We start from the raw sequence: 144,179 nt of genomic DNA, 5'->3' as shown, positions 1-144,179 counted from the left end.
TGCACCCCTGTGTTCATTGCAGCGTTATTCACAATAGCCAAGACTTGGAAGCAACCTAAGTGCCCATCAAGGGACGGATGGATAAAGAAGCTGTGGTATATATACACAATGGAATACTACTCAGCCATAAGAAACGATGAAATCCAGCCATTTGTGACAACATGGATGGACATTGCGGGTATTATGCAAAGTGAAATAAGTCAGAGGGAGAAGGTCAAATACCGTATGATTTCTTTCATTAAGTAGTAGATAATAACAACAATAAATAAACACATAGAGACAGAGATTGGATTGGTGGTTACCAGAGGGGAAGGGGGGAGGGAGGAGGGCGAAAGGGATAATTCAGCACATGTGTGTGGTGATGGGTTGTAATTAGTATTTGGGTGGTGAACACGATGTAATCTATGCAGAACTAGAAGTATAATGATGTACACCTGAAATTTATACAATGTTATAAACCAATGTTACTGCAATAAACAAAAAATTAAAAATAAATAAAGAAAAGAAAGGAAAAGAAAACAATCATATGTGACTCCACCCTCTTAACGCATCTGTCGCCTGCTAGCATTTGGAGGATTTCTTTCCCATCTTTTCTCCTATACACGTTTTTTTTCCTTCTAAACAGTAAAGGTTTCTTTCGTTTTAAATTTTAAAAAAGAAAAGTAATTCAATACACGTGATAAAAAGTGTAAAATAAAAAGTAACAGTCTCTCCCTCCACCCTCATCCCCAGTGACCACTGTTAAGTCTTATATATCTTTCTAGAAAAATAGCTTTTCATATAAGGTTAGCGGCTTGGGAGGAGGCTTTGAGGGGCTAGGGGCAAGCAGCAGATTTGCTCCTATTAGGAGTGTGGACACATAGACCAAGTTAGCAACCCCTTCCTGGTGTCAAAATTGTAAGATGTAAAACCTGGGAGCTGCCAGGGATGGTGTTTCTGGCCATGTAACTAAATAAGTGACAGGCGAGCTGGAGAGAGAGCCCTGGTGTTATTAGAGATTCTGGATCCAGCTCTTTCAACCTTGGCCTTCCTATGGTTTAGTTGTTCAAACTTTGTCAGAGTTCATGACCAATAACTTCCCTTTCTGCTAAAATTAATTTGAATTGGGTAGATGTCATATGTCAACAAATTAGCACATTCATCATAAGCATTTTTCTTTCTCTGTACAATCTTCATGTCCATAATTTTTAATGATAAACAATAGCAACAAGCAACAGAAAGAACAAATGGATAAATTGGACATTATCAAAATTAAAAACTTTTGTGCTTCAAAGGACATCATCAAGAAAGTGAAAAGATAACTCACAGAATGGAAGAGAAATTTTTTGCAAATCATATATGTGATAAAGGACTTGTGTCTAGAACATATAAAGTATTCTTACAATTAAGTAATAAAAAGACAAATAACTCAATTTAAAAATGGGCAGAAGATTTGAATAGACATTTCTCCAAAGAAGACATACAAATAGCCAATAAGCACATGAAGAGATCCTCAACATCACCAGCCATCAGGGAAATACGAATCAAAACCACAATGAGATGCCCCTTCACACTCACTAGGATGGCTGTATCAAAAAGACAAATAATAACAAGTGTTGGTGAGGATATACAGAAATTGGAACCTTCATATACTGCTGGTGAGAATGTAAAATGGTGCACTTGTTTTTGAAAACAGCCTGGCAGTTCCTCAAAAGTTTGAACATAGAATTACCATATGACCCAGAAATTCCACTCCTAGCTATATCCCCAAGAGAAATGAAAACATGTCCGCAAAAACACTTGTACATAGATGTTCAGAGCAGCATTATTCATAATAGCCAAAAAGTAGAAACAACTCAAATGTCCATCAACTGATGAATGGATAAGCAAAGTGTGGTATATCCACACAGTGAAATATTATTCAGAAATAAAAAGAAATGACGTACTGAAACATGCTACAATTTGATGAATCTTAAACACATTATGTTATGTGAAAAAAGCCAATCACAAAGGATCACATATGGTACGACTCCATTTGTACGAAATGTCTAGAATAGGCAAATCCTTGGAAATAGAAAGTGGATTTTCCTAGGGATGGGAGCTTGGGGGGAAATGGGGAATGACTGCTAATCGGGATGATGAAAATGTTCTAAGATTATGATGATGGTTGTGAAACTCTGTAATTATACTAAAAACCATTGACTTGGACACTTTAAATGGGTGAATTGTATGGTATGCGAATTACGATAAAACTGTTATTTTAAAAAAATAAGCTAGGGGCCAGCCCGGTGGCGCAAGTGGTTAAGTGCGCGCGTTCCGCTGCGGCGGCCCGGGGTTCGCCGGTTCGGATCCCGGGTGCGCACCGACGCACTGCTTGACAGGCTATGCTGTGGCGGCGTCCCATATAAAGTGGAGGAAGATGGGCATGGATGTTAGTCCAGGGCCAGTCTTCCTCAGCAAAAGAAAGAGGAGGATTGGCAGATGTTAGCACAGGGCTGATCTCCTCACAAAGAAGTAAACAAATAAATAACCTATTGAGTGGATGTGTCAATGGGATTATTTACACTGTTGTCAGGAACAAACTATTCCTCTATTAGTAATACTGCTTTGTGTTTCACATCACTTAACAAATACTTACTGAGTATCAGATGTGTTGGGAATATAAAAAAGCAGAAGAGCATCTCATGGCCCAGCCAAAGAGGCAGCACCCATGCACAGAAGGTAAGTAAGTGGGCAAAGCAGCACATAATACATGGTACTGGCTTCAGAGACAGGCTAGCTGTCATGGGCTGTCACCTAAAGAAGGCTTCACTGAGGAGGCGGACACCACTGAATCTGGAAGGATAAATGGGGAGAAACAAAAATATAACATAGTTATCACTTGTTGAGCACTTACCATGATGGGCACTGTTCTATACACAGTACTTAGAGCGTGGGACTTCCAGAATGGCAGAGTAAGGAGTGAGGTGGACCCTCTCCCCAGCAAAATAACAACTTAACTGGTAAAAAGTATAAAACAAAACACAACACAATCATTTAAAATCCCTGGAAATTGTTCTCAGGCCAAAGAGCAAATGGAGAAATATACAAGAAAACCTAAATCTTAGGAAGAAAGCAGAAAGTCTATGGCATTTGAGCCATGACTCATTATTCCCTTAGCCCTTCTCCCCCAGCTCCTTGTTATGGAAGCTTTAGCCGAGAGCTCTATTCTCAACAAGAAGATTCCTCCCAGCTCCCAGTCTCTGACTATAGTTTCACCCTAGGAGAGGCAGACTGTTGGCACTTCTCATCCCCCTAATCCTCTTTTGCAGAAATTCTATTATAAGCATGGCAGGCTGAGAATACTGGGGCCCCATCACTCTACCCCTCCCCCAAGCCCGTTTGTAGAGTGGAGGTTCTACACCAGAAGGAACAAGCAGAGAAGATCAGTGGCTTCCATTCCCCGCCATGCACCCCCCGGCCCCCTCCTTGTCCACTCACCCCAGCACCCCCCCCCATACTCCCCCATCCACTCACAGAGCAGGGTGTCACTCCCACTCCATGAAAAGCAGGGCCCACCCCCAGCTCTGATGCAGTGCAGGAGGTAAGGCAACCCATAAGGACAAAGAGCTCTAGAGCTCTGCTTGAGACACTGACTTGATTGCAACAGAGCCTGGAGAACTCCACCTAAAGATGTTGTGGAAAACAAAAGAGATCTTGACATAGAGCAACTAAGAAGAGGCTGGTAGCTCCATGATACAAGCAAAAGGGCAGAGCAGCTAGAAATTTAATAGAGGGCTGGCTTAGCGGTTAAGTGCTCGCATTCCGCTGCTGGTGGCCCAGGTTCAGATCCCGCTTCTCCGGCCACGCTGAGGCCGCGTCCCACGTACAGCAACTAGAAGGATGTGCAGCTATGACATACAACTATCTACTGGGGCTTTGGGTGAAAAATAAATAAATAAATAAACAAATAAATAAACAAATAAATAAGAAATTTAATAGAGAACCAGGGAAAGAGAAAGCCAAGAGCCCTCTGGAAGCACATTGAACTCTAGGGATCAGGAAGGCTGTGCACACTGCCGGGCTGCACTCACTCAGGGGCAATCAGAGCAGGGCATGGGGCAGACTTGAAAACACTCCCCAAGCCACAGACAGGCCTGTTAACACAAGGGGCTTAAACCCCACCCCACCTCTGACCAAATACTGACTGAACAATAAACTACTCTGACCAGGGGCAACTCTTAGTAAATCAGGCTTAAAAGTAAAATCATACTCATCCCTGGCAGTCAGGACAACTGTGGGCATGCCTGAGGCTGCACCCTATCGGGAGTGATCAGAAAGGAATTTCCAAGCTACTAAGCCCTGGACAAACATGGGGCAAAAAAGTAAACTCCCTGAACTGTGACAGCAGCCTCCAAGCCAAACACACATCCAATGATAAAGCATAAAAATGTAACTGGCTAAGGGGCCTTAAATACAACCCTTGACTGATATGCAGCTCATGCCAACCCAGGGCAACCCCTAGGTAGCCAGGCTAAAGGATAAAAACAAGGGGAAAATATCTGAGCAGGGACATTAGAGGTTGCACACCACAGGGGAAACAGACTTTGCAAAATAAATTCAGTCAAGTCATTAAACAAATAAACAAATGATGAAGAAAACAACAATAGCCACAACCCCTTAGGTGGGAAATCAGCATCCATAGTTGCTACAATCTATTATCTAAAATGTCTACTTTTTAATAAAAAATTATGAGACATGCAAAGAAACAGAAAAGTGTGACCCACACATAGGAAAAAAGACAGGCAATAGAAACTAACTTGAGGGGCGCAGATGGTGCACTTAGCAAAGATTCCAAAGCGTTTATTATAAATATGTTCAAAGGACTAAAGGAAACCACGCCTAAAGGCTTAAAGGATTTATGAAGACAATGTCTCATCAAATAGAGAATATCAGTAAAGAGATAAAAACTGTAAGAATCAAATGGAAATTCTGGAGTCAAAAAGTATAATAACCAAAAGGAAAAATTTATTAGAGGGGCTCACCAGTAGATTTCATCTGTGAGTAAGAATCAGTGAACTTGAAGATAGACCAATAAAGATTATGCAATCATAAGAACAAAGAGAAAAAGGAATGAATAAAAATGAACAGAGCCTCAGAGAAATGTGGGGCACCATTAAGTGCACCAACATATGCGTGATGGTAAGGAGAGAGAAAGAGATAGAAAAAAATATCCAAAGAAATAAAGATTGAAAAATTCCCAAATTTGATGAAAAGCACTAATCTAGACATCCAAGGCATGGCCTGATTTCTCCTTGTTGCTCATAGCAAAATGCAAGAGGAAAGAGATAAATCGAAAAAGAAAGTGTTAAGCAGAAAGGAACCAGAGCTTAATGATTTGGAAAACTTGTAGCCTGTCCATATTGTAAAAGATGAGAAATCGTGCTCTGGAGAGAACACCAATGTGCCTGGACAACCATTTGCTAAAGAGATTAGGCATGTGACTTATGGATCCCATCAACCATCTCAGCAGAAGCCAGGAATAGAGATGGATTTTCCAGGAAGACTCTGGAGAACGAGTGTCTCTAATGGCGAGGATCTCCTTGACATCGCAGGAGACTGACCAGGTTGTTGAGAATTTTGCACCAGCAGAAACACTGCCAGCTTTGACTAAAAGGGCCAGAGATGGGATGAAATGGAGGAAGAATGACTCTGAGGGCAGAGTTATGGAGGCAGAGGCCAGAGAGGGTGAGGTCACCCTAGGGGACCCAGAGGGCAGAGCGTCAAGTCACAGAGGATTAGGTTTTGAAATCTAATGGAATCTGCCCTGCTGAGTTATAAACTTGCTTTAGATCCGTAACCCTTTCATTCCTTCCATTTTTCTCCCTTTCAGAATGAAACTGTCTATCCCATGCCTGTCCCACCATTGTATTTTGAAAGCAGATAACTTATTTTCTATGTTTACAGGTTTGTGGACTAAGAGGAATCTTGCCCCAAGATGGACCATACCCAGAGTCTTACCCATACTTGTTTAGATAATTTAGATGATAAGTTTGGGGACTTTTGAGTTGATAGTTAGATGAGATGTGGGACTTAAGAGTTGATGCTGGAATGAGTTAAGACTTTTGGGGATCTTAGGATGGGGTGAATATTTTGCACATGGGATGGATGTGAATTTTGGGGATCAGAGGGTGGACTGTACTGGATTTAATGATGTCCCCCCCAAATTCATGTCCACCCAGAACCTCAGAATATGGCCTTATTTGGGAAAAAATACATCTTTGAAGATGTAATTAGTTAAGTTAAAATGAGGTCATACTGGATTAGGATGGGTCCTAAATCCAATGACTACTGTCCTTATAAGAAGAGGAAAAGACACACAGAGACAGAGATACGCAGGGAGACTGCAATGTGATAATGGAGGCAGAGATTGGTGTGATGCATTTACAAGCCAAGGATTGCCAGCAGCCACCAGAAGCTAGGAGAGAGGCATGGGACAGTTTCTCCCTCAGAGCCTCTAGAAAGAATCAATCCTACTGAACCTTGATATTGGACTTCTGGCCTCCTGAACTGTGAGAGAAAAAATTTCTGTTGTTTTAAGTCATTTGGTTGGTGGTGGTAATTTGTTACAGCAGCCCTAGGAAATAAATACAAGTGCCAAGACCATTCAATGGGGAGAGAATAGTCTTTTCAACAAATGGTGCTGAGACAACTGTATATATATACATGGAAAAGAATGAGCTGGACTTCAACCTCACATCACCTACAAAAATTAACACAAAATGGATCAAAGACTCAAATTTAAGAGCTAAAACTATAAAACTCTTATAAGAAAACATAGAGGTAAATTTTCATGACCTTGGATTAGGCAATGATTTCTTACAAAAGACACCTTTAAAAGCACAAGCAATAAGAGAAAAAAAATAGATAAATTGGAATCATCAAAACTAAAAAAATTTTTTTTAATTAAAAACTTTTGTGCTTTAAAGGACACCATCAAAAAAGAATCAATTGAAAAGACAATTCACAGAATGGGGGAAAATATTTGCAAATCATATATCTGATAGAGAACTTGTACCAAGAATATTTTTAAAGAACTACAACGCATGGGCCGGCCCCGTGGCTTAGCAGTTAGGTGCGCGCGCTCCGCTACTGGCGGCCGGGGTTCGATCTGGGTGCGCACGGACACACCGCTTCTCCGGCCATGCTGAGGCCGCGTCCCACATGCAGCAACTGGAAGGATGTGCAGCTATGACATACAACTATCTACTGGGGCTTTGGGGGAAAAAATAAATAAATAAATAAAATTATTAAAAAAAAATTGTAAAGAACTACAACACAACAAAAAAAGATGATAATCCAATTTAAAAATGGGCAAAGGCTCTGAATAGACATTTGTCCACAGAAGATGCACAAACAGCCAACATGCGCTAGTCATCAACAGTCATCAAAGGGTGAACTAGGGCCGGCCCATGGCTTAGCAGTTAAGTGCGCGCACTCCGCTGCTGGAGGCCCGGTTCGGATCCCGGGTGCTCACCGACTCACCGCTTCTCCAGCCATGCTGAGGCCGCGTCCCACATGCAGCAACTAGAAGGATGTGCAGCTATGACATACAACTATCTACTGGGGCTTTGGGGGAAAAATAAATAAATAAAAAAAATATTAAAAAAAAAAAAAGGGTGAACTGGAGTGAGGAAATGGCCCCAGATGGTAACTCAAATCCATAGGAAATTGGGCCGGCCCCGTGGCTTGGCGGTTAAGTGTGCGCGCTCTGCTGCGGGCGGCCCGGGTTCGGATCCCGGGTGTGCACAGACGCGCCACTTCTCTGGCCATGCTGAGGCCACGTCCCACATACAGCAACTGGAAGGATGTGCAACTATGACGTACAACTATCTACTGGGGCTTTGGGGGAAAAAATAAATAAATAAAATTATACAAAATCCATAGGAAGAAAAAAAGAGAAACGGGAATGTAAATCAGAAGGTTAATATAGAACTCTGAAAATATATACTTGCTCTTCTTCTCTAAGCTTCTTTAAAAGTAATAACAACGTGTTGTTGCATTTATATCATACATAGAAGTAATATCTCTAACAATAATAGCACGAAAAAGAGAGAGAAGGGAATGCAGCCATTTAGGAGTAAAGTTTTAATACTTCACTGAAACTATTTAAAATATAAATCCCTAGGTCTGCTGAATCAGAATTTCAGAGGGATGGCAGGGCTTTCTTGGTCTGTACAATGCCTTTGTGTGAGTTCAAAAGGCGCCCCTTCCTCCCATCAAACGTAGCTCCGTGCCGGGGCCAATGGCTCGGCAAGCAGAACATGAACTGGATCCACCACCCACTCACCCTCGTGTACCGAATAACCTGCACAGCTGTCTGAGGGGATGGCCCCAGACATGACCCACATTTGTATTTTAAGATTGTTCCCCTAATAATTCTAATGTACAACCAGGGCTGAGAACTGCTGGGTTAGGGAAGCATTCAAAAAGAATCTAAAGTACCAGGTAACTGATAAAATATGAGAGATGATTGTTAGGGAGGATTTGAAGGGAGGACTGTCAGGTTTTTAATCCAAAATACTGAGAGAATGGTAACAGAAATAGAGAGGTTGGAAGGAAAAACCTGATTTGGAGGGACTATGTTTGGTTTTAATCATGTTGAATCTGAAGTCATGGCAAGGCATTACGGTAGGAATGTTCAACTGACAATTAGAAGAAAGATGATCCTGGAATTAAAAAACTGTATGTATAGGGATTATCACATAGCATAACGATAATGAAAATAGATACCGTTTATAAAGAGCCTGCTCAGAGCTCTCACTTGTCATGGACATTTTATGTAAATATGAGCAGCAGTAGGCATAAGGGTGATGACACAGTCACTGTCCCAAGAGGAGTTATTTACTGTTCCTGTGTTTGGCTAGTGGCAGGATGAGTCAGATGAAAGCAGGGATCACGAAGTGGGGTGGGACTGGGAGGGTGGAGGTGGTCGTGCACCTGACCACGAGGCCTGTGAGTAGTGTTGACAAGCAGCAAGTAGCTGAGGAGCGGCTGCCACCTGAGGTTTCAGGGCACTACCTTGGCATCTTGAAATATGTAAGTGCCAGGATCATCATGACAAGTGGTGATAAAAATGTCAGTGGCTTCACGAATTCCATGGCCAACCGTCATGGGGTCTCATGTGGGACTAACCCCTTTTTATACCTCTCATCCCCAATAGAGCATGTCTGGTATTGACATTCACCAAGAGCAGAAGTCTGGGTGTGCTGGCATTTGGGCCCACTGGACTGGCCTTGGTTGATAAGGTGGCTCAATACTTTTGTGGCTCCAACCACAGAAAATTCCTGCAGATAAGTGATGAGGCATGAAGGAAAAGGGGAAGGTATAAATAGGATTGGAACTGGCAGGTTATTTGGGGAGGAGCATGCAGTAAGTCCCACCCACAGCATAAATGGTCATGCATATATAGCTATAGTCGTCCCCATGGGCCTCCGTGCTGTGGACAGGCCTCAGCCAGGTTCTGGGCTTGGCCAGACTTGTGAGCAGGTGTAGGCAGTTAGCCAGCCTACCTTTCTGTCACACCCTCAGGGGTATCATTTCTGTAGGACCACCTCCTTCAGCAGCCAAGCTGGTTAATATCATCATTATGTTCAATGCTTCCTGGCAATTTGCAACAGATCAAATCCAGAGCCAGGAAGCAGAGTTCCAGGAAAGAGAGGCTCATTAACCCCTTCTTTAGCTGAAGTGGCTGTTGGCCAATGCCTGCCAGGGTCTTTTTTATCATGTGGTCCCATGAGGAATCCAACAGAGTGGATTCTGTGCACGGTCTTTCTGGCTACATGAGGGGCACAAACCATTTTAGAATTTCCCAATAGGGCAGGAAAACAGAAATCACTCTATCATTTTCCTTGCCCAAAAAACATGAGGCCTGGAGAGCCAAAAAATTATGCAGCCACGGCAGGGTGCCACGAAACTGCAGGGTCTTTGGTGTAGTTGGGAAGGTGTGGGGAAGACACTATGGACTTGGCTAGCACTGGGGGAGGGTGGCAATGGCGCTTACAGGCTCAGAACTGTTGGCTCCGCTGGCTTTAAAAGCTGGAATTCACCTCTGGAAGGAGAAATTTTCTTTACAATGCCAAGTTAGCCAAGCAGAGCAAAAGTAGAGTACTTGTAAACTCTTCCTTCTCACCTGACTGGGAATCTCAGAGTTTGCGAGTTAGTTACTGAGTAACTTGTAGAGGCAGTTGACGTGACCCTAAGGCTTTTCATAGAATCAGCAAGTTAAAGAGCTGCAGCCAGACAGTGAAGCCAAGGTCAAAAGCTGGGAGAAACCAAATCCTGGCATAAATCGCAGAGCTGCAGGGCAGAGAGAAACCAGTCCAAGGCATGTCATGCAGGAGGCAAGTGAATGGAGCAGAAGAGAAGTGAATTTGTGCAGGATTTAAATCTGGCCTCCAATCGTCTTGATGCGATGGGAACAGAGCCATCAAGGACCCAATCAGACTGGACATGATGAGATTTGTGCCTTTAGAGTGTCTGTAAGCATAGACCCTTGGAGTAGACTATGAGTTGTTATTCCATAATTCCTCTTATCTTCTACTTGTTACCCAGGAAGTATGTTACTAATTATACAGTTCCTTTGTAAAACCATCTGAGAGGCCTTCCTTTCTCACCCCATTCCTGTGGGCAAAGTTCATGGGTCTCTTGCTCAGCACGTAAGCACACCTCATTTTGCACTTATCTCACTCTACTGAACGTATTTATTTGCATAGCTCTTTCCCCTCCCTAGATTGTGGCTTATTGAAGGTAGAGCCATTTCTTTATTCATTTTTATTTGTGTTAGCAGTGCTGGACTCGGTATTGGGGGCACAGAAAGTGCTAAATATATACCTAGTGAATGAAAGCCTCAACCCAAGACTGAAGGCACACACATATTGATCTGGTCCTCCTCCCTTTCTTCAGTGTCACCCCCCATGGCATTGTTCCATTCATCCTGAGCTTGAGCTAACAGACTGAACTTCTATCTAAAGTTCCCAGCCAAGAACGTATCCTCTGTGTTCACATCTTTGTGCTTTCTCTACTGCTGTCCCATCACTCTGAATTCTCTTCTTCCCTCTCTTTGCTTTTGGACATGCAACTTCACCCTTACCTCTCCACCCCCTGGACTAGAAGCTCCTTGAAGGCAGGACTTATTTGTATTTCCAGCAGAGCCTGCCCAGGTGCCTTGCCCTCAGCAAAGGCTCAGTCAGTGTTTGCTCAGAGACAGAATGAGTTACTTTGGCTTTGACTGACGTGACCTTCTGGTCCCTGTTAGGCAGCTCCTCAGTATGTCTTGGTTAATTGCCATTTATTTAAGAGGATTTGCTTAGGAGAGATGAGATGAGTAACTAAGAAATGTGAAAATTCAGTGTTAAACAAGGCCTTGAGCAGCAGTAGTTTGAAAATTGTTGGATTGATCAAGGGTGGCCAGCTATTTCCCGTTTCACTGTGGCCATTTAGTTAATAGCATGAAACTGTCTTGGACTGGTGACAGGGGAACTCTTGGCTCCCCTTTACTCCATGAGAGCCAAATGGTGGGCGGATGAGGGCAGTGTGGAGAGACATCTCCACCCTTGTCTCTATTGCCCCCGCTTCCTGCCCAGCCCTGGGACAATGCCAGGTTGACACTAAATCATAAAATAGTTAAGGTTTGCCTTTGTCTGTGCCCTACCTGTATTGCCTCTTTTCCCTCTTTGTCTCCTAGCTTTTTCCCAGTTTATAGACTAAATGTTTCTGCTCTGTGCCCATCCCTCCAGGGTGGGGGAAAGAGAATTTGATCAATCAGTAACCAGGATTGGAAAACTCAAATGCTAGCAGAGGCCAAGGAAAACAAGCCAAGTCGGTTGGGCAGGGACAGTGACCATGGCCTGATTAAAGGGGCAGCCACTTCCCTGCTCAGGGACCACGGTTGCCTGATCTTGTGTTTTGCAGTTACCCTTGTTATGAGCATTGACATCATCAGGAAAAATTGTCTGAGACGGGGAAAAGGGCAAAAGAGATTATTGGGTGTCCTTTCAGTGGATTGCAGGGTGTAGTCTCTCGGACACTCTGGGCGTTATCTGATTCTATAGGAGTTTGCACCGTTGATGGATCTTGAGATGGGGAGATTATCCTGGATTACCCAGGTGGGATAAGGACTCACAAGAGTCCTTATAAGTGAAAGAGGGAGACAGGAGAGTCAGAGTCAGAGAAGGAGATGTGACAATGAAGTCACAGAACCCAGGGTGATGTAGAGTGAAAAAGACTTCACCAACCATTACTGGCTTTGAAGATGGAGGAAGGGGACCATGAGCCAAGGAACGGGAGTGACCACGATAAGGTGGAAAAAGCAAAGAAACGAATCCTCCCTGGAGCCTCCAGAAGAAACAGCCCAGCCGATGACATTGATTTTAGCCAAAGTGAAACCCATTTTGGACTTCTGACCTCCAACTGTAAGATACTCCAAATGAACTGTAAGATAACAAACGTGTGTTGTTTTAAGCTACCAACTTTGCCGCTAATTTGTTACGGCAGCAATAGGAAACTAACATCAGCTTGTTTTACAACCTGTAGGGGTAGAAGTTAAATGGTAGAAAATTGATAGCAATACAAATGCTGCTTGCCCATAGTAATGCAAATTGTTTCTGTTCATAGAACTGTAAAAATACATTGTTCAGTGTGTCAAATTCTCATTTGAACTGCTTTTAACATCTTATTGGTTCCTTCATTAATTAATGAGTTGAATAAAATCTTTGATGTGTTAATTTTATATTTGCATAAGGTCATGTTATTAACTTAAAAAAATCTTTAGTATAGTTCATGCATGTTCATGCTATGTTCATATTCTGCACCCCTACACCTTTGAATTTAAGCTCTATTAATACTTTTGAATCCACTGTGATATCACTCACTAATTTGATTTCTATTTTTCAAGCAATTATCACCAATTTCAAAAAGGCACGTGTTAGCAAGGCCTGCAGTTGGGATCCCACTGAGAAGGTGCTATATTTTCCAAGGTTTGGGCCATGATGTGGTAACTCATTCAGACTTGGGAACGTGTCGAATGGTGTATTTTTTCAATAGCTAAGGCCTTAAGGAGTATTTTCTACTGAGGCAATAGATATGTATTTTGATACTTCTCTTCTGCCAGTTGACTGCTAAACATATTCTCAACAGGGACCGGGAAGATCAAAAGCACTATGTGCAGGAGCAACTGGTCAACCTTGCAAAGTGCTGCCAATATGGGAGGGCGGGTGGGGGGCTGACTGGAGGGCTGAGCCACAGAGTGTGAGGGATGGAGGCTCTCTCCATATAGCCTGCCACAGGTGCAGGAGACATAGGGATTGCTGCTGCTGCTGCTGCTGTGGGATGCAGAGGCCAGCCTCATAGCTGGAGACACTGAGGCTCAGAGACGTTAAGTGACTTGCTCAGGGTCTCACAGAGCAAGCTCGGCTGAGTGCTGAACTCAGGTCTTTCCCAGTCCAAAGCCCAGCTTTTTGGTCACATCCCATATTTCAGGCAGGACTTTGCTGTACAGAGCATGTACTGTAGTGTTCTCAGCAGGAGCAGTACTGCCCCAAGGAGTTTTGGGTTGTCACAATGATTGGGAGACACTATTGCTATTTAGAGGCCATGGGCCAGGCCTGCTACTTTGTGCTACAATAAATGTGACAATTCTGCAATGAAGAATTGTCCTGCATCCTGTCCAATTTTTGAATGTATGAATGAATCCTCAGCTAGTCGTATAGGTGACAAACTGTCCATAATTATCTGAGCCTAAAACCTAACTCCTTTCTGTATATAAGCGCAAAGTATTCTTTACATGGTTTAAAAATATAGTGACTTTTTCAGGAATACAACTACTGTGTAAGTTAAGGGATGATTGCACTTTGTTTTGTTCACAATTTTACCTAAAGTTGTTCACCAACTTGGAAAGTCATGTCAGGGGCAGCAGCATGTGGGGTTAGAGTCGGCAGTACAACCACTGGTATTTGTCTTTCTTTGTGGCTGTTTAAATTTATTTACAGTGAGTCTGCTTTTAGGGGCAAGCATCTATTATTTCATTACATGTGCTAGTATAATTGTGCTCAACTGTTTATTATTTTATTTGTAATTACACTATTATTAGATTATTATTTTATTTGTAAATATGGTAATTGTTTATTATAAATCACTATTCTTTTATTTCTTCTTTATACCATGGGGGCAACATATCGATTATCTTTTGAAATTATCTATAGAATTAATTTCATTGTAGTAAAGGAGGGAGTGATACAAAATATTTGTTATAAAAGATGGGGAGATTAAATGGGTTTGAGAACCACTGTAGTGGAAATGAGCATTTGGCCAAGAAACAGCAAAACCTTGATGGAGGATCTTGGTTCTGCCACTTATTTGGAACATGTCATAATCTTCCCAAGACTGCTGTCTTCTCCACAGAACAAGCATAGCCTCCACCTTCTACTTTTTAAACTACTCATTAGATTAACCAAATGACATCATGTAAATACAGCACAAGTATAAGGAATATCCTTCAATGTAGCCCACAAATAGAACATGTTTATTTGGGATTAAATTGAATACTAAACAATGCTCTTACCATTCATGGTGGGTAAACGTAGGCTTTAAATTGTTTGCCTTAAAGCCTTGAATAGGCACGTGACAAAAGAAGATATCCACACCAAATGGCTGATAAGCTCGTGAAAAGGTGCTCAACTTCATGAGTCATCAGGGAAATGTAAATTAAAACTACAAGGTAGGGCCGGCCCCGTGGCTTAGCGGCTAAGTGCTCGAGCTCTGCTACTGGCGGCCCAGGTTTGGATCCCGGGCGTGCACTGACACACTGCTTCTCCGGCCATGCTGAGGCCGCATCCCACATACAGCAACTAGAAGGATGTGCAGCTATGACATACAACTGGGGCTTTGGGGAAAAATTAATTAATTAATTTAAAAAAACTACAAGGTAATACTATTACCCAACTACCAAGATGACTAAAATGTAAAACAATATACAACATTGTCAAGAATGTGAATCAACAAGGAAAACTCTCATACATTGCTGATGGGAATGCAAATTAGCTCAACACTGGAAATCTGTTTGGCAGTATCAAATAAAGCAATCCTATGACCCAGCAATTCCACTCCCAGGTATAAAGCCAACCGAAATGTGTACACATATTTCTCAAAAGCTATGCACAACAATGTTCATAGAAGCATTCTTATAACTGCCCCAAACTTGAACCCCAAATGTCTACCATCAATAAAATGGATAAATTGTAGTGTATTTCTACAATGGTATACTACAGCACTGAGAGTGAACCATATGCAACAACACAGACTAATTTCACAATGTTCAGCAAAAGCCATGAGTACATATTGTTTGATTCCTTTTATACGAAATTCAAAAGCAGACAAAATTAAGCTATGGTGGTAAAAGAACAGCGGTTACCTTGGGGATGAGTTGTGACTGGAAGAGGGTATGGGGGGGCATTAGCAAGCGCTGGTAATGTTCTGTTTATTGATCCAGATGCTGGTTGCATATGTGCTCACTTTGTGAAAAGTAATTGAACTGTACATTTATGATTTGTGCATTTTTCTATTTTGCTTTTAATTTGATTAATTTTTTGAGTTGATGAATCAAAGAATAATTGTTTACCTAGGTTTGTGCTGCTTTGGTCATACACTTTGCTTTTTCTTCTTGTGAGCAAGCCCGGGCATGTTCAAGGCTCTATTTGTGACCACAGAGCAGAACAAACTTAATAGGCTACTACAGCGGTCAAGGTCATTACCTCAGCTTCAAGGTCCTGTAACCCAAGAATAAGGGTGTGGTCGGATCCACCCTTATGCAAAATACAAGAAAGGCATTTACATAGGTTGTTATTTTTCAGTTTTTCCGTCATTCTGGAAGAGAAGAGAGGTGATGTGAAAAGAGAGTGAGAATGGATCACGTGAGATGATGTTTGTGAAAATACCTTGTAAATTGCAAGGCATTACAAAAAAGTTATTAATAAAGGGCAAGGATATGTGGGAGGATTGGCTTTGGGAGGCAGAAAGAAACGGTAAAGTAGAAACAGACCATGAAAAGAGTCCCTCTAGTGCTATCTATTTTCCTCCTTCTCTTACCCACCCTTGGATCCGGGAGAACTCCGGGTCTTTGCCGGCTGTTTCCGCCCCTGGCGTTTGTTCTCCTCGCCAGGAGCAGTCCCGCTCTCCGCCGCAAGAGGGCGGTATGGCCATACTGAGCTGGGGTCTCAACTGCGGAATTGAGAGGATTCTGCCCTGCGTGCTGGAGGAATGGCCTGTGTTTAATCTGGTTTTGAGGACCAGACCCCAGACTGGCCAAATCCTCCTTTGTCCCCTCCTACCCCAAGCAGGCCATGGAGAAACTGGAGTAGGAGGGCAGGGAGGCATTTTGCATGTTGCATTTCTTCTCTGATGTATTCAAATCCGGGGGTTGGGAGGTTCCGGAGTGCTCGGGCTAGTGGAGAATAAAATGTGATAGCAACGCCAGGGTCCAAATCTCTCTGGACCAGAGTTGTAGGGGCTTTCGAAAGGGGAATATTGATACAATAGGCTTTTAAAAACACTCCCCATCAATATTTTCCTAATTGTTGAGCGATTTTCCCCTCCACTTTTCCTCTCCCCATGCTCCTGCCCTGTGACTTCTCTTCACCGACTCCACCTGAATCACATGCCAGAGCCACAAGGAACCTAAAGATCATTTACTCCTGTGTTTCTCAAATTATGCACAAGGATCATTTTTAACAAGGACACTTGTTAAAAATGCTGATAGGGCCCTACCCCAGCCTTACTGAGTTAGAACCACTGGGTGGGCCAGAAACCTGCATTTTTAAACAGGCACACACACCGCTGCCCCCTCTACTACACACAGGTTGTGGCTCACACTACATTTTGAGAAATTCTTGTTTAGCTCAGCCTCTTCAAATTGCAGAAGGAACAAAACTCAGACAAGATCAAGTGACTTGCCCAGGGTTACCCAGCTGGTTGGCAAAATCCTATGACTTAAATCAAGACTCCCAACTGTGACCTCACACCAGTAGTTTTTACTCCATGTTTCGGAGAGCCCCAGAGTTTTGAAGAGGCACTTCCAGGGCTTCTACAAATATTTTATTGTAAGATGACCTGCTTAAAAGAAAAAAAAATGTTAGCATTTGCAGCTTCTTATGGTGTGAATCAGGATTTTTTTATTACTGTGTCTGCAATTGTTATTCCTTATCACCATTTAGTATTATTGAGATCACCACAAAAGTCCCACTGTTAGTACTAACTATTGAAAGCCACTTTGGTCTGTTTTATATACTGGGATTCTGTGTAAAATTTCATTTGACAAAACAATTCTGCTGCTCTCTATAAAATTTATTGGGCACCCATTAAACTAAGAACACAGTGTTAAGCATTGTGGAAACAAATGAAGATCACCCAAATGAGAAGAAGCAAAGTTGTTTATTCAGAGCTTTGCTACAGGCAGGGAGTCAGCCACCATCACTTGTATTGGTCAGAGATTCAAAGGCAGGCAGGAGAGTGGTAGCCTTATAGTAAAAAAGGGAAGGCTAGGGGGCCAGCCTGGTGGTGTAGTGGTTAAGTTTGGGTGCTCTGCTTTGTCAGCCTGGGGTTCACAGGTTCAGATCTCGGGCACAGACCTACTCACCACTCATCAAGCCATGCTGTGGAGGCATCCCATATACAAAATAGAGGAAGATGGGCACAGGTGTTAGCTCAGGGCCAGTGTTCCTCAGCAAAAAAAGAGGAAGATTGGCAACAGATGTTAGCTCATGGCCAAGCTTCCTCACAAAAAAAAAAAAAGAAGAAGAGAAGGCTTCAGGGAAACCCTGACGGGAGGTTGCTGGCATAGGGAAAGCTGCAGGTGGGCTGACTAGAAATGGGGCATCCTATGTGATTGGTTTGGGGAGCATATTTGGCTTATCTGCGTGGTCCTGAGTTGGCAGTCAGGGCAAAAATTAGGGAAGTTGGCACTCACTGACTGGGTCAAGTCCTGACTGTTCTGGGCCAATTGCTGCAGAGGTGGTGGTTTGGCTTCATGGACTGGTTGCTGGAGAGGCTGTGGGTCACAGTTCTATCGTCATATATGGTCTGGCCATTGCCTGTCTGTATTTTCAGTCTCTCAGCATTTATATACATTGTTTCACTTAAGCCCCATCACAACCCTATGAGATTGCTAATGTTATTATCTCAGCTTTACGAATGAGAAATGGAGTTGCAGAGAAGTTAGGTAACTTGCCCAAAGTCAAACAGCTATGAAGAGGTAAAGCTGGGTCTTGAACCTGGGCAGACTGACCTCAGAGCCCTAGGATTTTCATTAATATGCTATATTTCTGTCTCTGCTCCACAGGAAAAAAAGCTGTAGAAATTGACAAGCTGTCCAAAATTCATATGAAAATGCAAAAGACCTAGAAGAGCGAACACAACTTTGAAAGAGAATAACCAAGTTGGAGGGCTAACATTACTGGATTTCAAGACTTCTTATAAAACAATAGTAATCAAGACAGTGTGCTATTGACCTCAAGATAGGCAATGAAACTGAACAGTGAGTCCAGACATATATATATATAGATAGATACATGTATATAAAAAAATTGATTTTTTTTTTTTTGTGAGGAAGATCAGCCCTGTGCTAACATCTGCCAATCCTCCTCTTTTTTGGCTGAGGAAGACTAGCCCTGGGCTAGCATCCGTGCGCATCTTCCTCCACTTTATATGGGACGCTGCCACAGCATGGCTTGACAAGTGGTGCCTTGGTGCGCACCTGGGATCCGAACTGGCGAACCCCGGGCTGCTATAGTGGAGTGCGCGCACTTAACCGCTTGTGCCACTGGGCCGGGCCCCAAAAATTGATTTTTGAGAAAGATCAATAGGCAATTCAATGGAGAAAGGATAGTTGTTTCAATGAATGAGGCTGAACAATTGGATATCTGTATGCAAAAAATGAACGTCAATCCATATCTTATACTATATATACAAAAATTAAGTCAAAATAGATCACAGACCTAAATGTAAAATCTAAAACTATAAAACTACTAGAAGAAAACATAGGAGAAAAATCTTTGTGACTTTTGATTAGACAAAGATTTCATAGATATGACACCAAAAGCACAATCAATAAAAGAAAAATTTGATCAATTGGACTTCATCAAAATTAAGAATTTCTGTTCTTGAAAAGACATTGTGAGAAGAATGAAAAGACAAGTCACAGACTTGGAGAAAATATTTGCAAAACACATATCTGATAAAGGACTTGTGTCCAGAATTTATAAAGAACTTTGAAAACTCAATAATAACAGACAACTCAATTTTTCAGAAAGTGGACAAAAAATTTGAACAGATATTTCAAAGAAGATATACAGATGGCAAATAAGCACATGAAATGAAGCTGAACATCATTAGTCATTAAGGAAATGCAAATTAAAGTCACAATGAGACATTGCTACACACCTATTAGAATGTCTGCTTAAAAAGACTGATCATCTGGGGCCGGCCCATGGCACAGTGGTTAAGTGCGCGTGCTCTGCTTCAGTGGCGGCCCAAGGGTTCGAAGGTTTGGATCCTGGGCGCGCACTGACACACCGCTTGTCAAGCCATGCTGTGGTGGCATCCCATGTAAAATAGAGGAAGATGGGCACAGATGTTAGCCCAGGGCCAATCTTCCTCAGCAAAAAGGGGAGGATTGGCATCGGATGTTAGCTCAGGGCTGATCTTCCTCAGAAAAAAAAAAAAAGAAAAAAAGACTCATCATACCAAGAATTGACAGGGATGTGGAGGAACTGGAACTCTCATAAATTGTTGGTGAGAATGTAAAATGGTATCAACACTTTAGAAAACAGTTTGGTGGTTTCTTAAAAAGTTAAACACACCTACCATATGATCCAGCCATTCTACTCCTGGGTATTTACGTAGGAGCAAGGAAAACATATGTCCATACAAAGAATAGTATATGTTCATAGAGCTTTATTTTTAAAAGTCAAAAACTGTTAACAAACCAAATGTCCATCAAAAGGTGAATGGATAAAAAAACTGCAGTATATTCATATAATGGAATACTACTCATCAATAAAAAGGAATAAACTATTTCCTGTGACAGCTTTAGTGAGATATAATTCACATACCATAAAATTTACCCATTTAAAGTATACAAGTCAATGGTTTTGGTATATTCACAGATTTGTGCCCCTATCGCCACAATCAATTTGAGAACATTTTCACCATCCTACAAAGAAACCCTATACTCTTTAGCAGTCACCTTCAATTTCCCCCCAATTCTCACCCCCAGCCCTAGGCAACCACTAATCTACTTTTTGTCACGATACATGTGCCAATTCAGAACATTTCATATAAAAATGGAATCATGTAATATGTGTGTGTGTGTATGTGTATGTGTGTATCTGGCTTCTTTCACTTAATGTTGTCAAGTTTCATCCAAGTTGCAGCATATAACAGTACTTTATTCCTTTTTATTGCTGAATAATATTCCATTGTATGGATATACCACATTTTATTTATCCATTCATCAGATGGTGGGTATTCGGGTTGTTTCCACATATTGGCTATTATGAATATGCTGCTAGAAACATTTGTGTACAAGTTGTAGGCACACATGTTTTTACTTCTCTTGGGTATAGACCTAGGAGTGGAATTTTTGGGTCAAATGGTAAATAACTCTATGTTTAGCTTTTTGAGGATCTGCCAGACTGTTTTTCAAAGTGGTTGCACCATTTTAAATTCCTACCAGCAGTGTATGGGGGTTATGATTTCTCTACATACTCTTCAACACTTGTTATTATCTGACTTGTTTTTTTTGCTGAGGAAGATTCACCCTGAGCTAACATCTGTGCCAGTCTTCCTCTATTTTGTATGTGAGCTGTGGTCACAGCATGGCCACTGATAGACAAGTGGTGTAGGTCTGCACCCGGGAACTGAATCCAGGCTGCTGAAACAGAATGCACTGAACTTAACCACTAGGCCACCGGGGCTGGCCCTGACTTTTTATTACAGTTATCCTAGTGGGTGTGAAGTGATATCTCATTGTGGTTTTGATTTGCATTTCCCTGATGACTTGTGATGTTAAGCATTTTTCCGTGTACATTTGTGTATCTTCTTTGGAGAAACGTCTATTCAGATCTTTTGCTCATTTTTAAATTGGATTGTCTTTTATCATTGAGTTGTAAGAGTTCTGTACATACATAAAAAGTAGAGGAAGATGGGCACGGATGTTAGCCCAGGGCCAATCTTCCTGAGCAAAAAGAGGAGGACTGGCAGCTGATGTTAGCTCAGGGCTGATCTTCCTCACACACACACACACACAAAAACACCAAATTGTACACTTAAAACATGCATAGTTTATTGTATGTCAATTATACTCAGTAAGGCTATTTAAAAAGAATCCAAAGTACTTTACAATACTCTTGTTGCTTCACCTTTGTCATGTCACTATTTTCTTACCCTGAAAGCTCCCTCCCAACTGTCCTCCCTAAATTTATTTTGCTCTTCTGCCCTCACCATGTTCTCCAACTTCTCCCATCTCTCATTGCTCTGTTCCAGGACATGCCCCATTTCCTACCACATTCATTGGTGCTCCTCTCCTTAAGGCTGCCCTGGGCCCAGGACAATGCATATTTAAGGCTCTTGCAGAATTGAGCCCAATTGGGCCGGCCCCGCGGCTTAGCGGTTAAGTGTGCGCGCTCCGCTACTGGGGCCTGGGTTCGGATCCTGGGCGCGCACCGCCACACCGCTTCTCCGGCCATGCTGAGGCTGCAACCCACGTACAGCAACTAGAAGGATGTGAAACTATGACATACAACTATCTACTGGGGCTTTGGGGAAAAAAAGGAGGAGGATTGGCAGTGGATGTTAGCTCAGAGCCAGTCTTCCTCAGCAAAAAGAGGAGGATTAGCCTGGATGTTAGCTCAGGGCTGATCTTCCTCACACACAAAAAAATTAAAAGGTGGCTATATAAACATCTCCATAAATTAAACCAAGGAAGGGTATTTAGCTCTAGCTGAATCTAAATACTACAGTTGGCCCTCCATATCCAAGGATGTGGTACCCGTGGATACAGAGGACCCTTTAAGGGACATGGGTGTACAAATAACTTTTCAGGTTCTTGCTTTCGGTTCTTTTGGATGTATACCCAGAAATGGAATTGCTGGATCATATGGTAAAGGCTTCCTTTCTTATCTTGAAAAAAAATCATTATCTTAATATTAAAATGAACATAACTCTATCTTGGAGTAGAAGATAAAATTTGCATGAATTTTTTTTTTTTTTTTAAGATTTTATTTTTATTTATTTTTTCCCCCCAAAGCCCCAGTAGATAGTTGTGTGTCATAGCTGCACATCCTTCTAGTTGCTGTATGTGGGACGCGGCCTCAGCATGGCCGGAGAAGCAGCGCGTCGGTGCGAGCCCGGGATCCGAACCCGGGTTGCCAACAGTGGAGCGCGCTCACTTAACCACTAAGCCACGGGGCCGGCCCAGCATGAATTTTTAAGATAAAACAACAGTTCAAAATTATTTCATGTTATTATACGCTGTATAGGACTACTCCTCAAATTTTTCCTCTTCTCTGCCCTTAGGTCCTCTTTGGTGGAAAATCTGAAAAGCACTATTTCAAGACAAGTGGAGTAAAAGGAGGCTTTCATCAGGATCAGGAATGTAAATTCAGTACTTGCATTAATACTAAGTTTCCCTAGAAGAATTTCGAATTAAATTGTAACACAAAATTTGAAGGGACCATATAAAATGTTTATGTACCCATCCCTAAACTCTTTTGTTTTTTTCTAAATAAGACATATATCCAGTGCTAGGTCTTTTCCTTCTTTCATCCAGGTGGGAAATGGGCTCTCCTAGATCCTTACCATTCATTCATTTACACTGGCATAGAGGCCAGAAAAAGAAATAGAAAAGCATCCCGATTGGAAAGGGAGAAGTAAAACTATCTCTATTTGCAGATGACATGATCTTGTATACAGAAAATCCTAAAGAATACAACAAAAAGCTATTAGAACTAATAAATGAATTTAGCAAGGTTGCAGGATACAAGATCAATATACAAAATCAATGGTATTTCTATATACTTACAATGAACAATCCAAAAATGAAATTAAGAAAACAATTCCATTTACAATTGTATCAAAGAGAGTAAAATACTTAGAAATAAACTTAACAAAAGAAGTGCGAGACATATTCTGAAGACTTTCAAAACATTGTTGAAAGAAATTAGAGGTCTAAATAACTGGAAGAACAGCCCATGTTCATGGATTGGAAGATTTAACATTGTTAAGATGGCAATACTCCCCAAACTGATCTACTGATTCAGTGTAATCTCTATCAGAGTCCCAGATGACTTCTTAGTCCATTCCAGCTGCTATAACAAAATACCACAGCCAGGGCAGCTTATAAACAACAGAAATTTGTTTCTTACAGCTCTGGAGGCTGGAAGTCTGAGATCAGAGTGCCAGCATGGTCGGGTGAGGGCCCTCTTCTGGGTCGTAGACTTCTTGGTGTATCCTCACATGGTAGAAGGAACTAGGGAGCTCTGTGGGGTCTCTTCCATAAAAGCATAATCCCATTCACAAGGGCTCCACTCTCATGATCCAAGCACCTCCCAATGGCCCCACATTCTACTATCATCATACTGGGCATTAGGATTTCAACATATGAATTTTGAGGGGACACAAACATTCAGCAGACACCATCAAGAAAGTGAAAAGACAACCTACAGAATGGGAGATGTTTACAAATCACACATTTGATCAAGGACTTGTATCTAGAATATATAAAGAACTGTTACAACTCAATAATAAAAAGATAATAATCCAATAAAAATGGGCAAAGGATCTGAATAGGAATGAAGTACTGATCCATGCTATAATGTGGATGAATCTGGAAAACATTATGCTAAGTGAAAGAAGCAAGTCACAAAAGGCTACATATTTTATAATTTCATTCATATGAAACGTGCACAACAAGGAAATCTATATGTAGAGAAAGATCTGTGGTTGCTTAGAGTTGGGGTAGGGGATGAGGGTATGGAGAGAGGAGTGACAGCTAAAGGGTATGAGGTTTCTTTTGAGGTGAGGAGAATGTTCTAAAATTAACTGTGGTAAAGGTTGTACATATCTGTAAATCTACTAAAAGTCATTGAATTGTACACTTTAAATGGGAGAATTGTATGTTATGTGAATTATATCTCCATAAGGCTGTTTAGGAAAAAAAGGGAATTTATTAGAAAAATACAGACTCATATAACCCTAGGGCAGGGCTGGGTCTGCTGGCCCCTCAGAGGCCCTAGAACTCTGGCCCAGGGCAGGACTGTGAGGACAGTAGTCCTTAACTTGCAGCATCAACACCACCTGGAAACTCCTTAAAAAAGCAGTCTGTGGGCCACACCCAGACCTACTGAATCAGAACTCAGGGGGTGGGGTCCAGCAGTCTTTGTTCTAAGGAACCCTCTAGGTGAGGGATGCTGATGCAGGCTCAAGTTGAGAATCACTTGAGCACCGTGGGGAAGCCAGGAAGATTCTATGCACCTCTGCTGTTTCTGGGCCTGTGTTTGTTCCGTGGCTACAAACACACATTCTGCACTGCCCATCCTCCTCCATACCCCACAGTAGTTTTCCTGGTAGAAAATGGCCACCAATAATTCCCAAATTTAAATCTCTTTTGGAGCACTAACCAAATTGAGACTAGCATCCAGTTCCAATTGCAAATTCTGGGGGAGGAACTCAAGTGGCCCAGTTTGTGTCAGCTACCTCCTCAAGGTTGTTCCCAGTATAACCCTTGAATGGAGGAATGTTGGGGTTTGGAAGGGCCAGTTCCCAGAAAAGATGTGGGAGAGACAGAAAAAATGGGCATCCCTTATGTGAGGCAATAGAAGAAGATCGAGGATGACTAAGCTTTGTGGTTTGCCTGAGACTTTCCTAGTTTTAGCACTGAAAATCTCTAGGGGCTGGCCCGTTGGCGCAAGCAGTTAAGTGTGCGCTTTCCACTGCGGCGGCCCAGGGTTCGCCGGTTCGGATCCCAGGCGTGCACCGATGCACTGCCTGTCAAGCCATGCTGTGGCAGCGTCCCATATAAAGTGGAGGAAGATGGGCATGGATGTTAGCCCAGGGCCACTCTTCCTCAGCAAAAAGAGGAGGATTGGCAGATGTTAGCTCAGGGCCGATCTTCCTCACACACACACACACAAAAAAACTCTAATCCTGGGAAAATCCTTGGTTCTGAGCAAGCTAGAACAATTGGTTACCTGAGAAGTGAAAAGTGGGGCAGGAAAAGAGGGGCTTTCACTTTTTAGGGGGTGCGCAAAAGGAAAAGAGAGGGTGGGTGAGATTCCCAAGTGGGGGCATTTGGAGATTTTTTTTTTCCCAATTCTTTTATTGAGGCCATAATGGTTTATAATGGTAGATGTTTGGTGCACTTTTGGTCATCACCATGGGGTGTCCTAGTGACATTCTACAATGCTGGGGTTAGACCTGCATAAGGAAGAATTGTCCTGTCCCAAACGCCAGTAGCTCTCCTACTGAGCAATTCTTCTGTAACAAAATGAAGGCATAGCTAGAAACCTACTTGTACATTAGAATCACCTGGAACTTTAAAGTACCTAGATTGGCACTCGAGAACTAGCCCCAGAGTTCCTGATTTAACTGGTCTAGAGAGGTACCCAGGCACTGGTTTTTTTTTTTTTTATGAGGAAGATTGGCCCTGAGCTAACATCTGTTGCCAATCCTCCTCTTTTTGCTGAGGAAGATTGGTCCTGGGCTGACATCCGTGCCCATCTTCCTCTACTTTATATGGGACGCCGCCACAGCATGGCTTGATGAGCGGTTTGTAGGTTCGCTCCTGGGATCTGAACTTGTGAATCCTGGGCTGCCGAATTGGAGTGCAAAAACTTAACCACCAAACCACCGGGCTGGCCCCAAGGCACTGGTATTTTTTAAAGTTCCCCTCAGGTGATTTTAATGTGCAACTGGGTTGATGGGCACCATTGAGAACAAAGTGACAATCAGAGAGGGATGAGCCACAGAAGTTGGTCCTGGAAGGTGAAATACATGTGCATTGGGGGAAAGGAAAGTTATGAACGTCTGAGGCCACAGAAAGATCTAGAAGGCTGGAGGACAATGATGAGGTCTTTGGGTTTGTTTATGGAAAGAGGCCTTGAAGTCTAGATCCAGCAGCATGGAACTAGAGCAGGTGTGTGCTCAATGCCTGCTAAGCAGAGTGGCAGGGAAGGTGAGAGTCATAAGTGGATCTAAAAACTAAGAGCTGGCTGGTGGGCACTTTGACCCTGGGAAGTAGGGAGAGGCAAGCAGTGTGACAGGTGTGACTACGGTTAGAGGCTAGAGGCATATGGCTGCTGGGGTAGGCACGCCTTTCCCTTGTTTACTGCCTGAGTAGCTCATGAAATACACTGTTCCTCCAGTATTTGAAAATCTTGTTGGTTTGGGGTAAAAACCTGTGTTTCCTAAGTATCTCAATAAGACCAGAAGTAATCGCTTGACTCCATATAGTTGTAAAACTGTATTTAACTACTTTACAGTAGTTTACACTGAACCGATCCCAGATACTTTCACATGATCTTACTTGGTCCTCCTTGTGTGTTGGATGGGTAGTATCATGACCCCTTTTGGCATAGGAATCCAGCTTAGGAATGTAGTTACTTGGCTAGAGTCACATAGCTAGAAAGAAGTGGTGCTGGGATGGGCAGCAGGGGGTCTGATTTTTAAGACAGTCCTCTTTCCACCATGTCATACAAGAAAGAGTTATTTTTTCTCCCTACAGCTGCGTGGAGCCTCTTGCATTTGTGAGGGAAGTGTATCCTCCCATCAGCCTGGTTGGGCAACAGTTTGGCCCATATCACACCAGCTCCAATGCATTGCTTAATACCCTGAAGAAATAAAACTGGGCTAAGTGTCAATAAACTGGATACAATATGACTTACAAAAATTAACCTTGTTGGCCGACGCACCACTTGTCAGGCCATGCCGTGGCGGCATCCCATATAAAGTGGAGGAAGATGGGCACAGATGTTAGCCCAGGGCCAGTCTTCCTCAGCAAAAAGAGGAGGATTGGCATGGATGTTAGCTCAGGGCTGATCTTCTTCACACACACACACAAAATAATAATAATAATAATCTTGTTGGGAGAAAGCTACTTTTCCCCTTCATCTATGTTGGGCTTCCAAAGAGAAGAGCTCGACAGGGGAGGGAAGACTTTGTGAGGGATAAAGGAGAAGGATTCAAGGGTAGCTTGGTGGACCTTTACTGAACTGTGTGTTTTTTCTCTTCCATTGCTCCTGGGTTCTCTGCACCCTATTCCTTTTCTGAAACAAATCTCACTTCGTTAATGTTCGGAAAAATTCAAACCTACGCAGTGCTTTCCCACTCCAGTATATCAGCACTGTCCCTCAGAACACCTTTAAACAAGGCTCCTTTGGATTGAGGACAGTTAATTTGTGCTCTCATTATCCCATAGAAATTCATGATCTCTATTCACCATCCTCCTCTTCCAGCCCCGCCCACCAGTTTGAATTTGCTTTGCAAGCGAAATCAGGTGAAAAGCTGGCCACGACTGGAGGCAGTTCTGAGCTGGAGAGCCAGACAAAGGCAGATGCTGTCCTCAGCATACAAGCCCTGAATGTGGGTTTAATTGAGGGAAAAGAGACTTGTTTGGTCCTGGGTTTATGGCTGTCTCAGGTTGTGCGGCTGGAGGAATTTGGTCTAGAATATGTGCCCTAAGGGTTGAGTAGCCAGGAGAAGTTGGGCCAGGAGAGGTCTAGTGCTATGCAGCCTTTTCTTGGCAAACAGCCACCAAGATTCAGTCAACACTGACCCCTGACAGTTATGACTTCAAGTATACAGTGTTCACTGTTTGGAAAAAAGCAACTGTGTTGTTTTTGATAAAATATATTTGTTAAAAATGTAAATAATCATTATAAAGAAAAAACTCAAATCATGTAAACATTATTAATGCATTTAACAAATATTTTCGTGCATCTGCAATATGCCAGGCACTATTCAATGCACTGGGGATATGATAGTGACCAAAGTCCCTGTTTGCATAGAGGCTGCATGTTAATGGGGGCCAAAAAATAAAAAAATATGCAATATATCAAGTGATAAGTGCTATTGTAACCGTGGGCCCTCTAGGACCAGTTCAACTGACCCCATCTTATCAACAGTAATTGAGAGTGGTATTTAAGGAACTGAGACTCCTTGTCCAGTTCAGGCCGGTTGAGACCTCCAAGCCGTCAACCAGGCCTGTGCAAATACTTGATAAGTCACTTTTTTGACGTGAAGGAGCTAAAAACGCCACCTTCGGATCATGGTAACCACCATTTTGTGAACAGGCATCCTATGAAGAGGCATGAAGCTTGACTATGCTTGTGCAGATCATCAATTACCTCACTTCTCCTTACCTCTACTCATCTATCTCCACACTTCAGACTACTCTGACCTTCATCCCATAAGTTGTGCCCCAAGCCCTGGATCGGGGAGACAGATCTGAGAGCACATGCCCCTGTCTCCTTGCAGATCAATCTCACAAAATATAGCTGATTGCTTATCCCAAAAGCTGATGCCATAATAATTGGCTTTTTTTATGCTCATCGGGCAAGAGAACCCCAATTTTGTGCCATAACATATGAAGAAACACACAAAAAAGAAAGTATAAACCACTCAAAATCCCATCACCAGAGACAACCATTGTTAACATTTTGTTGAACATCCTTCCAGACATCTCTCTTTGCCTGTATACAAACACAAATACAATTTCACATCAATGGGTATTTTCACATGCTGAGTCATAACCTGTTTCTTTTTCCAATAATATTTTCTGACATCTTTTCATGTCAATAAATAAAAATTGACATGATTTTTTTCCCCCAGTTTTGACTTTTTTTTAATTTGGAAAATTTCAAACATAAAAAGTAGAGAGAATGGTATAGTGAACACATTTACTTATCCCCTATATTTAACAACTGTTAACATTCTGCCATCTTTGCTTCATCTACTTTTTCGGAGGAGAGGCTTATGTCTGTTAAACTAAATTGTAGACTTCACGAACATCTTACCTGTTCTGTTTCTACCCCAACTGGATGAAGTGCAATTCAATTCTGACACTAATTACCTGGAGTTAGTATCTGACTCCACAGGCTTAAGGGTTTAGTTTCCTACCAGACTGCCCTCATTTCAGATGTCAGCCTTACCTCAGGGGTCTCCAGGCCACCTGCACTCTGGACCAACAGGCTACAAATTCAGGGATTCCCACAACCCCCAAAGATTTGATGATTTGTTAGATCAACTCAGAGAACTCAGCTAAGTGCTACATTTACGATTCAAGTTTTATTATAAAGGCTATACATAGGGTGAGGTCTGGGAGCAAGGCAGAGCTCCCACGACCTCTCTCAGTGGAGTCAGTGTGTGTCACCCTCCTGGCACATCAATGTGTTCATCAACCAGGAAGCTCCACTGAGCTTCCACGTCCAGAGTTTTGATTCGGGTTTCGTTACTAGGCACACCTGAGTAAATCAGTGGTTACGTGATTGAGCTCAATCTCCAGCTCCTCTCCCCTCCTGGGAGGTCAGTCTGGGCCAAAGTTTCAACCCTCTAATCATGTCATTGGTCTTTCTGGTGATCAACTCCCATCCTGAAGCCATCTAGGGGCCCATTCAGAGTCACTTCATTACAATAACAAAGACATTCCTATCACTTAGGAAATTCTCCAAGTTTTTGAAGCACTGTGCCAGGAACTGGGGACAGAGAGCTGATATATTCTCTATTATACTACCTCACTCCTAAATACTTCATATGTATCTCTAAATAAATAAGGACTTTTTCTATATAACCAAAATACCACTATAATATGTAAAAAATTAACAATAGTTCTGACAATTTTTAACGGCTGCCTAATATCTGACATATGCATACACCCTAATGTTCACTTCCTTACTGATGGAAATTCAGGATATTTTCACTTTTTCACTAGGGCAAACCACCCCGGGATGTACATTTCTATGCATATACCTTTTTACCCTACAAGTGTCCTTTTACTACCAGAGAAAATTGTGGCTGCTTGTTGCTGGCAGAGAGCTGTGAAATCCAACCCAAGGGTATTGTCTTCTGGCTAAGCACAGCACTTCTCTGCCTCTGGAGCGGTCTGCACAGCTGTGCCCGAGCTTTTACTATCATCTGTGTGCCAAAGAAGTTTGATGTTATCTGATTCTTTTAGGCAAAGATGAGGGCCTTCTCCTAGCTCTCTAAGGCCAGTGGAGGTAATGGCAGATCTATGAACTGCACTGCATGCCCTCCAAATTCATATGTTGAAGCTCTACCCCCCCATGATGTGACTGTATCTGGAGACAGGGTCTTTAGGAGGCAATTAAGGTTAAATGAGGTCATAAGGGTGATGCCCTATTCCAATAGGTCTGTGGCTTTATAAGAAGAGGAAGAGAGAGGTTTCTTTGATTTCTCTTTCTCTCTGCCATGTAAGCACACAGTGAGAATGTGGTCATCTGCGAGCCAGGAAGAGGGGCATCTGCAGGCCAGGAAGAGAATTCTCACCAGAACCTGACCATGGTGGCATCCTCATCCTGAACTTCTACCCTCCAGGACTGTGAGAAAATACATTTCTGTCATGGTGTTTTGTTATGGCAGCCTGAACTAAGATAGCAGAGTATTCATCAAAACTCTTTTAATGGCAGGTGACAGAAACTCAATTTGAATTAGTTATGGAAAAGAGAGTATTCCTTTAAGGAACTCTAGGAAGGGCTGACCAACCTATACAAGAAAAGAAGAGGCATTGGGAGAAAACCACTGGCCTCTGCCACGATGCCTTTGCAACTTCTCCCCAAAGTACAGTGGCTTGCCTCACTCTGGGGTTGGGAGATGGAGGAGAAGGGGTGAGGGGATGAGAGAAGAGAATTAAGGAGGACTCTGTGGGGCCACAATCTATGCTTAGTGTAACCTGAAGTTCACCACAAGTCACAAGCACCATCCCATGGCAGATTTAAGCTCTTATAGAAGTCCCCTGTATGGAACTGGAGAGGACCTTGTTTATTGAAGTATGATATTCAACCTTTGGGTTTACTCACCAATAGTGAGTAAAAGAAACACCCTCTCTTTCCTTCTTTCCCTCTGAAAATCACCTTCTTGCTTAAAAAAGATGTATTTCACTTGCTTGTAGGAGGAAGGAGTGGGGGCCCTTTTTGTTGGGAGTGGTGGTGGGCACATCAAACTTGGCAGCAGAGTGCAGTGTTCCTAGTGTGGCCATCATGCCTAAAGAAAAAAGTTATAGAAGTTTTGGTATTTTAAATATTTCATATATTTCTAATATTTTATTTCAAATTTATTGTTCTAACAATATTTGATCTCGCTGAATCGTCTGATGCTGCTTCAAGATGATCCCTCCGAAGTACATTCTCCTGGTTCTCCGCCTTCCCCTCTGGCTACTCCTTCCTAGCCTCTACTTGCTCCGCAAATCCTTTTTTATGTTTCTCTGCAGAGGCCTGCCTTGGTCCCTCTTCTCCTTGGCTCATTTCAACCATGTCCTTATCTTGACCCCCTACCTATATATACACTGATGACTCTCAAATCTGTATCTTCAACCCAGTCCCTGGCTGCAGTCTCACACATACGACAGTCTGTTGGCCTTGGCTGTCCCTAAGTGCTTCAGTAGTCAACATGCCTGAGCTTAAACTCATCTTCATCCTTGCACCCCTCCCCACTAATAAGAAAGCTTCCATATTCAGAAGCCTGGGTTCTCTTCCCTCTCCTCACACCCTACAGCTCAAAGAAGCACCCTATCAAAATTTTTCTTCCTAAATTCGTCTTAAACATCTCTATCTCCATCCTCACGGCCAACATCTCACTCTAGGCCACCACCACTCCTCACTAGGTTTATGACAACAGTTTCTTATTTCTGTTCTTGCTACCCACCCTGCCCAAGCCATTTCTTGTTGCAGCTGGAATGATTGTTCTAAGACTAAAGAGCTAAGAGACAAGTCACTTAAAACATTTACTATACACCCACTATATATTACACAATGGCTTAAGGACACAAAGATGAGTAAGATATGACGTGGGGTGTTGTTTTTGGCAGCTGTTAGCCAAAAAGAGGTTTTATCAAAATATAATTCACATACCATAAAATTCATCCTTCTAAAACATACATTAAATAGTTTTTAGTATAGTCACTAAGTTGTGCAACCATCACCACTATCTACTTGCAGAACGTTTCATCTCTCCCCACTTCCTCTCCCCCTGACAACCACTAATCTACTTTCTGTCTCTAGAGACTTGCCTATTCTGGACATTTCATATAAACGGAATCATGCAATATGTGGCCTTTTTTGTCTGGCTGCTTTCACTTAGCATAATGTTTTCAAGCCTTATCCACATTGTAGCATGTATCAGTACTTAATTCCTTTAATATTTAATATTCCATTGTATGAATATACCACATTTTGTTTATCCAGTCAGCAGTTGACGGACTTAGGGTTATTTCCACTTTTTTGGTTATTATGAATAAAGCTGCTATGAACATTCACATATAGGTGTTTGTACGGACTTGTTTTCTTTTTTTTTTTTTTTTTTTGTGAGGGAGATCAGCCCTGAGCTAACATCCGTGCTAATCCTCCTCTTTTTGCTGAGGAAGACCGGCTCTGAGCTAACATCTATTGCCAATCCTCCTCCTTTTTTATTTCCCCAAAGCCCCAGTAGATAGTTGTATGTCATAGTTGCACATCCTTCCAGTTGCTGTATGTGGGACGCCGCCTCAGCATGGCCTGTGTGAGAAGCGGTGCGTCGGTGCGCACCCGGGATCCGAACCCAGACCGCCAGTAGCGGAGCACGTGCATTTAACCGCTAAGCCGCCGGTCTGGCCCCTGTTTTCATTTCTTATGGGTATATACCTGGGAGTGGAACTGTTGGGTCATATAGTAACTCTAGGTTTAACCTTTTGAGGAATTGCCAGACTGTTTTCGAAAGTGGCTGCACCAAGTTACAGTCTTACCGGGTTGTGCAGGTTGTGAGGGTTCCAATTTTTCCACATCCTCACCAATACTTGTAGACTATCTTTTTTATTTCAGCCATTCTAGTGAGTGTGAAGTGGTACCTCACTATGGTTTTGATTTGCATTTCCCTGATGTCTAATGATGTTGACAAACATCATTAGACAAACCAAATATCAAGTTTCTTTTCCTTTGTCTGAAATTGTATCAACTATGTACAGTAACACATTTTCATTGTGATGTTGGCAGTTAAAAATCCCTTGACAACAATTCAGAAACTAATATACTACAAGACGATAGGGATTGTACAATTTAACAGGCTTTGGAACAAAAATGATATGGATTCAAATCCTGACTTTCATTTAAGAATTGTGTAACCTTAGTCAAATTACATTACCTACGTCTTATTCTATAAAATGGGGATTCAGTTGGTAGAGTTGTTAAAAGGATTAAATGAGATCTTGTAACAACAGTGCTTTGGACATTACAAGTATTCACTAAACAGTAGCAGTTATTATTGCAAAGGTGTAGCAGCAATGTTGGGAAATCCTTTAACGTGCTGCTCCCTTTTGTCTCAAATTTCTCCTTAGTACAGATTCCAAGATTTCTATTTTCTTTTGTGAATTGAGAACTGTTAGACCATTGATTTTTGATTCGGAAAGAAAAGCATACACAAAAATACAATTCAAAGTGAGAATGACCCTAAAGATGTATGCAAATACTCTGGAGTTCAGAGTGGCCCGAGCAACAGAATAAAATACCGTTTGGGTGTAAGAATTTAGTGGAAAAGGCGGAGGCTGAACAGGGATTCCAGGCATTTTGGATTTATTTCAATGCGGCACATATCTCAGGTTTGTACACTATTTGATTACGTGTCTGTCTCCTCCGCTGGAGTCAGCATAGAAACCCTGTCTTAAGTCACCTTTGGATTTTCAGTACAGTGGACACTCCACGGATGGTTGAATTGACGGGCCTCGTCCAGGGGGGTCACAAAGGATTCTCTGGAGAGGGACGGAGAAATCGGAAACGGAGGAAAGACCCAGGATCCATTGCCAAGGAGGGGAGTGCTGCTCAGTTATGGGATCCAAGTCGGTCCTAAAGCTCCAGTCGGACGCAAGACACTGAGAAAACTACATCGAACTCCTCCTTACCGGTTCCTGGCCTGGCAGGGACACTTCCGGGAGGGGGCGGGGAGACAAGAAGAGGCGTGCCGCGAAGGAGGCCGTTTGCATTGCACCAGGCGGAAGTGTGCCAAAGGTATCCGTGTTGCCGCTTCCGGTCCGGGTCAACGCGGCTGAGGTACGCTGCGTGGTTTGTGTCGTCCCGGGGCAGATTTCTGAGGGCAGGTCAGCGGGTGAAGAGGGGAGCACCGCCGTCTGGACTGAGAAGTCTCGAGTTTAGTGGGAGGATCGGAAAAAAGGCCAGGAACCTGAATACGATCTCACCTCTGTTTCCGAGGGGGCAACTTCCACGGGGAACCCCTCTGCCGTGGTAACGGCCAAAGAGGAGATGGCGCCAGTCAGGGAGCGGCCGTGGCCAACACAGTGAGGAAGCGCGAAGGCGGGGCAACTGGAGAAACCTCGGGAGAAGAGCAAGCGCCGTCGCTGCCGCCACCACCGCCACCACCATGGAAGGGGCAAAGCCGACACTGCAGCTCGTGTACCAGGCAGTGCAGGCGCTTTACCACGACCCAGATCCCAGCGGAAAGGAGCGCGCCTCGTTTTGGCTTGGGGAGCTGCAGCGTTCGGTGAGGGGCCCAGAGAGGCCGCTCTGCGCCGCGGGGCAAGGGCGGGTGGGACCTAGCCTCGAGCTCGAGCCTGAGCCGGGCGGTTGGCCTCGTGAGGTACTCCTTGGGGAGGAGCTGCTGCCGCGGGGTGGGGCTGCCAAGCTACATCTACGCCGCTTTTCGGAAACTAGTCGCAGCTGGTCGGTCGCGAACTGGCCCTTTCCCCACCCCGTAAAATCTGATTTGTAGGTTCTCTTCTCGTTTGTGGCATGGGTCTGGTCCCCTGTTAAGTTTTACTCTTGCTACTTGCTTCTTAGGCCCTGCTTTTCTGTTTTGTCTTCCTTCAATCGAATCCAATCCCAGTCTCTCTCCATCTTCCACTTAAGGATGCTTTATGTGTCTCCCCTCGGTGTCCAGGTGTTGCGTCTGGCAATTCCTTGCCGGATGTAGCCCAACACTTCACTGTTCCTTGCTGATTTTCACTCTAGTTTGAGTACATCATTCTCGAAACGTCTCAGAGTTCTAGATTCTTAAACATGTGAATTTCCCCCGTGTTTTGGAGTGCAACATAATATAAAGAAAAAATATCAATACTGGTTTCAGAAAATCTTTGCAGTTCTCATTTTGCTGCTTATTGGTTCTCTAACTTTGTCTTTACCCTGACTTTTAGGTTCTTTGTAAGATATAGGTATCATAGCTGCCTTGGTTATTCCATACAGCCGTGTGAGCATCTAGTGAGGGGTTTAAATGAGACCTATTATACCTATTGTATTTCTGCATTCGTTGATTCACTTGTCTTATGCTTCCTCCTCTGATTTTTATACTCACGTTTCCTGTGCTTTAATTCTTTGTAAGTATGTATACTTGGTGATCTTGCTGACTTCACCTTCTTTCATTTTTGCATTTTATACTCACAAGCATATTTTTTTATTTGCCCCCTCTCCTTTCATGTTTTCATTTAAACTTATAACTGGTACTTAAAGGTGCTCTGCCCTTTTAAATCAGCCCCTAGGCTGCAAGTGCATAATAAATATTTAAAAATGTGCAACTTTGATAATTACACTTAGCAAAAATCAGCTCTTCCCTATTATACCTGCTTATTGTTATGTGTATTTTATTTTATGTTGTGAAGAAGATCAGCCCTGAGCTAACATCCATGCTAATCCTCCTCTTTTTGCTGAGGAAGACCAGCTCTGAGCTAACATCTATTGCCAATCCTCCTCCTTCCCCCCACCCCGCCCCAGTAGATAGTTGTATGTCATAGTTGCACATCCTTCTAGTTGCTGTACGTGGGACTCGGCCTCAGCATGGCCGGATAAAGCGGTGTGTTGGTGCGCGCCCGGGATCCGAACCCCGGGCCGCCAGTAGCGGAGTGCACGCACTTAACGGCTAAGCCACAGGGCCTGCCCTGTTATGTGTATTTTAAATTAGTATTTGAGTGCTTACCAGGTACCAGCAACTCCTAGGAGTTGGCATGTGAAAATGAACCAGACAAAAATCTCTGCTTGCCACATAGGATATATGTGATGATTAATTGAATTAATACCTATAAAAAGCTTAACAAAGTTCTTGGAACCTAGAACTCAAAATATGTTAGTAATTATTACGTAAATTGTAGTCACCTTTCTCTTCTTACTTTTCACTACTCTCTGTTACAACCTTATATCATCATCATCATCTCACTGTTTACAGTCAGGGTCCCATCAGGAACAGATGGCTCACTGGAAATAGGATAATTTGAGGAGGGTTTACTTTATAAAGGTACTATTTATAAAGATGCGGGTATAATCTGGTACCACAAAAGATAGTGTAGGAACCTGTAACCTAAGTGTTAATGTCCCTAAGCTGGAAGGGATAGGGGAGGGAGTGGTTACTCAAACTCTCAAGAGAAGTATGGACTTGGCTGCCTTGAGATGAGTGGTAGTTTTTGGTTGAAGGGATACAGCCAGCATGAGGTGACTTTGCAGGGAGGGAGCTGGAGGAATAAATATCCTGACCTTATTCTCCTAACCTCCTGCTGGGATTCCCCACTGAGCAAACCCAACCAGCAGCTAGGGGACATAAGAACCTGTTGATATAGTCCATACAGTTAGGCGCACTGGGGCAGAAAACATGGTAGAGAAGGGTGGAAAAGTGGACCTGGAAAATATCCAGCACAGTCACACATCATCATTTTTAGGCAACTGCAGCATCTGGATTGATAATTCAGCCGGCACTTTGACCTCTTAATTCCTTTACTTCTTTTTCTCAGCCGCCTAGTCACACAGTCAAACCCTGGATCTTGTCATTATTAAAAAGTCGCTAGCCCCTAAAATCACTAACTCAGACATTCTGCTCTGATCACAACACACTTTTCTTCCAGTTTGCTGGCTCAGTCTCAAGTAACCTCATATAATTGTTTTTATTTTTTTGAAATCTTATATAATTTTAATTTTTTTTTTTTTTGCTGGGAAAGATACGTCCTGAGCCAACATCTGTTGCCAATCTTCCTCTTTTTTTTTTCCCCTCCCCAAAGCCCCAGTATATAGTTGTATATTCTAGTTGTAAGTCCTTCTGGTTCTTCTATGTGAACCACTGCCATAGCATGGCTACTGACAGATGGGTGGTGTGGTTCCACCCCCAGGAACTGAAGCCGCCAAAGTGGAGTGTGCCGAACTTTAACTGCTAGGCCATCATGGCTGATGATAAAGTTAAAAAATTTTATTTTTAAAATTAAAAAATTTTAAACCAAACTTTAAAAAAAAGTTACAGAATGGAAATAGTTTTACAAGGCCTAGGATGGAAAAGAGCAGTTATATATAGACTTCCTCCTATGAAAGATGAGGTTTTAGGCTCCCTCTACTTCTCTCACCCCATCTCTCTAACATAGTTATATCATAATACACATTGTGAACCATGTAGCATATATACCATGGTAATATTTCCTTTTTTGTGCAACTTTTTTTTCTGGTGGTAGTCATTACCTTTTTCTTTTTTTCACATTTGCATAATTATCTACATATCAACAGTAAATCATCCCAAACTCTATGTCAGTAAGTGTAAATATCCTTTTAGTATGTTCAGACTGGTAATCTGTTCCCTTTTGTGGTGGAAGGAAACTTCTCCCGAGAGCCCTCCATCTCCCTGCTCCAATCTGGCCTGGTTGTTCTGCAGATCTGTTGCAGTTATTGTCCTGGGATCTCTGTTTAACTAGGGAATTCCCTTCACGTCTTGTTTTGGATGTGCTGAATCCTGGATCCTATGATCTTTTCTTGGATTACTCCCTCATTTGGTAGATATCATTGAGAACGGAATCTTATACACCTTCTGTCTCATTGTGGTTCTGTTGGTTTTTCTTTTTGGAGCACTTTAACCGTGAGAGAAGTCCTCCCGTCTTCTGCCTGGCGGTTTAAACTAGGCTGTGGATGGCGGGTAGGAGAATGAGCTGGGGGATGGATCTCATCACTAAGTATGTAGGCTTTAATTTAATGTCCTATTTTCCATATGATATTCCTGTCCTTAGGTGAGTCTGTTGTCCAAGAGTCCTGAGTCCCTCTACTTCAATCTTTCCAGAGTAAACCATGAGTCTTCTGTGATGGTGAGAGGACAGTAGCCTGGCCCCTCAGCGTCTGGGAGAAAATCTAGGAGTCTAAGTGCTTATACAGATTTTAAACCCACCCCTTTGTTTTCTGTTCCGTATCTGCCTTCAGATATACCTGGTACTTCTAATTCCTGAGCTTTAGTTGGGGTTTTGCAACATGAATCAGTTTGCCCGTGGGTTCCACATTCTCATCCCATCCTCCCTCCCTGCCCCCAAGCAAATTTCAGCTTTCTCAGACCTGCTGACAGTTAACACTCATCCATTAGCTTTCTAGTTTCCACGGTTTTGTTAATATCACTCATGTTGCCATCCCTTTGTCCTTGTGGTTCCCCCACCCCCCTTTTTAAATCTCTTTACTCTGATTTTAGTGGATTGTTGGAAGGGACCTGAGGGCAAACAGATGTTTTCAGTTAGTTCAATCACATTAAACAGAAGTCCCGGCATTTGTTCTTGAATTTCGACAAAACCTCATTCCGTTGACTGGCCCCTACTTTTTCTTTCGTAGGTCTTGTCTTTACTTCTCTCTTTATCCAGTTTGGATTCCAAGATCTATCATTCTAGTCACTGTCTTAAATATACCATCAACCCTTCATGTCTCATTTGGTAAAACTTCAGTATGGATGTATCCACCTGCTTCTCCTCTTGTCAGATCTAGGTGCTCTGCATCTCATTTTCTGACTTCTCAGGAACCTCGAATCTTTTGGTTATCCTCTGTCTCACTTGCATCTTCAGACTCTGTTTACTAGTTCCTTCCAATCAGCATTCAAACAGCTGTAGTATTTCCCATAGTAAGCAAATGGTTTTTTGGGTGAAGGGGTTGCTACCTTTGTCCAATTTTGTGATTTCTTTGATTCTTTTTTTTTTTGTGAGGAATATCAGCCCTGAGCTAGCATCCATGCTAATCCTCCTCTTTTTGCTGAGGAAGACTGGCCCTGGGCTAACATCTGTGCCCATCTTCCTGCACTTTATATGGGACGCCGCCACAGCATGGCTTGCCAAGCGTTGCGTCGGTGCTCGCCCGGGATCCAAACCGGCAAACCCCGGGCGGCCGCAGCGGAGCGCGCATACTTAACCGCGCATACTTAACCGCTTGCACCACCAGGCCGGCCCCTCTTTGATTCTTTCTTTCTTCTGTGCTTTTACTGTTACTGTTTCCCAATCCTGTCTTCAAATGAAGAAACATCTTTTCAAAGTCCAGCCTAAATTCCTTCCCCTTGGATGATTCCCTTCAACTGAAAGCCATTTCTGCCCCTGCTACAAACCTAGAGCACTTTATTTAATTGCATTTATCATTTTTTTTTTACCTTTTTGAAAATTTGTTTTGACTCCCCCACTAGGCTATAGGATCCGTTTATTTGTTTATGTAATCTGAATCCCATAGTTGAAGGATAAACCGTGGTTGTTAAGAAAGAATCAAGATGCCTGGCACACAGGTTCTTAAAAATGTTTGTTGAATGAATAGCTGCTTTTAGGCACCTTCAAAGGGATAGTTAGATAACTCAAATTTGTCTTTCTATGAATTTCATTTATTTTTGCCGCTTCTCTCTACCATATCCATGGGTAATTGAAAATAGGCAGTATTCTTCAGCCTCCTATGATGCTCTGTTTTCAGTCTTTCCATCCTTTTTTTTTTTTTAAAAAAAACCATCTTTATGAGATGAGTTTATATTGCCCTCTTTTTATACTTTGAAAGACTTGGGTACAGAAGGGGAGATGAATTTCTTGGCTCAGTAAGTCTTTCTCGAAGTAGTCCCTAAGTGACACTTTTAACCAGAAGTGTTTTGGTGTAGTAACAAGTATCGTGTTTTAATTTTCAATTTGAAATTGGTAAGGAACAGAATTTGCTTGATTTGTTTCAAAACCACTTTGAAGAATACACGTTTTGAAAAACTATTCTTACTTCTCTCTCCCCATGCTTTACTCATCTTAGAGTCATTTAGTATAGTTATAATGACCCTAATGACTACAGATTTAGTATAAAGGTGTAATTTGGATATGGTTTAGCTGATACTAGGAGTTAGCATTTTTTCTCTTTCTCTAATATTTGTATAAAACAGCCATTTTCTGAAAAATCTATATTCGTTACTCTAAACTTTTTTTCCACCAAAATTCTTGGAAACAGTCTACAGCCATGATTTTGTTTTATGTAATAGGCAGATATGACTGATCTCTTTGAAGTATTTTATTTTATTTATTTATTTTTTTAAAGATTTTATTTATTTATTTTTCCCCCCAAAGCCCCACTAGATAGTTGTATGTCATAGCTGCACATCCCTCTAGTTGCTGTATGTGGGATGCGGCCTCAGCATGGCCGGAGAAGCAGTGCGTCGGTGTGCGCCCGGGATCCGAACCCAGGCCGCCAGCGGCGGAGCGCGTGGACTTAACCGCTAAGCCAGAGGGCCGGCCCTCTTTGAAGTATTTTAAAAGAAAGAAAATTATTTTGAGACAGATCTTAAAGGAAGCCTATCTAATAGTGGACTGTTCTGAACACTTTTTTTTTTTTGTCTTTTTTTTTTGTGAGGAAGATCAGCCCTGAGCTAACATCCATGCTAATCCTCCTCTTTTTGCTGAGGAAGACCGGCTCTGAGCTAACATCTATTGCTAATCCTCCTCCTTTTTTTTCCCCCAAAGCCCCAGTAGATAGTTGTATGTCATAGTTGCACATCCTTCTAGTTGCTGTATGTGGGATGCGGCCTCAGCATGGCCGGAGAAGCGGTGGTCGGTGCGCGCCCAGGATCCGAACCCGGCCGCCAGTAGTGGAAGGCTCGCACTTAACCGCCAAGCCGCAGGGCCGGCCCTGAACACTTGGTAGTTTCCTTTGTCCACCTCCAGTAGCCAAAATTAGTAGACAATCTAGAAAGCAATGGAAGGAAAGACCATCTCTTTCTAGGGCTAATGAGTTATGCTACTAATATGTTCTAATTTTGTAATTTAGGTGATAAGGAGGAGACTACTTTTACAGAGAGAGTCTGTGGGTTAGAGGTTACCTCAAAAGTTTTATAGTTCAATCTGGACACTGAAAAGGAGTGATGAAAAGCGTAAGAAGCATAAATCAAGTGAAATCAAATCATGCTTTGATTGACAAAGTTGGCATTGTCACGTTTGGTTTATCACATATCCTTGGGAATTTTTCTTTCTTTCTTTTTTTTTTTTTTGAGGAAGATTGGCCCTGAACTAACATCTGTTGCCAATCTTCCTCTTTTTCTTTTTTATCCCCAAAGCCCCAGTATATAGTTGTAGGTCCTTCTACTTCTTCCATGTGGGATGCTGCCTCACTATGGCTTGATGAGCGTTGAGTAGGTCTGTGCCCATGATCGGAATTGGCGAACCGGGGGCTGCTGAAGTGGAACACGTGCACTTAACTGCTATGCCACCAGGCTGGCCCCAGAATTTTTCTTCTAAATATTATACCAGGAAGATCATGAGTCATGGAGTATTGGCTTCAAACTTCTTTCCTAGTAATTTTGCTCTTTGGAATTTCTTGATTCTTTAGCTTAGTTCTAAAAGCTAGAGTTTTTTTTTTTGGTGAGGAGGACTAGCCCTGAGCTAACATCTGATGCCAATCCTCCCCTTTTTTCTTGAGCAAGACTGGCCCTGGGCCAACATCTGTGCCCATCCTCCTCCACTTTAAATGGGACGCCGCCACAGCATGGCTTAGCAAGTCGTGTGTCGGTGCGCGCCTGGGATCCAAACCTGCAAACCCCGGGCGAGCGCGGCAGAGCGCGTGCACTTAACTGCTGCGCCACCGGGCTGGCCCCTAGAGTCTTTGTTTTTTCTCTAGCAGTTGCAGTAATTGATTTCATTTATCTGAAAATCTAGGCATTTTTTAATGCTTATGCCCTCGTCCTCCGGTCAAGTGACCCTTAAAACATAACATACTTTTGAAAAGAAAACCTTCTAGAAAATAGAAAATGTTCCTGTACAACTACTGTGGATCAGTTTAGTTCAATGAACATAGGGGCTGGCCCCGTGGCTTAGTGGTTAAGTGCGCGCCCTCTGTTACTGGCGGCCCGGGTTCGGATCCTGGGCGCGCACTGAGGTACCTCTTGTCCGGCCATGCTGAGGCTGCGTGCCACATACAGCAACTAGAGGGATGTGCAACTATGACATACAACTATCTATTGGGGCTTTGGGGAGAAAAGGAGCAAAAAAACAAAAAAAAGAACATAGGAATACTGTATGCCTTGCATTGCTGGAGACTGGGAGTATGTAAGTAAATGATAAAAACCAAAGACCTTTTCTTGCAAGAGTTTACCAGTCTGGCTTTGTCTCTAATATGATAGTCAATAGCCAGATGGCTGTTGTGGCTATTTAAATTTAAATTAATTAAATTATTTAGTTGCACTGTCACCTTCCAAGTCTTGGACAGTGCAAATACAGACATTTTATGACTTTGGTGTATTGAAGCCTACGAATGAGAGTTTGTGATGGTATTTCTGTTGGCATGGTAGTCTATTACCTGGTGGCATTCATCTGGATTTGGATTAGTTTATTTCTTGTCTTCCCAGGCCTTGGACCAGAGTTGATGGTTTGATTCAGGATATAAAATGATCAGGTCACTGCTACATTTTCTAATTGTAACACAGTTTTCTTTCAAAGCCTTCCAGATATTTCTTCAACATTCTTTCAAGTTGATTGCACTGATGTTTATGATGGAAATGCAAAATAGATTTTATAGATTTTTTTTTATTGTGGTAAAATATTCATAACATAAAATTGAACTGTTTTAACTATTTTTAGGTGTACAGTTTAGTGGCATTAACTACATTCATGTTGTTGTGCATCCATCACCACTACCCATCTCTAGAACTTTTTCATCTTCCCATACTAAAATTCTGTACTTATTAAACAATAACTCTCTATTCTCTCCTTTCTCCAGCCCCTGGCAACCACTCTTCTACTTTTTGTCTCTGAATTTGACTATTCCAGGTCCCTTATATAAGTAGAATCATACTTATGATTCTACTTATATAAGGACAAGTAGTTGTCCTTTTGTGTCCAGCTTATTTCACTTAGCATAATTTCTTCAAGGTTCATCCGTGTTGTAGCATGTGTCAGAATTTCACCTTTTTTTAAAAGGAAAATATACATAACATAAAATTTACCATTTTAACTGTTTGTAAGTGGACAGTTCAGTGGCTTTAAGTACGTTCACATTGTTGTGCAACCATCACTACCATCCACCTCCAGAACTTTTTTAATCTTGTAAAACTGAAACTCTATACTCATTAAACACAGTTAATTCCACATTTATCCATCCCCCGAGCCCCTAGCAACCACCATTCTGCTTTCTGTCTCTATGAATTTGACTACTCTAGGTACCTCATATGAGTGGAATCAAATGGTATTTGTCCTTTTGTAACTGGCTTATTTCACTTAGCACAGGGTTCATCCATGGTGTATTATGTGTCAGAATTTCATCCCTTTTTAAGGCTGAATAGTAACGTATGTACCACATTTTGTTTGTGCATTCATCTCTCGATGAACATTTGGGTTGCTTCTACCTTTTGGCTGTTGTGAATGATGTTATGAGCACGGGTGTAAGAATATCTGTTGGAGTCGCTGCTTTCAATTTTTTTGAGTATATATCCAGAAGGGGAATTGCTGGATCGTATGGTAATTCTGTGTTTGTTTTTTTGGGGAACTGCCATACTGTTTTCCAGATTTTATAGAATTTTAAGCTCCGTTGAACATAAAAACAAATTTAATTCATAGGAAGTTGAGATTGCTCAGATTACTTCTACTGTATTTCTCTAATTTATACCCTGGTACTGAAATATTACCAGAGTGTTTTACTGCTGTACAGGTGAAGCCCCAGAGAGAAGCTTTGTTTCTCTTTATTAGAAGTTCACAGTACTGCTAAAGGGCATAATTTTGTAGTGTTTGGCAGGCAGATCTCCTTAAAAGTACTGACTTAATTTTCTTCTTTCTGGTAGAGCTCCCCAAATGAAAATATTATGAAACGTGTTTTTTGGGGGGAGGGATGGGGGTATGAAATTTTCTGTTAACAGAGTTTACATTATGGTTTTTACTTACTTTTTCTCAAACCCAAGCACAATTCTTTTAAGTTTTTCTCTGTATTCATTATTTCCTTGTTGTATTTTCTGTCTCAGCCATAGTGTAACACCTTTTAAATAGAGAGCTCCAAAGCAGAAGAATATACTTAGAACGAGACTTGAAAATATGCTTGTTTTTACGTAAGCATTCAGAGTTTTCTAACACAGTAATGCATTTTTTACAGTACTTTAAGCTAGACATCTCACATTTCTATAAGATTGAAAACTTGAATCTTCAGCATGGTATTAACATCTGCTTAATAAGTCTGATAATTTCATCATTCTGGTTTATATGAATAGTTATAAAACTTGCTCAGATAGGCGGGAATAGAGACCAGTGATTAAAGGAAATACGTTTTCTATATTTTTGGCTTTCAGGAAGCCCTTACATAGGCTACCCCTTTGCTTCAAATGAAATGGTTTCAAGCTTGGCATTTTCTTCTTTAAAAGCAGGGCTGCCTAGTATAATTAGTAAGGCCCACAGTGAAGTGATTACCAAGGAATGCATGCTTTAGTCACTCCCAACCCAAGTTGATTTTATGGATCCAAATTTATTTATCTTTTTTCAGGGCCATTCTTGGGGTTAATCACATGCATAGGTGACTGAGAGTTTTTAATTTGGATAGGGATTCTTTGCGCTTGTCGTGAAAAAGTTTTGACAAGATTTCTCAGTACCGTATTATGCGTGACTGACAGCTACAGATTTGAGCCAAAATTAATTTGACAGAGGTCATAGGATTGCTTGAAAACGCTTGTCCCAGAAACACTGAGATTTCATCAGAAACTGAGGAGACCACAGTGTGCAGTGCTATTGCTTGGTCTTATTGATCCCTTTTGTTGAGATCAAGATAGAACAATGCATATGGGCACTACAGTCCAAAGTTGACTTGAAGAGTGTTTTGAGTATTTCTCCTGGAATTTGAATAGCTTACAGTGTCTTAAAGAATTATTTTTAGCCAGAAATCTCTTCCCTGCTGTAAGGGTAATAATATCTCTCTTGTAATTATCTATTCGCTTATTATGGAGATGGCTGTGAAAATATAAGTTGGCTGAACTTGTCTCTGTAAATGAGCTTTTTTGCTTTTAGAAAAAAGTTATTTATGCATACAGGGGTATTCTATGGGTCTTGGAGCTTGCAAAGGGCTTTATAATTATTTTTTGTGTACACTCTGCTTTTGGAGGTGGGAGTTGTTGACTCATCACTGCTTTGGTGAGGTATTAGCTAGGTTTCATTTCATCATAGTTTCTGTATTTCAGGCCATCTTGCAAAACAAGTTATTTTGAAACATATCATTTTTAGGTAGTGATGGTCATCTTTTGAGCCCCATAGCTTATATTTTTCTCAGTATCCCTTCAAACCATTTTCTCTCCTTGCTGTCTAAGAAAACCATCGGAAAGTAACTTGTGAGAAATCTAGCAATTTGTCCTAAATTTGTAAAGTTCTATAAAGGATTAGATACAGAAACTGAAGATAGTTGACTGACTTAATTACTTTCTCTGTTTCAGGTAAATTAGACTTTTTCTTTCTTTACCTGTCTCATGAAAATGATTTTTTCTTGATTTGGGAGATTCTGATTTTCTAGCTCTATACCCCTTTGTTACAGGTCATGTGTCTAAAACGTTACATTTGATCTTTTTTTTTTGGAAGTTCTTTTTACTCTGTGCTCTGACCTAGTTTCCCCCTCCCTCTAATACACTATAAATCTTTGAAAGTCTTTATTTAATAAATATATTATTCACTAGTTGAAATGCTTTAAAAAGTACAGCAACCTGACACTTTTATGTTACTTTTCAAATCTCATTGAAATATTTGTGTTTCCAGAACCTCATTTTCTATTTGCCAGAGTTCGTCCGTCCTCAGTGAAGTGTTTTAAGTAATTCTGCTTAATTTGGGGAGTTTTTGTGTAGGATTAACTAGCAGCCCTAATCCGCTTCTAATTCTTGGCAGCTAATGAATCCTTAGGCTCCTTTCTGGGTGTGTGCTTGCATTGTTGAGGGCCTGCTCAGTGATTTTGGTTGATTCGGCAGGTTTAGAACTGTTGGTATAGAAGTGAGTCTTGGAGCAATAATGCGCCATTAAAGAAAAAAGGGGGCAAGTACTTTAGGATCTGCTGTGAAGTATAATGAAAGACTTAGAGCATGTTAGTGAAAAGATTGCTGGGCCATAGCCTGCTTCATATTCATCACATAGTCATGGAAATATCTTTTGAAAAGTCTGATATAAAGGCCTGTTCTGCTACTGCTTTGTGAATGGAAGATTGGAATTAGATGCTTAAATGGAAAATGTTCTCTTGTTGCAGCCTCTTTGAAATGTGCTGCTAGTGGGAGCTGCAGCTTCCTCCTGCTGACTCTGAGCCCCAGGCTTCGGTTGAGATGGTCCTTTCAGAAATGTGGAGCTTAGTCCAAGCCTGGATTTCAGTGGGTAGCACCTGGCATCTGTGGCTAGAGAGTCCTATGAAGTGTAAGTGCTTTATTCTCTCCTTGTAAAGAATCCCTTTTCCTTCCTTCTCTTCCTTCCTTCCTTACTACCTTTCTTCTCTTCCATCCTTCTTTCTGCTGCTTAGCAGAGGGGAAGAACAGTGAGCAATGTACTGTAGTGTCTAGGGTGTCAGGATTTAGTTGCATTTCCTTTATGATTCTGTGACCAAAGCAAGATTGTTTTTGGATGCCAACAATTCTTAAACCCTCCTGGAATTCAAAATAAAGCGATAAATTATGACCCCTTAATATATAGTCTTGGCAGTATCATCCCGGGTGATTTTTCATTGACGGTTTACTTAGTAGCTTGTGGTAGTCAAGTTTGCCAGGTTTCTTTAGAGGTCACTCTTGTATTTTGTTCTTATTCCAAAAGACAAATATTTGAAAAGAGAGATGCATTTGACCAGTGGGTGAGGCAGCATCAACATAAATAAGGATGCTTGAAATGAGAAGACAGCTCTTTCACTTTGGTTCTACTTGATAAATTTGTACGAGGAGCAATTTGGGAATTTTTCTAAGACCAATTTCTCACAGAATTGTCTTAGGAAATTCATATAGTTGCCATCTATATTTTAGTTTAGTTAAAAAATAAAAAACTAAATAATAATGAGCATTAGAACATGCAAGTTTTAGGGCCGGCCCTGTGGCTTGATGGTTAAGTGTGCGCGCTGCGATGCTGGCGGCCCGGGTTCGGATCCCGGGTGCGCATCGGGGCACCACTTCTCCGTTCATCCTGAGGCCGAGTCCCACATGCAGCAACTAGAAGGATGTGCAGCTACGACACACAACTATCCACTGGGGCTTTGGGGGGAAAAAAAATAAAATAAATAAAATCTTTAAAAAAAAAAAAAGAACATGCAAGTTTTATATTTGGTTTAGTTGCCTGTGCCTAAGTGCTGTTCTCCTTTTTTCCTGTTTCAGAAATACTGATGATATTTTATTTTATTTATTTATTTATTTTTTGTGAGGAAGATCAGCCCTGTGCTAACGTCTGCCAATCCTCCTCTTTTTTTGCTGAGGAAGACTGGCCCTGGGCTAACATCCGTGCCCATCTTCCTCCACTTTATTTGGGACGCTGCCACAGCATGGCTTGCCAAGCGGGGCATCTGTGCACGCCCAGGATCCGAACCAGTGAACCCCGGGCCGCTGCAACGGAGCGTGCGCACTTAACCACTTGCGCCACCGGGCGGCCCCAGATGATATTTTAAAGCAAGTTCATTCCAGAAAAGACTTCCATTTTGGGGAGATTTTAAGATTCCTTTCATTGAAATTTTTAAATCTTCAGATTTTAGCTAGGAGAATATTGAGCTTCTTCTCATTGCTAAAACAAAGTGTATAATTAAAGCAAAACAAAACCAATACTCTGGGCAAGGCAAGTGAAGTTCTGCAGATGAGGACTCTGAATGAAAAATGTGTCATCCCCTCAGGGCCTTTGTTTTATTTATTTATTTTTTCCCCCAAAGCCCCAGTAGATAGTTGTATGTCATAGATGCACATCCTTCTAGTTGCTGTACGTGGGACGCGGCCTCAGCATGGCCGGAGAGCGCGTGGGTGTGCGCCCAGGATCCGAACCCCGGCCGCCAGCAGTGGAGCGCGCGCACTTAACCGCGAAGCCACGGGGCCGGCCCTCTCAGGGCCTTTGTTTTCTTTTTCTTTTCTTTCTTTTTTTTGTGAAGAAGATTAGCCCTGAGCTAACGTCTGTTGCCAATCCTCCTCTTTTTGCTGAGGAAGATTTGCCCTGGGCTAACATCTGTGCTCATCTTCCTCTACTTTATATGGGACGCCGCCACATCATGGTTTGACAAGCGGTGCGTCGGTGCATGCCTGGGATCCGAACCTGTGAACCCCGGGCCGCCAAAGTGGAGCTTGCGCACTTAACTGCTATGCCACCGGGCCGGCCCTGATATGCTTGTTTTCTGTTGCCCTTTCTCTTTCTAAACATTTTGGATTCTGGTCTTATAGGTGACTCCCAATCAAGTAAGTATCTCAGCTACCTAGTAAAAGGATGGGCTTCATGTTTGGGAAAACAAAGAGGTATTATAGACTTATGAGATTATGGTATCTTGTCATTTTGCTTGATATTTAATAATTTAATATATACTTTATTTAAGTGCCTCTTATGGCCAAACGATTTTGAGAGTTTCAGAGATAATTACTAAGGTTGTTCTTTACTTTTGAAGAGCTTACAATCTATTAGAAAAGATGAACAAAGTAATTACCATATAAAGTTCTATAACTGAGCTGTTACAGAGTCAAGGATACCTTGGTAGTAAGGTCCAATGATTCCTGCCTCCAATATTTTTTCTTTATCTCTGGCTTTCAGGAGTTTGAGTATGATGTATTTAGTATTTGTTTGTTTGTTTAGGGGTGTAGAGGACAGGAAAATTCTCTGTTGCCCTTGAACTCTAATCTTGAGCAGTTCCAGTGTCCCCTATTCTCATTGGTGGGTATTTCTCTGATCCTGTCCTCCCCGTGACATTCGTACTCTGCCTTGCATCTGGTGGGTCTTGTGCAGGATAAATTTTTTTGCCCTTCCTTCAGTGGTAGGAGACATATGGTGGTATTAGTCTAGTATGATGGGCTCAGGACTGATTTATGCCCTATCCTCTAGGAGTAGAGGTTTTTTTCTTTTACCCTCACTGCAACAGCAATGGGTGTTAAGCTGTGTCTTGGTGGTGGTATGATTTGCTGCCCCTTCCATGTGACTTAAGGCTTTTGTTTAGTAGGGGAGAAGGGTCCAGTCAGAGCTCTTTGTGCCTTTTCTGCAGATGAGGGTGCTCCTCCCAGGACTGTACCACCAAAGGAGGTTCTCTGGTCTCCTGCCCTACCCCTAATCTTTCTCCTGAGTATCTGGTGGAGGTCTGTGGAGAAGAGCCTGTAGGTGGTTGTGAACTCCTCTTGTGTCTATGAGTCCCAGGGGTTTTACTAGCCCACACTCAGCATTTATCAATTTGTTAATAATTTTAGCTGAATTTTTTTGTGTGTGTGTGAGGAAGATTAGCGCTGAGCTATCATCTGATGCCAATCCTCCTCTTTTTGTTGAGGAAGATTGGCCCTGGGCTAACATCTTTGCCCATCCTTTATTTTATGTGGGACGCTGTCACAGCGTGGCTTGACAGGAGTGCATCAGTGCGAGCTCGGGATCTGAACCTGTGAATGCCGGGGCGCTGAAGCGGAGTATGCGCTCAACTGCTGCGCCACCGGCCCGGCCCCTTAGCTGAATTTTTATTACTTGATTGTCTGGTGCCCTGCATCCCTTCCACCTTTCTTCTGCCACAGATGAGCCAATGCTTACCTCTATCTTGTCTTTAGGTTTCAGTGTACTTGGTTGCCCTGGGACCTCAGCGTTCTGATGCATTTGAGAAAAGTTAATTTGTAGTTTATTTGCTTTTGTTTATTGTTAACTCAAAAGCAGTGTTCTTTCCAACTTTACATCTTAAGTAGATGTGGAACTTCTCTCAGGTATTTTTGTTCGTATATTATACACCCCACAAGATATTATTGCTTTATATAAGTTAGTATTCATAGAGATTTACTCAAGTACTTACCTTTTCCATTATTCTTCATTCCTTCCTGATTTCCATGTTTCCATTCAGAGTTATTTTCCTTCTGCCTGAAGAACACCCTTTATTTTTATTTATTTATTTATTTATTTATTTTTTTATTGCAGTAACATTGGTTTATAACATTGTATAAATTTCAGGTGTACATCATTATACTTCTTTTTTTTTTTTTTTTTAAAGATTTTATTTATTTATTTTTCCCCCAAAGCCCCAGTAGATAGTTGTCTGTCATAGCTGCACATCCTTCTAGTTGCTATATGTGGGACGTGGCCTCAGCATGGTCGGAGGAGCGGTGAGTCAGTGCGCACCCGGGATCCGAACCTGGGCCACTGGCAGTGGAGTGCACACACCCAACCGCTAAGCCACGGGGCCGGCCCCATCATTATACTTCTAGTTCTGCATAGATTACATCATGTTCACCACCCAAATACTAATTACAACCCATCACCACACACATGTGCTGAATTATCCCTTTCGCCCTCCTCCCTCCCCCCTTCCCGTCTGGTAACCACCAATCCAGTCTCTGTCTCTATGTGTTTGTTTATTGTTGTTATTATCTGCTACTTAATGAAGGAAATCATACGGTATTTGACCTTCTCCCTCTGACTTATTTCACTTTGCATAATACCCTCAATGTCCATCCATGTTGTCACAAATGCCTGGATTTCATCGTTTCTTATGGCTGAGTAGTATTGCATTGTGTATATATACCACATCTTCTTTATCCATTCGTCCCTTGATGGGCACTTAGGTTGCTTCCAAGTCTTGGCTATTGTGAATAACGCTGCAGTGAACACAGGGGTGCATGTATCTTTACGCATTGGTGTTTTCAAGTTCTTTGGATAAATACCCAACAGTGGAATAGCTGGATCATATGGTAGTTCTATCCTTAATTCTTTGAGGAATCTCCATACTGTTTTCCATAGTGGCTGCACCAGTTTGCACTCCCACCAGCAGTGTATGAGAGTTCCCTTCTCTCCACATCCTCTCCAACACACGTTGTTTCCTGTCTTGTTAATTATAGCTATTCTGACGGGTGTGAGGTGATATTTCCTTGTAGTTTTGATTTGCATTTCCCTGATAGTTAATGATTTTGAACATCGTTTCATGTGTCTGTTGGCCATCTGTATATCTTCTTTGGAGAAATGTCTGTTCAGGTCTTTTGCCCATTTTTTAATTGGGTTGTCACTTTTTTTGTTGTTGAGATGCATGGTTCTTTATATATTTTGGAGATTAAGCCCTTATCAGATGTATGGTTTGCAAATATCTTCTCCCAATTGTTAGGTTGTCTTTTCGTTTTGTTGATGGTTTCCTTTGCTGTGCAGAAGCTTTTTAGTTTGATATAGTCCCATTTGTTTATTTTTTCTATTGTTTCTCTTGCCCGGTCAGACGTGGTGCTTGAAAATATGTTGCTAAGACCCATGTTGAAGAGCGTACTGCCTATGTTTTCTTCTAGAAGTTTCACAGTTTCAGGTCTTACATTCAAGTCTTTAATCCATTTTGAGTTAATTTTTGTGTATGGTGTAAGGTAAGGGTCTACTTTCATTTTTTTGCATATGGCTCTCCAGTTTTCCCAACACCATTTGTTGAAGAGACTATCTTTTCTCCATTGTATGTTCTTGGCTCCTTTGTCAAAGATTAGCTGTCCATAGATGTGTGGGTTTATTTCTGGGCTTTCGATTCTATTCCATTGATCTGTGTGTCTGTTTTTGTGCCAGTACCATGCTGTTTTGGTTACTGTAGCTTTGTAGTATATTTTGAAATCAGGGAGTCTGATACCTCCAGCTTTGTTCTTTTTTCTCAGGGTTCCTTTAGCTATTCGGGGTCTTTTGTTGTTCTGTATAAATTTTAGGATTCTTTGTTCTATTTTTGTGAAAAATGTTGTTGGAACTTTGATAGGGATTGCATTGAATCTATAGATTGCTTTAGGAAGTATGGACATCTTAACTATGTTAATTCTTCCAATCCAAGAGCATGGAATATCTTTCCATTTCTTTGTGTTGAAGAACACCCTTTAGTATTTTCTTCTTTGTGAGTCTCTTGGTAATGAAACCTCTCCTCTTATTTTTTTCTTTTTGGTCTTAAAATGTCTTAATTTTATTGTATTTTGAAAGGAGTTTTTGCTGGGTATAAAATAACCAATTGGCAGTTATTTTCTTTCAGTACTTTGAAAATACTTGGTTCCCGTTGTTATATTGACAAGTCAGCTATCAGTCTAATTGTTGTTCATTTAAAGATAATACATCTCTTTTCCTCTGGCCTTTAAGATTTTCCTTTTTGTCTTTGGTTTTTTAGCAGTGTTATTATGATGTGCCTGGGTCTGGTTTTTTTGTCCTTAGGGTTTGTAGAGCTTCTTAAATCTGTGGCTTGGTGTCTTTTATCAGTTTGGAAATTTCTCAGCCATTATCTTTAAATAGTGCTTCAGCCCCATTTTTTTCTTTTCCTTCTAGGCTTTCAGTTATATGGATGTTAGACTTTTTCACTATGTCCCACGTGTCATTTGCATTCTTCCCATTCTTTACCTTCTATCCTTTTTTTTTTTTTTTTGTGAGGAAGACCAGTCCTGAGCTAACATCTGTGCCAATCCTCCTCTTTTTCCTGAGGAAGACTGGCCCTGAGCTCACATCTATTGCCAATCCTCCTCCTTTTTTTCCCCCTTTTTCTCCCCAAAGCCCCAGTAGACAGTTGTATGTCATAGTTGCACATCCTTCTAGTTGCTGTACATGGAATGCCGCCTCAGCACAGCCGGACAAGCAGTGTGTAGGTACGCGCCCAGATCTGAACCCAGGTCGCCAGTAGCGGAGTGCGCGCACTTAACCGCTAAGGCATGGGGCTGGCCCCTGCCCTTCATTTTTGAGATCTCTACTTTTACTGACATAGAAATGTTTGTCAGAAATATAGATAACCAAGAATGATACGATTGGTATTTTTTGCTAGTTTCTGTCATTCAGATTAAAGCACAACATGGCACTACACAATCAATGAACTTTTTCATAAGGGTACTAACGTGGTAGGTTGATAGATTTCATTTGGAAGAAAGACTTCATATTAATTCAATTTAGTAATATTGGAGTTTTTTTGTTTGTTGTTCTGTTTTGTTTTGTAAGCACAGATACAGAAAAGCTACATGAAACAAATGTCTAATTTCGTGAGTCACTGTATGCCGGTGTCCTTGTAGCCACCACTCAAGTCAAGAAATAGAACTTTACTGGCCACTTCAGAAGTCTTCCTTGTGCCCTGTTTAACATAACTGCTTCCCTTTCCCTAGAAGTAACCACTGTTCTTTCACAGTAATCCATTCTTTGTGTTTCTTTATATTTTTATCACCCAAGAGGGCATTCTTACCCCTTGTACTTCAGTCTTGCTATTGTTTTTTAAAATATATCTTTTGAGTGTCTTTTAATCCACACATTCTCTTTCTCTGTAGATTATTTATCTGTTGAGGAATCTGGGCCATTTGACCTGTTGAGTTTCCCTACAGTCTGGATTTTGCTGATTGCATAGTTATGATACAATTCTGCTCTGTATTTTCTGCAGATTGCCAGCTGGATCCAGAGGCTTAATGAGACACAGATTTGATCCTTTTGTCATCGTAGTTTCCTGTTCTTTCATCAGATGCACATAATATCTGGTTGTCTGTCTGTTCTTGTGATCTGCTACTGTGAAACAAATTACCCCAAAACTTAGTAACTTATTAGAAAAACTGTTTCATTGTATCTCATAACTTCATAGGTCATGAATTCAAGCAGGGCTCCATGGATGATAATTCTGCTCCTTGGGGCATCCATTTGGTGGATGGGCTGGTCTGGAGGTTCTACATGGCTTCGTTTACATTGCTGACACTGGTAGGAGTGACTGGAAGGCTGGACTTAGCTGGGCTCCTCTTGCTTTCCATGTAGTCTTAGGTCTCTTTACGTTGTCTCTCCAGCAGAGTAGTCTGAGTTCTTACATGGTAAGTGTCAAAGAATTTATGGACATATATTAAAACCACGACAGTAACTAATATTTTGGGGAGATACTTTGATATATCCTGTTTCTCTTTAAAGTTTCACCCGCTAATTTTATCACTTATCCACGAGTCTTGCCTGTAGCAGTTATTACTGTGGTGTTCTAATGGTGATTTTCTATTTTCCTCATTCATTCTACATTTATTAACTAGCATTCTTCTGTAAAAAAGATATTTTACATCCTACAAATAACTCCTCCCCAGTTATTTATTTATTCAATCATTATTCACATCGGTGTGGACTCATGGATATTTGTTTTATTTGAGTTATAATCCGATACTACCATAATTTATTTTGTTATTCCAGATTTTCTAGCTTTGGCCATTGGGAGCTTTCAGGTTGGCTCTTATATCCTTTAGACTAGATTTAAAATGTTTTTCTGGCCTACTTTCCTTGTAAGGATGTTATTCTGCTGATTATTGTCTTTTTTCCCCCTATAGATATGGCATTTGACCTCAATTGCTTATTTTTTGTGAAATTAGTTTTTCTGAACTTTTAGAAGGAGACATGGTTAAGGATAGTATTTCCAACTTCAGAGAGTTTTCTTTTCTGTTGTTTTCAAATAGTATTTACAAATATGGTGGTTTGATTTCTAAGATTTCCTAGCTTTGTTACCTTCTCCATTTCTTCCTTTGTCTCTTTTGTACTTGTCCCGTGTAATTTTGATTCTGTTTACAACACTTACTCCTTAGTTGAGAGCCCTGTCTTGGATCTTCAGTTTCAAGAGTGTATAGAGGCTAGACTGTTCCATCTCCTTAGACCTTACATAGGCCCCTTCTACTCACCTCTTCTACTTGCCTGCTTTTGATTTGGGCAAAACCTTTTCCATTTTCAACTATAGTCCTCAAATTGGCTCCCTGTGCTTTCTAGTGAATACCTGTTGGCTCTTTTGGTGTACCTCAGCTCTTAGATGAATTAGATACCCTGTTGTTTCCCTCTGCTTCTGTTTTTACTGAAGCTGAAACTACATAGGTCTTATAGATGTCACTGATTTGTCCCCATCCATTTATATCGTGGGGTTCTTGGAGATAACTGGATGACCCCTAGTTTTGTTGTAAGTGTTCACAGTGCTTTGATTTTGCTGTTTAATTTCTCTTTTTTTTTTTTTTTGAGGAAGATCACTCCTGAACTAACATCTATTGCTAGTCTTTCTCCTTTTTTCTCCCTAAAGCCCCAGTAGATGGTTGTATGTCATGGTTGTACATCCTTCTAGTTGCTCTATGTGGGACGCCACCTCAGCATGGCTTGACGAGCAATGAGTAGGTCCGCGCCCAGGATCCGAGCTGGCGAACCCATCCACTACATCACCTGGCCAGCCCCAGTTACTCTGTTTGTATAAGGGTGTTTATGGAAATTTCAAGGCTTCATAGAATCTTTCTGCTATTCTTTTTAAAAATATCATTTTGAGCAAAATATATTTTGATGGCGTATTAAATCATAGATGTGCTTGGGTTACTGGTTAGAGAATGAATGGCTAAAAACTGTGGCTTGTAAGATTTTTTGCAACATTATACTAGGGGCAAAAAGTACAAAAAATTAATAAAATACATTTTATCTAGAAGGAACTTAATGTTTCATGCTTATTTTCCACCAGTTTATTATTTGATTGAAAGCTAAGTTTTATGTCAATAAACCTATCATTGTGAATTTTAAGGTCTCTGTTTTCAGTTTAGTTTGCAAACTTGTACAGGCCATTTATTCTACGTGTTTCTTTTCTTTGATTTCTTGTTTATCTTTGGAAAGATCTTGAAGAATAATTATGTATAACTTGTAAAGTGCTCTATCAGCATAAGAAATTGACTAGGTAAATCTATGTAATCTGTCTTCACAGTTGGCTCTTCCTGAATTGAGATTGAAAATTTTTTTCAGTCCATTGTTGCCAGCTCATTTTAGCCTTCTCCCATGAAGAGGCAGTTTGGTGTAGAATTGGATTAGAATTTATCAGTTAATTAGTTGCCTACTGTGTGCTGCATGATTTTGTTCCCAAAGTTATCTTTCAGAATAGGACTACTCCCTTTTGTAACTGTGATTAGCTGTTAGAGACCAAATTCTATGCTTTTGTTCTATGTAGTATTTCCATAGATACATTTATTTTCCTATGAAAATGATTTTAGTAGCATGTAGAGCACTTTGCCAAATATAAATACATCAGAAAATAATTGAAGTATGTGAAATAGTCACTTGGGGTGAGAGAGTTTTTCTGCTGTTTTATTCAGGAATTATAGATCGACATGTAGGACTGTTGAGACCAATATGAAATATATTCTCCTATTTATAGGATATATTAAAATAGCTTCCACGTTCAATTCTCAGCGTGAACAAAGCTTATTTTAAGTGGAAAAGGGAAAACATCCAACCTATAGATAGGGGTTGGAAGTTACACAGTGACATTTTAGTTTTAGTAGAAACTTCTGGGACATTTTTCTTCTTTCCCCCCTCACAATTAATGATTCTGATCAACAGGATTAGATCTGTTGATGCAATTGATAACTCATAAGCCTTCCTAGAATGAGTCAGAAGATTTTAGGTAATACTTTTGTTGAACAGGGCCTATAAATATGTAGTTGAAGTATTGGCTGAATTAGTGGGTAATTTAGCTTGTCAGGTTTTTCTTTCATTATAATTTGGTCTAAGTATGTTTATATATGTATTGAGGTTGTATGGCATTAAAATTATTTAGAAAAGTAGTCTCTAAGAAATTTTTGTCTGATTTACTTTCAGGTTCATGCATGGGAGATTTCAGATCAATTGTTACAGATCCGACAGGATGTGGAATCATGCTATTTTGCTGCACAGACCATGAAAATGAAGATTCAGACCTCATTTTATGAGCTCCCCACAGACTCTCATGCCTCTTTACGAGACTCATTACTAACCCATATCCAGAACTTGAAAGACTTGTCACCTGTCATTGTAACGCAGGTAAATCCTGTGCTTCTCTTTAGGGAAATTTGTAAGGCCGTTTGGATTTATCAGGTTAATTTTGATTGACATTGCTAGGTCATGTGAAGTAATGTTAACTTTATTACAGACTTATTGCTATATTCTTATAGGTGGCTAGAAAGTGAAAATTTAAGTCTTGTCTTAGTCTTAAAGTTCATTTGGTTTCAAACTAACTTAAATACCAGAAGTGGGAGAGGTGAGTATAGGTTTTCACAGGCAGGCGTGAGACCCCCCCCCCCCCGTTAAAATTGCAGATGATTAAAAAACTGCACTCTTCTGGATCAGAGGTCTACATAGTTGATTTTTTAAAAAATCCTTTCTAAAAGTCTCATGAGTGAAATGGTGAGCTAGAGTATCTGGCCTTTCCCCATTAGACAGGGAAATACCTTAGAAAGGAAAACTGGAAACTTCAGTGAATACATACTTACATGTGTTCTCTGCCTGGCATAGAAGTGCCCTTGAAGAGGAAGGAGGCTTTTGCATAAGGCTTCAAGATGAGAAATGGAAAGAGAAGGGAAATGGCAATCCATTACTTGAGGAGTGAGTCAAAGGGCTGACTTTGTCAGTAGCTTTGGCCTTTTTGCAAAGTATAATTTGTCCGTGAAGTTCTATGGTATTGCCAAATAAAAGTAAGTATTGATATAATCTGAGGAAAATCTATATAGTCTGTTCTTTCTGACTATTTCTTTTTGGTTTGGTTTTGTTTTTTATTTTTAAAAGTTAAAGGTTAACTTTTAAATCCAAGCAATTTATAGCTAGCCCAGAAGAGTTTACATGACATATATAGTTGTGGGGGTAAAGGGAGGAGGGGGTTGTCAGTCTTAATTGTCATACTGTTTGGAAGAAATTTAGTTTCTTTCTTTTCCAGTTAATATTGATGGTAACCCATCTGTTCTATTCATTTATTTAATCTCTCTTCTTATTCAGCTGGCTTTAGCAATAGCAGACCTTGCCCTACAGATGCCTTCCTGGAAGGGATGTGTACAAACATTGGTGGAAAAGTAAGTAACTCATGCATGGGAGATTTTATGCTATTTTGCTGTTTTCCCAAACTCTTAACATAGAATTATTTATTATTAACTTTTGTTAGATTAAAAGAAAATCATTTAAAATTTAAATACTACGGGAATATGTCATGTGGGACATAAAAAACCCTCGTAATTTACACACAGACATTCCTTGAATTAACTGCAGCAAAGTCTTTCATTGCCTTATGGATCACTCCCACTAACTGATGTGTCAATAATTCTGTGAAAATATTGTCAAAATGTTTAATGATATATTAAATTGAAAGTCATTATGAGTATATGTTCTTTCTAGTTGGAGTTTATTTTCATGTCTATCAAAGAGACAGTATTATTTTTAGATACATGGAGCCTGCTACTTTGAATAAAGCATTTCCTCATAGTCTTGGCAAGATAATCTTGAGATTTGCTTGCATTTTGGCATTTGGTGAGAAAATTATTTTTGAACAAAGTGGATGTCCTTTTTACCTCCAACTATAGTGTGTAATTAAAGCCTTTAAATGGATAGTTTATTTTTTGTCTTAAGAAAATTTTTATTAAGAAAATTGACACTTGCTCCTTGAAAAAACTCTAACAGTAGGGAAGCTTTTAAAGTAAAAAGCGAACACCTTCCTCTCTCCCTTTTCCTGTATTTCATAAGTAACCACTGTTAATGATTGGTTGTATAACCCTCTAGACTTTCCTTTAAGCATTTTAAAATAAATAAGTGCATGTATATTTTAATATACATAGACTTATGTATTTGTTCACTGATATTTTTTCATTTAATATATTGTGGGCATCTTTTCATGTTATGGCATAGATATCTCATTTACTATAATGACTATGCATGTTCCATTGTATAACTGTCTTGAACCTTTTTTATCCTAATTACAGAGGACCTTTATATTTTCCCAGTATTTTTGCTATTATAAAAAAGTACTGCAGTGCACATCTTTGTATACTTTGCATGTTATATGTGAGATTTTTCTGAGAGAGAAATTCCTGGAAGTGGAATTGCCGCGTCAAAGATTATGCAGGTTGAAATTTTGATTTCCAAAAAATTATATCTATTTTTTTCTCCCCTTTAACTGTAGAAAGAATGCTGCTTTTGTGGGGGCCAGCCCAGTGGCGCAAGCGGTTAAGTGCGTGCGCTCCCTTGTGGCGGCCTGGGGTTTGCCGGTTCGGATCCTGGGCGCGCTTGGCAAGCCATTCTGTGGCAGCGTCCCATATAAAGTGGAGGAAGATGGGCACGGATGTTAGCCCAGGGCCAGTCTTCCTCAGCAAAAAAAAAAGAGGAGGATTGGCAGATGTTAGCACAGGGCTGATCTCCTCACAAAAAAAAAAAAAAGGGCCGGCTCCGTGGCTTAGCGGTTAAGTGCGCGCGCTCTGATGCTGGCGGCCCGGGTTCGGATCCCGGGCGCGCCCCGAGGCACCACATCTCCGTCCAACCCGAGGCCGAGTCCCGCGTACAGCAACTAGAAGGATGTGAACCTACGACATACAACTATCTACTGGGGCTTTGGGGGGAAAAAATGAATAAATAAAATCTTTAAAAAAAAAAAAAAAAAGAATGCTGCTTTTGTTATCATGGGTTATTCTGATGGCTGTTAAGTTTTTCTTATATGATTGTGTGTATTTTCTGACTCTAAATAATTTATGTCTCTCCTCTTTTCTTTTCCAGATATAGCAATGATGTAACTTCTCTGCCTTTTCTGCTGGAGATCCTTACAGTGTTACCTGAAGAAGTACATAGTCGTTCCTTACGAATTGGAGCTAACCGGCGCACAGAAATTATAGAAGATTTAGCCTTCTACTCTAGTACAGTGGTATCTTTATTGGTGAGTAGGTTTGAAATAATAAGTTGCTGCCTAGAGGCAGAAAGCCATGGTGGTTATCTTGTAATTCAATTGCATTATTGTGAAACAGCTTTCTTTGCAAAATTTGGCAATGATAGTACTGTAGCATTTATATAACACTTTACAATTCAAAAATACTTTCAGAAACTATACTTTTATTTTTGGCTGAGGAAGATTTGCCCTGAGCTAACATCTGTGCCAGTCTTCCTCTGTTTTGTATGTGGGTTGCCGCCACAGCATGGCTGATGTGTGGTGTAGATCTGGGTCCAGGATCTGAACCTGTGTACCTTGGGCTGCTGAAGTGGAGTGCGTGGAACTTTAACTGCTTGGCCATGGGCCAGCCCCCAGAAACTATTCTTTTTGAGCTTCTAAGTAATGCTGTGAGGGTGATGTTATCTCCATTTTATGAATAGGAAACAGGCTTTAGAATTACACAACTGCTAATTCAGAGTTTGGACTCAGGCCTTCTGATTACATATCCCTTGCTCTTCTGCTGCTTCATGATACAAGCTGTCAGTTCTTGATGAAGGACCATGCTAAGGGAAGTGTGTATAAATTTACTTTACTTAAGGAAAAGATCTTCTCTTAAGGATGATTTGAGATTTTGATGGGGAGGTGGTACAGGACTTGACTTGACCTTTGAGCAATATCACAATTATAGATTGGCTGATACTCCACCATCTTTTTAAATAGAGTTAAACGTGGTTACATCTTTTTGATTAGGTGGAAATTTTAATGCTCTAGATCAGGAGGGTAAATTTATGGTCCGTGGGCTGGTCACCTATATTTGTAAATAAAGGTTTATTGGAACACAGTCATGCCCATTCAGTTACATATTGTCTGTGTCCATAATTTTGGGCTAAAACAGCAGAATTGAGTAGTTTTCACAGAGACGGTATGGTCTGAAAAGCCTAAAATATTTACACTCTGGCCCTTCATAGAAAATGCTTGCTGGTTCCTGAACTAGATAGTATTAAATTGATTATCTAGCCCTCATCTCATTTTTAGGTCTTTATAATCCAGCTCAATTTTCTCAGTAATGTGGTTATAGTAGATTATTTTTCAGGGATTTTTTCAGTAGTTCAGTATCATAGAACTTTTTATGTGAAAAAACTAAATTTTGCTTAAAATTGTGTTCAGTTTGGTGTTAGAAATTCACTGGAAAATTATTCTTTTAAGTTAAATATTTTTCAATTAACTATTTTAAAGAGATAGTATTATAGAAAATTAGAACATATAGACAAGCATTACATTCAAACCACCTGGAGATCACACTGTTAAATAACCCTTTAGTACATATCCTTTTTGAAAGTATGTACAAATTTTTAAAATCTAAATGAGATTTTACTCTGTCTACCCTTCTGCAGCCTACTTTTTCAGTCATCTAGCTTTATCTTTCTATTTCAGTAAATTTTTATATCTAATAAATACCCAGACCGTATTCACATTTCCCAAGTTGGTCCTAAAATGTCCTTTATAGCATTTTTCCAAATCAATATCCAGTCTGGAACCATGCCTTGTATCAGGTTCTTATGACTCTTTTTTTTTTTTTTAAAGATTTTATTTATTTATTTTTTTCCCCCCAAAGCCCCAGTAGATAGTTGTATGTCATAGCTGCACATCCTTCTAGTTGAGGTATGTGGGACACGGCCTCAGCGTGGCCGGAGAAGGGTACGTTGGTGCGCGCCCGGGATCCGAACCTGGGCCGCCAGCAGTGGAGCGTGCGCACTCAACCGCTAAGCCACGGGGCCGGCCCATGACTCTTTTTTTTTTAATTTTATTTTTTTTAAATTTTTTTTGTGAGGAAGATCAGCCCTGAGCTAACATCCATGCTAATCCTCCTCTTTTTGCTGAGGAAGACCGGCTCTGAGCTAACATCTATTGCCAGTCCTCCTTTTTTTTTTCCCCAAAGCCCCAGTAGATAGTTGTATGTCATAGTTGCACATCCTTCTAGTTGCTGTGTGTGGGATGCGGCCTTAGCATGGTCGGAGAAGCGGTGCGTCGTTGCGCCCCTGGAATCCGAACCCGGGCCGCCAGTAGCGTAGTGCGCGCACTTAACCACTAAGCCATAGGGCCGGCCCAGGTTCTTATGACTCTTAATCACAGTCCCTCTTCCCCTTCCTTTTTGAAAATGGCAGTGATTTGTTGAAGAGATTGGATCACTTGTATTATAGAATATCTTAACCTTCTGGATTTTCTGGTTGCCTTTTCTTTGTTTCATTTAGCTTGTTTTCCTGTTCTCTATAATTCCTCTAATTGGAAGTTATGTCTAAAGCAGCCCTTCTCAGTAGAGGTTCCTCAGGAGAATTAAACTAATGTCCTAAGGCATTCAGTGTATGTAATGATTTCACTCCTATGCATTAATAATGGTCCAGCTATGTACCATCAATAGGGTAATCGAGAAAGTAGTCACTCAAATCATTTTCTGCAGGAATTAATTCTTTCCCAGAACCCTGGTTAAGAAAGACTGAAAGCCTTGATGGATTAGTATTAAAAGGTTAAACGTTTTTGACTACAGTGCATTTTAGGTACTCCATGCTGCATCTTATCAGAAGATAAATACTTTTCGGTTGACCTTCCATTAGTGATGCTAAGATTGACTGGATTAGGATGATGACAGTCTGATTCTTCTATTTATAAAGTCTGTTTTCCCCCTTGTAATATAATGCAATTTGTATGATGGCAGTTTGTTATTTTACAAATGTCCAATTCTGTATGAACCTGTTGCCTAATGGTTTTAAATTCTAGTTGATAATCCTTGCCTTAATAATTTCATTGTGGTTTGCAAAATAATGTTTTACTAATTCTGTCATTCCTTCTATGACATATATATTAGTTTGCATTCTTCTGAGTTCCTACTAAAAAGGCAGGATAAATCTTAATTCTTTTTTAATTTCCTGTTTTCAAAATAAGGATTTGTTTTAAAGCTGCCTCAAATGTTGCTGTTTTTTTTTTTTCTGGCATTCTCTTTATGGACTATTATGGACTCATGGATTTTCATTGATCTAGAGTTTCCACTAAAATCATTCTTTGATGCTTAAAATGTTATAATTTTGGCCACTAGAGCACTTCTTAGCTTCCTCACACAAAAAGATGACTAATACTCATCTTCTTACCTCCTTGCCCCAGATCTAGAATTTTTGGTTCCTTTTAGTATTAGTCTGGGTCCAGTCAGGAGAGAGAAACCTACCTAGTAATTTGTGGGAATGTTTTTTTTGTGAGGAAGATCAGCCCTGAGCTAACATCCATGCCAGTCCTTCTCTTGTTGCTGAGGAAGTAAAGACCAGCTCTGCGCTAACATCTATTGCCAATCCTCCTCCTTTTTTTCCCCCCAAAGCCCCAGTAGATAGTTGTATGTCATAGTTGCACATCCTTCTAGTTGCTGTATGTGGGATGCGGCCTCAGAATGGCTGGAGAAGCGGTGCGTCGGTGCGCGCCCGGGATCCGAACCCGGGCTGCCAGTAGTGGTTAAGCGCGCACTTAACCACTAAGCCACGGGGCTGGCCCTGTGGGAATGTTTAATATAAAGAATGATTAACTATAACAGGAGGTTACAGTTACGGGGGATTGTCTGGTAATAAGTAAAGAATGCTGTAAAGAATATAGAAATAAAACAGATACAAGGAGCAGTCATTAACCCCAAGTCTTTGATAGAGTTTCCAAGGAGGGAAGAGTGTACCCTTCTCGCAGGGCTGAGATCCAGACCCTGTTGTAGGGGCCATAGCCATGTGTGGTGCTGCATGCTGCTGAAAATCTGTCCTCTTGAACTTGCTGGAAATCTGCTTTCTAGGAAGCCCAAGAAAGCTGTTCAGGGAAGGTATCTCATCAGAGGCACTGTGCCACAAAATCACCTGGATGTGGGAGTACCAGGGGAAGCTCCTGGCCACTGTACACTGCAGGTACTGAGAAGCCGGGCGCACTGAATCTGGTGCTGGAGAAGTTGTACATTACTTATGAGCCAGAAGCACTTTGCTACAAAACTGTTGGTGGGGGTAGGGGAATGGTGGGGAAACTGCTGGCCAGTGCACTGCAGGAGCCAGGCACTAGAGAAGCTAGGAGTCTGGGGCTGGAGAAACTGCACATTCTGCAAAAGGCTGCCAAGTGAGCACACTGGAACCAGGAAGCAAAATTCTTTTCCTCTTGCAGTTTCTCTCCATTGTCCTTCTGACAAAAAGTTAGTGCCAGCTGGTACAGGAAAAAATATTTGAAGAGCCCAGATCCGTTTTTATGGAGTAGTCTAAAAGGGTGAATTTGGAGCTAAGAGTCAATAAATCTATAATTGGCCACAGTCTTCCCATTTGACTAACTCATCTTCCATATGCACTCTTTCACACACATTTAAACTCTTGTACAGAGGCATAACAAGCAAATAGAAAATACGCAAAGCTTCTATAGCCCTCATTTATATATTGGTCACAAGGCCATAATTGGTATCTGTGGCTTTCTTCTTCCACAACTCATTTCATCTTTCCCCTGCTGCTATAGACTGAATATTTGTGTCCCCCGCAAATTCATATGTTGAAAACTGATTCCTGGTATGATGGTATTTGGAGGTGGGGCCTTTGGGATGTGATTAGGTCATGAGGGTAGAGCCCTCATGAATGGGATTAGTGAGTGCCCTTATAAAGGAGATCCCAGAGAGCTCCTTTTCCCCCTTATGCTATGTGAAGACACATCGAAAAGACAATTGTTTATGAACCAGGAAGCAGGTTCTCATCAGACACTGGTTCTGTGGGTGCCTTGATTTTAGACTTCCCAGCCTTCAGAACTGTGAGAAATAAATTTCTGTTGTTTAGGGCCGGCCCCGTGGCTTAGTGGTTAAGTGCGCACGCTCCGCTGCTGGTGGCCCGGGTTCGGATCCCCGGCGCGCACCGACGCACAGCTTCTCCGGCCATGCTGAGGCTGCGTCCCACATACAGCAACTAGAAGGATGTGCAACTATGATGTACAACTATCTACTGGGGCTTTGGGGGAAAAATAAATAAATAAATAAAATATAAAAAAAATTTCTGTTGTTTATAAGCCACCCATTTTATGGTATTCTAATATAGCAGCCTGAATGGACTAAGATGCTTGCCTTGGCCAGAACCTCGGCTGGTTGGGGTTCTTTACTCTGTGAAGTGACCCAAACTTTCGTTCCAAAGAGTCTTGAGCCCTCAATCATCCTGCCTTCTTTGGTTGTTGCTTCTGTAGTTTTCCATTAACCTTTACTATTGGGCATGGAAGTACTAAGAGGCTCCATAGAGAATCCTCTGGGTTCCAGGCTAAGAATTCTTTGCTTCCATTATGTAGAAGCGACACAATTTTTTCTTGGTAATTGGGATCAATTACTCCAACCTGTGGATTAACCCCTTTTTTTCCTGTTGGTTCAGTGGCATAAGAAGCCCAAATTGTCCAGGTGGTAGTCTTACCTTCCAATTCACTGGAGTCATTTTGGTGTTTCCTGGTAGAAGCATTCTTTCGTTGGGGACCAAGATCTCCAAAACAACAGAGCCCAAAGTTGCCCATTAATGTACTTCCTTTACTCTGATAGAAGTTCCTTAGTTAGATATGGTGTCATGGTGGTTGGATATGGCATTCTGTTAGTCCATGAATGATAGTGCTGGCAGAAGCATTACAAGCAGGGAAGGCAAATCCGCATCCAGAATATGAGTCTATTCCTGTGAAGACAAATCTTTGCTTTCTCCATAATAGAAGAACAATGTAATCAATCAACCTAGTCCCCATGGGAAATGTGCCATACTGAGGACTCACTGTTGGTCTCTGCTCTTGGCAGATTAGACACTTATCAGTAGTGTTAACCACTGAAGCCCCAGTAAGTGGAGACCCATGTTAATCCCACATGTAGCCTCTATCCCTGCTACTATGGCCACTTTGTCTATGATCCCATTGAGCAAGCATTGGGTGACTAGGGTAGGAGGCTGACATCATAGAGTTTGTCATTTTGTCCATCTATCATTGAGAAATTCCTCTATAGTGGTGCCCTTTCGTGAGTATTCACATAGGACAGAAATATCTCCAGTCTGTGCCCATTCATATACCTCCCCCTCAGACTTCGCCAGTCTTCCAATCCTGATTCTTTCAGATCTCTAATCATTCATCCAAACCATTGGCAAATTTCTTTTTTTTTTAAAAATAATTTTATTTATTTATTTGTTTTTTTCCCCCAAAGCCCCAGTAGATAGTTGTATGTCACAGCTGCACATCCTTCTAGTTGCTGTATGTGGGATGCAGCCTCAGCATGGCTGGAGAAGTGGTGCGTCGGTGCGTGCCCGGGATCTGAACCCCGGCCGCCAGCAGTGGACTGCGCACACTTAACCGCTAAGCCACGGGGCCGTCCCGGCAAATTTCTGTAAATAAGTATAGATCGATATTTCTGGTCATCTCTCACTCCAGACATAGTAGACAACCAAATATACTGCTTGAAGTTCTGCCCACTAGGAGGATTTTCTTTCAATCACTGTCCTTCACTATAGCCCCTGAGTGGGCCTGTAATGCTGCAGCTGTTCACTTTCAGGTGGTGCCATCATGTTGTGCAGATCCATCTGTAATCCAGGCTTGAGTTTTTTCTTCTTCAGTTATCTGGTCATAAGAAGCACTCCAGAACGCCATGGGCATGGATTGAGGGGGATGAATCAATGCAAGAAGAGTGGGTGTTGAAGGAATCTGAACTACCTGCTCATGCAACTCTCTTGTACCTTCCAGACCTTTCTGAGCTCAGTCTCTTATATACCATTTCCGTTTGATGACAAGTTGCTGCTACGCATGCCCAACTTTATGGTAGGTAGTTCAGACAATACTCAGTTCATGATGGGAAGCCCAGGCCACATGATCACCTAGTGTCCCATGGTTAGATGTTCAGTCTCTACCAATGCACAGTAGCAAGCCAGAATCTGCTTCTCAAAAGGAGAATAGCTACCTTCAGAAGAGGGGGTAGATTCGCTCCAAAATCCTAGATATTTGCACCATGATATTCCTGTTGGTGATATTCCTCCTTCCCAGAGGCTCCATATACTCATTAAATCCAGAATCTCGGGGCCGGCCCCATGGCGTAGCGGTTAAGTGCGTGTACTCTGCTGCTGGCGGCCCGGGTTTGGATCCCGGGCGCGCACCGAGGCACCGCTTGTCAGGCCATGCTGTGGCGGTGTCCCACATAAACGGGAGAAAGATGGGCATGGATGTTAGCTCAGGGCCACTTTTCCTCAGCAAAAAGAGGAGGATTGGCATGCATGTTAGCTCAGGGCTGATCTTCCTCACAAAAACAAAACAAAACAAACCAGAATCTCTAGGAAGTAGACTCATATCAATGAGTTTGGCTCAATCTATTGTTATCTTCCAGCCTCCGTTGGTCTAATACCCTTAGAATCCACTTCCACATATGTTTCCCAGGTTTCTCCAGATACCTGTTAGCAAAGTTTTGTGATTCTCTTGATGTGTAAATTATTTCCTCCTGTGTGTAGTCATCCCCCTGGAATATGCTGAGATTTGACCCTAGTTATGGGTGACACAGGACATGGTTAAGGTAGGTCTTGAAGAGAATGAGCATGCCCCTTCAAGGCATCTGTCTCAGATGAGGTTATTACAGGGCTTACAAGCTGAGGAAGGCTAGTCTTCTCAGATACTAGAAGGCTCATACTTCCACTGGTATGAGTGGCTTGGGTGTTTCATTAGGGTCCAACCAGATATCTCCATTCCAAGTTTCAGAATCTCATTCTTTACCACTCAATTTCCTAACTTTCACATGAGAAACTTAGTGAGACTGTAAATTCAACTGTTGTTTGTAATTCAGCAAGCTACACAATTAAATTTTGTATATGAGTTTCAGCGTATTAGCCCTGTAGCTACAAAAATTAAGAGCTTCTTTTAGAGCTGTCATGGAAGCTCTCTGGTTCTCAGACTGTGACTTGAGCTAAGAGTTAACAGATCTGAGCTTGTCATTTTCTTTTTGTAAGTGCTCAGGTGAACTCGAAAGAATCCAGCTGACACTACAGTTCTTATAGTCATCGTTACTGCCACAATGGTCAAGTGCAACAGCCACTTCGGCTTCCAAGGCATGTGCTTGACTTAGCCCTTCATCATAATTGACAAGTGATAGCCTGACTTATTGTGATGAAATCTGAAAAATATATCCCTATGGTACTTAATAAGGTCTGTATATGTAGCTTGTATCTGTTATGTAGCTTGTCATGTGATAGAACCTAGAGGATGAAATTAGTCCAGAATTGTCAAGAAAAATAGGTATTTGGCTGTAATACCAGGTGCCAAAGGCCTCTTAAAACCTTTTTCATTCATTCCCCTCACATTCTCTTCAGTGGTTCTATTCCATCCCATTTTCTGGTCTATTTAAATGAACCCATTCTCAAACATTGCATTAAACTTTAAAAAATTTTTAATATTATTCTTTTTTCTCTATAGCTGAACTGAGCCTGGCCTCTAATACTTTTCTCCCTTCATTTATTCTCCATTTTGTTGATCCAAGATCAATTCTTATTTACCTCTGCTGTATTTTTTACTGGTGAGCTCTTCTGGCATTTATCTTTCAGCTTTTGAGGCCTTACTTTAAGAGACAGAGTTTTTAATTATATAGTTTTCAAAGAGGAACTGAAAGTAACTCTTAGTTCTGAAGCTTTATTGTGTATTTGATTTAACAGAATTTCTTCTCTTCAAAGCAACTAGTTTTAGATGTAAGGTTTTTCCAAAATTCTGTTCTTGAATTTGAGTCAGTAGTTAGAATGTACAGTCAAGTCCTTCCATTTGTAAACATCATGGCTTATTAAAATTGAAATGTCATTAAGGAGGCATAAAGGCCAAGGAATTATGTAATGAGTTAACACTGAGAGCTTCAAAGCTTCGGGGGAAGGGGGGAGGGGGGAGGGTGGCGGGTTGCCATGAACTTACTTTAATTCTTTTTTTCTTCCTTCCTTTCAATTCAGTTCAGTGCAATTCAAACTAATTAATAAGTATGTAATCATTATTGTCTGATACTGCAAATGTAGGGGGAACCTGGCTACTGGAAGTACAAGTGTCAGCATTTAGATCATTATGGGATTTCATACCTCCCATGCCAAACCCCCATGGTAATTATGTTTCTAACTCATTGTCTGCAAAAGTTATTTATAAACATTCTTTATCCAGAAAAAGTTGCATTACGCTTTACTTTGGAAAAAATATACATCAGAAAAACAGTTTGCAAAGAGAAACAATGGTGAGTTTTAGTTTGACTTTTCATTTTATCTTTTATAGACTATCATATTTATAGTAGTGTCACTTTTTGTGGAATGGCATATTTGCTGGAGTATCCAGGTGCTGAAATTGAAACATCAGCTTTTCATGTGAGAATGTATAGTAGTATGAGTAGCTTATTTCTATTCTATAAAATCAAGGGTATAGATGAGTTACTTTTAAAACAATTCTATTGGTAATGTTACACTAATGCAGAAGTGGGATCTAAGAAACATAGTTATTTCTGAAACATAGCTATCTTTGGGCAAGTCTATAACGTCCCTATACCTCAACTTCCCAATTGAGAAGGTGGGCATAATAATAGTATCTACTTACAGAGTTTTAGTGGGGGTTAAGAGAATTAAGAATGTTGAAAACTGTGCCACTTAGAAAGCACTTTTAACTGTTAGCTGTTATTATTGTCATCCTTCTCATTATTATACCTGTAATGTGATTGTCATATGGTTTAACTATAAAGATTAACATTATTTGTTTTAACTTTTTTTCTTTCTTTTCAGATGACCTGTGTAGAAAAAGCAGGAACAGATGAGAAAATGCTTATGAAGGTCTTTCGCTGTTTGGGAAGTTGGTTTAACTTAGGAGTTTTGGACAGTAACTTCATGGCTAACAATAAGTTACTAGCACTCCTTTTTGAGGTTTTAGTAAGTAATGGCTTTGTTTATCAAAGTATTTCCACCACATAGTCACTTATAGTAAGTGACTTTCTGGGACATAATAGTGTTTTCAGATTTCTGCACAGTGATTGGAAAGTATGTAGTAAGAAAGCAGCAGTGTCCCTTCCTTGTTGCCAAGTACCAAATTAAGGTGTTAATTTTAATACTCAGAGTAGAGTCTATTAGTTAGGTTTAAGGGGAAAACAGTCTTTTATGTAGATCAGGGATTTACATATTAAAATCCAAGTAACAAAAAACCATTGGTCTCTTTTTCCTTGTTTTATCCAGTCAGCCACCCTGTGTCTTTTGATTGGAGCGTTTAGTCTGTTGACATTTAAAGTAGCTATTCATAAGTATGTACTTATTGCCATGTTGTTACTTTTTTTCTGGGTGTTTTAGTAGTTGTTCTCTGTTCCTTCTCTTGTGGTTTGATGGCTTTCTTTAGTGTTATGTTTGGGTTCCTTTCTCTTAATTTTTTGTGTATTTATTATAGGTTTCTGGTTTGTGATTACCGTGAGGTTCATATATAATAACCTACATATATAACAGTCTATATTAAGTGATGGTCTCTTAAGTTTGACCTCTTGCTAAAAGCTCTACTCTTTTACTCCCCTCCTCCCACACTTTATGTTTTTGATATCATATTTAACATCTTTTATGTGCATGTATATCCATTACCCTCTTATCATGGAAATAGATAATTTTAGTAGTTTTGTCTTTTGACCTTCGTATTAGCTTCATAGGTGGTTGATCTGCTACCTTTAGTGTATATTTGCCTTTACTAGTGATGTTATTGCTTTTTTTTGATGATTTTCTTATTCCTATTTGTGGTCTTGTCTTTTCCACTTAAATAAGTCCCTTTAGTATTTCTTATAAGGCTGGTTTATTGGTGATAAACTTCTTTAGTTTTTGGTTGTCTGGAAAACTCTTTATCTCTCCTTTGATTTTGAATGATAACCTTGCCAGGTAGAGTCTTCTTGGCTCTAAGTTTTTTCCTTTCAGCACTTTAAATATATCCTGCCACTCCTTTATAGCCTGTGAAGTTTCTGCTGAGAAGTCAGCTGATAGCCTTAAGGGGTTTCCTTTGTATGTAACTTGTTGCCTTTCTCTTGCAGCTTTTAGGATTCTCTCTTTATCTTTAATTCTTGATGCTTTAATTATAATGTGTCTTGGTGTGGGCCTCTTTGAGTTTATCTTTTTTGGTGCTCTCTCTGCTTCCTGTACCTAGATGTCTGTTTCCTTCCTTAGGTTAGGAAAGTTTTCAGCTATTATTTCTTTGAATAGATTCTCTACCTGTTTGTCTCTCTTCTTCTGGGACGCCTATAATACAGAGGTTTGTGCACTTGATATTGTCCCAGGGGTCCCTTAGACTGTCGTTGTTCTTTTTAATTCTTTTGGCTTTCATCTGTTCAGTGATTTCCATTAGTCTTTTGTCCAGCTCACTGATCCATTCTTCTGTATCATCTACTCTGCTTTGATTCCCTCTAGTGAATTTTTCATTTCCATTATTGTATTCTTCATTTCTGATTGGTTCTTTTTTATATTTTTCAATTCTTTGTTGAAGTTCTCACTGAGTTCTTCCATTCTTCTCCCAAGATCAGTGAGCATCCATATGACTGTTAGTTTGTACTCTTAGTCAGATGATTGTTTATCTCTGTTTTGTTTAGTTCTCTTTCTGAGGATTTGTCCTGTTTCCTTATTTGGAACATATTCCTTTGTCTCCTCATTTTGCCTCTTTCTCTGTGCTTGTATCTATGTATTAGGTAGATCAGCTACATCTCCCAGTCTTGGAGAGGTGGCCTTATGTAAGAGATGCCTTATGAGGCCCAGAAGTGTGCTTCCTTTTGTCACCAGTTCCAAATGTTCCAGGAGTGTCCCTTGTGTGGGCTACTTGTGTCCTTCTGTTGTGGCAGGGTTGCTCTTGCTGCAGGTGTGCAGGGAGGCTAGGCTGTCCCCATAGCCAGCTGGTTGTAATGCTCAGCTATGTGAAGCTGCGATGGTCCCGTCAGTCACTTTATTGAGTGTGAGGAGCCCCAGCAAAGTTGGCTGCAAGGTCTAATAGCACATTCCTGCTGCAGTTGTTCTGTTAAGTGAGTAGGCCCCCAGTGTGGCTGGTTAGTAGGCTCAGGGGCTTACAATTGCTGTAGGCCTCTGGCCTGCAGGGCTGTTGTCAGCACTCTCAGTACTGCAGCTGGGTGGGGCCTGCCCCAGGCGTGGTAGCACACAATTGTTTCAGGTGTTGGAAGGTGGGCTGATCCCTTGTATGGCTGTTTGAGAAGCACAAGCCTGCTGCAGCTGACAAGCTCCACTGCCTGCAGGCCCACACACCCTGTCAGTGCAGTCCTGCCCTGTGAGCATGCCCTGACCCACTGCAGAGGCCCCACACACTCCACGAAGGCAAGCCCGCCCCTCACAGATGCCTGCAGAGTGGGCCCACAAGTTCCCTGAGGGCTTGCTGTTGGGTAGGGCCAGTCCCTAGGGTGGGCTGCTTGCCCTGGCTGAGCTGGATTAAATCGGTGCTCTAGTGGGTGGGGCAGACCCTGCACTAACAGGCCAGGGGAAGAACTCGAATGGCATCTGCCAGCGTCTGTCAGGGCGCCTGTACTAGGTCACAATAATGGCTGCTGCCAGTGTCTCAGTCCCAGCCTGGGGAGGTCTCGACTCTTGCTGAGATGCACCCAGAGCCTATCAAGTGAGTCTCTTTTCACCAAAGGACTGTACACCTCTCTTGTGATTTTAGGTTGCTTTCCGAAACTGGTGAATTTGTGCATGGGCCCTTTAAGAGCAGGCTTTTCTTTCCCTTATGTTTGATAACTTTTCTGGGGGTATACCCTGTTGTTGTTAATAACCAGCAAAGCCAGATATCCTGACACTCGTCTTGGTTGTGCTGAGTCCAAAAGCTGCTTGTGGTAAAGCTTTCCTGCTCAGATCTCTCGCTCATCCAGGGAACACTTCATATCTTAAGATTTCTCCTGGCCGTGAAGCATCATGGCTAGAATGTAGCTTTTTCCTCTCCAGAAAGGAATTTCTGCCTCTTCCACCTCAGTCAGCACTGTCCCTTGTTGTGGGGGTTCTTTTTATCCAGTTTTCAGTTCCCACTCAGGGGTAATTGTTCCAAGGGTAGTTGTAAATTTGTTGTGTCCGTGGGAGGAGGTGGGTTCAGAGTCCTTCTGTGCTGCCATCTTCCCAGCAATCCTCTCTTTTTCCTTGTTTTAAAAGTATAAAGTTGTGGTTTCTAATAATGGTCATTGGGTCTTTGAGACAATTATAGATCAGAATATTATCTTTGTCCCTGAGATAGTTTACTTAAACATCAGGGTATGTCTGGGATGGATTTTGGGTTTTTGAGATTAATAGAATAAGAAGTAATGTCTTTCTATATACTTGTGCATTTCTTCCTTAAACTTTGAAAGTAATAGTGCCTTGTAATACATTCCTCTGTTTTGGTAGATAGGAGTAAGTGAGTGCTTAAAATAAAGGACTAGTTTTTAGAACAAGAAACATAGCAATATCTCAAGCATGAATATTGAACAGGTCTTTGGAGGTGGGAGTGACTTTGTCTCTTTCTCCCAGATGATTTCCTTCCATGAAGACATACTAGTATGGAAGCTCTGTGTATACTGGTTGTATGCTGGTGCACTATTATTTAGAAGATAGTAGCATGATACTAGATTGCTATCACTGTGAATTAAAGAAAGAAGAGGAAAGTACATTCTGCAAGGAGACATTTTTAGCATTTCATTCTTGGTGGTGTATTTCTTCTGTCATTCTTGCATCAGAAGCTAAGACTCAGGCAAGTTAGGATATTAATCATTGTTTTGCTAGTCATTGTCTGTATCTCCATGTCTCTTGATGCCCTCCATCAATAATGGTAATTTTTATTCTCATCTCACCAAATTATGTGAAGAGTAGTCAATATAAATGAGTTCAAATCCCACTTTTGTTTAAAAAATGTATGAATATGCTTACATATGAATGGAGAACAGTCTAGAATACACTTCAAATTTAAAACAGTGGTGACTTTTTTTTTTTATAATTTTATTTATTTATTTATTTTTTTCCCCCAAAGCCCCAGTAGATAGTTGTATGTCATAGCTGCACATCCTTCTAGTTGCTGTATGTGGGACGCGGCCTCAGCATGGCCAGAGAAGCGGTGTGTTGGTGCGTGCCCGGGAACTGAACCCGGGCCGCCAGCAGCGGAGCACGCACACTTAACCGCTAAGCCACGGGGCCGGCCCACCAGTGGTGACTTCTGGGAATAGAGATTGGGATAAGGAACAAGCTAAGTAGTGTGCCGGGATTATATTATCTTCTCTACTGATCTAGTGTCGGGACCCTTCTGCCACTTAAAAGAAGAGTGTTTCTAGAGTTAGGGTCAAGTATATTCTCGTTCTTACATTCATTCAGTGGTTCAAAATCATGCCATATTTTAGTTTGCTTTATGTTTGGACCACAACTTCCTTATATAGCCTTTTTTCCTATAGTTCTTTTTGTTTTTTTTTTTTTATGAGGAAGATCAGCCCTGAGCTAACATCCATGCTAATCCTCCTCTTTTTGCTGAGGAAGACCGGCTCTGAGCTAACATCTATTGCCAATCCTCCTCCTTTTTTTTTCCCCCAAAGCCGTTATATGTCATAGTTGCACATCCTTCTAGTTACTGTATGTGGGACGCGGCCTCAGCATGGCTGGAGAAGTGGTGCGTTGGTGCGCGCCTGGGATCCGAACCTGCGCCGCCAGTAGCAGAGCGCGCACGCTTAACCGCTAAGCCACGGGGCCGGCCCGCCTATAGTTCTTTTAAAAATATAATGCTTGATATATACAAAAGAATAAATTTGAACATTTAACTTTTAAAACAGTAATACCATGAATATTTTTTGCATCCACCACCCAATCTAAGAATAACCTAATGAATAATTTGCATCTCTTTGCTCCCCCAACCCTGCTTATATAGCTTACCCCCTGGAGATTCTAAATGTCCTTGTTTTTGATTATTCACAGAAGACTAATATGCCTTCACTAAATTTATCTAGCCTCTCAACTATACTCTCTGAAATAGAAACCTTGGAGGCATCTCTCCTTGAACCTTCTGATCTGCTCTAATTTGTTTCAGTTGCTCTTTAGATCTGCTTCCCAGCTATCATCCTGGGACTTCTCTTTACTATGCTTCTGGATTGGATTAACTGTTTTTTGAACCTCCTCATATACCTTCCTCAGAAGGATATGTGGGAAGTAAACATTGAGTTTTTGCATGCCTGAGAAGTATTTTTATTTTACTTTCATTCTTGATTGATGGTTTAGGTAAGTATAGAGTTGTGGGTTTAATATTCTTTTTCTTCAAAATTTCCAAGGCCTTGCTCTTTTGTATACTGGCAGGCATCATTGTTAATGAGAAGCTGGATAACTGTCTAATTTTTGCTCCTTTCTAAGTTACCTTCTCCTCTCCTCCCCAGAAGCTTTAAGAATCTCTGTTTAACCTTGGTATTCTGAAACATCACAATGATGTGTTAGGTATGAATCCTTGATACTTGTTGGACCCTTTCATTTTATATAGTACTGAAATATCAGAAAAAGGATGGAAAAGATTTCCACAGATTAAAATAGGGCAGGGAACACATGGCATTCCATTTGGAGGGACTTGTGTGGAAAAAAACATGGATTTTAGGAGTCATGTGACCGTGATTGAGGTGCAAAAGGGCTGATGTATTTGGCATATAGGGACATAGTCAGAAATAGGACTGGGAAGGTTGATGGATGTTGTCTCGTCAAGGGCCACGACTGTTAGGCTGTTAGGCATTTAAAGTACGTGTTCAGAAACAGGCTATAATTGTTTTCCTATTACTTGGATTACAGCTTAATGATCATACTTCTTACTTCCCTATTCCTGCTGTCTCCCAGCAACAGGATAAGACCTCATCCAACCTACATGAAGCTGCTTCGGACTGTGTGTGCTCAGCTCTCTATGCCATTGAGAATGTGGAGACTAACTTGCCATTAGCCATGCAACTTTTTCAAGGAGTCCTGACACTGGAGACTGCCTATCATATGGCTGTGGCACGTGAAGATTTAGACAAGTGAGTAATATTTAAGGCAGTAGTTCTGGGTTCACATACAGTCTGGTGTTCTTTTAAGTCACTTTTTATTATTCATTTATCCTTTGTGATTCTGTAAATATACACACTGCATTCTAAAGATGCTCTGCTATTCTCATCTGAACCAGAGTGGTGACTTGGATGCAGAAGGAGAGGTTGTAATCATGGAAAGTAATTATTTTTTGCACTTACAAAGGGTAAAGCTCTAAGAATTGGGGATGAACTTTGAAGTATCAAGTGTGATTTGATGGGAGTTTTATTCACATGTTTTAGTAATTGAGAATTTAAAGTGACTTACGAGTCATTTGTTTATATGTGTAAAAGTAAATGATGTAAGAAAAGGTGGCTGTTACAGAGATTTTGATACAGCACAGCAGATAATCACTACATGTCTCCTAGGCTGAGGATCCTTTTATGTATTTGTGTGTCTATGAGTATATACATATAATGTCCAGATTTCTGACTGGATGCTCTCATTCCTCTTTCATCTACAGAGTTCTGAATTACTGCCGTATTTTCACTGAACTATGTGAAACTTTTCTTGAAAAAATTGTTTGTACTCCAGGCCAAGGTCTTGGGGACCTACGAACTCTGGAACTGCTTCTTATCTGTGCAGGACATCCTCAATATGAGGTACTGTTTATACTATGTTAAAGCCATTATTCTCCAAGTTTTATGTTACATATTATCTATATTTTATTGCCTCCCATCCAGCTTTTTATTTGTGAGAAATTATAGTCTTATTTTTAATTTTTTTTTTTTTTTTAATTTTATTTATTTGGTTTTTTCCCCCAAAGCCCCAGTAGATAGTTGTATGTCATAGCTGCACATCCTTCTAGTTGCTGTATGTGGGACACGGCCTCAGCATGGCCGGAGAAGCAGTGCGTCGGTGCGCGCCTGGGATCCGAACCGGGGCCGCCAACAGCGGAGCGCGCGCACTTAACCGCCAAGCCACGGGGCCGGCCCCTTATTTTTAATTAATGTGATGGGGGGTTTCTTCTGTATCGGGTTTTTAAAAAATTATATTTGGGCTTCTGCTTTGAGTCCTGTTCTATTCTCTTACCTAGTTAGCTGGGCTGACTGGTGTTGTCATCTCAAGGAACCAGTTAGGAAGAAAGCCTGTTACTTTTCTACTGAGCCCCTCTCTAGCTCCAGTTATTCTTGAGAGCTTTGCAGCTTAAAAAAAAAAAAAACCCAAACACCAAAATCTTAACTGTACCTCCACAAGTGTTAATATCCAAAATTTTTCTCCAAATTATGGATGGAAATGAGAAAGAGATTGAAAGGGTTTAGAGTCTCCTTCATTCCAAAATCTCTAAGACACCTTGCCTCTTTTAAGTTTGCTAGATTTTAAAAAATGTCTCCATTTATTCAAGAAGTTTTACCTCCTCTTAATAGTATAAGAAGTGAGAAAGAACTCCCAAGTTGGGTATTGTTTTAAATAGCTCTATTTTGGCATCCTTGATGGGGAAAGAATAGTAGGGACTCTCTTTGGGAGGGGCACTGTAGTTCTGTGATTCTCAGCCCTTTTTCTGTTATCACATAAAAGATAATATTTATTTATTTATTTATTTTTATAATTTTATTTATTTATTTTTTCCCCCCAAAGCCCCAGTAGATAGTTGTATGTCATAGTTGCACATCCTTCCAGTTGCTGTATGTGGGACGCGGCTTCAGCATGGCCGGAGAAGTGGTGCATCGGTGCGCACCCGGGATCCGAACCTGGGCCGCCAGCAGCGGAGCACGCGCACCCAACCGCTAAGCCACTGGGCCGGCCCAATATTTATTTGTTTGACATAATCTCATGAGGACATCTAGATTTGGATGAAACTCATTTTTGGGTGGAAGTATAGCGCTGTATAATAATTATCACTCTTTAAACAGTGCCATATGTAAGATAAGCTGTGGATAAAGTCCCAGACTTTTTGTCCCACTCAAGAAAGCAGGTGAATAAAAGTGACAAGAGGTTGGTATGTTCAGGGTTTTGCAGATAGTTTGTCTGGTAAGAGGTGCTGAGGTGTTCTAATCTCAAACATAAATGATTTCAGAATTTGGGAAAAAACACTTTAAAAGAGACTTCCATTTCTGTATCTATTGCTCTAAATTCATAACCCAATATACTGTTGGAGAAGTTATCCTAGGGCTAAACAGGAAATGTAAAGTCAGTCGTTTAAAATGGAGTTTTAGGCCTAACCTGGGAAGATAATTTGGGAGGATAATAATAAATCTACTAGAGAAAATGTGGCTGCTTAACTGGTGCCACTCATATTATTTAAAAGTATATCTGGGGGCTGGCCCCCATGGCTTAGCGGTTAAATGCGTGCGCTCCGCTACTGGCGGCCTGGGTTTGGATCGAGGGGGCACCAACGCACTGCTTCTCCTGCCATGCTGAGGCGGTGTCCCACATATAGCAACTAGAGGGATGTGCAACTATGACGTACAACTATCTATTGGAGCTTTGGGGAGAAAAGGGGAAAAATAGGAGGAGGATTGGCAATAGATGTTAGATCAGGGCTGGTCTTCCTCAGCAAGAGGAGGATTGGCATGGATGTTAGCTCAGGGCTAATCTTCCTCACAAAAAAAAAAGTATATCTTCTTTCCTATATGGCCCTAGTAATAATAAAACTGTCTTGTTCCATTTCTTTTCTGATTCAAATAAACCATCTTTTCTCTTTATCTCTTAATTTAACAGGTAGTAGAAATTTCATTTAACTTTTGGTACCGACTAGGAGAGCATTTGTACAAAACTAACGATGAAGTTATTCATGGCATCTTCAAAGCTTATATTCAGAGGCTGCTTCATGCCTTGGCTCGACACTGCCAGCTGGAACCAGACCATGTAAGTTAAGTTCCCTTCTCTACTTCTTCAAATCTTAATTTCCTCCTCGTTTCAGTGCTAATTTGAAAGGAAACTAAAAAGATAGAGAATAAAACTAATGGAATCTGTAGGTTTTTTGTCACTCTATAGGCTAACTGAAGAAGTCAATACCAGTATAATGAAGAGAATTAGGTCTATATAGAAAGAGATCAATCCTGCTGAGCCAGTAATTCTTCTCCTGGGAATTTACCTTAAATAATTCTGCAGAAGAAAAAAATAGCTATTTATGTATAAAGCATTATCTATAAAATTAAAAAATGAAAAGTTTACATAAATTATGATGTAGCAACTTAATGAACCATTATGTAGCAGTTAAAAATAATAACTGTTGAGGGCCGGCCCTGTGGCTTGGTGGTTAAGTGCGCGCGCTGCGATGCTGGCGGCCCGGGTTCGGATCCCGGGTGCGCATCGAGGCACCACTTCTCCGTTCATCCTGAGGCCGAGTCCCACATACAGCAACTAGAAGGATGTGCAGCCACGACACACAACTATCCACTGGGGCTTTGGGGGGAAAAAATAAAATAAATAAAATCTTTAAAAAAAAAAAAAAAAAAAAATAACTGTTGAAATACTGATAGTTGATATGATAAATGAAAAATATCAGAATGTAAAATTTTATACCCTGTATTTTTAATAGTGTAAAATATGTGGTTGGGTTAAAACTAACACAGGAGCGAAATATTTGTGTGAGGATATGGAGAATAACATGATCTCTCCCCCCACATACACACATGTTTTTCTTTATGTTATTTGTACTGATATTATAATTTAAAAGAAAATATAGAAATATTCTATTGGCTTAAAAGAAAATATACTAGAAATATTATAAAATAGTCCATTGGAAAACTCTTCAACCCCCGTTCTTTGCTTAGTCTCTTCAAATTTTACAGCATTTATTTCATCTTTTTGGTTGGTTGGTGGGTTGGTTTAATCCTTGTCCTTTAACGTAGGACCTGGAGTGAGTTTTTTTCCATTGCTTACAGTTAAATCTGACATGAAAACTGTTTGTTCTCTTCATTTTAGTATTAACACTGTTGCTTGAGTCATGGTATTTTGTATTTCCACAGACCGTTAGTGATGATCTAGTCTAGTGGTTTTCAATACTTTTTTTTTAACTGAGGAATCCTATCTACAGCTACATCTTACTTTGATGCCTGATATGTAAATACAAGCAAGGCCGCTCTGGTTTAAATGGCTCTACTTGATTGATCCCCTTCCCTTTCCTAGTTCCATGGCACCATGTCCCTTGCAGATAATTCCTTACACTTGTAGGTGTGTAGTGTTTATAATTTGTATAGGGCTTTATAATTCATTGTCTCATCTGAGACAGCCGTCATTTCCTCCTTATTCCCTGACTTTAATTTCTTCCTCTTAAGGAGAATGAACTAAATCAACTCTCAATAGTACTAAGGGCTTTTTCCAGATATTCACGTTCTGAGATTCTTACACATGCCCTTAACCTCATCTCACAATTGGTAAGCCTTTGTAGTTTGTAGGAGTGTGTTGGAATAAGAAAAATTTAAGAAGCATGAAATGTAAATGATCTGGTTTTTTCTTTGGGAGGAAGATCAGCCCTGAGCTAACATCAGTGCCAATCCTGCTCTTTTTTTGCTGAGGAGGACTGGCCCTGGGCTAACATCTGTGTCCATCTTCCTCCACTTTATATGGGACGCCGCCACAGCATGGCTTGACAAGTGGTGCATTGGTGCGTGCCCGGGATCCAAACCCGGGCTGCCAGCGGCGGAGCACACGCACTTAACCACTGTGCCACGGGGCTGGCCCCTAAATGATGTATTTTTCAATGAAAAATTTACCTGTTTTATTATGTATCTGTCCACCTATATGAAATTTTTTCTAAAGTCTGAAATTCTATTCTGCATCTAGTAATTGTGGTAATGGTTGATTTTGGTAGCTCTTGAACCATAAAGCTTCAGAGGCTTATTCAGTACTAAAAAGTTATACCTTCTCTAGATAGACTTATAAACTCTTAAATTACCACTTCTTCCTGGTCACTTCCCACCCCCACCACTCCAAATTTTTCTAACAGTAGAGCAAGTGTAGCTTGGAAATGCAAAAAACAAAAAAGAAGAGTTTCTCATAGTAAAGGTAGAGGACAGGTTGTATTGACTTGACATACCTAAAAGTTTGGGAGACTATAGTAAAATATCCTTGTGATTTAGTTAATTTATCTGTTCATTCGGACTGGACTGCTTAATGACTTTTTCTTCTTTGTTCTTGATTTTATAGAGGTCAGTGAAATCCTTAGTGATTTTATTATTATTTTTTTAAATGTTTTATTTTTATATATTTTTTCCCCCAAAGTCCCAGTAGATAGCTGTATGTCATAGATGCGAATCCTTCTAGTTGCTGTACGTGGGACGCGGCCTCAGCATGGCTGGAGAAGCGGTGCGTCAGTGGGCGCCCGGGATCCGAACCTGGGCTGCCAGCAGCGGAGCGCGCGCACTTAACTGCTAAGTCACGGGGCCAGCCCCTTAGTGAGTTTAAAACAAATGTTATCTGATTTGAAATTTCAGGAGGGAGTTCCTGAGGAGACAGATGACTTTGGGGAGTTTCGGATGAGGGTATCGGACCTGGTGAAAGACTTGATTTTCTTGATTGGGTCTATGGAGTGTTTTGCTCAGGTAAGCCCATTTGGAGATTCTTACCAGTTTTATGGATCATTTAATTGTGTTCACTTTTGTGTCTTCTATAAATGTTCCATCTTTTTCTTCAATCTCAATGGCTAAATGGGACAGTAGATATTCAGGTGCCTAGCACACTGCCTGGCATATAGTAGCTGTGTTTATTTAGTATCTTTACAAGCCACTTGCAGTCTGTGGATGGTTCAGTTATGGTTTACTCTATTACTCTTGCTAATGAGAGCTGTTCTGCTTGTCTAGTTGGAATGGAAGATCATAGATAAACTTTAAAGCCTGCAAGATACTTATAGGGAATTTGGACCTAGCCAGGAAAAATAGGCAAGTTTTTCTGCTTTAATAATTATGTACCAACTTCCGGCAACTCTTTTAGTTATTTGGCATTTCCTTTGTCCACACTTATGGTTAGATTCCTGTGCAGTTTCATTCCAAAGGTGACTATACTAGAGTAGAGGATTCATAGTCCTGTGGTTTTCCTGACAATCAGTGAGTAACATTTTACCTCATAAGGTTGCAATCATCACCATTCCACATCACTTAACTTAGCATAATTTCAGGTGGTTTTCATTTTGCTGGGTCATGCTCTGAGATCTGAAATACCACTTTTGATGCTTTGTCAGCAATGCTGAACTAACCTTTTGTTGTTTTTTTTTTTGCGGGGAGGTAACCCAGGCATTTTGTGTATTTAGGGGCATAATCTGATCTAGAAAGTGTTAATAAAATTATAGCTGTTTTTCTTTATACTAAGCAAAATGTGTTTATTGACCTAACTGCAGAGTGTTGGAAATTCTTAGAAAGCAGATTCAGTGAGATCCCCAGATCACAGGCAGATGACCCGTGCTCAGATTTCAACTCTTCTCTCACTGGCTCTGTGACTTTGAGCAAGTTACTTGTTCTTCTTCAGACCTCAGTTTACAAATTTACATAAATTATCAATGTTGTCTAAGATGTGTTCTGTGAAACCCTAGTCCCATGAGATGTTCTTTGGCAAAAAAACCCAGTTCTATCATCAATTAAAATTGGGAAATGACTTAAGTAGTATGTTAAAGGCTCTGTGAAGTCCTGCAACAAGAGAATTGTATAATTTTGTCTTACTTAGCAGTGTCTGTTATTTGATTACAGAAATCTTATTTAGACTAACACCCAGTCAGATTCCACAAATAGATACACCCTGGGGAATTTCTGGACTTCTCTGAGTATACTGCTTGGTCTCCTTCTTTTTTCCTTGCTTGGACATAGTATTGTGATAGGTGCTTCTAAACAGCTACTTTTGGGCCGGCCCCGTGGCTTAGCGGTTAAGTGCTGCGCGCTCCGCTGCCGGCAGCCTGGGTTCGGATCCCGGGCGCGCACCGACGCACCGCTTCTCTGGCCATGAGGAGGCCGAGTCCCACATGCAGCAACTGGAAGGATGTGCAGCTATGACAGTACAACTGTCTACTGGGGCTTTGGGGGAAAAAGTAAAATAAAAAAAATTATATAAAAATAAAAATAAACAGCTACTTTTTAGGAATTTAATCTATACTACTAGTGTTGATGCTGACAAGTAGTTAAAACAATAGAAATGCAAAGCCAATACATATATGGAGGATTTACGTTATATCTCAATTTTAAGTGTGTTTATGTATTTATCAGTTATTATCAGGACCAGGAAAAGACACTCATGTAATATGTTTTGTTTTTTCCGTAATACTCATTTTGTGGGGGCAGACAATAATCTTCATGTATTCTGGGGGACCTAAATGGGTTTATTTCAAAAATTAAATTAGTAGGTACTTATAGTTAGTGAAGATGTGAAAAATGAAAATAGTATTCTCCCTTGGCTCTGAGAGATAATTAATTAGATTTAGAAACAAGGGGCTGGATTTATTTTAACTAACAGGATTTTTTGTTTTGTTTGTTTTGGAATTCTATTCTGTTTTCCTTTTAATGGATCCATAATCCACCTCTTCTTCTCTAGTTATATTCTACTCTGAAAGAAGGCAACCCACCCTGGGAGGTGACAGAAGCGGTTCTCTTTATCATGGCTGCTATAGCAAAGAGTGTTGATCCGTGAGTGTCTAATAAGTCTTTTGCTGGGAACTCTAAACATCAAAGGAAGGAAAATTACACCATTTTTCCCATATGGTATATGTTTGGAAACTCTTAGAACTTCTTACTTCTATAATGCTCTCTAGTCTTCTGACTTCTAGAGTCTAGTCCAGAGTAGCATGCATTGCTGATATCTATGTTTTAACCACATTTCCTAGAGTTAAAATTATTTTGTTCTTGATGCTAGGAAAAGAATGCTGATTTATTTTTCCAACCGAGGCTCCTTTGTGAAAGTTGGTATAATCAAAAATTTGTTAGACTGTTAAATTGTTGGCACTTGCTTAAAAGCAATTGAATAGGCACTAATTTGGCTCTCACCTGCTTTTGTGACCTCGGGTAAGTTGTCCTTACAAATATTTAATTACATTGTTCTCTTTTTTTTCTGTCTTAGAGAATCGTTTGAGTTTCAGAGAGGCAAGGCATAGGCACTGTTCCACTTAAAAGAGCAGCAAAATCTAAAGGGCAGTTACTATTTTTGTTATTGCCATTAGAAATTCTTAAATTATTCGAATTTGGTTTATAATTGCTTAGCATAGAAATTCTATATATGATTTTGACATGAATCCTAAAAACAGGATTTACTTTGTGCTGTGAGTTTATAAATTGATGCTAATATCTCTCAGGTTTTCTTGTATCATGATCAGATACCTGCAGTCGATCTCTCTCCAGGGCCTTGATTGGAGAGATGGTTAAGGCATGTTTTTATGAAAGTACAGGGCTTCTTTCTTAGCTGCCTTTCAGGGCCTACTCAGTGAAATCTTATATTGTTTCTAATCAAGTAAATATTCAAAGAAATAGAGTAGATTTGTTTTTCTTTATTAAGAAGTTTTAGTTCTGAATTACATACCGTACTGTTTGCTCTTAAACCCGTTTTGGTGTCTTTTGGAACCTTCAGTGACAGTCTGAAGATTATTAAAATCACTGATATTCTAACTGATATGTGTTGGTGTGAGAAAGGATGGGTAGAGAGTCTCAATTATTAGCTTAGTGCCCCTAGGAAACATAAGGCATAAATGAGAGAAGATTTTATTTTGTTTTTTTGTTTGTCCACATTTCAAGCCAACTGCATGATTACCGTTTTTTAGTGTATATAGAGGGCTTCATAGACTTAGTTTATCACCAGGGAGTGCTCTTGCTCTAATTCAGGATGTTATTTACATTTTAAACATCTTTCATTTCTGAATTGTGTTCTAGTACTTTGGGGGCATCCTCTACTTAAAGAAATTCAGCTAGTATTCTTGGGGAGTGAAAAAAAAGAGAAGGAAAGGGAAAAAATAAATTCCTGGAGCTGTGGAAAGTATTTGGTTAACTTTAATTTTCCCTCTTGTTCCAAATCAGGGCAGCTTTACCTATTCCTGCAGCTTGTGTTCTTGTTCCTTAATGCAGTAAGCTGGCCCACACATTCTTACCTGTCCTTAAAGTTTCCAGTATCTAGCTATAAGAAATCTTTTAGGGAATAACAACCAATCGAAAGTAGTCTATGAGAATTATTCATTCATTCATTTGACCATTTGGCAATATTTATTGAGTGCCCACTATGTGCCAGGCACTGTTCTAGGTGCTGCAGATATAGGAATAAATAAAATGGATTCTTTAGAAGACATTCATCCACAGTAAATACCCACCTCTCCAATTTGAAGAGCCTTATTTTGATAGCAGGATGTGTCTTTAGACACTTCACTGGCATTCAGAAGATTAAAGAGCAGTATGCTTCTGAAACAACAATATCTTTCATTTCTGTCTTTTCCCCTTTTTTGAGCATTTAAAAAACTTTCACCCCAAGAGTTAAGCACTTTTATCCAAATGGTTATTTGTTTAGAAAGAAGCCCTTTAGCGATGGTTTGTGGCATTGCAGCCTGTTATTTGGCCAGGACCTAACCTCTGAAATCAGTAACTGTGAGTACTTGCCTTCTGTACTCAGGGAGAACAACCCAACACTTGTGGAAGTCCTAGAAGGAGTTGTCCGTCTCCCAGAGACTGTACATACAGCTGTGCGATACACCAGTATTGAATTGGTTGGAGAGATGAGCGAAGTGGTTGATCGAAATCCTCAGTTCCTTGGTATGTGTGAACTCTCCCACTGCTGCTGCTTCTGATTTTTCTGATTTTCTTTTTTCTCTCTCTTACCTTTGCTCATTTTCCTGCTTTCTCTTTTATTGATAGGTAGAATGTTTCTACACACTGAGAGTAAATATTGTGTTATATGCGTTATTGCTTAGTTGATATAACATTTATAATCTGATCAGACTTGGGAGAAAGGACCTTTGAAAGATTAGATCTCTAGATAGGGAAACAGTTTGCTGCCAGTACTCTGCTTCAGCATGAACATTGCTGTCTTTGTTAGTCTTGGGTATATGCCTGAGCTAATCAGACTCTCCTGTAGTTCTAACCTAGAAGCTACTAATAGGCTAAAGCAAAGGAGAGGGTTTTTCAGTGTTAAATACATGCTCCATTTAAAAACTAAGAATTATTATTTGACACTAAGTACAAATTAAAATGAAGAGTGTTAAGTTATATAACCTCTGGCTGGCGTTATTGACTTGAAAAAATAACTAAAGATCATATAAAATAACTTTAGAATTGAAAGTAAAGTTAGAAATAGTTTCTTCTAACCCCCTCATTTTGCAGAGAAGGGAACTGAAATCCAAAGAGACTAAATAATTTATCCAGGGTAATATATATTAAGCCCCCCTGATATTTAAGAGCGATATATTCTGAGAATTTTAAGACTCTCCAAACTCGTGAATAGTATTATTTCAAGTTTGATGTGTTTCCTTTGTTTATCTTTATTACCACCTTTCAACTTGATTTTAATTTACACATCTTTTTTATTGACTGAAACTCTTGCTTAAAAAGTGATGTATGTTCCTTTTTTCTTATTTTTGTATACAGAGCATATGATAGACACACTGGCATCACAGCTGAGCCACTTTTCAAGTTCAAGATACCATTTAAAATACTTGTTTTCTAATTCTTAGATCTTCACTTCCATTATGTGCCTCAACATTTGGCTTTCTTTTCTGAACAATTTTTTTGCAAAGAAACAAAGTGGGTTTGTTTATTTCTTTGTTAAGACTTATCATTAAGTACCACCTTGCAGTATCTCATTCAAATTTGTGCCTCAGCAGTAAAACAAATTGCTACATGTTCATACTTAATCTAGAATAGTCAAAACCACAAGTATTCAGTTCGAGAATCACTGAAATCTACAATACTAGAATTGCTTGGCCTAGGTTCCAGATTCTAGTTCTTCTGATTCCTGGGCTAAACAGGCTTTTTTTGTGGCAGGGGGCAGGGATGCTCGTGCTGGGTTGGTGCATTGTATTGGTCATTAGACTAGAAATGGAGATAACCTTTAAATGGGCTTTAAGATGTTATTCTTTCTTTTATGGTTTGGTATGAGGTTACTCTAAAGTACTCATAAAGTGCTCTTTAACCATGTATGATTTTTCTTAGGGTTTTTCTGTTGAAAAACATTCTAAGTTTTATAAAACAAGGTAAAAGATAAGTTGAATTTGCTTTATAGAAATTCACCTTCCTACTCAGTTTTCTTGAAACACTTACATTTGGTAAAAAGTAAAATGTAATTCTTCTAGAAATGCTAAAAGATCCACCTGTGTGTTTTTAAGGCCTTTTGTAACTGTATTTTAGTATATGTGCTGCCGAAGCGAACACAGCCTTTTGTAACTATAAAGAAGCAAGTCTGAAAGTGTCAACTTTAGATAACTATCATTGTCCTGATTAATGTAGGCTGTTTTTACAAAGTGATTCATCTCTGAGTATAATGGTAACTCTTTGAGCTTTACATTTCTTTCTTATATTACCCTATTCTTTTTTTTTTGGTGAGGAAGATTGGCCCTGAGCTAACGTCCATTGCCAGTCTTCCTCTTTTTGCTGAGGAAGATTTGTCCTGAGCTAACATCTTTTCCCATCTTCCTCTGTTTTGTATGTGGGATGCCGCCACAGCATGGGTTGACGAGTGGTGCGTAGGTCTGCACCCGGGATTCAAACCTGCAGAGCCTGGGCCGTCAAAGTGGAGCACGCGAGCTTAACCACTACACCACCAGGCCAGCCCCACATTACCCTATTCTTAATACTTGAGCGGTCATATCCATTAGTGCTTTTCAAACTGTTCTGTGAAGCCCTAGCAACAAGCAACAGTTGACTGTCGTGAGGAAAGAAATGCAAGATGAATAGGTAGGACTCAGGGCTCCCTTACACGATGACAGTGAGATCAGCCCCACTTTCATATATTTTATATATTGGGATTTGAACACATTTTATATGGTTCTTTTGCTTAAAAAAAAAAAAAGGAATGTAGACCTCTGTTCTAACAAACTAGAAGTTTTCCTTGAGTTTCAATTATGTAATCTCTCTTGTATGGCTTTTCTCCTTAGACCCTGTTTTGGGCTATTTGATGAAAGGCCTGTGTGAAAAGCCTCTGGCTTCTGCTGCAGCCAAAGCCATTCATAACATTTGCTCTGTCTGCCGAGACCACATGGCTCAGCACTTTAATGGACTCTTGGAGATTGCCCGTTCCCTTGATTCCTTCATGTTGTCTCCAGAAGCTGCTGTGGGCTTGCTAAAAGGTATTTACTTAAGATGTTAACCAGGAACAGTCTCCTTTAAGGCACTTCTGGGGGTTATCTTACATCAATCATATCCTGGTTTTTCACTTTCAGTTTACTTAGTGCTGGGGAAGGTGGCTTTTCCACTCAGAGGGTAGGGTGTTGATTATGTGTACATGCATTCTTTTCTTAGAATATTTTAAGGCTACATAACTAATTCAAACTGCTTATAGTATATACAGCACAGGCATAGATTTTGGGTGGAGACAACACATTCAAACTAAACACAGTTCTTTTTTTGAGTTAAGAGAAGAATAAAAAGGGAGATCAAATAAGCATTGCCATACCAAAGAAGTAAGTGGAAATGTAAAGGTAGTGTGGCTGGATCAATCCTATACGTACAAAGCAAGGGTCTTGGTCTCTTAGTGGTCTTGAACCGTTGCTGATGAGCTTACACTGAGTGATTGCCTATCTAAAGCAGACATTCAGAGTGGTGAGGAAGCTCAGAGTAATGGAAGAACTGGAGATATTATGGCAAAGAAAAAAGACTTAGAAGAGACTTTAAATATGATGACTATTTTTAAATATTTGAAAGATTATCTTATAAAAGAGGGAACAGATTTATTTTATGAGTAATCGACTGTTCACAAATTACTGGCTCCTGGAAAGAAAATGCTTTCTAACCAAACTTTCTAAAAACAGGTTGGGGTGTCCTGTGAGGTAGTGAAATCCCCACAGCTGGTAATTTAGAGGAGATTAGGGTATATCAAATAGAAGACTTGGTAATATGATCTGTGCAGCATCTTTTAAGCCTCTGTGAGTGGTAAATAGTTAGCCTTGGCAAGATTGGGTGACCCTTATGTATGACCTGACTCTGTTCTTTCTCACTTCTGTGACCAGGTTTCTTACCAGCCAGCGTTAACTATCCATTTTCCAAGACAGATTTTATTTTTGTAGCATGGATTTTTGTTGTTTCCCTTCATAGGCATAGATAATAGGCATTAAATCAGAGTCAAATATTCTTCTTAGTTACTGCTAGTGGTTATTGCTGCCATCTTGTCATTTTCTAGTGAAATTTAAGTGACTTCTAACCTGTAATAGAATGTGGCATCCCGGTTATCAGCGATATCTTCTAGATATTGAAAATTTTTTTAGTAACATTCTTTTCTGTAGGAATGAACTAAAAGAAAAAGCCATGTTTAAGTTAGATTTTTCTCTCCTTGTTTTAAATAAAACTCTAACTCATCCATGACTTACAGATTGTCAGGAAAAATCATTCAGTTTTTTATTCAAATTTGAAAATTTATGGGTTGATGACTGTTCTGTCAAATGAAATTTCAGGAGATGAGAGAAATCGTAGTCAAGGGATTTTTGACCTAGAAGGGACCTAGTGTAATATGTAATCCTTAGGATTTGGGGGAGATGCTTCAGCAGTTGGTGGGGATTGTGACAAGAGGGAGGCTGAGTAAGATCCTGGGCCTTCTATCCCCACTTTAACCTAACTACGTCTTCTTAAAAAAAAACAAAAAACCTATTTTATTGGAGTTCCAAGTTAAGATTTTATTTAGGGGTGAGGGGAAAGGAGTGGGGAGGCTTTTGCAATGATTTAAAAATGAAAGAAAGGCAGACTTAACTATTTCCTTTCTGTTCAAAGCACTAGTTTTACAGATAAAGAAACTGATACCCAGAGAGAATACATTACCCAGCTCATAGATTCTGTTATGGTAGAACTAGAGTTAAATCTCTGATATCGGCCCGTTATTCTGAGAAAAATTATGTCCAAATTCCTCAAACTTCTTTGATGATAAGAATTACCTATGGTACTTATCAAAAATAAAGGCTCTCCTTGACCCACTAAATCAGAATCTCTGGGAGGTTTGAAAACCATTGTACTATGTGCTATATAAAAATAGCTTTGGCATTGGCTTTGTGAAAGAGATTTTAAAAGTCTGAAGAATTGGAATGGGAGACATATTTAAATATCTTTAAACCAATAGGCTACTGAAGAGAAATAATTTAATATTAACTTCAGTTGTAAATGTCAGTGTGAAAGTCAGTATTGTCTTCTAAGCCAAATAAAGAAAAACCAACCATAAATAACAAAATATTGTAATTTAAAAAACAGTGCCGATCTTTTTAAAAGAATGGTACCAGTCAGCCCTTTCTACTAGCCATATGATATAGACCAATGAGTTATCTCACTTCAGCTTTAATTTTCTTCATTTGTATCTTCCTTTGTCTTTCAGGGACAGCACTTGTTCTAGCCAGATTACCTTTGGATAAGATTACTGAATGTCTTAGTGAACTATGTTCTGTTCAGGTTATGGCATTGAAAAAGGTGAGTCCAATTAAGTAAGGGGTGAAACAAATACAGGATGTTTACATGTTAGAAAGGAAAAGAAAATTATTTATTTACAGATGATCTTAGAAAAGCCAAGAGAATGAACTGAAAAGTTATTAAAATTAGTGAGTATATCAAAGTAGCTGTATACATGGAGTAAGTATTCCAAAATGAATAGATTTTCACTCTATCAGTAACACCATTTAGAAGATATGGGAAAAACACTTTTCAAGTTAGCAACCAAAACCATAACCTACCAGCTTTCCTTGAATATTGTAAAGATGTCAGCTCTTCACATATTCCATTTATAGTACAATAACAGTGAACATATCAGTGGGATTTTTAGGAGAACTTGACAAAATGATTCCAAAATTTTTCTCTAATGATATGCTCGTGGACATATCTAAGAAATTTTAGGAAAGAAGAGGCAACTTGCCTTACCTCTTAAAATTAAAGCTGTAATAATTGTAAAGCTTTATAATATAAAGTGAAATATAAATGTAAAATAGATTATATAATATAGTAATGTTATTATATAACATATTATAATGTATATAATATCTTAATCATAGTAAAAGTAAATGGAAAAAAATTAAATGATACTGTTTCTACTTCACACTGATCATATAGTAAAATGTAGTAAGATACTATCTTGGCCAGGATGCAGTAAGATGGAGGAAAGCAATTTGACAATGCGAATTTAAAAGTTTGCACAATTTGAGTGACTTTCAGGAATCTATTATAATAAGTAGAGATTGAGACAGAGGTTGATGTATAAGGGTGTATGTTGCAGTGTTTGCTGTAGGTTTGTATATGTAATAACTGGGCGTTAATGTCTGTCTGTCTCTTCAGCTCTTGTCTCAGGAGCCCAGCAATGGCATATCCTCAGATCCCACTGTGTTCTTAGATCGCCTTGCAGTAATATTTAGGTAAGAAGGGAAAATTCGTATGCTTGCCTTGAGTTAAAAGCTCAAATGAGACCATTATGTATTGAAGTAAGCAAGTGTTTTTTCTCAGACTTCCAAGTACCTCCTGTAATCTCCTCTGTCAGGAGACTAATTAAGCTTATTACCTGAAGTTTTGGGGCAAAGGCAAATTCTAAGAATTTGTTCTTGGTACACCTTTATCAAAAGACCCTTTAAAATGTTATTAATTCTTTTGGTTTCTAGATCAGTGATTCTCAAACTTTAACATGCATCAGAGTCACCTGTGGGGCTTATCAAAACCGATTGCTGGGTCCCATCCCCAGAGTGTCTGATTGATTGGATCTTGGGTAGGACCCAAGAATTTACATTTCTAATGAGTTCCCAGGTGATGCTGCTGCTGCTGCTTGCTATTCCAAGGATCACAGTTTCAGAACCATTGCTGTATAGTGTTTGGGTGCAAAAAATGATGAAAGCCTCTTCAGTGACCAGGTGAAATTAATCCTCCTTTGAAGTCAAAAAGAGCCTAATTAAAAAAGCATTTGAGTGACAATGTCCAAAGAGTGATCCTTACTGAGTTACATAATTTGTAGTTTGTGAGACCCATAGGTATAACCGTAATATCAGAGTAATAGTTGCGTAAAAGCTTGTGGTGGAGTAAATTAAAACTGAGGCTTTATTTTAGCTTATTAGTTCTTGTCAACAGGTATCTTTTTCTTGTTGACGCAATGCTTTCCTTGTGTAATTAGGAGAGCCCTGTTACATGCCTTTCTGAGAGTCTATTAATAATAACCCTTATTTCACAATAAGTGAAAGAAAATCTGCAATAGATGGAAATGCCTTGACTTAAAGAAAATTAGATTTTTGTTAAATTCCTGTTGAGCTTTTTAAAATTAAAGAATTTCTTTCCTTTAAAGAGGTTGGTAGTTAATCATACAGGGTTTTATTTTTTCTGCTTTCCTTCAAATTAGTGGATTCTAGAACTAGACAAATGGTTGGATTTGACATATTATAGGTGGGCCCATATTGTGTATCACTGGATTCAGACTAGAACCATGAGAAACAACTTTGGTGGACTAGCGTTCCTAAAGCTTTTGGCTTTTAATGCTGAGAATGGAGCATTACTTGGTTTCTCATAGTGGATTCAGGCAACCTGTATATATTTTTTATTAATTTGGAAGGGACTATATATTCAGGTTTATAAAGGGAAAAATATAAAAAAGATAGTTGTAATGCCCCACACTCACAGCCCCTTCACCCGGAGTTGGATTCGAATTTATGTGTTCCAGTGGAAGTGGCTTAAAGGTGGCAAAAAATGATAGGATGATTTAAACTATGTGCTCGTGTTTGTTTGACTGGAGTAGGACGACACCTGTTATAACTTTACTATCTGGTTTTCTTTATTTGGTGAGAAAGATAGTAAGTCGGCTAGCAGGGTTCAGTGCTCTGGGTCCTTGGTGAAATTGCTCTTCACTAATTTGGGCCATTGTCTTTCCTCAGACACACCAATCCCATTGTGGAAAATGGACAGACTCATCCGTGCCAAAAAGTCATACAGGAAGTAAGTGCTAACAGATGCCTGTGGAACAAGGCTTTCTTCCTTTTTCCTTACAAGGCTGTGGGTAACTAAAGTAAGAAGGTACTGTCTTCTAGGTTCATAGGAAGATTCAATTTGTTGATATGGTTTAAATATCATGATGATATGGTTTAAATAGAGGAATAGACCCATCCAAATAACTGTTTTTGATTTTAGATTTGATAAGAAAACAGGCTGTGGGGAAATGCATTGAAAGGCTGAAGAAGTAGAGAGAGATTAACCTTGTGAATTCTAGAGTGGTAGGAGGGCTAATCAATATTAGCAAACTTTTTTTGACAAAGCCAATTAACCCTCATGACTTTAGTTTCCCCATTGATAACATACTTCCCTTATACTTTTTTCACTGAGGGTAATGTGAGGATCAAAAGGTATGTTTTGAAAAGTACTTTTCAGACTTCAGGGGGGAAACACCAAATATCCTTAAGTGTTCAACGGTATCAAATAATGTCATTTCCTTAACTCTAGTCCTTTTGTTCGAGGTCTCCCAACTTCTTGGAACAGTCTTGAAACATCTCTTCCTCTATAACTCATACTAGTTCTTTCCATCTTAAATCAGGAAGTCCAAAGTTTAGGAAAATGTATGTCTTTGTCTTTTAGTAAAGTTAGACATGCTCCTCTTCCTGTTCTAAAGAGTCACAGTGCTTCTTTTAAGAAGTGGTTGTGTTTTAGTGATGGATAGTGTATTGAATCTCTGCACATATACACACACCCACTGGCCAGAATCAGGCCATGTGTGTTCCTATAGAGAAAGCTTTTTCCAAATTATTTAAAAGCCAAATCAAATGTTACCAACTTGGAGCATTTTTTAAGCTCTTAGTTGTTCATTATTTGCTTTCTTGTGTTCTTTCACTTTTGACTCAGATATGGCCAGTTTTATCTGAGACTCTAAATAAGCACCGGGCTGATAATCGGATTGTAGAGCGTTGTTGCAGGTGCCTCCGCTTTGCTGTTCGCTGTGTGGGGAAAGGATCTGCAGCCCTGCTGCAGCCGCTAGTCACACAGGTAAGTTCTCCATGAGAGAGAAAATATGAAGTGTACAGAATTTGAAATAGGAGCCTTTAGAACAAAAACTCTGCTGATGAAATGAAATGCTTTTGTATTCATTAAATACAAACTAAAAAATATTTGAAAGAAATAAGTGGTGCCTGTAGTAGGTATATTGTCTATAAGGGAGATAGCCTATAATCTATTCTGTATAGTGATAGTGTAAATAGCAATACATTCCAGTGTGAAATTAGGAAAAGAGAATGACTTTAATGCTCAGCTCTTTTATACTCAATACTAAACCTTTTAATGTTAATTTCCTTTTTTAAAATGTGGCAGGTCAAACTGGGCTATTTCTTGGCCCAAAGGGATTTTCTTCTATCTTGACCATAGTTAGTTGTTCTCATAAATCTCTTATTTGTCATGAAATAAATTTGACTCTTTTAATCACCAAGACTGATACGTAATTATGATGGTGTGACTCAGTGTATGAGGTTCTCTAAGACCATATTCACATCTAGAGTTACTCTGTATGAGATGCCTATGACTAGTGACTTAGTTCACTAAGTAATTTGTGTTGATGTTAACCCTATAGCAGGGCCAGAACTAGATTGAGGCAAGTGAGGTGCCATGGGCACAAAATTGAGGGAGGCAAGGCAAAGTGCCTGTCCTGCCCTTGCAGGACACTGAGCAAGTACCTTCTTACATTTTGCACCCATGTGCTGAGGTACCCATCCAGTGAGGAAAACTACTGCAGGACTTCAGGCTAGACCACACCCACCCAACCTGAAGTGGCCTTTCTTCACCTGGACAGGGCACCTACGGTGCAGATTTTAAGGAGGCAAACACAGTCAGGGGCTGACCCTCACAGTGACTCTGCATCCCCTTAAATTCTGCACCCTGGGTGCCTCACTCTTAAGGAAGCACTCACTCTCAGTCAGGGTCATGCTAGTGCAGTGTGTGTTGGCACTTGCATGACCTTGCCTCCTTAGATCATAGATTTGATTAAAGTTACACAGGTAAATATTTTAACAGAATTTTAATTTTTAGTGATTTTCTACATTCACTATACCCTGAGTACGACAGTTTATGTCTCCATTTAGGCTGTGTCTACCTCTGGTCAATGGTCCCCTTCAGTGCAGTATGTTCTGGGTCCAATATAACATGATTTAATGCCCCTTTGCTGTTGGAAGATACCTTCATGACTTTGATATTGTTGTTTTTTTTTTTTAATTGTGAAATTTTTGTTGTACATTATTGTTTATCAGTCATCATGTAAGTGCATCCCTCCACCCCTTGTGCCCACCCCCAACCCCTCTAGCCCTTGGTAACCACCAAATAGTTCTATCTGTCCGTGTGTTGATTTATCTTCCACATATGAGTGAAATCATGCACTGTTTGTCTTTCTCTTTCTGGCTTATTTCACTTAACATAATAACCTCCAGTTCCATCCATATTGTTGCAAATGGGACGATTTTGTCTTTTTATGGCTAAATAGTATTCCATTGTATATATTACCACGTATTGTTTATACAATCATCAGTTAAGAGACGCTTAGGTTGCTCCCACTTCTTGGCTATAGTGAATAATGCTGCAGTGAACACAGGGGTGCATAAGCCTCTTTGGATTGTTGATTTCAGGTTCTTTAGATAGATAACCTTATGATCCAGGTATCCCACTACTGGGTATTTCTACTTTTAATTTTTTGAGCATTCTCCATACTGTTTTCCATAGAGGCCACACCAGTTTGCATTCCCACCAGCAGTGAATGAGGGTCCATTTTCTCCACAACCTCTCCAACGTTTGTTATTTTTTGCCTTGGTGATTATAGCCATTCTCACGTGTGTAAGGTGATATCTTAGTGTTGTTTTGATTTGCATTTCCCTGATGATTAGTGATGTTGAACATCTTTTCATGTGCCTATTGGCCATCTGTATGTCTTCTGTGGAGAAGGTGTGTTCACTTCCTCTGCCCATTTTTTGATGGGGTTGTTTGTTTTTTTGTTGTTCAGTTGCATGAGTTCTTTGTCTATCATGGAGATTAACCCCTTGTTGGATATATGCTTTGCAAATACTTTCTCCCAGCTAGTGGCTTATCTTTTCATTTTGATGCTGGTTTCATTTGCCTTGCAGAAGCTGTTTAGTCTGATGAAGTCCCATTCGTTTATTTTTTCTTTTGTTTCCCTTATCCTTGTGGACATGGAATTTGAAAAGATCCCTCTAAGACTGATGTCAAAGAGTATACTGCCTATATTTTCTTCTATGAGTTTTATAGTTTCAGGTCTTACCTTCAAGTCTTTGGTCCATTTTGAGTTAATTTTTGTGTAGGGTGAAAGAAGATGGTCTACTTTCATTCTTTTGCGTGTGGCTGTCCAGTTTTCCCAGCACCATTTATTGAAGAGACATTCCTTTCTCCATTGTATGTCCTTAGCTCCTTTGTCGAAGATTAGCTGTCTGTAGATGTGTGGTTTTATTTCTGGGCTTTCAATTCTGTTCCATTGATCTGTGTGTCTGTTTTTGTACCAGTACCATGCTGTTTTAATTACTATTGCTTTGTAGTATATTTTGAAGTCAGGGATTGTGATGCCTCCAGCTTTGTTCTTTTTTCTCAGGATTGCTTTGGCTGTTCGGGGTCTTTCGTTGCCCCATGTGAATTTTAGTATTCTTTGTTCTGCTCCGTGAGGAATGTTATTGGGATACTGATTGAGACTGCACTGAATCTGTAGATTGCTTTAGGTGGTATGGACATTTTAACTATGTCATTCTTCCGATCCATGTGATGGGATGTCTTTCCATTTCTTTGTGTCGTCATCGATTTCTTTCAATAATGTCTTATAGTTTTCATTGTATAGGTCTTTCACCTCCTTGATTAAATATATTCCTAGATATTTTATTCTTTTTGTTGCGATTGTAGATGGGATTGTCATGAGTTCTCTTTTTGTTAGTTCATTATTAGAGTATAGAAATGCAACTGATTTTTGTAAGTTGATTTTGTACCCTGCAACTTTGCTGTAGTTGTTGATTATTTCTAATAGTTTTCCAATGGATTTTTTAGGGTTTTCTATATATAAAATAATGTTGTGTGCAAACACTGAGAGTTTCACTTCTTCATTGCCTATTTGGATTCCTCTTATTCCTTTTTCTTGCCTAATTGCTCTGGCCAGAACCTCCAGTACTATGTTGAATAAGAGTGGCGAGAGTGGGCAGCCTTGTCTTGTTCCTGTTCTCAGAGAACTGGCTTTCAGTTTTTGCCCATTGAGTATGATGTTGGCTGTAGGTTTGTCATATGTGGCCTTTATTATGTCAAGGTACTTTCCTTCTATACCCATTTTATTGAGAGTTTTTATCATAAATGGATGTTGTATCTTGTTACATGCCTTCTCTGCATCTATTGAGATAATCATGTGGTTTTTATGCCTCGTTTTGTTAATGTGGTGTATCACATTGATTGATTTGCAGATGTTGAACCATCCCTGTGTCCCTGGTATAAATCCCACCTGATCATGGTGTATGATCCTTTTAATGTATTGCTGTATTCAGTTTGCCAATATTTTGTTGAGGATTTTTGCATCTATGTTCATCAGCAATATTGGCCTGTAATTTTCCTTCTTTGTATTGTCCTTGTCTGGCTTGGGTATCAGGGTGGCGTTGGCCTCATAGAATATGTTAAGAAGTGTTCCGTCTTCCTCTGTTTTTTGGAATAGTTCGAGAAGGATAGGTATTGAGTGTTCCGTCTTCCTCTTTTTTTTGGAATAGTTGGAGAAGGATAGGTATTGAATCTTCTCTGAATGTTTGGTAGAATTCTCCAGAGAAGCCATCTGATCCTGGACTTTTTTTTTTCTTGTGAAGAAGATCAGCCCTGAGCTAACATCCATGCCAATCCTCCTCTTTTTGCTGAGGAAGACTGGCCCTGGGCTAACATCTGTGCCCATCTTCCTCCCCTTTTTTGTTTTTATATGGGACACTGCCACAGCATTGCCGGACAAGCGGTGCATCGGTGCGCACCCAGGATCCGAACTTGGGCCACCAGCAGCAGAGCGCACGCACTTAACCGCTACACCACAGGGCCAACCCCTGGACTTTTGTTTTTTGGGAGGTTTTTGATTACTGTTTCAATCTCTTTACTTTGTAATTGGTCTGTTCAGATTCTCTATTTCTTCTTGATTAAATTTTGGGAGGTTGTGTGAGTCTAAGAATTTATCTATTTCTTCTAGATTATCCAATTTGTTTCCATATAGTTTTTTATAGTTTTCTCTTATAATCCTTTGTATTTCTGTGGTGTCCATTGTAATTTCTCCTCTTTAATTTCTAATTTTATTTATTTGAGCTTTCTCTTTTTTTCTTAATGAGTCTGGCTAAAGGTTTGTCAATTTTGTTTATCTTCTCAAAGAACCAGCTCTTTGTTTCACTGATCTTTTCTACTGTTTTTTTTTTGGTTTCAATTTCGTTTATTTCTGCTCTAATTTTTATTATTTCCCTCCTTCTGCTGACTTTGGACTTTGTTTTTTCTTCTTTTTCTAATTCCATTAGGTGTAGTTTAAGGTTGCTTTTTTAGGATTTTTCTTGTTTGTTAATTTGGGCCTGTATTGCTATGAGTTTCCCTCTTAGGACAGCTTTAGCTGCATCCCATATGAGTTGGTATGGTATATTTTCATTTTCATTTGTCTCTAGATATTTTTTGATTTCTCATTTAATTTCTTCAGTGATCCATTCCTTGTTCGGTAGCATGTTGTTTAGTCTCCAGATCTTTGTCACTTTTCCATTTTTTTTCTTGTAGTTGATTTCCAGTTTCGTAGCATTATGGTCGGAAAAGATGCTTATTATGATTTCCATCTTCTTAAAATTATACAGGCTTGCCTTGTTTCCCAACATGTGGTCTATACTTGAGACTGTTCCATGCACGCTTGAGAAGAATGTGTAATCTGCTTTGTTTGGATGCTGTGCTGTATATGTATCTCTGAAGTCCATTTGTCTAGTTTTTCATTTAAGTCTACTATTTCCTTATTGACTTTCTGTCTGGATGATCTATCCATTGATGTAAGTAGGGTGTTAAGATCCCCTACTATTGTTGTGTTGTTGTTAATATCTCCTTTTAGGTTTAATAGTTGCTTTATGTACTTTGGTGCTCCTGTAAGTGATATGTCTTCTTGGTGGAGTGTCCCTTTTATCATTATATATTGGCCTTCTTTGTCTCTCATTACCTGTTTTATCTTGAAGTCTACTTTGTCTGGTACACTTATGGCAACACCTGCTTTCTTTTGTTTGCCATTAGCTTGGAGTATTATCTTCCATCCTTTCACTCTGAGCCTGGGTTTGTCTTTAGAGCCGAGATGTGTTTCCTGGAGGCAGCATACTGTTGGATCTTGTTTTTTAATCCATCATGCCACCCTGTGTCTTTTGATTAGAGAATTCAATCCATTTACATTTAGAGTGATTATTGATATGAGAGGGCTTCATGTTGCTGTTTTATTGCTTATTTTCTGGTTCTTTTGGATTTCCTTTGTTTCTCCTCCTTTGTGTTTCAGACTAACAGTTTGGTTTGGTAGTTCTGTATGATGGTTTTCTTAGCTTTCTCTTTCTTTGTCATATGTGCCTCTGTTCTGTTTATTTGTTTAGTGGTTACTATGAGGTTTATATAAAAAAAAAATCTCGTAGATGAGATAGTCCATTTTCTGATGGCCTCTTATTTCCTTAGACTAACTTGATTCCATCACTTTCCTCTTCCCCTTCTAAGTTATTATTGTCACAATTTATTCCATCTTGTGTTGTGAGTTTGTGTTTAAAGTGATGAGGTTATATTTATTTTTGGTGTTTTCCTTCCCTTAATCATTGATGTTATAATTAAGTGTTTGTTAACCTATTCTGATAGACAGCTACAATTTTTCTGATTTTGTCTACCTATTTTTCTCCTTGCTCAAAGCTTTGTATCCCCTTTCTGTTTTTTTTTTTTTTTTTTTTTTTTCAGGCATGAGGGCATTCTTTTTTTTTTTATAATTTTATTTATTTATTTTTCCCCCAAAACCCCAGTAGATAGTTGTATGTCATAGTTGCACATCCTTCTAGTTGCTGTATGTGGGATGCGGCCTCAGCATGGCTGGAGAAGCGGTGCGTCAGTGCACGCCCGGGATCTGAACTCGGGCCGCTAGCAGTGGAGTGCACGCACTTAATCACTAAGCCACAGGGCCGGCCCCATGAGGGCATTCTTGAGCATTTCTTGTAGCTGAGGTCTTGTGGCAATGAACTCCCTTAGCTTTTGTTTATCTGGGATATTTATTATTTCTCCACTTCTCAAGGATATTTTTTGCTGGATAGAGTATTCTTGGCTGCAAGTTTTGTCTTTCAGAATTTTGAATATATCATTCCACTCTCTCCTAGCCTGTAGAGTTTCTGCCTAGAAATCGGCTGAGAGCCTGATTGGGATTCCTTTGTACGTTACCTTTTTTTGGTCTTGCTGCCCTTAGTATCTTTTCTTTGTCATTGACTTTTGCCAGCTTTACTACTATATTCCTTGGAGAGGGTCTTTTTATGTTGATATATTTAGGTGATCTGTTGACTTCATTCATTTGTATTTCCAGCTCCTTCCCCAGGTTTGGGAAGTTCTCAGCTATTATTTGTTTTAACAAGCTCTCCGCTCCTTTTTTCCTTTCTTCTCCCTCTGGAATACCTATAATCCTTCCGTTGCATTTCCTAATTGAGTTGAATATTTCTTGGAGAATTTCTTCATTGCTTTTTAGTTTTAGTTCTCTCTCCTCCGTCTGGAGCATTTCTGCATTCCTATCCTCATTATTGCTAATTCTTTCCTCCGTATTGTCAGCTCTGTTCTTTAAAGAATACAGATTTTTCTTTATCTCCTCTGTTGTGTTTTTCATCTTCAACATTTCTGATTGGTTTTTTTTTTTTTTTTTTTTTTTAAAGATTTTATTTATTCAGTTTTTTCCCCCCAAAGCCCCAGCAGACAGTTGTATGTCATAGGTTCACATCCTTTTAGTTGCTGTACGTGGGACTCGGCCTCACGTTGGACGGAGAAGTGGTGCCTCGGGGCGCTCCCGGGATCCGAACCCAGGCCGCCAGCATCAGAGTGCGCGCACTTAACCGCTAAGCCACGGAGCCGGCCCTGATTGGTTTTTCTTTGTAGGTTCCATCTCTTTTGTGAAGAAGTTCCTGATTTCGTTGAATTGCCTATCTGTGTTTTCGTGTAATTAGTTGAGCTTTTTTATGATAGTTATATTGAATTCTCTATCATTTAGATTATACATTTCTTTGCCTTCAGGATTGATTTCTGGGTGCTTGTCATTTTCCTTCTGGTCTGGAGATTTAATATATTTTTGCATACTGCTTCAGCCGTGGGCTTATTTTTCCTCATGCTGAAAATATCTGGTCGTGGTGTCCATCTGCTGCCACTAGATGGGTGTCAAGGGCTGTGTATTCTGAGCCTGCTGCAATCCGGGGGTGCTCTGGCTGACCAGTTGTGCTGGGGTGCCAGGCTGGTGGGAGGGGCTCTTTCTTTCGCCTGCGCAATCCCAGGGTTTTCTTGTGTTTCCCTTGCTATCTGCTCTCCTTGGGTGCTAGCTTGATGAAGGCACCCCTGCAACATTTCAGTCCCCTCTGTATGGGAATTTCCAACAGGTTGTGTGAGAGCTTGAAGAGCGATGGTTTTTCCACAGAGGGCCCCCCTCCCCCAACCCCAGAGCCACGTGGCTTTGGAGGGGAGGGGCTCTTGCTTTTGTCTGCACGATCCCGGCGGCTTCTCATGCTTCCCTTGCTGTCTGCTCTCCTGGGGTGCTAGCTTGATGAAGGCCCCCCTGCAACAGTTCAGTCCCTTCCATATGGGACTTTCACACAGGATGTGAGAGAACTTGGAGAGTGACGGTTTTGCCCCTCACACCTCTCTCTCTCAGAGCCACATGGACCCAGTCCCAGGGTCGTTGACGTTCGGTAAAGAGAGGAGTTCTCCTTACCTCCTTCCACTTCCTCTGGGGGATCCAGCACCTCTGCCTTCAGAGTATGGCTGTGTGGGTCTTTTGTGTTGTATGAATGTCCTCTGTTGGTGTTTGAGTGTCCTTTCTGTTGTATCTTGGAGGGGAGAGTCTACAGGGAAAGCTCACTCCGCCATGATGCTTATGTCACTCAATATTGTTTTTTAATTCCTGCTAATTAAGTATGTGACTAACCCAATATAGTAGGGTGGTACACTTTAGGAAATGTGTTCTAAAGTCAGTACATGTGACTAAAATGAAAACTATTTTTAAAAATCTCATCAATCAGAAGTCAGCAAACTACAGCCAATAGGCCTGCCATCTGTTTTGGCAAATAAGTTACTGAGAGCTAGCCATGCTTATTCATTTAAATATTACCTATTGGCCATTTATGTGCTACATGGCAAAATTGAGTAATCAGAAGATTGTATGGCCAGCAAAGCCTAAAATTTTTACGTTGTGGCCCTTTAAGAAAAAGTTTGCCGGGGCCGGTCCCGTGGCGTAGCGGTTAAGTGCGTGTGCTCCGCTGCTGGCGGCCTGGGTTTGGATCCCAGGCGTACACTGACACACCGCTTGTCAGGCCATGCTGTGGTAGTGTCCCACATCAAGTGGAGGAAGATAGGCACAGATGTTAGCTCAGGGCCAGTCTTCCTCAGCAAAAAGAGGAGGATTGGCATGGATGTTAGCTCAGGTCTGATCTTCCTCACAAAGAAAATAAAAAGAAAAAGTTTGCCAATCCCTGAATTAATCATTCATTAAGTAGAACATACAGTTTTGAGTATACAGCAATGAACAGATTCATATATACAGCGCTGAACAGATTCATAGCTCCCATCTCATGTTCATTCCATGGTATATGCTGATAAGAGTCACTCTATCCTTCAGCCCCTGCCAAGCTTAGAGTTGAATTTATGTAATAAGATCAATATATGTGTTTTGTGATGGCATTTAAAATAGGTGAATGTACAGATGCCTCTTAATTTTGGGAGGATAGTACAGTAAAAATCATGAACAAATCATTTAATTTAAATATGTATATTATGTTAAAATTTTTATTCTTTTGAGATCCAGATATCTTGATTAGAAACACTCTTTTTTTGCTTAAAAGATTAAATAGTGAGGTTTAGGAACAAGTGAAAATTTAAACAGTGCTTTTGCAGTCTCCTCTAAGATGAGGACATTTGATATTTTTGTCCCTGCTCTGGCTATATATGCTATTTAAAAAAAAAAGTTGTCTTGATGCAAACAAGAGCAGCTTTCAGGTGTTGGAAAATTTAAGTATACTGTGCTAGAGTTTGCAGATATTACACAAGCCATGCATGATAATAGCTCTTTAATGGCTTCCAACTTGAAGTATTATACAACTCTCTTAGAACATTGTTTTGGGAAGATAAAGGTCAAAAGCTTGAAAGAACTCTAAACAGAGTACTTGAAAATTATAGGGGAATTGAGCCCTATATTTCAAAAAATATTGCCAAAAAGCTTTCCTATGTTGTCTTAAAGAAAAGAAACCAATCTATCTATGAATTTCTTCCTCCAAGACAGCTTCCTAAGTTGATACTTTTTGAGAAGTTAAGAATTGAACTAGTTGATACTTTTTGAGGGGTAAAGAATTGAACTAACTGGTTTTACCCTTGGCAGATGGTGAATGTGTACCATATACATCAGCATTCCTGTTTCCTGTACCTTGGCAGTATACTTGTGGATGAGTACGGCATGGAAGAGGGCTGTCGGCAGGGACTACTAGACATGCTCCAGGTATGTTTTCTTTGGGGAGTATAGACGCGTCCGGGTTGGAAGGTCTAAAGGTTTGGCAATGTGTTCTTCACGATGTCTTTAAATCTGTAGCTTTATGTGTCATCATCCCGTGCACCCACCTCAACCCCCCCGCCCCCCCAGGTGTGTTGATTTCCCAATAATAGAGATAGAAACTTCCTAGTTGTTTTCTGGACAGGCGTGCTTGGGAGAATGACAGAGAGACTGACCACACGAATGTGATGATCATTCTAGATATACTGCCTAATGTATGCTTTCCAGAGATAGGGTTTTTCTGGGGTGGGGAGGTGGGCAAATGGGTTTAAAATAAAGCATCTGTTAACTCAAGAGTGCTTCTGTTTTTGATTTCTTGCCTGGAACAGCCAATAAACTAGTTTACTTAGCAGGGATGGTCTTAAGGTAAATAGTAGGTATTGGAAAAGCTCTTGATATACTGCTTTTTTCCACTTCTAGTCATGGGGGAAAATATATTAGGGAGTTAAATTATGATGCTCCTTTTCCCAAGATGTCTTTTCTTTTAAAATTGATATTTCATTATTATTATTATTAAAACTTCATCTACTCCCTTAGAGGACTAGACCATATCTAGGATACAAGCACCGTCTTTACTTCCAGAAACTGCTAACACTTTGAGATGATGTTTATCCAGTTTCATCAACTAAAATATATACCCTCAACCCTTTCTGAAATGTGGACTTCATATGTGAAAACTGTCAGCTGAGAAAGATTTCTGTCTTCCTTTTCTTGATCTGATTCTGATTCTCAGTCTCTTTTCTTTTCCTGTCTGTGCTTCCCCTCTGTTCCCTTGTGTTTGTTGTAATATTTAGTAAGTCTGAATGCTGTGGCATTTATATACAAGCATTTGATTTAAAATCACTTCTGTTTTAGGCACTGTGCATCCCCACCTTTCAGCTCCTAGAACAGCAGAATGGGCTCCAGAATCACCCTGACACTGTGGATGACCTGTTCAGGCTAGCCACCAGGTCAGTCCTCTGAAGAGCAACCCTTTCTTTTATTGCTCATTCCCATCACTGCTTAGTCTTGTCACCTAACGCTTGACTGTTTCCTTCTCTGTAAAATGAGGTAAGTGGAGTAGGTAGATTCATGATTCATAACCCAAAGTTAAATTGTGAACCAGAATATCCCCGTAAGTGAGGAAGAGGAATTGGATGGGAGCAGAGGAAAGTAGCTGAGTTCCTATCATGAAGGAGAGAACATGCATAACACAATAAACAAGCTTGGTAAAAACATTTGACTAGATAATCTCTAGAATCTCCTGTAGTTTTAACTATGCTTCTATGATGTCATGCTTCACTTCAACTTTTTCCTTGAGAAGCTTAGCATCCTTTAGATACAATCATATCTCAGAATAAAAAATTCTTAGGATTTTAAGGTGCCTTAGAAGTTTATCTGTACAGTACTTTCCAGCTCTACCCCTAGCCCGCCACCCCACTTATTGCATAAATTCCCTTTACCAGTAACACTGATGTTATTGCCTAAGCTTTGAATTCCTTCTTAGTCCCTAGCTAAGGAATTTGAACCAAATCAGTTAGTGAACATAAAAGCATTTAAAAAAAATAAACTCATTAAACAATATATAATTATATATGTAATGTATATATTTTATCATTTACAAATGTAAAGTGGTGTTGACTTCTCAGGATTGAATATTGAACACTTTTTTTGTTTTTGGACAAGTTAGAAAAGCCTTTTATTTGAGTGATGTGAGAGAATGATTGGGTAGGCTGTCAACCTCTGTTTTCCCAGGGTGTGGTCCTTGAAAAACGAATCCCTAGAGATGCTCTTTGCACAAATGGTTATATGGTGAAATAAATTTGGAAAAATATTGTATCTTTTTCTTGAAGATTCTTTGTGTACATTAAAGGATCTGAGAAACCTTGTGGAAGGTGTAGAGGGTTCCCACGTATTCCCTGCTCCACAGCCTCCCGCAGTATCAGCATCCCCTGCCATAATGGTTAAGTTCGCACACTCTGCTTCGGCGGCCCGGGGTTCACAGATTTGGATCCTGGGCGTGGACCAACACACTACTTGTCAAGCTATGCTGTGGCGGCGTCCCATATAAAGTAGAGGAAGGTGGGCCTGGATGTTAGCCCATGGCCAATCTTCCTCAGCGAAAAGAGGAGGATTGGCAGCAGATGTTAGCTCAGCGCTAATCTTCCTTACACACGAAAACAAAAACAATAAAAAAAATCCCCTGCCAGAGTGGTCCATTTATTAGAATTGAAGAAACTACAGTGACACATCATTGTTACCCAAAGTCATAGTTTATATTAGGGTTCACTTAGTGGTGCACCTTCTTTGGGTTTGGACAAATGTATAATGACATGTTTCTACCATTAGAGTATCTTACAGAATAGGTTTTGTTTTTTGGGGTTTTTTTATTAATGTTTTAATAGTTTTTAACATTGTGAAATTTTGCATTGTACATTTTTGTTTGTCCATCACCATATATATGTCTCCCTTCACCCCTTGTGCCCACCCCACACCCCCACTTCCCCTGGTAACCACAATACAGTTTTCTCTGTCCATGTGTTGGTTTATATTCCACATATGAGTGATATCATGCAGTGTTTGTCTTTCTCCTTCTGGCTTACTTCACTTAACATAATACCCTCCAGGCCCATCCATGTTGTTGCAAATGGGACGATTTTGTCTTTTTTTATGGCTGAGTAGTATTCCATTGTATATATATACCACATTTTCTTGATCCATTCATCAGTCCAGGGACACTTAGGTTGCTTCCACTTCTTGGCTATAGTGAACAATGCTGCAGTGAGCATAGGGGTGCATAAGCCTCTTTGGATTGTTGATTTCAGGTTGGTGGATAGATTCCCAGTAGTGGGATGGCTGGATCATAGGGCATCTCTATTTTTAATTATTTGAGGAATCTCCGTACCATTTTCCATAGAGGCTGTACCAGTTTGCATTCCCACCAGCTGTGTATGAGGGTTCCTGTTTCACCACATCCTCTCGAACATTTGTTGTTTTTTGTCTTGGTGATTATAGCCATCCTAACAGGCATGAGGTGATATCTTAGTGTTGTTTTGATTTGCATTTACCTGATGATTAGTGATGTTGAACATCTTTTCATGTGCCTATTGGCCATCTGTATATCTTCTTTGGAGAAGTGTCTGTTCATTTCCTCTGCCCATTTTTGATCGGGTTGTTTGTTTTTTTGTTGTTCAGTTGTGTTAGTTCTTTATATATCACGGAGATCAACCCTTTGTCAGATGTATGTTTTGCAAATATTCTCTCCCAGCTGGTGGGTTGTCTGTTCATCTGGATTCTGGTTTCGTTTGTCTTGTAGAAGCTCTTTAATCTGACAAAGTCCCACTTGTTTATTTTTTGTTTAGTTTCCCTAGTCTGAGTAGGCATGTCATCTGAAAAGATTCCTTTATGACCAGTGTCAAATAGTGTGTTGCCTATATTTTCTTCTATGAGTTTTATAGTTTCAGGTCTCACCTTCAGGTCTTTGATCCATTTTGAGTTAATTTTTGTGAATGGCGATAGCAGATGGTCCACTTTCGTTCTTTTGCATGTGGCTGTCCAGTTTTCCCAACACCATTTATTGAAGAGACTTTCCTTTCTCCATTGTATGTCCTTAGCTCCTTTGTCAAAAATTAGCTGTTCGTATATGTGTGGTTTTATGTCTGGGCTTTCAATTCTGTTCCATTGATCTGTATGTCTGTTTTTGTACCAGTACCATGCTGTTTTGATTACTATTGCTTTGTAGTATGTTTTGAAATCAGGGATTGTGCTGCCTCCTGCTTTGTTCTTTTTTCTTAGGATTGCTTTAGCTATTCAGGGTCTTTTGTTGCCCCATATGAATTTTAGTATTCTTTTTCCTATTTCCATGAAGAATGTCATTGGCATTCTGATTGGGATTGCATTGAATCTGTAGATTGCTTTAGGTAATATAGACATTTTAACTATGTTTATTCTTCCAATCCATGTGCATGGGATGTCTTTCCATTTCTTTATGTCATCATTGATTTCTTTCAATAATGTCTTGTAGTTTTCCTTGTATAGGTCTTTCACCTCCTTGGTAAGATTTATTCCTAGATGTTTTATTCTGTTTGATGCAGTTGTAAATGGTATTATCTTTTTGAGCTCTCTTTCTGTTAGTTCGTTATTAGCATACAGAAATGCAACTGAGTTTTGTAGATTGAGTTTGGACCCTGCAACTTTGCTGTAGTTGTTGATTATTTCTAATAGTTTTCCAACAGAGTCTTTAGGGTTTCCTATATATAAAATCATGTCATCTGCAAATAGTGAGAGTTTCACTTCTTCTTTGCCTATTTGGATTGCTTTTATTCCTTTTTCTTGCCTAATTGCTCTGGCCAAAACCTCCAGTACTATGTTGAATAGGAGTGGTGAGGGTGGGCAGTCCTGCCTCGTTCCTATTCTCAGAAGAATGGCTTTCAGTCTTTCCCCGTTGAGTGTGATGTTGGCTGTGGGTTTGTCATAAATAGCCTTTATTGTGTTGAGGTACTTTGCTTCTATACCCATTTTGTTGAGAGTTTTTGTCATAAATGGATGTTGTATCTTGTCAAATGCCTTGTCTGCATCTATTGAGATGACCATGTGGTTTTTGTTCTTTGTTTTGTTGATGTGGTGTATCACGTTGATTGATTTGCAGATGTTGAACCATCCCTGCGTCCCTGGTATAAATCCCACTTGATCATGGTGTATGATCTTTTTAATGTATTGCTGTAGTCGGTTTGCCAATATTTTGTTGAGGATTTTTGCATCTATGTTCATCAGCAATATTGGCCTGTAATTTTCCTTCTTTGTGTTGTCTTTGTCTGGCTTTGGTATCAGGGTGATGTTGGCCTTGTAGAATGGTTTAGGAAGTGTTCCATCTTCCTCTATTTTTTGGAATAGTTTGAGAAGGATGGGTATTAAATTTTCTTTGAATGTTTGGTAAAAGTCACTGGAGAAGCCATCTGGGTCCAGGACTTTTATTTTTTGGGAGGTTTTTGATTACTATTTCAGTCTCTTTACTTGTGATTGGTCTATTCAGATTCTCCATTTCGTCTTGGTTCAGTTTTGGGAGGTTGTATGAGTCTAAGAATTTATCCCTTTCTTCTAGATTGTCCAATTTGTTGGCTTATAATTTCTCATGGTATTCTCTTATAATCTTCTGTATTTCCATGGTATCTGTTGTAATTTCTCCTCTTTCATTTCTAATTTTATTTACTTGAGCCTTTTCTCTGTTTTTATCTTCTCAAACAGCCAACTCTGTTTCATTAATCCTTTCTACTGTTTTTTTGGTCTCAATTTCATTTATTTCTGCTCTGATTTTTATTGTTTCTCTCCTTCTGCTGACTTTGGGCTTTGTTTGTTCTTTTTCTAGTTCTGTTAGGTGTAATTTAAGGTTGCTTATTTGGGCTTTTTCTTGTCTGTTAAGGTGGGCTTGTATCACTATGAGTTTCCCTCTCAGGACCGCTTTTGCTGCATCCCACATGGTTTGGTGTGACATATTTTCGTTTTTGTTTGTTTCCAGATAGTTTTTGATTTCTCCTTTAATTTCATCAGTGATCCATTGGTTGTTCAGTAGTTTGTTGTTTAATCTCCACCTTTTTGTCAGTTTCCCAGTTTTTTTTTCGTGGTTGATTTCCAGTTTCATAGCATTATGGTCTGAAAAGATGCTTGTTATGATTTCAATCTTCTTAAATTTATTGTGGCTTGCTTTGTTTCCCCGCATATGGTCTATCCTTGAGAATGTTCCATGCGCACTTGGGAAGAATGTGTAGTGAGCTGTTTTTGGATGGAGTTCTCTGTATATGTCTACTAGGTCCATCTCGTCCAGTTTTTCGTTTTTCTACTATTTCTTTTTTTTTATAATTTTTATTTATTTATTTATTTCCCCCCAAAGCCCCAGTAGATAGTTGTATGTCATAGCTGCACATCCTTCTAGTTGCTGTATGTGGGAGACGGCCTCAGCATGGCCGGAGAAGCGGTGTGTCGGTGCGCGCCTGGGATCCGAACCCGGGCCGCCAGCAGCGGAGCGCGTGCACCCAACCGCTAAGCCACGGGGCCGGCCCAAAGTCTACTATTTCTTTATTGACTTTTTGTCTGGATGATCTATCCATTGATGTAAGTGGGGTATTAAGATCCCCTACTATTATTGTGTTGTTGTTAATGTCTCCTTTTAGGTTTGTTAATAGTTGCTTTATGTACATTGGTGCTCCTATGTTGGGTGCATATATATTTATAAGTGATATGTCTTCTTGGTGGAGTGTCCCTTTTATCATTATATACTTCCCTTCTTTATCTCTGTTATCCTGTTTTATCTTGAAGTCTACTTTGTCTGATATGAGTATGGCAACACCTGCTTTCTTTTGTTTGCCATTAGCTTGGAGTATTGTCTTCTATCCTTTCACTCTGAGCCTGTGCTTGTCTTTAGAGCTGAGATGTGTTTCCTGGAGGCAGCGTATTGTTGGGTCTTGCTTTTTAATCCATCCTGCCACTCTGTATCTTTTGATTGGAGAGTTCAATCCATTTACATTTAGGGTAATTATTGATATATGAGGGCTTAATGTTGCTGTTTTGTCACTTATTTTCCAGTTCTTTTGCATTTCCTTTGTTTCTTGTCCCATTTGTTTTGGACTGCCAATTCAGTTTGGTTATTCTGTCTTATGACTGTTCTAGTTTTCTCTTTGTTCATCATATGTGATTTTGTTTTGATTATTTGTTTAGTGGTTACCTTGAGGTTTGTGTAAAAAATCTTGTGTATGAGATAATCCATTATCTGATGGCCTCCTATTTCCGTATACTAAGTCAATTCAATCACTTTCCTCTTCCCCTTCTAAGTTGTTCTTGTTATACCTTATTCTATCTTGTGTTGTGGGTGTGTGTTTATAGTGATGAGGTTAAATTCATTTTTGGTGAATTCCTTCCTTTGATCTTTGATTTTGGTATTTAAGTGGTTGCTAACCTATTCCAGTAAAGATCTACTATTTTTCTGAGTTTGTCTACCTATTTTTCTCCTTGCTCCACGCTTTGTATTCCCTTTCTCTTCTTTTTTTTCAGGCCTGAGGGCCTTCTTGAGTATTTCTTGTAGTGGGGGTCTCGTGGCCATGAACTCCCTTAGCTTTGTTTATCTGGGAAAGTTACTATTTATCCATCATATTTGAAGGATATTTTTGCTGGATAGAGTATTCTTGGCTGAAAGTTTTTGTCTTTCAGTATTTTGAATATATCATTCCAGTCTCTCCTAGCCTGTAAAGTTTCTGTTGAGAAATCCGCTGAGAGCCTGATGGGAGTTCCTTTGTACGTTATTTTTTGGTTTTGTGTAGCTGCCCTTAATATTGTTTCTTCGTCATTGACTTTGGCCAGCCTTACCACTAGATGTCGTGGAGTGGGCCTTTGTCTGATGACATATTTAGGTGATCTGTTGGCTTCGCTTACTGGTATTTCCTGTTCCTTCCCCAGATTTGGGAAGTTCTCAGCTATTATTTCCTTGAATAGGCTCTCTCTTCCTCTTTCCCTCTCTTTTCCCTCAGGAATACCTATAATTCTTATGTTACGTTTCCTAATAGAGTCAGATATTTCTCGGAGACTTTCTTCATTTCTTTTTAGTCTTAGTTCTCTCTCCTCTTCCATCTGGAGCATATCTGTATTCCTATCCTCTATAATGCTAATTCTTTCCTCCATATTGTCAGCTCTGTTCTTTAAAGATTCCAGATTCTCCTTTACCTCTTCCATTGTGTTCTTCATCTCCATCAGCACTGATTGGTTTTTCTTTATGATTTCAATCTCTTTTGTGAAGAAACTCCTAATCTCATTGAATTGTTTGTCTGTGTTGTCTCGTATTTCGTTGAGTTTTTTTATGATAGCTATTTTGAAATCTCTGTTGTTTAGGTTATGGATTTCTGTGTCTTCATGGTTGGTTTCTGGGTGCTTGTCATTTTCCTTCTGGTCTGGTGATTTCATGTACCTTTGCATTGTGGTTCCTTTATTGGCTTTGTTTTTCCTCATCCTGGAAATCTCTGGTTGCAATTTCCACTCACCCCCACTCTGTGGGGGTAAAGGGCTGTGTAATCTGAGCCCCCTGCGCTCTGCCCCAGCTGTTTGCTGCGATCCGCCAGTCGCTTGGTCTGTTGTGGTCGGCTGAGCAGCAGGGTCTGGCTTGGGGTGGGGGGACTTTCTTTTGCCTGCTGGGTCCCTGGCATGGGGGGCTTCTGATTCATCCCTTGTTATCCACTCTCCTGGGGTGCTCAGATGTTGATGGTACCCCACAGCAGTTGTGAGTCCTCTGTGTGGGAGTTTTGCACTGGCTGAGAGAGCCCAAAGAGATACCGTTTCCCTGCAGAGGGCCGCCCCTCCCCCCTCTCTGAGAGCTGCAGAGACCGGGATCGCTGATCTGATCGGGAGGGAGAGGAGTTCTCCTTACCTCTCCTCACTTCCTCCAGGGGCCCGGCACATTCCACTCTCAGATGTGCGGCAGTGTGGATCTTTCCGATCTTGCTTTTCGCTGTCTAGGATTCCGTTGTTGGTCTGTGACTTTTCCTTTTGTTGTATCTTATCGGGGGAAGAGTTTACGGTAAAGCTCACACTGCCATGACGCTGACGTCACTCTGTCATCAAATTTTTATTCCAGTGATAACCTGGATGGCAGGCGGCCGAGAGCTCTTAGCACACGCCTGGCACTGGCTGGGGCTCAGGGCCATGCTTCCTGCCTGGAGTCAGCCTCTGGCTTTGGGGATCCTCCCATGTGCTGGGCCTGCAGATTCACTGGGGCAGCCTCACTACGAATGAGAATCCAGAATAGTTTTACTACTCTAAAAATCCCCTGTGCTCCACCTATTCATCCCTCCCTCCCCAAGTAACCCTTACCAACCACTGATCTTTTTACTGTCTCCATAGTTTTGCCTTTTACCTTGACTGCTTTTATAGCCTAATCCTGTCATTTACACCCAGCTTGTCTTTCCACACCAGGTTTATTCAGCGTAGCCCTGTTACCTTGTTGAGGAGCCAAGTGGTCATTCCTATCTTACAGTGGGCTATAGCCTCTACTACCCTGGACCACCGGGATGCCAACTGTAGTGTCATGAGGTTCCTGCGAGACCTCATCCACACAGGGGTAGCCAATGATGTAAGTATAACCATTGTACCTTTTCTACTTTGCCGCTCATTGTTTTCTCATCTATCTTCCTCATTCTTTAGGGGAAAACCAGTATCTCCTTATTTGATCTGTATTGGTAGTCATATAGTATAGAAGATCATTCACTGACCAAAATGTCAACTATTAGATTTAAGATCAACCTAAGTGCTGTAAGCTGTGTAAAAGGGTCTAAAATTATCTCTGCTCCCAAGCCATTTGGTGTCTAGTTGAAGAAATAAACAGGTATAAACAGTTAAATAACAACGAGAAGGCAGTATTTGATTGTCAGATGAGTGATAAAAGTCATGATTGCTACGAGATCAGAGGAGAGAAAGCTCTTTGGAAAGAAATAGGTTGGGATAACTTTCTGGAAGAGGAGGGCCTCAGTGGGACCGTAAGATATAGATATATAGGTAGAATTTAGATGGATTTGAGAGAGGAGGATAGTCTAAATTGGATATAAATCATGATCAGAGAAAGTCAGGCTAGGCACTAAGTGTGTTAGTAAACAGTTAAAAGACCTGTTTGGCTGGAGTAGTGAAGTGGTCCACAAAATTTTCAAAGGTAGATTTGGCTAGATGTGGAGTAGAATTGAAGGTAAAGGGAGAACAGTATAGAAGTAAGCAAGTATGTGAATAGGCTAATTATTTAAGAAGTTTGGCGGTAAAAGAGAGGAAAAGAAGAAAATAACTAGGGACTGGCCCTATGGCTTAGCAGTTAAGTGTGTGTGCTCTGCTACTGGTGGCCCAGGTTCGGATCCCGGGCGCACACCGACGCACTGCTTGTCCGGCCATGCTGAGGCGGCATCCCACATACAGCTATGACATACAACTATCTACTGGGGCTTTGGGGAGAAAAAGGGAAAAAAAGGAGGATGATTGGCAGTAGATGTTAGCTTAGGGCTAGTCTTCCTCAGCAAAAAAAAAGAGGAGAGTTGACATGGATGTTAGCTCAGGGCTGATCTTCCTCACAAAAAAAAAAAAAAAAGAAGACAATAACTAGAAGTGAAAAGCAGAGTTAAAAAAACAGTTATTTTGGGGGGCCAGCCCCATGGCCTACTGGTTGAGTTCAGCGCGCTCTGCTTTGGTGGCCCAGGTTTGCGTGTTCGGATCCTGGGCGTGGACCTTCACCACTTGTTGGCCATGCTGTGGCAGCAACCCACATACAAAATAGAGGAAGATTGGCACAGATGTTAGCTCAGGGCTAATCTTGCTCAAGCAAAAAAAAAAAAACAGTTGTTTTTTTCAAGATATTAGAAATTATGTATATTCAATGACTATAAGAAGGAAGAAAATAAGATTTTCTTTTTGTTAGAAAAGACTAGATATCTGATAAAAGTCTTCACTTTTTTTTTCAGTGGGTTTTAAAAAAGTAAATAGGGACACTTTAAGTTATTTTTCACAGAAAAAAAAAGGTTAAGAAAATTGCTACCCTTAATCTTTAACCACTGTATCTCTTCTGCCTTCTATTCATGAAAAATCTAAGGATTAAGGTTAATCTCAGCTGAAACCCATGCCCATTTTCTTGATGCTAAACTCTTAATATTTTCTTCCTAATGACAAAACGTTTAGTGGACTTTGTGAATCCGGCTGTTATATAATATATATACTTTCTTCCCTGGAAAAGAGAAATTATTAGACTAAAGGGGAAAGTGTACTTGATCTTTGGAAAATTGAAATTAGAACTTACCTGTTACTTCTGTTTTTTTAAAATAGCATGAAGAAGACTTTGAATTACGGAAAGAACTGATTGGACAGGTGATGAACCAGCTTGGACAGCAACTTGTAAGCCAGCTGCTCCACACATGCTGCTTTTGTCTCCCCCCCTATACCCTACCAGATGTGGCTGAAGTGCTCTGGGAGATCATGCAGGTTGACAGACCGGTAAGATTGTTTTCAGTAAGGAACCTGTTCTCACAGTCCTAAACTTTGGTTTCTTGAGGCCAACTAGAACTTGGAAACTAGCCCTGTTGTATGTTCATGGAACCTAATTTAGGCATATTGCTAAGTTTGTTAGATGAAGGGGCCTATTAAAAAACAAGTAATTCATTATTGGGTTCTTGAAAGCATATTTGTGTCACTGTTGTAGGGTTTATATATTACCAGAAGTGAATACTAAACATTGAATTCAGCTGTGTAGCTGGTCAGTGAGAAATTAGTTCACTTGTGAGAGATGCCTATATATCACTTATATAGTGTTACAGGTTCATTCACGTCAAGCTCCTTAGATAGCACTGTTTGGTTCCTTGATAATAAATCTAGCCAGAGCATTTGGAGGCATATAAGTATAAAACTAGCCCATAATATCAATTGGATTTGTTTCCCCTTTGGATTTATTTGCATCCTATTTTAGTTCTTGAACCAGGTCCTCTATCACTTGAGCCTGGAAATTTTTTTATACTATCCATAATCTCCAAGTAATTCAGTACAGGGCCACGTGATCATAAATCAGGGTATGTATACTGCATGAAAGTTTTGAGCAAAGTGGTAAAGTATAATTACAGCTTGTAAATTATTTTAAAAATAGGATTTTTTGTGTGTGTGAGGAAGATTGGCCCCTAAGCTAACATCCATTGCCATTCTTCCTCTTTTGCTGAGGAAGATTAGCCCTGAGCTAACATCTGTGCCATCTTCCTGTGTTTTGTATGTGGGACACTGCCACAGCATGGCTTGATGAGCAGTGCATAGGTCTGCGCCCGGAATCCGAACCTGCAAACCCTTCACCACCAAAGCGGAGCACCCGGACTTAAACCACTACGCCACCAGGCCGGCCCCTATAATTTTTAATATTAATATAAAAGCAGTTCAGAAAAGTGCACAGTTGGACCCAGTTAAAGTGAGCTGTCTTCCAGAACCACAGAAAAATCCAGATACATAAGTATCTTATAACTTTTAAGTCTATGTACATCTTAATGTTGTTTCCTGTTTTATGTCATTGATGGCAGTTCTTGGCCTCAATTTCAGTAGTTTAACAAAGGAGAGTTCACTTTTACTGTTAGACTGTAATATTAGCCAAACGTTATGCCTAGTCTTGGATTTGAGTTTATTTCAAAAATTCAGTGATTGGTGTATATTGTCTCAGTGGGCATATGCTTTACTTGATCTTTGGCTCAGTCATATGACAAACAATCGTGTGTGGCAGATGCTTAGTAGATTTCTAACATTTTCTTTATGTTTATAATTCAGAAACAGCCACATGAACTTTAATTCTTACCTCTCAAACTCTGTGAGGCTCCTATGTGACTATGGTTTCATCAAATAGCTCTGCATTTCTTCCATATAAACTCAAATGCTTCAGGAATGAATAGTGCCTATAGTTCCCACTGCTGGTTGTTCAATGCAGAAGTTCCATATCGACCTAATAGTTTAGTATTTTTGTGTTTTCCTAAAAGAAAGTAATCTGAGCCCCTGGGGACCAGTAAGTTTAATTTCAAAAGTTCTTGAAATGAGAAGTAAAATTTCTGTGCTCTTTTCTGTCTTCTTTCCCTTTTTTACAAATATACTTGGTTCCCGGGTATTGAAAAACTTATTATGTAAATTCAACTTTACAAAAACATTCTTGATTTGTAAATATGTAGTTAAGTGCTGACAGAAGAAGAAAATGAGAAAAGCAGGTTTGGGTAGGAACAGAAACCAGGTAGCCATGTGCTCTTAAGAGTTTCCTATAGAGCCAGCCCCAGTGGCCTAGTGGTTAAATTTGGTGTGCTCCGCTTTGGTGGCCGGGGTTTGGTTCCCAGGCTTGGACATACACCACTCATCTGTGAGTAGCCATGCTGTGGTGGTGGCTCACATATAAAAAGAGGAAGATTGGCAACAGGTGTTAGCTCAAAGAGAGTCTTCCTTAGCAAAAAAAAAAAAAAAAAAGTTTACTATATACCCACTGAATTGTCAAGTAATTTTTTTTTTTGTTTTGTGAGGAAGATCAGTTCTGAGCTAACATCCATGCCAAGCCTCCTCTTTTTGCTGAGGAAGACTGGCCCTGGGCTAACATCTGTGCCCATCTTCCTCTACTTTATATGGGACACCGCCACAGCATGGCTTGATAAGCAGTGCATCGGTGCGCGCCCGGGATCCGAACCCAGGCCGCCAGCAGCGGAGCACGTGCACTTAACCACTAAGCCACAGGGCTGGCCCCTTGTCAAGTAATTTAAAGTGATTGTTTTCTGTAAACATCAACTTACAACTGAGTTTTTGTAAAGGAACTCTTAAATAAATTTGGGTTGTCTGTACCCTGTAAACCAGTTGAAATTGTAGGTAAGAATATAAGTCCAAAGAAAATTCACATTCTTGAGCACTTTCTTAATCATATCATTTTCAAAGTTCAATGCACAAATCCTTCAATAGAAGATGACATACCAGCTTTGTCTCTTGACTTGAGTAAAACTATTAAAACCCTTTCCTCTATTCCTTCCCTTTCTTTGTTGGATACCCATCTGTGGCAAATTTATTCAGTGTTTTCAACCAAATTTCTCAGGTTACTGGAAGATAAGGCCCATTATGTGCTAGCTAATTAGTTTTTGCGGGCCAGCCCTGTGGCTTAGCGGTTAAGTGCGAGGGCTCCGCTGCTGGCGGCCCAGATTCAGAACCCCGGGCGTGCACTGACGCACCGCTTCTCCAGCCATGCTGAGGGCCGCGTCCCACATACAGCAACTAGAAAGATGTGTAGCTATGACATACAACTATCTACTGGGGCTTTAGGGGAAATAATAAATAAATAAATAAATAAATAAATAATTAGTTTTTGCTTTTTAGTTTAGTTTCTTATTGTTTTTGTTTTGGGGGATGCTATATTTAACTCGTGGGCCGTTTTTGGATGCCAAAACTTTGTCAGTTAAGGCTTCTTTCTGAATCTTTTGCCCCTGCTGGTTTTTGTGTGAGTAGCATGTTGTCTTCCTTGGGGGTAACATTTGGAGAATTAACATTTTTAAGCATTTATACTGGAATATTTACTTTTGCTCTGGTCTATTATGATCATAAGTTAACATAATGGGAAAATATATAACGTAAAAAATATAGGTATAAAAAAGTTATTTTACAGCTGAAAACTCTGACCAAAGTTTATATCCTGCTTAAGAAAGGCATGAAGAAAATTAGAGCTGACTCAAAGAAGAATTCAATTGAAAATAACCCAGAGGAAGTCTCTAGAATTTTGGTTTTGAGTTTGAAGAGGAAGTAAGTAAGTGGAGGTGAGGGCAAACAGTTGTTGTGCATACGAAAGGTATAAAGAGACCATGTTGAGATGTAAACAAATTCTTTTAAATAGCAACAAGAGTAAGCAACAAAAGAATTTTCGAACCTGAAGAACAGGTAGGTATCACAAAGGAACTGACTGCATATGACTTCTACTGAGAGAGACGACCTTAAAATCCTTAAGATTCTGGGTTCATATTATATGTATACTTTTCCATGTTTACTTAACAATACTTTTGTCCCTGCTCCTTCTGGTACCTGAACCTTTGCTTTGGATTGCCTTTGATCTTTATGCTCAAGAGTTTTCTGACAGCTGTTTAATTTTTAAAATATTACGTAAGTTTAATGACAGGAACAGAACAATAGCCTCATCCAGAAGAGACTTCACTTCCAAGGTAGAAGGGCTCTCTCTGAAATGCTGACTGCTGCCCCTTTGATGGGAAGTCTAGGCATGCCTTTGTAGACTATTCCCATGCCCAGAGGTTTGGAAGACCTAAAGAGAGTACTTTTGTTCATTCCTTTACTTGATTCCAAGTCTGGGGGAGCTCATGTTACTAAGGAAAACCTGTGAGTTTGTTATTACCTGTAGGGCCCCAGTTGAGTAAGCCCTGTCTCCTTTTAAAACTCTTACCCTCTTCTTCTCTGTACAGACATTTTGTCGATGGTTAGAGAATTCGTTGAAAGGTTTGCCAAAAGAGACAACCGTGGGAGCCGTCACAGTGACACACAAACAACTTACAGATTTCCACAAACAAGTCACTAGGTGAGTGATGCTGGGGGTTTTTTAAAGGAATGTGAACAGCAGCTGGGGTGTGCAGAAAAAATATATCTTTGTTTGCTATCCCACCTTAGTTACAGATCTACCCAGGAGTATGTTTCTTGTATGCCTTTTTAAATTCACAATTTAGTGTCTGTTTATCCTTGAATTGCACAAATTGCCATTGGAAACCAATCTGGAGGAAAGTATTACTATGCTGTATATGTGTGCCTCAGTTTTATTGTACATAGTATTAACTGGTCTAAGATCTTAATGAGTAAGTAGAAGTATTATTTCTTCCAAAAGAAAAATGCACTGAGTAGCCCACTACCCTTTAGGAGATCTGTCTTGATCTTTTTGAAGTCCTCAGTTCCCATCCACATTCAGGGGTCAAGAATGCAGGTGGCTGAATAGGTGAAACCATTGGTCATAAAACATTATAGAGTAATGTAGACTGTAGTGAATTGAAAAATTTTTGCCACGCTCAAAGATACTCAAATTCTAATTTCATGCAGGCCAAACAAAACGTCTTTCTGGGGTGTATTAGGCCCATTGAGCCACTTGCTTACAGCTTAGTTAAAATGTTAAGTGTACATGAGTGTTTTTTTACTGTGAACACAATAAACATTGTAACTATAGCTGCATAGTCTTCCTAATTACTATTTTATAGCTATAAAGGTGTTACTTGATTTTCTTATAATGCCTCTGTTAGTAGAGGTTTAGATTATTTTCATTTTTTCAGTATTACAGATAATATTAAAAGTCCAGCCTTTTCCTTTTTTTGACTATTTTCCTTAAAATGCAATCACTGAATCAAAGGTTGTGAGACTTTTATGGTCCTTGATAGTATTAACGATAGCAACTTAAATTGGATTTTATAACTGGATGTTATCTTGCCCTGATGTTCCTTTTTATATCTAGAGTCTTTAGAATTTTGACTAAATTTTAGGCAATGGCTTATATTCGTACAGTTGTGGAATGATTTATAGGCCTAAGAATGAGTATTGCTAGGTAGGTAATAGTGAAAAAGCTGGAAATATTCCAATTGTCCATCAGTAGAGAATAGTTCAATAATTATGTCTATATTAGTAAATATGCCCTAAAAAGGAAGGAAAAAATGCATGTGATGATATAGAAAAATATATAAGATATTATAAAGGGAAAAATAACTGTATAATATAACCAAACTTGCACTTAACAATTTTTTTCTATTTTTAATTGTGGTAAAATACACAGATAATTAATGTCTTAACCATTTTTAGGTGTACTATTCAGTAGTGTTAAGTACTTTAACATTGTTACGCAGTCAATCTCCAGAGCTTTTTTATCTTGCAAAACTGAAACTGTACTATTAAACAACTCCCCATTCTCCCAGCCCTCCAGCCCCTGGCAACTATCATTCTACTGTCTATTTCTATGAGTTTGACTACTCTAAATACCTCATATAAGTGAAATCATACCCTATTTGTCCTTTTGTGACTTCCTTAGCATAATGTTCTCAGGGTCCATCCATGTTATAAGGATTGTCTTCCATTTTTAAGACTGAATAACATTCCATTGTTTGTATATACCACATTTTATTTATCCATTCACCTGTTGATAGACATTTGGGTTGCTGCCACCTCTTGGCTATTGTGAATAATGCTGCTATGAATATGGGTATACAAATATCTCTTTAAGACCCTTCTTTCAATTCTTTTGGATATATACCCTGAAGTGGAATTGCTGGATTATATGGAATTCTATGTTTAACTTTTTGAGGAACCTCCATACTGTTTTCCATAGCACCTGTACCATTTTACATTCCCACCAACAGTGCACAAGATTCTAATTTCTCCGTATCTGTTTTTACTTTTGTTGCCTGTTCTTTGTGTCATGTCCAAGAAATCATTACTGAATCTAATATCATGAAGGTTTCCCCCTGTTTTCTTCTAAGAGTTTTATAGCTTTAGGTCTTATATTTAGGTCTTTGATCCATTTTGAGATAATTTTTGTATATGGTGTATGTTCAGGGTCCAAATTTCATTCTTTTGCTTGTGGGTATCCAGTTTTCCCAGCACTGTCCTTTTCCCTGTTGAATGTTCTTGGCACCCTTACTGAAAATCATTTGACCATATATACAAGGGATTTATTTCTGAGCCCTCTGTTCCATTGGTCTATGTGTCTGTCTTTATGTCAGTACCATACTATTTTGATTACTATGGCGTTTAAAAGTTTTGAAATTGTGAAGTGTGAGACCTCTAACTTTGTTCTTTTTCCAGATTATTTTGGCTATTTGGGGTCCCTTGAGATTCCATATGAATTTTAGGATAGATTTTTCTATTTCCACAAAAAATGTCTCTGAGATTTTTGATAAGGATTGCATTGAATCTGTAGATCACTTTGGATAGTATTGACATCTTAATGTTAAGTCTTCTAATCCATCAACACAAGATGTCTTTCCGTTTATTGGTGTCTTTTTTTTTTTTTTAATTTAATTTTATTTTATTTATTTTTTCCCCCAAAGCCCCAGTAGATAGTTGTATGTCATAGTTGCACAGCCTTCTAGTTGCTTTATGTGGGACATGGCCTCAGCATGGCCGGAGAAGCGGTGCGTCGGTGTGCGCCCGGGATCCGAACCCGGGCCGCCAGCAGCGGAGCGTGTGCACTTAACCGCTAAGCCACGGGGCCGGCCCTATTGGTGTCTTTCTTTCAGCAATGTTTTGTAGTTTGTTTTATTCTTTTTGATGCTATTGTAAATGAACCAACTTGTACTTTTAAAAGTTGTTTTATTATATATGTTATATATATGCAAGCTACTTTATGCATAGTAAATTTCTGGAAAGATAGACAACTAGGGCCAGGACTTACACTTTTCATTTCATAACCTTTACTATTTGCATTTTTTCATGAACATGTGGTATACTTTTATAATTAAAACCAGACCTAGTTTTTAAAAATGAGAGAAAATAAATTTTAGGCAATGGTACAAGAGCTCATCTTTTCTGAAAATTGATTTCTTAATATCACTTTCCAAAATGGTTTACTTTCTCATCTCCTAGAGTATCTCTAATAATTTTGTTCATGTTAAAATCCCAAACCTTTTTGTAGCTTACTAAGTGGCTTAACTTCATGCCCCGGAAGTAACTGACTTTTGGCTATAGATCAAGTGACATGCATCACTGTAAAATAGCATATGACTGCTTTCGTGACACATTTTGCTGAAAGATGGGATTTCCCCTTTACTAGGTAGGTGTATATTGACTGGGATGGCTTTACAAAATTATTTCTTTTTACTGTGAATCTTCCCAGTAGAAGTGGTAGTCCACCTACAAGCTGTCTCAGGGGAAAGACATATAATACTTGCTCCTCTGTGCTTCTGTTTTGCTCTATTCCATCTTGTGTTAGTCAGTAGAAGGGCAGGATCATATTGACTCTAATTTCCTTACAGCAAATGGGCGCCTGGGGAGACCCCTCAGAGGACTGGGCTTAGAGTCAAGGATGTTGGTTTGAATCTTGCCACTTACTGACTGTTACTTTGAACTTCAGCTTATTCATCTGTAAAATAGTGTTAGTAATACCTATCTCATAGGGTTATTATGAGCTACCAAGTGGAAATCTAAAGAAGATCTGGCATGTAGTAGGTGATCAGTGAATGTTAACTTTCTCCTTGGAAAAGAACCTACCAGAATGTCATTATATACTTGCAAAACTGGCTGGAGCATGTGTCCTGCCAGCTCTAATGCAACCACCCACACATTCTCGAATAAGTCTCCAACAAGCCTATATTCCCTCATCCAGGCTGATATATAGCAGGTAGAACAATAGAGTAAGTCTGAAATAAAAGTCATGGACATCCCCTAATCTAAGGAAAATCTTGGGGCAAGGAAAAGGAGTTCAAATAATGCAATGCCGTGAACAAAAATATCCGTGATCTTTGCCCTGTGATATGGGAAAATAAAGTGCGCTACCAACCTGACCTACTTGATCTCTTATTGCTAAACAAGTTTTGCAGCTCCTCCTGTAGTAGTAGGCTGTGACATAATGGTGGAAAATGAACAGAAGTAAGGTAATGTTGAGGTGCTAGAGAAAGAGTTTGAGATTGCTCACCTCCTCTCAGTAGTTCTCTTTCTTTAGTATGTGTGTTGCCCTTGAACTTTCTGTTCCATGCATGACTCAGTCTCCCTTTTGGCTTTAAGGTCCTGTAACTCCTGCCTCAACATGCTGCTTTGTTTGCCATCATAGCAGGGAGGGTGAGCTGGTTCAGTTTCATTTCAGCGAGTCCAAGCCTGTTTTTCAAATGGTACTGGTAATTAATTAATTCCCCAGCATTTTTAGTTGGTCAACTTGAAGAAAGCTGGGATTTTTCATTCTAAAATATCATTCTTGCTTTCCAGACTCTACTAATTATGACCAGAAGAAATCCTGCCTTCATTTCCCATTTCTCTATCTTGGTGTTTATTTTGTGACCCTCATCACTTGCGTGAGGATCTCAAGGTCAAAAGATGTTGAACATGGGAGGCATTGACACCAGAATTAGAGGCCAGTATGGGGCTGTCTTCTTGCTCAAGTCATTAGAGCTTGGTTACTCCCCATTATCTGCCAGAACATCAGATGAAAAGGGTCGCGTTTCTCAGCACACCCCTAGGATTACGGGGCTTGAGGAATAGTGACCATAAAAGTTTTCAGAAGTGTGGTGAAAGGATTGGGATTGTGGGACTGAAGCCAGAAAATAGAACCTAGAAAATTAGTGGCAGTTTAAAATAAATAAATGACATGAAAAACCAGGAAATAGTAAATGCCAGAAGGACTGAGGCAGAAAACAGAAAAAATAGTTATAGCTTTTAAGGAGCTTTTTTTAAATCCATTTCTTTGGGCTTAATCACTAAGGACACTTAAGTTAAACATTTGGCTGAAGCTCTTGACACCAGAGCAGTTGCTGACAGGATTGGGAGTAGAAGCTGAGCTGATGGGAGACACTGTGGCCCGTTCCTCATTTCACCCTGTCTCCTCACAGTTCTCCTGTACTTGCATTTTGGTTTCAATACATTTTCTCATGTGTCACAAAAGAGGCAAGGATAGAGTTATCATTTCTCTTCCAGATTAAACCAAGATCTCTGGTTGAAGAAGGGTAGAATGTAAAACATGTAAGGCTTTAGGATAGCAAAAGAATTTTGAGTCTCCAGTGCTATTCTAAGTTTAACTGTTGCTTATTATCTTAGTCCCTTATAATAACATACTTCACAGAGGCGTCTCTTTGATTATTCTCTTCCTCCTTCATGACATTGGGAGCATGAGTGATATGGGCTCGCTCACCCTGGCTGCCTCCTTAACAGTCAGTATTGATTTGGAAATAGACTGAGAAATGTAAAGCTGTTATTGAAGCATGTTGAATTCACAAAGAGCAAATAGCAGAATTCCAGTAAAACCAGAAGACCTTCCTCATTTTCATTATATTTTTAGGATGGAGAGAGACTAGAAGAAAGTTTCTAGAATATTCTATTAAATCAAGTCCTGGGGTCCAAATCAAGGTTCTTAATGATGTTTCAGACCTTATAATAGGTGGGGAAATCTAGATGTGGACACTTAAGGAAATAGCTCTCATTTCACCTTCTTTTCTGTTGGATCGCTATTAGCAGTTTCCTCCTCTGGTGTTTAACTATTACAAGAGGGAGAGAGAGCTTTCTTCTAACATTGAATCCTAGGCTGTGGTCCCTGAGTTTTTCTAAGCCAAAGAAAAGACCACAGAAGAGTGAGCATATTAGGAAGTACTTCCTTTTTCACTGTTTTTGGCTTAGCCTCATGTTCAGTTATCAAAAACTGTTATAAAGACTGACACAAAAGAATGAAGCTGGCATCAACTAGTTTCTTGGTGGCAGTATTAGATGAAGGAGGCCTTTTGAAAAAATAGGATCAGATGAATATTGGGCTATTCATACCACCTAGGCATCTCAGTGCTTGCCTGAGGACTAAGTCCTGTTTCCTCCTCCTCCCTTTCTACATGCCTTAACCCTTTCCTCTCTCCTCTCCCTCCTCCTCCCACAGGAGGAAACACTGAGCAGCCTATTCAACTAGAAAATCAATAACTGATAGAGACTTAATTGCTGGACTGGGCTTTGTAAACAAAATCTGCCTTTGGAAGCGAATGAGGAAACCAGGGTACCCAGTTAGCTTAGCTCGTAGAGTTAAAATTATCAGCCTGTGGTGAATAAGCTTGTTTTTTTACTTTTGGGGTTCTGGCTTTCTTGTATTTATGTCAAGGACTTCAACCAAGTGTTGTTGTTGTTGTTGTTGTGGCAGCCTACATTTGTTGAATATTATTTTGTTCACTGCTCTGTTATCCTGAGCACTTTACATATATGAACTGATTTAATCCTCAGAACTTTGTGAGGGAGATAGTAGATGAGGACCCTGAGGCAGATCGTTAACTTGTCCAAAGACACAGTCAAGCCAAGATTCAAACCTAGACAGTTTTTCTCCAAAGCCCACTCTTTAAGGACCACACAGCTTATAATTATTCTCATATACAGTAGTTAATATTTACCCTTGAGTTACAGAAAGATCAGAAACAGAGTCAAGAGATGATAGAGAAAGCTCCCAGCAGAGCTGGGACAGTTCTCAGTGCACGTCTATGTTGCGGTTGCTTTTCAGTGTATTATATCTTGCTTGTCAGTCAGGGACCAACCTACCTTTTCTTTTCTAGTGCTGAGGAATGTAAACAAGTTTGCTGGGCCTTGCGAGACTTCACCAGGTTGTTTCGATAGCTCACACTCCTGCACTGTGCCTGTCACCCAGGTGAGTGTTATATAGTTCACAGCTTTTCCTCTGGCTGTCAGGAGAGCTTAGGGATGGGTATAGGTTTTAATGCCCATCATGGGACTAGTACAATAGCTAGAGTCAGGGAACGACTGAATAGTTTAACACTTTGAACAGCGGAAAATGCAGGGCCCTGATTTTCTTGGGCCAAGGTAGCCAGAAAACCATCAGCTTCTTTTGTTTTTGTTTTTGTTTTTATTTTTTTATGAGGAAGATCAGCCCTGAGCTAACATCCATGCTAATCCTCCTCTTTTTTTTGCAGAGGAAGACCAGCTCTGAGCTAACATCTATTGCCAATCCTCCTCCTTTTTTCCCCCAAAGCCCCAGTAGATAGTTGTGTGTCATAGTTGCACATCCTTCTAGTTGCTGTATGTGGGACGCGGCCTCAGCATGGCTGGAGAAGCGGTGCGTCAGTGCGCGTCCGGGATCTGAACCCGGGCCGCCAGCAGCGGAGCGTGCGCACTTAACCGCTAAGCCATGGGGCCAGCCCCCATCAGCTTCTTTTGGATGCCATTTTCACCCCCATAAGAAAGTTACTGTTGCAGACTATCTCAAAAAAAATTTCCTCCCCACGTCTCCTTACAGACACTTCTAGGATGGTAAGTGTGTATGGTAACAAACAAATAAGTAATTTTTAACCTGGCTACTTTGGTGAAAACAGGGCTGACCTAAAGTTGACCGTGATACATGGCACCATTCTCCTAAAACTGACCTTTCCGATTTAATGAGCAAAGATGCTTATTCTTGTCACTTTTACAATTTGAACACTGAAATGCCAGGTTTGGGCCAAGGCAGGAGATATAGAAAAAGGAGCTAGCATCTTTGTCTAGCTCCTGATTGTCAGTTTTCTCCATGTGCTTCTTGTCTCCTGAATCTGTAGCAAAGCAAGAAGCTTTGAGTAGTGGCATATGGGTGCCAGTTTTTTGGCTGAAAGAAGAAAGGCAACTCTCCTCTAAGCCCACCTTTTGATGTTATAAGCAGAATTTATTCTCCCAGGAGGCAGTTCTCAATGAATGTGCAGCACTCTCACTGGTGGGTTCTGTGATTAAATGCACTAGCAGGTGAAGGTGCTGTTCAGCAGGGCCTTACCACACCAGAAATTATTTCTGAACTTTACTTCTTTAATGATATTTGGGATCCTTAGGTTTTGCAGTATCTGTAATACACATTGACACACTTAGGCTTGTTTGTGGACAACTGTGGGTGTTCATAGCTAACATTTAGGGAGCCCTTACTGTGTGTCAGGTGCTGTTCTAAGTGCTTTATATGTATTAACTAAGATAATCCTCATACAGTCCTATGGGTTAGTTACTATTATTATTCTGGGTTAATTATATTATTATTAGTTATTATTATTATGCTAATAGTATAAGTACTATTATTTTACAAATGAGGGAATTGAGGTTCAAGGATGTTAAACAATTTGCTAGATGTCACGGTCAGTAATTGATAGAGCCACCATTCAAATATAGACATTCTGGTACCAGAGTCCTCAATTTTAACCCCACTACTTAATACTTTCATATATAACCCTTTCCATTCCATAGAGTCTAAATCAGTGGTTTTTAAACTTTTGTTAGTAGGCAAAGCCTTCTTTCAAAATAAAATCTTACATGAAATCCTGATACTGAAACAGACTGAGGTGAAGATTTTCTGGTTGGTTTGGAGTGGGCGGCCTGTACCTGCTGGCTCTCCCTTTACCCCCCACGTTTCATCCCTGTTTCCACAGCACACTCAGAATTGGAAAAGCACTGCAGACAGTATTTCGTTAAAGTGGTAACTCCCTTAGAATCACAAATAAAAAATGTAGCTTCTTCCTTTTTGTACTGAGTTCTTATGGCAGAGGCCAGAATGAGCTACCTGAGCAAGTATAGAAACTTCTGCTTTCAGGTTGACTTTATAAAATGCTCACTATCTCCTGGACCACAATTATTAACTGTCTTTTCTCTTTTGTCAGGAATGTCTTGTTTAATTAGAAGACAGGAAGAAAACAAAAACCAGACTGTGTCCCACAATCAGAAACCTCCATTGTGGCAGAGGGACCTTCACCGCCACCAGGGCGTCCCGCCAGACAGGGAGAGACTCCAGCCTTCCGAGGCCATCCTGAGGAGTTCCTGTTTGGGGTGTGAGGAAAAATCAGCGCGGTTTAAAAAAAGATGGCTGCGGCCTATCCGGCGTGGTGGGAGGGGAGCTGGTTTCCTGGTGAACTTGTTTCGAAAAGGAAAAATAATTTTAAGGAAATAAAAAAGGAAAACTAAACTGAAACCAGAACTGAAACATTCGCCTGGTAGCAAATGACACACACGCATACGTACACGTACCTACACACACATGCTAACACGCATGTGCACACACAGAGAAATAACAGTACAAACTTTCTGTGAAACAAAAGACATTTACTTAGGAAAAATGGGAATTTAAATGAATTAAATAGCTGCAGTTGGAAGAAAGGAGTCAAGATCATCTCTTAAGGTTTTCTGTTTTGTCCTCTCTCACCCTCCCTTCCTTTCCTTTCCCCTTCCTCTTTTAATGAAAGTGATTAGAAATTTCTCCCGTTCTCCTCAACTGTTTCTTCCCATCTTGAGCATTGTTCAGACAAGGAGGAGTAAGCAAGGAGCCTGTTCTGTTTTGTATCATGGTCACATCAGTGATAATAGGACCTGCCAGGGCCAAAATTCTTGTATATCCCAATCCTGACCCTAGTCCATCTCTAAATCTACTCCAATCCATGTTGGAGAGAAGAGCCAAAATTGGGGTGAGTGGGATATGAATGTATATTCTAAGGTTTAGTTTTTTTAAGATTTTTTTTTTCTTTTTTAGTTAATTTTTCACCCACCAACATGAGAGAGAAAAAAAGGAGTGGGAGTATGGTAAAAAGTGTTTACAGGGCTAACTGTATTTTACTAAGAAATGTGGAAATTATTTGACTTCGTGGGGGTCGAGGCGGGAAAGGGAAGACCAAAGCAGATCTTAATGTTTTAAAGGAGTTGCAGCCCTGCCCAGGCATTAGATATGAGGGCACTGTTCTGTCTGGTGTTGTAGCCATCTCAAGAACAAATCAACAGCAACAAAAAAAGAAAAGAAACAACAATAAATTTTAAAAATTTAATCAGTGTTTGTTTTTACTTCCTGTCACTCCCTCATAGCTCTGAAATTGTACAGCTAGACCACCCAAGTTAGCAGTCTCAGTTGTTATCTAATAGACGTCTGGGTATGGAATTTAAGAGGCAGGCCCTGCCCTTAATGCCACAGACCATTCATATTTCAGGGGCGTGGCTCATTCTTCTAGTTCACCCTAAAACTTTTCATGCTACATTTTGTCCTTTCGTATTGCCTCAATGGGAAAGAGAATGGGTCACTCAGCATGTTAAACAAATGTGGCATATTCTTTCCACTATGGCCACTCATGTAGATTGATTGTTTCCTAACCTACTGAGTATTTGGTCTTTAAGAAAAAAACCTATATAGGGGCTGGCCCTGTGGCCTAGTGGTTAAGTTTGGCGTGCTCCACTTCAGCGGCCTGGGTTCGGTTCCTGGGCGTGGACCTACATCACTCGTGGTCAGCCATGCTGTGGCGGCAACCCACATACAAAATAGAGGAAGATTGGCACAGATGTTGGCTCAGGGTGAATCTTCCTCAAGCAAGAAGAGGAAGATTGGCAACAGATGTTAGCTCAGGGAGAATCTTCTTAAGAGAAAAAAAAAGCTATATTGACGTATACTTGACATACAAGCTGCACGTATTTAAGGTATACAGTTGATAAGCTTTGACATAGAATTCACCCGTGAAACCATTAACACAAGCAAGATAGTGAACATACCCTTTACTCCCAAAGGGAGTTTCCTCATGCCTCTTCCCATCCTCCCCTATGCCCAAGTAGCCACTGATCTGTTCTCACTGTAGGTTAGTTTGCATTTTCTTGAATTTTATATAAATGGAATCATACAGTATGTTATAGTAATTGGGCTTTCAGCTACCTTGACTGCAGAGCTGCATCTAGTATTTGGAATCAGTGAAACAAACCTTCCTGCATAACATCAGTGGTACTAGAGTTTTACTCCCTAAAGAGGCATTATTAGAAGAGGAGGAAAAAACTTGAATGTGAAACAGTGTTTCAAGTGAGATTATCGAATTCTGGGGATCAGCACATTACCACAGCCATCCTCTCATTTTCTAGTTAAACAATAAAACTTGGAAGCTTAGTCCAACCCTAGGTCCTTGGAACAGGTAGTTGGCTTTGCTCTGCTTAAGGAATTTGGCTTTTTTCACAGTTGTTTCTGGGACTGAAAAACAAGTGGAAGGCTTACTACAACTCTCTCCAGCCACTGAAAAATAGCATGTGGAATGCGTGTCCTAGTTAATGTCAAGAACATCCTCTCCACAGCTGTAGCTTTGAAAACCAGAACTCTTATTAATGGTGGCAGGGCCTCACTGCTTACTGTGAGTCTTACAGATTGCTTCAGACTAGTTCTTACAAAGAATCTTATTACTTTGTGGCATAGCCGGGATACCCACCAAAATGTTAATTCAAAAAGGAACTGTTTGGGATCAGGTACCCTAATGTAGATACTGTATTCCTGCATGACGTTGTCTAGTGGAAGCAGGATGAGAGTCTTGCACCTGAACTTACCTAAGTCGTAAAGTCTCCACAGAATTGTCGTCTCATTTCCATGGTTGGCTTATCCAAGAAATTTTAGTCATGATTATGTGGAACACAAAAACCCACTGGGGCTATTCCCAACAAGATTGTACTAAAGAAAAGCGACTTGTGATTTTTATGTACCTGTTCTATAAAGATAGTGACAGAATGTAGGATAAATGAGACATAAAGGAACTTCTGCTTTTGAATGTCATCGATACCTCATGAATGCAATGCATGTGTCCACCTTGTGTGACCCTTGTTTAACTGAATCATTTTACAAAGATGAAAGCCAAAATCTAGAGAAGTTAAAAATCCAAGATTATGCGACAAGATGTGCCTAATTTTTTGAGATATATTACCAGCAAATGAGAAAGTTGCCGTCAGGAACATTCCTCTGACAAAAAATGGGAAGAAGCAATCAATATCCCCTCCTACTCTATGAAGACTGAAAAGTTCTTTATGTCAATGAAAAGCTGAATAAGTGAAAGGATTCTTGTATTAAAAGGGAATGTTTACTTGGATACAACGATGAACTTGGTGAGGAGGAGGGGCTTGGAGGAAGTGAGGGAAACTACTGGGTTCTAGTGGGATGTGTTTGCCCAGGGCCACAAGCACCAGTGTTCTGTGGATTCTAACTTAAACACTAGCAGAGCCACCAGAGCAGTCAAAAGTCACTACCAAGCGGAACTCTAGTGAAGCTAGGGAGCAGTGAATTGCACCATGCATTGTCCTGCCTTTGACCTCTAGAATGTGTTGGTCTGTCACTTCTTTTGAGTAGTGTTCGTCCACAACTGGCTACTACGACACACAGATCTACAGGAAATGACAGCCAGTTGTGCTGTTTTTGTTTTATTTATTATTTTTTTCTGTGAGGAAGATTAGCCCTGAGCTAACATCCTTTGCCAATCCTCTTTTTGCTGAGGAAGGTTGGCCCTGGGCTAACATCTGTGCCCATCTTTCTCTATATGGGATGCTGCCACAGCATGGCTTGATAAGCGGTGCATCGGTGCGCACCCAGGATCCGAACCTGCGAACCCCGGGCCCCCAAAGCAGAGCGTGCAAACTTAACCACTATGCTACCGTGCTGGCCCTTGTTTTTATTTTATTTTTAAGGAATCAAAAAGTAAGTAGAAGCCCAAAGAAGATTTTGGCAGCCACTGAGCTGCCAGCAGTATTGGAGAAGACAGTCCATGAGTGGTCGCCTGGTGCAGATGTTCCTTCCAAGCTTCTGTAATTCATCTATTCTCAGTCTCCCTGCTCCACCATTCATGAAGGGTTGCAAACTCAAATGCCTTCAGGGACACGACAGTGGAAGGAGTGAAGCAGGCTGCGAGAGGACTGTATTGAACTGGGAGGACATTCCCATGTAAAGTTCCAGCTGATTATTGCCATTGGGGGATGTAAGACAACGTTTCCATATTTGCCAATTTTTTGAGAGAAGCTAGAAATCAGATTGTGAGATCCCTTAATCTTAAAGCATTGACAACTAATTTCAATCTAAAGAGGAAATAGAACTGCACAGGCCAGTGGGGAGAAAAGGTGCTAACTTTTGTAAATGACTGACAGATTAAAGACAAAAGAGTTAACAGTTCTGAAACCTCTGTACATATGTACAGTATGGAAAAGCGGGGGAGAAGAGTCACTTTATAGTGGAGAAACCTGACAAACACTACCTTAGCCAGGTGATCAAGGTCAACATCAACATGGTGGTAAATCATGGTGATAGTATGCACCCTAGATATGACGTGCTGAGAATGACACTTCATCTCTGTGATCTTCCTTACAAAACCCATGAGAAACACATGAGATAAACCCAAAATGAGAGACATTCTAAAATGTACCCTCAAAACCATCAAAGTCATCAAAAACAAGGAAAGTCTGAGAAAGTGTCAGACCAGTGGAGGCTAAGGAGACATGATGACTAAATGTAGTGTGATAAGTTGGATGGGATTCTGGAACAAAAAAGAGATATTAGATGAAAACTAATAAAGCATGGAATTTAGTTAATAATAACGTATTCATATGGTTTCATTAGTTGTGACAAACGCCCCATAGTTGTGACAAATTGGGGAAATTGGGTGTGGGGTATATAGGAACTCTATTAGCAACTTTTCTGAAAATCTAAACCTAAAACTATTCTAAAATTGTTTATTTAAAAAAAAAAATCTGCACAGGCTACTTGACCATATGAAGATGCTCAGCCTTGTTCATAACGAGAAGTGGCACCGAGATACTGTTTCTCACCTGTCAGGCTGGCAAAAATAAAAAAGTTGACAATATAGTCTGTTGGTGGGACTGAGGAAACAGGCACATTCATAGATTTATCAGGATTTTGCCAATATCTAGAAAAATATATTTACATATTTATGTAACAAACATATTTATCCTTTGGCCCAGAAATCCCATTTCTGAGGATCCATCCCAAAGATACACTGGCAAAAATATGACAGGACATAAGTATGCATTAAGTATGCACAAGCCTATTTGCTGCAGCATTATGTATAACAAGGTGAAAACAGCTCAAATACCCACCAATAGGTATAGTCAAAACAAAAACTTGCATCCAACTAGGCCTCTAGAATCCAGAGTTGAGACGGAAGTACCAATTTACAGGAAATAAAGGAGACAAATCATGTTAACGCGACAGAGATGCAATCGGCAGCATCTGGGCAAAAATGAAATGCAGAACAAACACGGTGATTGGTTTCTTCCACAGTTAAGTTGCAAGGGAATAAAATTTCTCTAATTGTCTTAAATTTTTAAACACTAGATATTTGATAATTTCTTCCCATTAGGTGGGATGATACTGTGGTTTTGTTTTTTAGAATGTCCTTGTCTTTTAGAGAGAGAGACATATATATATATATGTTGACTATTTACACGTGAAATGCTGTGTCTAGGATCTGCTTCAAAATAATCGCAGGGTGGGGTGTGGATGGGAGTTTAGATGAGAAAGAATGACTATAATGAATAATTGTTGAAGGTACTACATGGCGATTTCATACCATTCTACTTTCACAAATGTTTAAAATCTTCCATAATAAAAAGGTAAACAACAACAACGAAATTGTTCAGGCCAGAAAATTACACCTATGAGCCAGATTCAACCGATTTGCATGCCTTGTCCTAGTATATTTAATAGTATATGAATATACATGAGGATAACAGATTGTAATGGTCCTAAGTGTAGTTGAAATACTAGCCCTTCCTTTTTCACCATTTCTTATGGGAAAATTGATTTGGACAGAATCTTAGATTCTGCACACATTTGAAAATCCAACACCCTTGCTTCAGCCAGCTTCCTCCTGGAAAGCAAAGCCAGCCAGGTGAGTGCTTATGAAGGCCTCACTGACTCATCAGCCTGGAAGACAGGCCCCTCCCTTTGTCAACGGCCCAGAGATGGAGGGCAGGTACTAGGGGAAGAGGGCCAGCTGGCATCAGAAATCAGGTCTAGGGCCGGCCCTGTGGCTTAGCGGTTAAGTGCGCGTGCTCTGCTACTGGCGGCCCGGGGTTCTGATCCTGGGCACGCACGGACGCACCGCTTCTCCGGCCATGCTGAGGCCGCATCCCACATATAGCAACTAGAAGGATGTGCAACTATGACATACAACTATCTACTGGGGCTTTGGGGAAAAAAAAGGAGGAGGATTGGCAATAGATGTTAGCTCAGAGCTGGTCTTCCTCAGCAAAAAGAGGAGGATTAGCACGGATGTTAGCTCAGGGCTGATCTTCCTCACAAAAAAAAAAAAGAAAAAAGAAATTGGGTCTAGTAGAACAGCATGGAAGCAACTGGTACTGGAAAAAGTAAAGTAATAGCTGAGTCTGTTTTTAACATTTATTATTCCAAAAATACATAAAATTCTACTTTCTACCCCAGGTTCTTGGACTCTCAAGAAAGGAGATAGCTGCCAGTCTTAAGTATCTGGTGTAATACCTAAGTGCTCATATCTATCTCAGGAGGGAGAAAGATGAGGAAGTGAGGCTCAAACTAGGGAACCCCAAAATCAGGCCCACGCCCTGCAGAGGCCCTGCCAGGGGGACCTGGCCCACAGCACTTAGATCTTTTTGCCAGAGGAAATGGGGGCAACCACAAGAGTGAGCCACTCTGGGGCAATTCCCTCTGTACAACTAGGCCCCCAGGGTCTAGGGAGTTCCTTCCCTGCTCGCTGGTGCTGATGGCTGAGTTCCTCCAGAGCCACCAGACCAGAGCTAGCAGAGGAGAGGCACATCCAGGAAGACAGAGCCCTCAGGGCAAAACTGGCTTCCAGCTTCTCTCAGCTTATGCAGGGAGAATCTGGAACTTGGGCCTCTTCCCTCTCCTTCTTGGCCCAAATCTACTTCCAGGAGACCCAGAGATAGGACCCTGCAGCCAGTTAGGTGCCCACCAGGGCAATTGCACCTCCACATCAGTCCACACAGCCACCCAGGAAGCCTGGGCCATTCACTATCTGCAGCCTCATTATTGCATGCCAACTGGGTGCATGGGCCACGACCCCTGGCCGGCACCAAGGCCTAGCACTGGAGGGGCCTGGGCCACAGGCTGCAACCGCTGCTGGGACTGCCAGATGTGATGAAGCTCCTTGAACTGTTCCACCATGTGGTCTTTGAGGTCTGGGTTTGAGATCTGTAGCCGGATACTATCAGCCGACCAAGAAAGCTCCCCTGAGAACATCTCCAGCAGCAACCGAGCTGCTATGGGCACCACCTGGGGGGCAAAGAGGAGACAGGACAGGGAGAACCTTGGCAGGGCTGTCAAATCCAGTTGTGCATGAGGGCATCCACCAGCGGGCGGGTGGTGGACTGCATCCACGAGGAAGGGGCACCAATTTCTACTTCATACAAAGGCTACTTATGTGTAGGCAGCCCTAGGCCTTGATTATCTCTGGCCACCAAGTTCACACTGCCCAGAGAGCCCTGAGCCTCCACCCTGGGGAAGGGCCTAGCCCCAGGATTTGCCAGTATTCAAGCCAAAGCAGAGTTGTGGCAGGCGGGGGGCGGTGGTACTACACCTGTACTGTGATAAGCTTCTTCTCTCGGGGTTTCTGGTCAGGCCACTCCTCCCCAAAGCAGAAGAAGATCTCAAATGGTGGTGGGGTGTTGGTTTGGCCCTTCTGGAACAGGATGAGCTCTACAGAGAGATCAAGACCCTTAGTCAGAGGCCAGAACAGTGCCCCTGGATGAGAGGAGGCCAGGAGAAACATGATGCGGGGCCCTCACCGTTGAGAAAATGCTCCAGGCTGAAAAGCTTGGTCTTGACCTCCCGCTGGATGGGGTTGGGGTGTGAGCCATGGGCTGAGGCGCAGGGCCCACTCCAGAACACCTTGCACTGGCACAGGCGGATGGCATATAGATCCTGGCCTTGTAGCTGGAGGATGAGCCCGCGGTCCAGGACATCCAGCAGCTGGTTCGTGTAGAAGCGCTGCTTGTCGCTGGGGATGTCTTCAGGGCTGGGGAAGCGCACTTGCTCCAGGTTCACGGGGCCAAAGAGCTCCACCTGCTCCTGGGTGGCCTCCAGCTGGCTGTAGAAGAGCCGGCAGCCGTGTGGGTTGCTGATGGTGAGGGCACGGGGTGGCCGCCCCCGGTACTGGAACTTGATCTCTAGGTCAGTCACTGTGGAGCAGAGGGGCAGGTCCGCCCAGTCCGTGAGCCCCGCGCCCCTCCATTCTGCAGCCCACTGACTTTCTCTGCCCTGTCTGCCCAATGGCCACGCCATCTCATCAGCTCTCCCACTTACATCCTCCACCCAAGGAGGGACTGGCATGAGCGTCCTTGTCTTCTCTTCTTCACCATCCTCCACCCTCCTTGCAAACCAACCCCCCAGCACTGCTTTACCCTGCCCAGCCCGCCCATGGGTGCTTACGAGGCAGCATGTGGGGGCTGATCAGCAGGTCAGGTAGGAGTTGTTCGCCTGCAGGAGGCAGGCTGGCAGCCAGGGGCCCAGGAAGAAGCTCCCCAAAGCCGGCAGGGTCGCCAGGGGCAGGGCCCAGAAGGCTGGGGTCTGGAGCAGGGGGGCCCAGCACCACAGGCGGCTGGAGAGTGGGTAGCCACTTGACATCCTCTTTGGGTAAAGAATAGGGTGCCATGGGGGGACCAGGCTGCACCGCTTCTACAGAGGGTGGGGGTGAACAGAGCTTTAATGGCACTTCTAGGAACAGCCTCCCAGGTCCACCTTCTCCCAGCCCTGGGCCTCCCTTCAGCCCCCTCCCAGGACCTATGGTACCTGCACCTTCTCCTTATACTAGGCCCCCAACCACACCACCTCCCGGCCCCACCTGTGAGGCTCAGGCTTGGTAACATCCTCTGGAGCTGAAGGGAAGACACAGGCAGAGGAGGAGGGAAGAGGCCAGAGAGAGAGAAGGGAGGACAGGTTATTAAACTGGTCTGATGCTAAAGAAATAACACATGAGAACCACAACGCAATTCCCCTGTCTTCAGTTTAGCCAAGGCCAGACACTGCCTGCAGTCCCAGCCCTGCGGTCCCAGGCGGGTCAGTGAGCGCTCAGCGCCTGTTTCCGCGTCTGCCTTCTGCAGGTAGTAACACCTGCCGAGCCTCCACTGCTGCGAGGGGCAGCGAGACAATGTGCGAGCACATTTTGTACCAACAAAGCCCTGGGGGGGTTCAAGGTGGTGAGTTCGTTCCTATCCTCAGAATCCCGAGAGAAGAAACTCAGAGAAGAGCTGCAGAAAGAGCAGCAGGGCTGCAGAGGAATGGGACTGCTTAATCCTAAAGCAGAGCAGGACAGCTGAAACACCCTCACGAGGCCCACCACAACAGTGCAGGCAGATGCTGGAAGAATGGCCCGGAGCTCACCTCTTCCTCTTCCTCCTCCTCCTCTCCTGCACCAACCGCGTAATCCTCACTGGGCTGTGACTCTGCAGAGCAAGGGAGAGAAAAGAAAGATGAGGAGTCAGTGGGGCAGAAGGAGAAAGGCCACCGGGGCTCTATGTGGCAGCTCCTGCTGTGGCTTCTCCCCTGCCCAGACACAGAGTGAGGTGAAGGTGAAGGGCCGCACAGCCACCAGGAATCACCAGGGACCTCCTCGACCCACAGCACTCAGCTCCCTGAGCCACCAGACTCACACTCACTGGAGCCAAGAGCCAAGAACAAGGATGGGCTGAGGAAGACAGACTTGGGGCCCTGGTCCATGCCAAGCCATTCCTGGCCCCACAAATGGTCCATCCCTGGCCACTCCTGGGAGCCCTGGGTGTTATCACCTAGCAGTACGTCCCCGGCCACTGTGCGCTCGAGGGGCCCTGGGCCTTCCTGCACAGCCTCCTAGACAGCCCACACAGGGCCAGGCGTGATACCTGTGGGAGCGGGGCCATTGGAGCAGACCTCGTAGATCTTGTAGGGCTGAGGCGGCATGTCCCGGGGCCCATCATAGATGAGGCGGAAGTCACGGCTCTTGTTAAGGGCGCAGCGCAGGTTGGCCTTCCACTTGGCTGGATCGGCCTCGTCCACCCCCTCAGTGTACTTCCCTGTCTCTTTGGCCCAGGCCTGGGGCAGGAAGAGAAGGCAGACGACCACAGAGAACCTCGTCCCTCACCAAAGCCCCAACCCCTCCCGGCCGATGGGAGTGGCTGCTGTGCAGGGAGACCTTCAATGGAGCAGAGCCTGGCCGAGCTGAGTGGCCCTCAGCAAGGCGGGAGATATGACACCAGTCCTTCCTAGCCCACAGGGCTCCAACAAGCTAAAGGAAGTCTAGGTGTTTTGAAAGGCATTGCATTCACTGCTCCTGCGAGGGTAAAGAGGACGGCCTAACATGGTGGAAAAGAGCACGGGATCTGGAGCGGAACTGGGTTTGAATACAGAAAATGCCACCCACCAGCTGTGTCCAGGGGCATGTCACTTTGCCTCTCTTTGCTTTGGTCTCCCCATCATAGTGCCCACCTCACAGGGTGGCAGTGAAGACTCGAGGGTAGTGAAGACTCAAGGCCCATAAAGCTCTCATAACTGTGCCTGCACTTAGGATGGGCTCTGCATACCTTAGCTGCTGGTATGATTATTCTGGGGGGCAATTTGGTTGATATCAGGATTACAAATGTTATTACCCTTTAACCCAGCAATTTGACTTCTAGGAATTTATCCTACAGATACAGAAGCACCCACACAAGATTCTGCAGGCACAAGGTTATTCATGGGTCATTATAAAAGCAAAAGACCCAAAATAACCTAAATGTCCATCAGTGGGGGCTGGTTAAATTATGGCCAATCCTTAAAATGGAATACTGGGCAGCAAAGAAAAAAAAGGAGGAAGCTTTTGATATACCAACATGTTGCAATCTTCAAGCAATATGAGGTGCAGAAGATTATGTATACATCTATCATTTTGTGAAAAGTGGAGAAAATGATAGGTACATACTTACTTGAATATGCACAAAAACCTCTCTGGAAGGATAAAGAAGAAACTGATAATACTAATTGCATGGAGGGAGGGGTTGAGTGGCTGGGGACAGGGCTGGGAGGGAGACGTGTTACTATAAACCATTTTACACTTTAAATTTTGAATTGTGTGACTGTGTTACCTACTTAAAAATAAGAAACAAATTTGAAAAGAACCTTGAAAAGGTAAATATCAAGTGCAAAGACTATGAAATACATATCCAAAGCCAAATATATATCCAAATAAGGGTTCTCTTTGATCCAGCAATGTTTAACTCTAGGAATTAACCCCAAAGAAAATCATTTAAGACGTGCCAAAGGGTAAGCGTTTAGAGGACATCCACAGCAATGTGGTCTTCAACACTGAAACACTAAAAGCAACCTAAAGCGTCCAGACACTGGGACTGGGGGACTAAACTGTGCTAAGCCCCTCCAACGGAATGCTCAGTGGTCACTAAAAGTGACATGGCACATGTTGGAGAGGAAAGCTGGTCCTGATGTTAGGTGGAAATGCAGGTTATAAAACAGGATATATGGTTTGATTCCATCTTTGCATTTCATATACATGCACATGCAGAAAACAAAATATAAGCAAAAAATAGTCGTTGTAGTTATCTCCTTGTGTTAAGATTCCAGGGGGAATTCTGTGGTCTTCTCTTAGTGTTTGTGCACACCAAATGTGCATACTGAATGTGTAACTCACGTGTAATGAGAAGGAGGCAAGAACAAGGAGAAGGAGGGGAGTTACAGGAAGGTCTCCTGGGGGCCCCTCAGTCCCCACCTTGCTCTGGGCATCAGGTTAAAAAAGGTGTATCCTGTGGTTATGCCTGCGTCCCCCTAGTCTAGGCCTGGGGTCACCGGCAGCAAGGCAGCTGGGAGAGTGGCCAGTCTGAGATGTAGGGAGGGGTCCTCTTCTAGGGAGAGGGTGCCTCAGAGGTCCAGGCAGTATACCCCGTCCAGGTCTTACCTTGAAGATGGTGTTATCTCCGTCCTGGCTGGGGCCATGCCGCGTGGCATGGCGCCAGGGGATGTAGAAGAATTTCCTCTCCCCATTGACCCACCGAAGCCCTGGGTACTGGCAGCTGTTCACCTGGGCCACCAGCCAGGGCTTCAGCCGCACGCGGCGGGGTGGAGGGGCGGCACCGGGGGCAGGCTGGTTCATGGCGAAAAGGTCTGCAGGAGAAAGCCAGAGGGGGAGCATCAGCAGATTTGCAGCTAGACGCTCCCTGCAGCAGGTTGATGTGGGGGCACTCAGGGGGCCCAGCAGGGGGTCGTTAGGGCTTTCCCTTCCTCCCAGCACTCAGGGCTGGAGTCTCTCCAGTTGTCCAAGTGCTCAAGGCCAATTCTCTTTTCCAACCATCAGCTTTCATGTCACAGGGTCACTGCATCTGTGCTTTGTGTTGGGGGGAAAGGAAGGAGGGGTTTACAAAGCTGTAGCGGATGTCATGTGTGCCCCACCCAGACATCCTTTACCAGACAGCGCATCAATCCCCAGCTGCCGTGAGAAATGCCCTGGGCAGCCTCACTCCAGGCTAGGCCCACCCCTCCACCCGGGGGAACACTTTGCTCCACCCCTTGCTTCAGGTGGAGCAAACCGATGCTATGCTTGCTCCAGAGCTCCCCGTGGGGTCAGGGTGAAGCCAGTCTCTAGCTTGCTCCAGAGCTCCCCATGGGGTCAGGGTGAAGCCAGTCTCCAGCCGATTCCACATCCTTGCTTCTTCCTGCCCCACCCTGCCTCCCTCCCTCCCCTTCCTCAGAGAAGACCCGCCTTCTAGGAAACCCAGCCTAAGACCAAAGCATAACATGTCAATGGATGGAGGGTTTCCGAACCCAGTCCTCAGAGCTTCCTTTCTTCCTCAGTTTCCCTCAGGGATGAAGCTTCCCTGCACCCAGACATCTTGAGAGAAATCCCATCAGCCAACTCAGTCTACCTCCTCCATCACCAGGACGGCAGCCACCAAACTTAGATCTTGCCCTTCTACAGCCATCAATTTCCTAGACTCTGGTTTCTCCCACCAACCATACACTCATTCAGCACTTAGTAAGTACCTAATGTTTGCCAGGCCCCATGCTGCATGGAGCTGCGGGAATTACAGAGGCAAAGTCTAAAGGCTCCCCACAGGGAGCGAGCACCACCTCCCTGGGCCACAGTCTCTGCCTCCCTAGTCAGAGGCCAGCTGGCCACGTGGAACCCCTGCCTACCCCTGCGGTTTCTCTCCGGCCTTTGCCTGGCCTTGCTCTTAACCTGTGAGCGTATGGTCAGAGGCAAAAAGGACTGAGCCATCATAGGCCTTTCCTCCTGAGACTCAGAGGGGAATCCGTCACTCAGCAAGTGAGGAGCAAAGGGCTGAGCCAAGCCGAGAAACCAGGCTGCCCCCAGCCAGGGGCTCTAGTTTCTCAGCACATGTGAGTAGGTGGGCATGCATGTATGTGTGTAAGAGGGCACACACTGCCCCCTGGACCATGCTTCTCTCCCGCTTCATTGGTACCTCCATCCCCTCCACAAGTAAGGAGAGGGGGTGTTGGCAGTGAGGGTGGCATAGGGATGGGGTGGGCAAACGGTCTTTCCCAGAGGCCATGCTGCCTGGAACAAGGGTGAGGTGGAGGCAGGAGCCAACACTTGCCTTGTATGGGGTGGGCACGCCAGCACTCACACCCCACTCTCCACAGCATCATGGGTGGCCCTGAACTCTTCTCTGAGATGAGTGGTTTGGGCCTCTTACTCCGCTGCCTTGCACTGCCCTCCTCCCCTCATTTTGTTTACCTTCCATGTAGGCGGGCAGCCTCCTCAAGGGCAGGAGTGTCTCCCGCTCTTTCCTTCTTCTGCGTGCACACTCCCCCTACTCCAGGACCCTGCCATTTGCTGCACCAAAGTAGAACTTAAGAAATACCAGCCCAGTGATACACTCCACATGCTAGAAGCATTCTGTCCTCCAGATGTTTCTCCCCCTACCAGCCCTACTGTCTCCAGGATCCTCCTCTGACTCAAAGAGGGGTGAGGCCAAACCCAAGAGGAAGGCTGCCAGCGCTGTGACACAGGCAAGGTTCCAAGGGGACAGGCCTCTCAGGGAAAGAATGGCTGAAGGACATGGGGTATCCAGGTTGGTGAAGTGAACACAGTGGGGTGGGGATAGAGCTATCCTTAATATTTGAGGTACCACCATGTACAAAGGGACCAGGGTTTGAGTCAACACCAGCACAGCCTCCACTGAGACCCAGGTTGAAGAAGAACTTTCTAACAGCTAAGGCCACGCAATCACAAGCCAGGCTGCTGCCTGGGAGTACTTAAGCCCTGGTGGGCTTCCTGGCCTGCCTAGGTGGGAGGTTGATCTCTCTCTGTCATTCTAGGCCTGCTTTGGCCTTGGAGCACTGAGCCTTAGTTTCCCCTGAAATTCCCCGCCCGGTACCTTTTTGGGTTGTGGCTGTGAAGAAATCTCCATCTGCAGGCCTCTCCTCAGAGCAGTGCCCAGGTCTGGGCCAGGAGAGGGAGGGTGGGAGAGCTCCCAGCCCTGCCCCCAAGCCTCAGAAGACTGTTGGCTCAGTTCCCCTTTTTGCACCAGCCTCCACCCAGCCCCAGGGGAAATGAAAGTGGCCAGACCGGACAACTCCGAACCCTGTCTCACTGTGACTGGGGGAAGTAAGGGAAGTGGAGAAAATTCACATTTGGGTCCCCCAGACCATATTCTCAATCTCTCACCATAGCCAATCCCCCAAGGTCCAACCCTGCTGGTGGTCGTTGTACATTTAGCGAGGTTCACATCATTGGGTAGCCCCAATCCCCATATTTGCATTTGTAGCCCCCTCAACCCCCCTGTAAGGCCTTGGTCCTAGAATAGAGGGGCGATAGTCACCAGTAGCAGGCAATTCTGGCTAAGTGAAGGCAGACAGAGGAAAGCTCTGTTGACACGGAGGGGAAGGCAGGCTTCCCGGATGACCCCCCCACGCATGGTCGGCCTGCAGCTGTGCTGGGTGGTACAGTTGGGAGACCAGAAAGGTCTACTCTGGCCCAGGGCAAGGAGGAAGTCGGGGTGAGTCCTGTCGCACGGCCCGGCCCAGCACTGCTGTTCAATACAAAGGTTTTGCAATTGTAAGTCTGGCTTCATGTCAGGAAGATGCAGCCCCTTCCAGCAGCCTAGGGAGGGGCTGTGGAGATGGGCTCCCACAACAAGCCCCACCAGGGCCAAGGGAGGGTCTGTCCAGCACAAAAGGGTCTTCAGCGTCAGGGGGCTTGCCTGCAGCCAGGTGCACCAGGACCAGGCTTCCTCCTGCCTGGAGGCGGGCTTAGCTCTGATTCAGACCATCCTAATGCCAAGCGTTCTGAATTTCAACACCTTTGTACCCCATCCCTACTTTCCCTCTAGATAGAAGCAGTCGCCCAGATTCCCAGGAGACCCCAGAAGCTGTAGGCAGCCCTCAGAAAGTCCATCTTACATCCCCTCCCCGCTGCTGGGAGGAGGGCTTGATTTTCCATCAGAGGGCAGGGCAGACCAGGGTCTGCCCTGACTCTTGTCAGCTGAGCAGGTCTGCCTTCTCAGGGGTGAATTCTCTGCAGCCCCCCGTAGACCCGGCTTTGCGGTTTGGGGTGCGGTGGGGGCGCAAAGCGCCAGCACCAGTTTCCATGGAAACTCAAAATAGGTGTAGGCTGCTGAGGACCTGAGGAAGCTCCCATAAGTGAAGCATCTAGCGGGGCAGCCCAGGAGCCCCTACTGCGGTGGGGACGCCCCACAACTCACACCGAGGCCTTGAAGTCCCAGGAGCCAGTCACCTGAGGAACCTGAAACACTGAGCGCAACGGAGACCCCTAGGTGGTTGGAAGCTCTGCAGCCCCAGTAGTGGGCGGAGCAGCAAGCCCCTTGCTTGCCACCTCCCGAGTTTGTTTGATTCACAGCGTCTCCCCGCAAATCCCACTCAAGCTCAGGGAGAAGGCAAGGGATTCCCTGCACCAGGCGCGACCCTAAATCCTGCCCCCTCCAGGTGAGCTGACCACACCCCGAGAGAAGCTGAGGCTCTGGGGCGGCAGGAAGGAGTCTCTCTCGGCTTCCTCCCACGGGCACGGTGGGGGAAGGCTGGAGTGCAGGGGGGAAACCCCCAAAGTAGGGCCTTTAGGTGAAAAAGGGTGGTTTCCCAGTGCCTCCCTAGACTTGCTGGGAGCCCCATTGCCCAGGGCCGGATAGCTCAGGGGAGGGCAGGACTCTGCCTCCGACCCGGCTGCCCGCCCCAAGGGCCTCTAGCTTCCTCCGTCGGCCCCGCCCGCGTCCTTTCTGGTCCTGCTCACCTATC

The 144,179-nt window shown here is 41.3% G+C and overlaps 2 protein-coding genes across 4 annotated transcripts in view; one reads left to right on the top strand and one right to left on the bottom strand.

The window, feature by feature from the left end:
* Positions 1 to 34,298: 34,298 nt before the first annotated feature.
* TNPO3 (transportin 3) lies at positions 34,299 to 128,982 on the top strand. Of its 2 annotated transcripts, XM_004418700.3 has the most exons (23): positions 34,300 to 34,761; positions 57,146 to 57,346; positions 58,295 to 58,368; positions 60,056 to 60,212; positions 69,971 to 70,114; positions 76,022 to 76,197; positions 76,710 to 76,848; positions 78,908 to 79,054; positions 81,628 to 81,735; positions 83,708 to 83,799; positions 85,760 to 85,899; positions 88,236 to 88,427; positions 90,653 to 90,744; positions 91,600 to 91,676; positions 93,171 to 93,231; positions 94,129 to 94,269; positions 103,868 to 103,984; positions 104,891 to 104,985; positions 112,967 to 113,123; positions 114,848 to 115,015; positions 118,972 to 119,084; positions 125,761 to 125,852; positions 127,831 to 128,982. In XM_004418700.3, exons 1-22 carry the CDS (start codon positions 34,642 to 34,644, stop codon positions 125,819 to 125,821), a joined length of 2,772 nt encoding a protein of 923 aa, XP_004418757.1. In that variant the 5' UTR covers positions 34,300 to 34,641; the 3' UTR covers positions 125,822 to 125,852; positions 127,831 to 128,982. The 2 variants fall into 2 exon arrangements, with proteins under 2 accessions (XP_087286611.1, XP_004418757.1); XM_087430485.1 differs by lacking the exon at positions 81,628 to 81,735 and having other exon boundaries at positions 34,299 to 34,761.
* A 5,355-nt stretch (positions 128,983 to 134,337) lies between these two features.
* The window catches only part of IRF5 (interferon regulatory factor 5), a 10,963-nt gene continuing 1,121 nt past the window's right edge, over positions 134,338 to 144,179 (bottom strand). The window contains exons 1-9 of one of the 2 annotated variants that reach the window (XM_087430507.1): positions 142,307 to 142,422; positions 139,867 to 140,072; positions 137,825 to 138,014; positions 137,328 to 137,389; positions 136,789 to 136,822; positions 136,377 to 136,622; positions 135,734 to 136,126; positions 135,526 to 135,644; positions 134,338 to 135,221 (exon numbers count right to left, since the gene is read on the bottom strand). In XM_087430507.1, the coding sequence (XP_087286633.1) occupies positions 134,976 to 135,221; positions 135,526 to 135,644; positions 135,734 to 136,126; positions 136,377 to 136,622; positions 136,789 to 136,822; positions 137,328 to 137,389; positions 137,825 to 138,014; positions 139,867 to 140,061 (1,485 nt within the window). In that variant the 5' untranslated portion in view covers positions 140,062 to 140,072; positions 142,307 to 142,422 and the 3' untranslated portion in view covers positions 134,338 to 134,975. Of the gene's footprint in view, positions 135,222 to 135,525; positions 135,645 to 135,733; positions 136,127 to 136,376; positions 136,623 to 136,788; positions 136,823 to 137,327; positions 137,390 to 137,824; positions 138,015 to 139,866; positions 140,073 to 142,306; positions 142,423 to 144,179 lie in introns of those variants that run through there. The other variant, XM_014784993.2, reaches the window with a different exon arrangement.

The sequence above is a fragment of the Ceratotherium simum genome, chromosome 1, assembly GCF_057802395.1.
Source record: "Ceratotherium simum simum isolate JZ-2026a chromosome 1, ASM5780239v1, whole genome shotgun sequence".
Classification (NCBI taxonomy): domain Eukaryota; kingdom Metazoa; phylum Chordata; class Mammalia; order Perissodactyla; family Rhinocerotidae; genus Ceratotherium; species Ceratotherium simum.
The sequence above is the reverse complement of the archived record's forward strand: the minus strand, read 5'-3'. Positions and strand labels throughout refer to the sequence as shown.

What these genes read in the sequence shown, in the direction of transcription:
- TNPO3 (XM_004418700.3), top strand. Translation starts at nt 34,642, where the DNA reads ATGGAAGGGGCAAAGCCGACACTGCAGCTCGTGTACCAGGCAGTGCAG. An exon ending in TGCTGTGGGCTTGCTAAAAG is followed by an intron (nt 88,428 to 90,652) that starts GTATTTACTTAA and finishes TTTGTCTTTCAG; the next exon opens with GGACAGCACTTGTTCTAGCC. An exon ending in AGGTTATGGCATTGAAAAAG is followed by an intron (nt 90,745 to 91,599) that starts GTGAGTCCAATT and finishes CTGTCTCTTCAG; the next exon opens with CTCTTGTCTCAGGAGCCCAG.